Below are 133,247 nucleotides of genomic sequence, written 5' to 3'. Positions count from 1 at the left end.
TGATTTCTTCGTATGGGGTCCGTTAGTGACCGTTTCGATCTCCGATCTTCCATATGTTGTACCCCGTTTCCTGCTGCCCCCCGTTTCACTTCGCTTCGCCGCCGTACCGAACATTGATAATAATTAACCGGTTCTACTTGGGGCTAAACCCAACCACTGATTTCTCTGTGCGGTTTCCTCGACGGTTTGTCCCATCAGAATAACACGCAGTTCTGAAATGCCTCGAGTAGAAACGTGAGGGCAAATTAATCGACGAGGTATTCAACAGATAGGGTTTGAAATCTGGCATTGAATGGGTCGCGAGTGTAGTTCAACCTGTCCAACTTTATGGTTACCATGGTTCTGTGCGAAATTGTTTCTTTCAATTATATTGACGAATGATAAGGAAACATCAAAATATTTACAAATATTTGTTCTAAAAAATAAAACGTAACGTATATTTTGTTTCGGATGTTCAATTTTTTTTATGCAATTTGATATCGAGTTTTTTTAATTAACGTACAAGGGCATGGAGTATAGAGATTGAAGTAAATTTTTGAAAAATAAAAGTAGTTCAAGAATTTATTCAAATAGTTCGAATTATTAAAATTATTAATCTTTCGATGATTTACAATCCTCAAAAATCACAATTGATATTACTTGAGAAATTCTAATTCAATTCCAAAATTGAATCGAATATTTCCACCCTTGTTTAAAAAAATTGGGCAAATTAGTGATAAGAAAAAAAAAAAAAAAAAAAAAGAATCGTCATCTGAAGTCAATTATCAGCGAGCGTCGATAGGGCGTGAAAATTCGTCGGGGAAATATCCGCAGGGTGAAGTTGGAATTTCCACCCTCCGACGCAATAGAGCTGGCGAAAAATGCAGCCTGGAATGCTCACAGTTCGTCTGCAACGGGACGCTGTAGAATCTCCGGAATTCCTTGGAACTGAACAGCTCGTCTGAAAGCATCCCAGCCGGGTTTTCTCCGCTGTTTCGGAGTTTCGATTGTTGTTTTTCCGTCCAGCCTACCACCGCCTTTTCCCCTTCTCCACATCTCGGTCCGCGTTTTCCACCAAGGATGGGAAAAACCCGGGATTGACAGGCTTCTGTTAAAGATAAACGAGCTTCGCCGCGCTGCCTGTGGAAAGGCCGAGGAAAAGAGGAAAACGGGAGAATGGAAGCCAGGGTGGAGGAAAAAAGGACGAAGAAAAACTGAGGGAGGGAGAGACGAAGAGAGAGGAATGCCTCGCCCACCTTGAACCTTACAATGAGTTTGTTTCGGGAACTCAACGTGCGTCGACTGCTCCTGAAATCAACGTCAGTGTTCCTGTTAATCGTCTAGGATTTTTCTTGGATAAGTTTTTAAGAAAGTTCTTATAGAACGAAGCTCCTTATATAGGAGGACAAACGAATGTTCTTATTTCTTAGACAACAATTTTGCAGAAGTAATTATAGGAACGTGAATTTGCAACGACCCTTTCGGAATGTGTAATTCCAAGCTATTTCCAAGTCTGGTAGTAAAGATGCGTGTAGTTTCATAAGGGAATTGGAAAAACTCTGGCTGCGGTAACCCTGAGTCAAAGTTTTCAAAGATTTCTTCCAAGCCGCTGTTCGGATGATTAATTTCACCGCAAGTTGACAGTTGGAATATATTTTTTTTTTTGTTTTTTTTTTATCTCACAGAGTTTCAAAGATATGGAAATTCTTATCTTCGGAAATACGCGTTTTTTTTTATTTCTTATAGTTATCAAGAAGTATTAAAAATCCCAATGGAGTAGCGCCATCGGATTACTCGGGGAAAAACAAGCCCTTAAATCATTCGAATCGACTCATTCGCTTCAGTTTTTTCCTCCGATTTGTCAAAATTTAGAATGAATTAAATTCCAGATTGGAAATGACGGATTAATTGCCAGACAAAAATGGTTGTGTTATAAGTAGTGAAAAAAACATTCATGTTGCTTTGACGATCGAATCTTCTTCTATCTTGTTATATATAGTCGCAAAATCGGCACGTGGTCCACTCAGCCACAAAGGCCTTTTCGGACGTTGAACACAATCCATCTTCGCAACGTACCACGCCTCGTAAAATTCCATTACGACCCAGTTGCACAAGGAACGATTATGCAATAACTGACCAAGGTTCAATCGAACGTAATTCCTATAACCGATCACGGTTGAGTCAAGATTTCTGATCTTGAAAAACTTCGCACAGATAGTAAGGAGAGGTCAAATATGGCCGCGGTTCATTAATGGAAGACGTTGACACGCTTCGGCATAAATTACTCGTCGTTTCGCACCCCTTTGAATTGCAAAACCAAGTCAATTTACTTTCTTTCTTAACCTTTTAACTAGATATATCGACCATTTTATGAAAAAATGCGATGGACAGACTCTTATCAAAGTCGAAGTGAGTGACATATTACTCGGTCGGTAACGACTGACTGCAGCAGCCCCTTAATTCTTGAGGGAAAGATTTCTCCGTGTTTAGACGACACGTGAAGACAGTAAAAAGAGAATCTGTTCGACCAATCGGTTGAACAGGAAGATGGATTGACGACTTGGCGCATCTGGGGAACAACATACTGACTTTTCAGTCACTGATCCTTCGGATCCCTGACGGGGCTGGATCCTCGAAAGATGTCCCAGGACGCCATCAATTATCCCAGGGAATGCCCGATGCCCAATTTATGCGCCTACATCACGTGAATTAGCCTAATTACACCAGCTAATCGTTGAGCATCTGGTGTCTGTAGAGACGATGGTACAAGTATGTCGGAATGACGGATCTCCCCGAAGGGTTTTCCGCTTTATGCCAGAATTTCCGGCGATGGAATTTTATAATAATAATCATATCCGCCAGTCACACGGGCCTCCTTATTGTCGGAGGTTTAAAGGATCGTTGCCGAAGAGGAGGACTGATATGAGGACACGGATAAAAGGAACACACGTGACGTACCATATACATATACCTACACGAGACAAAGCTACGTACTGAGATTAAAAGAAATATGCAGGATGAAAATGTAGCTTGAGGGAGATAAAACACCCATCCCTCGATTTCAGGCTTCGCCAATAACGCTCATCCCTCTTCTGATACATCTTTGTAAAGCAGCCTTTTCCCTGATGTATCAACGATAAATTTTACATAGGGCATTCCGTGTTTTCTCGTCTCACTCTCGTCGATAAAAGAATTTTTCAAATCATTTTCTACCAGCGATCTGTGAATTGTTAATTTGAAAGTTTAAATTATTTTTCATTTTGTTTACCGATAACTAGAAAGTGCCGAGACTAGATTCAATTGAAAATAATTTTATTTTGTTCACTTCACTAATTTCGAGACTGCTTACTTAGCAGTCGTGTCTAATATGTCGATGGTATTAATAACGTTTAATTGCTGAGGAATGATGTAGAAAAATTGAATCAGAATAATTCAATTGTTGGGTGAAACCTGACCGTTCTTTCATCAAATATTAAAGTCTTACGTTATGGCAGAGATCAGTTACGATATGATGTCAGGAAGTCAAATTGGTTGGCCACCGAAGAGAGATGGATTACACCGGTCAACACGAATTTTGAGTCTGGGTTCTAGAGATCAAATCTCGATTTCTTCCACGTAACAATAAAGGAAAAAATTGTTTTATCGGATAAAGTTTGCTTTTGTAGAAACCAGAACGGTATTTCTGATTTTAAGAAACATTATCTACTTTCTCAAACATTTATTGTCAATAACAAATAAACAAATTTCTATTTCGCATTTAAATTTTTGAATACAACCGATTCAAATGTTAAATCGAAGTTTGTATAATTATTATTCACAATAAATGTTTGTAAAAATCCGAAATATTATTCTGATTCCATCTAATAAATCGATTTTCTTTTATCAATATTTGACATCTAAAACTCAGACTTAAAATTTGTTTCTACCAGTTTTATTTGTAAACATAAAAAAGACAAAATCAAACTGTATAAAGATTTCACTTATTATTCGATGAGTATAATCAAAATTTATTTATTCAAATACAAACTCAAAAAAAAATTTTTTTTTTCTGTTAACCTGTTTTAACCATAGAAGGAATATCCCATACATGAGTATGGATATATGTGCACGTAAAACTCGAGCTCGGGGGGTCAATCTCGAGAAGGAAGACTTTTGTTATGCACACAGCGTTCAGCGCCGCGTTCTACGCACCGCAATGCGGTCTGCCTTTCCCATTCAACAGTGACGGCTAAGAATATACGTACATTTGAGTTTATTGCCGCACATTGTATTCCTGGATAAGACGTGTGCGTGGAACCCAACCTGACGTTTAAGAGACGCTGAAGAATATTTTTAAACTCCGAAATACACTCCCTCACTTTATCTTCCGTCTTTATTTCACCGACTGGGTGCCTGAAATGAATAAAAGGAAGTAAATAGATCCGAGATTGTTGCACAGAATTTTTTTCACCATATCACAAAAGTACAGAAATGATTTTTCCAATTGATTATCTCGCTTTGAATACTTCCTATCGAACCGCGTAACTTATGTTGTAATAGAAACATTTTAATGTTCACCACCCTAAAGCGTAAAAAATTTAGAAAAAGTGTCCCACGTATGAAAGCCTTAAAATTTCGAAGGCGCACGAAAGTTTTCCGCGTTTTTCATCGTAGCCAGTTCAAAAAGCATACAGAGAAAATATTCTGAAAGTTCAAGCCAGATACGTTTATTATACTTCCAAATGGTATCCGCGACCTTCTGAAGAAAGCGTCTATTTATTCGACGAGCCAACGTTGCCTACACCCCTCGATTCAATTGAATAATAAAGAGGGAAAGAAAAAATGGAAAATCTGTTACTTCACCTGCGTAGCTCCAGATCATAACTTCCGGACCATTTCAGTCTTTCGCTTTTTTTTTTTCTTCTTCTCTTCACACTTTCAAAACTTTTGGAAATTCAATTAGTCACGCTTCTTCAGCTAAATCAACGTTTTTTTTTTTTGTTATTTTCACTGTTGGACAACCTGCGATATCTTCGTAAACGAAAATTTCTAAAAGGTAATTACTAGGGTGTTTCAAAAAAAGACGAATTTTTTTTTTCTCTCATGGTGTCCAAAAATTGATAGTATACCTAAAACCAAAAATTTTGGCGCCAATATGAGCTCTTAATATCAATAGTAAGGCTTACCTCTATCCATTTCTTTATTTTCTATATAAATAACACGGGAAATTTTTTTTTTTATTTTTGAATTTTTATTTCTTTGGAACGGTTCATCGTAACAACAATCCGAAAAAAGAGATTTGTAGGCAATTTCACGTCCTACAAAAAACGTCTGAAAATCAAAGTTCCTCAGATCAACCGTTTCAAGGATATCAGCGATGAAAAATAACACTAATCAAAAATTAAAAATATTTTCCAATAAAACTACAAAAAAATATCATATGCCATATTTATATTATTATTATATTAGTTTACAGTCTCAGGTTAACGGAATTAAAGTAATTTTACATGAAAAATAATACAAATATGACATATGATATTTTTTTGTAGTTTTATTGGAAAATATTTGAAATTTTTTACTAGTGTTATTTTTGATCGCTGATATCTTTGAAACGGTTGATCTGAGGAACTTTGATCTTCAGACGTTTTTTGTAGAACGTGAAATTTCCTACAAATCTCTTTTCTCAAATTGTTGTTACGATGAACCGTTCGAAAGTAATAAAAATTCAAAAATAAAAAAAAAATTTCCCGTGTTATTTATATAGAAAATAAAGAAATGGATAGAGGCAAACCTTACCATTGATATTAAGAGCTTATATTGGCGCCAAAATTTTTGGTTTCAGGTATACTATCAATTTTTGGACACCATAAGAAAAGAAAAAAAAAATTCGTCTTTTTTTGAAACACCCTAGTAATTACTACAAACCTGGAAAAATCAGGTGGTCAGTAGGAAGTTGAAAGCTTGGTATCTTCACCGCACCCTGAGGGCCTCATGATCCGCTGCACGGAAGCGTAAATTGGTCGGCTCATCCGGGAAGTGGTAAGAAAAGGGTCGGGGTATCTGCCGAAGGAGGGCAAAGACGCCGTCGTGGAGGATACGGTGAGGTGATTCGGCCGGATTCTCGTGCAGAGACTGCGGACGTAGGAACAGGACGAAAGGGGGCCGAGGAGTGGCGCTCTTTTTGTTCGCTGGCTCGCATAACGACCCAATTAACCATTCTGATTTTCTTAAGAGGTGCACCGGACGACGGGGCGAGTGAAGAAGGGCCTAATAAAATGAAAGACTATGACTGAGGGGGAGGAAAGGGGAGCGGAACGAGCTATCGCAGAGACCGAGACTGTGCGGACGTACAGAGGGAGGTAATTAAAAAGGATTTTCCGTGCCTTCGAAGGAGGTCGAGCTAAGAAAAGAGCGAATCGGAGACAAAGGATTCCTCGATTAATAATTTCCTCGTTTTTCATCCTCCCTTCCATTCGTTTCAGAATTTTTTTTCTGCGTTCAAACTCACAACCCTCTGAGTCAAGCGCCGTAACCAGACTTTGCAGATCACTTCCGGAAGCAAAGGAGGAACTTGAATGGTTACTTCTACCCTTAGACGCCGGTGTCTTTGGACTGTACCCTCGGCAATCAGACTGGGACGAGTAGATTTAATTAAACGGGAAACTAGGCTCGTCGCTCAAGTGATCGGTTATTTCTTTTCCGGTGCAAATCGGGATCGTTTTTCTCCGCTTTAAACTTCATTGTGAAGCGCAAATACTTCTTGCTAGTATTCATGAATCAAGAAACTCGATTAAGCGTAAATTGGCCATCATGGCAATGGTCAATGTACCTACACTAGGGTGGCGCAAAAAAACCGACTATTTTTTTTTTTTTTTGAGTCTCGTATGACAAAATGTTAGTTTTTGATGTTTTAAGAGCCCACTCCAAAGGACAGATCAAAAAAAAATTTTCAAGAGGTCGCTTCAAATTTTTTAAAACGTCAGAAATCGTCAAAAATCGATTTAAAAAAAAAAAAAGTTTTCTCGTCACGGTGTAATTTTATAGACAAAAAAAAAAATAAATTCCCGAAAGTTTTAGTTCAAAATTTGAATCTTAAAAGGTCGCTCATAATTTTTTCTCAATTTTTATGGTGCATTTCTTTAGATCTTTTCGAGCGACCTTTTAATATTCATATTAAAATTTCATAAATTTTTTTTCTATTATTTAGTAAGAAAGAATCGATAACAATACACCACGACATGAATTAAAAATCAAACAAAATACTGAAAATATAATTTTTTTAATATAATTTTTTGACGATTTTTGACATTTTAAAAAATTTGGAGTGGCCTCTTAAAATTTTTTTCTGAGCTGTCCTTTGGAGTGGGCTCTTAAAACATCAAAAACTAACATTTTGTCACATGAGACTAAAAACAAAAAAAAATAGTCGTTTTTTTTACGCCACCCTAATGTTCACTTTGTGGTTTGTTAAGCAGAATCTTGTATCGCGACTCTTGTATAACCCGAGAAGGTATCGACACTTTGAAAAAGTCTGAAAAGTTTTAGACAATGCTTCGAATTGTTCGGCCAGCGATATGTGTCTGCCATGTGACACCCTTTGTTTAAGAAACTTCTTGTTCTACACTGAAACTGAACAATGTACTGGAGCAAATAGTAGGTACCCACAAGAAACAACAGCCAACTGTATGATCGTCCAAAGTCGAAAAGTTGAAGCACTCGAGCTCTGGTCTAGTTCAAACTATATCGCACAATGTATATATTACTTCGAACAATATGTGCAAAATCGACTGTCCGGTGTGCTTATTTCTAGCTTTGCACAAATGTCACCCGTATTTTGAAGACTATGGTGAGAGAAATAAACATTGTAAGAGGTACTGTTTTGTTAATTAAAACTGGAATGAATAAAGCCTTCCACGAGATCGAGAAGTAAATTTTTTATCTTGAAATTGTGGACAATCAAACTCCAGAAAACATCTTCTGCGTCAAGATGGGTCACCCTTGGTAAAGTCCCTGGGGATTAGTGGGACTAAACTCTGACAAATGGGAAAAATACATGGCTGTGAATTATTTCCCGAAGGAGTCAGTTTACCAGACGAATGAAAAAATATTCGCGATGTGATAAAAGGCTCAGGTTCTAAAATGTTTCAACCAAAGAAATTTTATTTAGATTTTCAGAAATTAATGCTTTTTACATCTTTACTCATATAGTTCGTACATCTTCTGCATCAGAATGTAATGTCTTCAGAGGATAAAGGTTCAATTCTAAACGAAAAGAGATTTCAGACAGTTTATTAGGAAGACCAAAGCGTCATTTTACTGAGAACGTATCAATAAAATGAATTCGTCACTGTTTCTTTCAAAGGTCTGAAATATCGAGTTCCCAACACGATAATTACACCATGATTGAATCTGTTCGTGAACAGATATCTCGAAGAACTGATTCTGAGCCGAATATTCCTTGGATGATGAAAGTCTGGACTAATCCCAACCCTAATCACAGACCAACACGAGTCTTCGCTCGTGTTCACACGCAACTCCGAAGCTACTAACTGTTCCTTTGAAGATCTATTAGGACTTTGATTATATCAATGGTAGGTAATGGAAGAGAACTTTGCGAGGCATTCAGCTTTGGTCAAACATCTCACCTCGCCCAGTTTAATCAGCTTCGCCCTCTTAATTATCACCTGAGAGACATCACGCCAGATGTGTTCAACTAGCATCCCCGTCATCTCGTTTGACGAGCTCTTGAAAGTCCCGATCCGATATCCAAAACCAGCTGGACCAGCGGTTGAGATTGGAAACGGCGAACGCGTTTGACCCGAAATTCTACCCGTGGAAAGAAACGGGACTCGCAGAGGGCGTGAATCTTTCTTTAAGAACCTCTCGTCTCCTCGTTCAAAGCATTTCCGAAAGGTATCGGATGTCTGTGCCCACTTGTACCGGTCGTTTGCAACTGTCTAAAGGGCGCGGAGCGGAGCCTCACGAATCGCATTATCACTTGCTCGTGTGTGTCCCATTCCAGAGGTAGACAGGTAGTCTGGTCTGGGGGTGGGGGACTTCCGGCAAACTGAACGTGGGAAAGTGGCTGACGCACAAGCACGTGAGCTCGAGCTGAACGGTCATTATTCTGCCGTTCGGCGAAGAGGATTTGTCCTTCAGGCGCCTCTCTTGTCACGAAGATTGCGAATTTCGGCATAGCCGGAAGTCGACGCGTTTCTCCAAATTTCGCTTGGGAGTTGGCAACGTCCGAGATCCTCCCTTAATGCCATCCGCGAAATTGGTATTACTCCCATTGCGCGTTCCCGCCCCGAAGATAATCTTATTCGTTTGTGCCTGTTTCCCAACGCGATATCAGAGAAGTGCGATGGGAATTATGGGCACCCCGAAAGTGGCGGACTCAATCCATTTTCGAATATTTGCTTCTCTCTTTTCTCAGCCTTTGCGGAATGTTCTGATCGTCATTTTCCTGAATCCTTCAAGCCAACAGAGATCAGCGATGTACAGTGACGTTTCTGAAATTCTTCTCATCGTCCTACTTTAAATTACTCAAACGAATACCTTTGCTGTTCACCATTTTTTGCTCTCTACAGTCTGAGAGACCCAAAACCTCGGTTGGAGCTCGAAAAGTTATTTTACCCGACTCTTTAGAGGGTCACGAGTAATATATACCTTGCAACCACTTTTATACGCTTGAATAAAAGCTGCCTTACAGAGAGATTCTCGAAATTCTTCTTATTCCTTTTTCTCTCCACGTCTGTCTGTTCGTGTATTGAAATATCACATGTAATCAGTGATGTTGTTTACGAGAAAATCGTTAAGAATCAAATCAGTTCTTTTTACTCCTGCAATTTGCCACCGTATACAAAATCTCACATTACGTAGTCAATGTCGGTTTACTGCAAAAGTTTGATCTCTTTACGAAAACTGTGTACTAAAAATTTTATTCGATAATATCAAAGCAACTCATCACCTCGACGCTAAAGTGTATTTAAAAGTTTGGATAACAGGTTGTCAAAGATTTCATGGATTGAACACACAGGTTGTTGGAAATATGCAACTTTCGACAATACTTTCAAGACTAAAGGCTCATTCCCTGCTTTTTGATTCTCGTTATCGATTACCTCTGCACTACTTACAGCTGACTCCTTCTCTTTCTTTGATTGTGAGAACCACCTTTGCACGATGAAAAGCGAAGCACTGTATCCTTGACGAATTTCCTTTCATATATAATGGCGTTACAGAAGCTTTGAGGAAAGGTCATTTCTCGGGCATTCATTCACTTGCCATTTTCATCCGGGTTAATGAAAGCCAAATAGTTACGGGTGACGTCGCAGAGACACGAGAGACCATCAATTTTCAGCCATAGACCGCAGGTCGCCTTTTCTCTTCGCACTCCACTGTTCGCCAAATTAGAATTTTGTTACTCATTTTACGAGGCGTTATGCCCTCATTCGAATAGACTACACGTGCACCGACCGGTCTCTATATACCTTTATTCCTCGTAAACAGGGATGAGAGGAGTATGAACCACTTCATGAATCCGATCCTGCTTCCTCCTCGTGTCAACTTCCGCTGCCAAATTTCCGATCGTGAAGTGCAGAGATCGAAGTAATTGTAGAAAATTAGAGTTTCTGGAAAAGATTTGGTGGGAATGGTTTTTTATCGTGAAAATTGGCCAATCTTTTAGAAAACAATCACGTATAAATCGGCTCTCGCGTTTCTCGATTCGATTTGAAATCACGTTCATAGCTTTGATTTCATCGCGCTAAAGCTTTTGGTCTCGGATTGATGATAAGAAACTGGACTGAACTCAACGAGCTCTGGAAAGTCGATAGTCACCGGTAAGGAGAAAATTGAGCTATAAGCAATTCAGATTTATCGGTCTGATCACATCTTCTCAGAAAAAGGAAGTGAGCTGCGAGCTTGGCTATTTTTGAAGAATCTAAAAGTTCGGAACTCATTTGACGAAAGGGTCTTTTCTAACCAGTTAGAGACCAAACGATCCGGAATCCAATCACCGGTTAATCCTTTGCATTACAACAACTGCTTTTGCTTCGATTGTACAAGCAAACTTTGAGAATCCATTGTCGTCACGAAAATTCCAACTTTCCATATAAAGACGATTCGAAAGACGAATTAAATGGAGAGATGAAACGAGTGCATAAAAAGATTTGAGAAATTTTTCCCATTTCTATGATATCGTCCGAAAAAAGAAGCATAAAACTGGCGTAGCAAATGGTATTCAAGCTATGAAATAATGAGTCAAAACAAACAGATAAAATATTTCTTCGATTGCACAAAAAATTCATTTCAATGTCGAGTAGTCTGGTAACATCCATACAATTTAATCGATGAATACTGGACTAGCAAAAACAATTCGTACACCTTGTTAAAAATCCCAATGAGAAACTTTAGGGCTTTCTGATGAGTAAGTAAAAGTATCCAGACGGTAATTACTACAAAAAAATTATAAGTACATGAAGTTGAAATTAATTGGAACAAATCTCAATAATGAATTACAAAATAAATGTACCTGTTTCGGCGAATGCCTTATGTATATGGTACGTTCGATATCTGCGTCTGTAAAGTGTGTCTCGGATGTTTAAAAATTCAAACTCTCGTTGTCACTTTTGATGCTACTACATCTGTCTCTTTCTCTATATATATTTTCTGTTTCCATCACTCTATGTTTACTTTTCTTGTCTTCTATTGTTCACGATTCTTGCGTATCAGGTGTATCCGATTACTTGTTGCTAGATCTGTCTCTCTCTATATATTCTCTGTTTCTATCACTTCTATGTTTACATAAGAAATGTTCTATTCTCTCGCCTCACGTGTACCCTCAGTACTGCTCTAAACGCGGAATGAAGCGAATCGTTAAATCGAATCTCTCTCTTTATTTCAAAGCAAACCTTCGAGGATTAAAATTACTGAACTTCCTCTATCTCTAAACAATACCTTTGAACGATTTTTAATCACATACATAAATAACACGTGTTTCTGTGCTGGAATTTTATTCAAAACTTGTATATTTATCAATGAGTTTCACTAACATCCGCAACATATTTCAAGACGCGATCGCTGGTCACACCAAATCTTGATATTCTTCCATAATCAATTAGATAATAATTAGTGTACCTACATCAGTGTCGAAATCCCAGTCGAAAATGGACTGAAAATTCTGATCGATTTGTGCGTCTTCCAAGGGTTTTCACAACGAAGATATGAAGGAACGAGGAGGGCACCTGGGCGCACCTGAGCGCACCTGAGAATCCTGATGCCCGTTGCGCGCGGGGCGAACAGCCAACAGCCAACAACCAACAGCCAACAGCCAACAGGTGAGCAGCGAGGATCGGAAAGAAGACAGCATGCTGCCGGTAGTGTCAGTCGGTGATTGTGATGCGTGAGGTGCGTGCGGTGTTCAAAGTGCGGTGTCGTGCTCTGTGCATAACATATAAAAGTGCGTTTTTCTCCAACTTGTCGTACGATTTCATCCGGAATCATCACCGTTTCTTCTCTCCTCTGTCACGTGGTTTGCTCCTTTGGATGGTTCCAGCCTTCGTCTGATCCTTGATGACGTCTCACTTCATTACCGAGACTCCTTTACAGACAACGATTTTAGTCGCAGACTGTAAAAGGTAATATCGATATATATATACATTAGGGTGGCGCAAAAAAATTAACTATTTTTTTTTATTGAGTCTCGTGTGACAAAATGTTAGTTTTTCATGTTTCAAGAGCCTACTCTAAAGGACAACTCGAAAAAAAATTTTTAAGAGATCGCTCCACATTTTTTAAAATGTCAGAAATCGTCAAAAATCGATTTTTTTTCTCGTTACGGTATAATTTTATAGACAAAAAAAAAAAAAAAAAAATAAGTTTCCGAAAATTTCAGTTCCAAATTTGAATTTTTAAAGGTCGCTCATAATTTTTTTTCAATTTTTTTATGCATTTCTTTAGATCTTTCCGAGCGACCTTTTAATATTCATATTAAAATTTTATAAATTTTTTTTCTCTTATTTAGTAAGAAAGAATCGATAACAATACACCACGAAATGAATTAAAAATCAAACAAAATACTGAAAATATAACGATCGCTTAAAGATTTTTTTTCGAGCTGTCCTTCAGAGTAGGCTCTTGAAACATGAAAAACTAACATTTTGTCACACGAGATTCGAAAAAAAAAAAAAAAAAATAGTCGGTTTTTTTGCGCTACCCTAATATACGTATATATATATAGATACTCTAATTTTTCTGCTCTTTTCTTCATCCGCTATATACTTGTTCTGATCTCGTCCTCGGTGTCACGTAGAGATAGAGAGAGAGAGAGAGAGAGAGAGATATCATTACGTAAGGAAAAGAAAACGAAAATATTACCGAGGAACAAAGTGGCAAGCGTATGTGAGCGCTTGTATCACGGCGAAGTAAAAGTTGCGTTCCATGGCTATTGTGGGTGGGCACATGTCAGGCTTCAATTTAGGATAATGCAGGGCTGGCCGTCCGGCGTATAATATCAACTATTGTTCTCCTCTCGTATGAGGTAAGCCTTGCTCATCCAAACGTTAAATAAATTCCGATTGCACCGCTCCCCGCAGTAGCATCAATTTTCTCAGTACTAATTGTAAATGTCTTATCTCACTTGTCATCTTACTCTTTCTTGTTATTTTTCTTATTTTTCTTATTTATTTTTCTAATTTTTGTCGCTACTGCTTTTCTCCCGTCAAGCTCAACGTGACACTTGAAATTTATTCCAAGAAACAATCTTCTTTGCAGGAATTCCGAATATCTTTCAAAACGGTCCATCAATTACAGTGAATGTAAAAATATTATCAACTAATATTTTTGACTCTTTGTCAAGTTGAAACGTTCATTATGTCTCGTAAAATTATTCTACTGTTTTCATTCGAATCTATAATTGTAAAACAGTCGTTGAAGTTGATGTTACCCTTGCAACGGAAACATATTGTCAATTACACTTTCATGAGGTACTATAACCGCTATATGGTGACGTCATAAACCGTATACATTGTGATTTATAGAGATTGACGATCCCATAATCAACAATCACTTCCCCTGATCTATAATTCCATCTCGTTAATCATCAATTTTCGGAGAGAATCGGTGCGGGATATCGTCAACCCATCGTCGTTATTACTGCTTTTGCTGACACAGCATTAGTTTCATTATCGTGTCCCTGTGTTACTTTCGGGACGAACTTCATCATTTTTAGGATCCATTTTCACGGGCAGAATTGATCGTGCAGTCTCGTGCCTAGACTTGTTCTTAAAAAAGGCGGAGATTGGTTGCAATTAAAACGATATTATCTGAAAAAATGAAATACCGAAAAAGTGCCGGTCGGTCTGCCCTTTTGAAATTGCGTGGGTACGCAAATTTGAAATTCTTTGCAACACGTAACTCGAATAGCTGTGCATCATCCAATTATTTTTCCGCTCCTAAACACGAGAACCGATTCACAGAACACGCGGGATAATTGGCTGTATCGCAGATGCATGAATTCATTGCACGGAAGAAATTTAACGAGATTGGTACTCGTAACGTGAAACGATTTTTTCGATTTTCTCTCTGTTCGTCACATCGTCAGTTATCGCGTTGACATCATTATTCTTTGTGCCTGAAAAAATTCTGCGGATAAAAAATGCGGACTATCGATTTTTCATTTCACTCCATTCTATCGATCGAAGGATTTCAGACTTATACCTACGTGTTTCACGTGTAAAATCCGTCGTACAACGAAACGTATCTACACTTGTACCTTCGCCTGACACAGGATACGTGACTGGCTGTATAGTTAGGGTGTTTGGTCACGCACCGTAGATCGTTCGACGGTCAAAGCCGCGTATAAATAAGCACGTATTATACATACACGAGTTTCGGTCGCGGTGAGGATAGACCCACACATTACTATAGATCTTGACTACGTAGATCGTTTCCATAAGATACCGGATACGTAATTGTCGGGGCGAATGTATCCGTAAAAAATTTTATGTGTACGATTAAAACAAAGATGAGAGTGAAAAACTTGTCTTAGGGTTTAGAATGGTCTTTGATGAAATCGGATAACCAATCAAAATATTCCGTGTCTGACAGTTCATGAATGTATTCGCTATAATACGACCTTTTACCACGGGTAAGGGTAAAAAGGCTCAATTTTTACCTTTTTTAGTTACGCGAAAAACATGAGGATACATTAAAAAACGTAGAGATTGAAAAATGGGTCACTTAAAAAAAGGTAAAAGGTCGTTATAAATGCCCTTTCATTGCGAACTTTAAAATAATCACATTGACTGATGATGTAAGGTTACATGTATCCACCTACGATCTTATGTGCCGCCACGGTTGCCGTCCGATATTGTTTTCGGAGAATGTGAAAAGTTTTTTTAACATTTTTCCCGAAATCGACGGATCTTTATATTTCAAAAATTTTTGCTTCGTTTACGATCTTATACTATTTATAAATATGACGAATAAAAATATATTATGTTGTTGAAAGGGCGTATCCACGAAACCTTTATTTGTTTTTTTTTACTCATTTTAGTCGCTGAATTCGCATTTTTGGCACATACATCCTTATATCGTTAGACATACGATATATTCACAGCATTTTGTGTGTAGAATGTAGATGAGGAGAAAATAACAACAACAGTCTTTGTTTACAAAACTTTGCGCGGAATGTTTGAATTATACTAGCAAATAAATATATTTGAAAAAAAAAAATTTACATAAAGCTCGATAATTTCGATTGGTTTAAACCTTCATGCGCTCGACATGACGTATTCCATGAAAAATTAGTACATTGCAAAGAAAATCCTAACGCAGATATACTCCAGAATAGATTAACTCATTCTTCAAGCGAAAGTAGAAAAATTTGTATGATTGTTAACATTTTTTTAGTGAAAGTAATAATATTGAAATTAGTCAGAGATTAGTATTTATTGATAAGTGGATTAGTAACCACGAAGACTTTTAACAACAGGTAAGGGAGAGGCGGGTAAAACGGGCCCTAGCTGGCAAAATGGGTCCCCTGTACAATAAAATGGGATTTAAAAAAATATCTATGCTGCTTGAAACATATTTTTTGGTTAAAAACAAAAAAATTACGTAGTCAAAATTGGTTTAACATTTTTCTCCCTTAATAGGCCCATTTTGTCTACCTTTCCCCTATACATGTAGATAACCCGAGTTTCAGCAAAAGGATTTTTTCAATCAATCCCACCAAAGCGAATAATTACCACCCCAAATCCCCTCATTAACAATTTTTAACGACTAGCTAATTCAATTAGCTTGCAATTACTATACCTGTTTTTTTTTTAATTTTCCATCGTTGCGAGCTTTAATCAAGCACATAAAACGCACAAAACATTTGTACGACGAAGTGCGCATTCCAAAATTCGCAAGCCCAAGAGCTTTTAAGAGAAATCCCGTCAGCGAAACGGGGGTAAATGGGTGGGCGCGTGCCGTTTATTTATCATTCCATAGGGTATAAATTTATCACCATATTCGGTGAATTTATGCCCGTTGGAGACGGTGGTGTTCCGCGGTGCTTCCTTTTTCCTCAACGAAATACGCGGCCACTCGTCTTTCCGTGTGTCAAGCATAGCTACATTTGTCAGCCCGCCGCGCGTATACGCGTATCATGAAATATCCACTGAGTCCTTTCCTTCGGTTTATCCATCTGGGACATAATATCATATCTCAACGATTTACGAGATCCTAGACGCTTTCCGAGGGCTCTGATTGGTCCTAAGCGAATCGAGTGTAGGCCAGAATGCGAAATTAACATCAACTGCGCATGCGCCTGCGCGCCAGTGCCACTTAACCTCTCCGATGAACTCTTTTCTTAACCATCCTTCAACCGCAGTTATCTGGAATTTTTACCCCGGTGGAAGAAACGTTTTATTATATCAAGCTCGCGGTGGTAATATAAAAAGGTTGCAGCTGTTTTTGTTCGAAAATAAATCTCAACCTGGCGCCGGATTCTCAAGGACGACAGGCGACGCACTAGTCAGGTATTACGTCACGCCTACGCCACCGGAATGGTAATGGCGCTCCTCGATCACCATAAATCCGTTGTATACCTTGCCAGTAACAATTCTCATGTCGATTTTCAACCCTCCAATCTACCAGCCGCAAAACGTATCTCAGAATAAGGCAACGGATATGAAAAGTTTGAATAGCTTGTCGCTCGATATTTCTCGTGATTTTGCACGATCGATTAAGGAGTCGGTTCTTACAATGTATTGAACATATTTGGCAATTTGTAATCAATTTTCCAATTCAACTCTCCCCAGGTGACGCCATGGTCGTATTTAAACCAACGGAAGAGATGGCGCTGATGCAACAGGCGTCCCCGAAACTGCGACGATCGAGGAGACTCTCATCAACGCGAGGACTGATCCCGAAGAATGTAAGGGAGCTGGGAGAGCGTGACCTGAATCAAAAACTGGGACTCTGCCCGATTGTGAGCGTGAGGGATACGGATAAAAAGAGTCTGGACCGTGGTCGACTGTCTCAGGAATGGGATTTCAATGAAAAAATCAGTCTCAGCAGCGGATCCAGTCCCAGGATTGATCTAAGGGCTGGTTTTGAGCTCGCTAAGGACTCTGCAAGGTTAGCCGAGCTCAGAGGAGAAGGAAAGAATTCATCGCGATGGTATGTCGACCGCACAGCCTGCAAGGACTCTAGAATCATTCAGGAAAACGTGATAAAGAGTGACTCCAAGTACGAGATTGGCGTGCCTGAGGAGCCCGGAAAAGTCTTAGGAAAAACGAAAGTGCAGAGGAATCGAGAGAGCGAAACTGCAGGATCGTCCTCTAAGACCATGCAGAGGTCATCGAGGGGCGGAGAAAAGACGACGGGGACGAAGAGTAGAGCAAAAGTGAACAAGGATAAAATCGAGAAGGCGAACGACTCGATATCGAAGAGGTTGGAGCTGATACACGAGCTAAATCAAAGGATTCTAGCTAACTACGAAAAGTTTCAGCAGAAGTCGAAGAGGTCGCATTCGAAGAGCTCGAAGGACTCTAAGGAGGCGTTGAGAGGCTTAAGAAGGGATTCAGAGGTCAGTGGCCGAAAAGCGACCGAAAACTTGAGCACAGTTTCCAAGCAACTGATCGCCTACTCTCAAGTGGCTACAACGAGGCAGAAGACCGCTGACGGGACACGAGATGCTGAGGACTTTCAACGACAGAAATCTGACACGAGCAAGTTTACATTTTCCCGCGATTATTGCGAGCGTCTCGTTTCGAAGCTGGACAAGCCTGAAACGAATCGTAAAAAAGGAAGAGCACCAGTTCCACCGAAGAAACAGTTTTCGAACCCTAAGACGCTACGTGACGTTAATGAGAACTTCAGCATGGCTCCTAGAGCGAATTTTTACCAACCCCAAAATCTCCCGGAAGTCTGTGACTCCAGCTTCAAGGTTACGCGAAAACCACACTCCACCATGTCGAACTATACCGAGAAGAAGAAGCCCTCTAAAGACAATGGGTCAAGGTTTTGCTTGGAAGAGGAAAGAGACCAGAAAAAGATGATCAAAGTCCCGAAAGTGAATTCTGTTCCTCACACAGAATCTGCTTCAAAAGATGCTCGTCAAGGTGAGCTGCACGAACCAAAATGCACGATTGTGCTAGCCAAAAGTGAGAACGTTTCATCGGGGACGTTGGATCATTTTCAAAGGATATCTGAGAGACCAGATGATGGTGAGACTATCCTGGAGAAGAGAATCCTCGACGACTTGAACCGCACGATCAGCAAGTTTGACGTTGAAACAGACACGCCGCAAGCCTCTGCAACGGAAAGCCAGTCTTCAACTGGGAAGACCGAGAGTTTCAGTTCGGATTCTATTGAGAGTGGCTCTTCTCCATCGACGAAAATTAAGAACGGGAGTTTCGAGTCCAACTGCTGTGTCGAGCCCTTCAATTCCTCTTGGGACTCGGGTGTCGGTGGCGACGTTTGCGGGGGCAGCGGATGGGTCAGAGTTCACACCGGAATCGAGAGTAGCTTGGTTTACCTGACCTTGGAAACAACGGCCAAGGACGTTTGCAGGGACATGCTCCTTGGGGAGGACCTTTCCCTTTTCGTGCAGGTGAGTTACTTCCCTTTTCTTTATCGCGTTATCCCTTTCAAGCCTGGAATCTTGATATTTGCAAATCTACAGCTGGGTTATACATAGAAATTAAAGTTATTCCACGGAGGATTATAAAACAAGCCATCTTATTTCAGTTTCAGACAATACCTTGAATTTCACACTATCCTTTTAACTCAACGAATGTATTTTTGAAAATGGCAAATGGCATTACTGATTCTTTAACTTGAAAATCGTTCTTGTTGTACGAAAAACGAGATGAATCTCAGTGTGACTGAAAAAGACTTCAAATGACTTGTGACGTTGCTGCACGGGGTGAAAAATGGCTAAAAAAAGGTCTCAAACGATTTCACGTGACTTTCACACCACTCCACTCTACGTTCACAGAGTCAGAGGTAGATTCGAGCACGAAGTCCTGCCTCTATCCTGCAGGAATTCGTATAGGATAAAAAGTTTCGTCTTCACCCTCTGAATTTTGTTTCTGGTGTTAGCTTGGAATTCTTAAGATTTTCCAGGGTTTTATAGGCCCGATATGACGTCATTTCTGGGGTAGTTGCAGATTGTACCAAGTAGTTGAAATTTTTATATTTTTTTGTTCATGTCTCAAGCGTTGGCTTTTGATTACCAACATCGCAAATCTCGTCGCAACTCGGCATTCGGATTCCTGATCTTGTTACGAAGAATCCCGCTTGTCTAACGAGCATCTGTTTGGCAAATTAGCGAAAAGCCTTGTTATATCCGAGAGAATTCGCGTTGGAACGACACTATAAGGGAACCAGTACTGCTTCTTTCAAAAGACATTAATAGTGTAAAATCAACTTATTTCGAAATCAAAAATTATTTCGCTTGAAACAAAATTAACACATCCTTCGATAAACCATTTCCCATTGTGTAAATGTGGAGAATGGGAAATAATTCAATTTTACCCATGGACCTTACGCACCGCCAGTAACGTTATTGGGCTGAATTCAACCTGAAGTTTACGCAATTAGGTTTGAGGCATCAAAAGGGTAAACTAGATCATCGTCTTGAAAAAATATTTCAACCACAACCTCTTTTTTTACAAAAAAGACCCCGCAAAATCCTTATGGAAATTGGCTACCGATCGAATTGGCTAGATTTTCAGTATGTCATAATACATATCCTCCCGATCAAAAATTCTCATGGACACAAATCCCAGGAATCAGTAGTTTCTAAGATACAGGCTTCGGAAGAAAAGTGTACAGATTTTTTGATATCTATGAATGTCCTGATTTTCATAAATTATAAAGCTACAAGGGGACTTGAAATCAAACAAATCACACGAAAAACTACACGGATGATTCTCGAAGATAGGCAGGAAGCTGCGATTGGCTTCATCAATGCGTTGATTCCATCCATGAACTCGCTGGCTTACTGGAAGGATTTGCAACGTCAAATTTCGCGTGAAGAACGAGACTCTCCGACTCTTGCAATAACCGACTTGTCCTGTTTTTCACGCGTCTGCGGAGTCTCTGCGAATCGGCTGTGCAGTTTTTGAGTGACATATTTGATTTCAAGTCTCCCTCGAAGCTTTGCAATTCGTGAAAATTGCGTAATCCATAGTTATCAAAAAATCCATACAGCCCCTTCCGAAGCCTATATCTCGAAAACTACTAATTTTTGAAACTTGATCTATGAGAACTCTTGATCGGAAGGATATGTACTACAACATGCTGAAAATCAAGTCAATTCAACCGGAAGCCAATTTCCGTAACGATTCTGTGGGGTTCTTTGATGTGGATTTGAAATAAACTTTTATTAAAAAATAAATTGATTTTGAAAGTAGCTCTACTGGTCCTCTTGGAAAAGCATATATATAATGTTCGTCGCTGATTACATGCAGTGGAATCGCAGGCCAGTAATCAATTACCAGTCACCGCACATTTCGAGTATTTTCTGGCCGTACCAGCGACTTTACACTGCTCTTTGAATTCTCAGAAAACTCAGAATTATTCCCAAGTCATTTCCCGGAGCGTATGCATCCAGCACGGTCTTCGCCACTCCGGATCTTTACTTTTAATCTGGTGCGAGTTCAGCGGATATACAATATATAATATATATATATACTCTGGTAAAACAGGAAATTCGCCGTTTCACGAAAAATAAATTTTCATTCTTCATATTCAATTTAACAGACAATGAAGACCGCCATCGTTCAGGTTTTTCGACGTAAATTTATTCGGTCCTTTGTGCTCGAAAACTGGAATGAAGAAGGTGAATGGAAAAAACGTGGAATGATAATTTAAACGTTATACCTTAAATCAAGAGCCATATTTCTTTACTCAGTATTCCAGCTGCGAATTCACAGTTCTAAAAAAGATAAAAGAGAATTACCACTGTCTTCGAAACCTAACAAATCAGCAGTTGAGTGCTGATGACGGTGGGCGTAGTGTAAATTATCTGTAATTAAAAGTTACAGTAAAGCTCTGGCTCGTGTTTCCTCTTTCGAACAAAGATTCGAGGGTGATATTTTCAAGTCATCAGTACCACCTTTTACCTAAGCTCGGGAAATTTTTTTAATCAACTTCTTTAAGCTTAAAGAGATTATTTTGTGTTGAGAAAACCAGGCTTTACTCCACTTGTTCCCTGTGATCCTGGGAACGAGATGAGAAATAAATTTGAGGATCCCATTTTCCCTCAGGAGCAACCACCGCATGTTCGCCTGATTCACGTGATGTACAGTCGGAGCCTGTCAATATCATCTCTAGACCGGCAGCCGGTATTTTTCCAATTATCTCCAGGTAGAGCGATATCGCAAATCTCTTGCCAAGGGATCGGGGAAAAATTTCCGCCTATTGATTTCCCTCCCTCCCTCCCTCCCTCCCTCCCTCTTGTTCTCCCTCCCGATTCACACGCAGCGGGATACCAGGTCCTACCAAAGATTTGGTAAGCCTGCTCGCTCTTGTGGAAGGGCGAAATTCTTTTTCGCGTGAAAATAACAAAGGCTCTTATCGAAATCTAGGCCTTGGATAATACTTCGGAAACTTTTAACGCTTCGACATCTATTTGTCAAGTCCATATTACACCACATTATTATTCCGAATCCGAATCAAGAGTAACGGCGAGATTGGATGAACGACACTTTGACCGAATGCACTTAGGAAAAGTTGTTTTTCTCCGAATCACGGAATTATTTGTATCAACTAATTTCGTTTAAGCCACGGAAATGGCTTAGCTGCTTTCTAACGTTGGCAGTTTTCACCTCTTGAGACTTACCGCTAATCAAAATCTTATGAAACAATGATTTTATCACTTTTTTAGACACCAGCTACATTTTCAAGACATATTACTTGGTTTAAAACTTTTCTGCAGTCGTTGATAAATTAAACAATTGACAATAGTTGTTATGGTCTCCTCAGTCATAGCATTCTTATTTAGTCTATCTTTGTCTTATCTTTGTTTTCTTTTACTGCAATATCTAATTGGAGGCATTTAAACAGTCGGCATGCATTGCTAGTATCTGATGAAATCGATTTTGTCGAAAGATTGTTTTATCTCGAGCTTCGGGGTTTCCGGTAGGAAGAGAAATGACTGGTTAAACTTACTTTAGTGAAGATTTTTGTAGTGCTGGTCGCTTTATTGAACAGCAGTATCTTAACATTCACTTAACAGTATAGTAAATTCGACTAGATATTTATTTCTGTAACTAATTAATAATGTCCTGAACAGCTATATTGATTATCCATCAATGCTATCTGGTATACGGTCAGTATAACCTGTTAATAATAACCTGCAACAGAATAATTTGTGATAAAATATTCTGAAAACGACAGAATAATCTTAATTAAAATAATCAGAGTTAAAATAACCCAATTCAAAATAACGTGCGTCGAATTAACCGCACTGATTGGAACCTTCATGAGCAGAAAATGGAATATGCGATCCACGCATTGTAAACAGTTCATTATTTTGTTGTTACTGTGTAGTATTATATTGCGTTTACATTTTTCGTGTGTAGTACTATCGATTGTTTTAATGAGATCGTAACAAAAACAACCATTCAATTTTTAAATAAACTTAATGAACACAATTTAAAATAATTACTTCACGTATAATTATTACAGTATCTGATTTATCATTTTCATCTTTTTGTAGGTCAGTTACCAGGTCATTCATGTCATGTTTATTTTTTCTGTGTCATTTTTTCCAGATGATTTTATCGAGGTTATTTTGTCGAGGATTGTATATTTTTTTGGGGGGAATTATTTTGTTATTATTCGACTTTATCTCGAGCATGGATGCAATTTTCTTTTCAATGAAGAATCCTAATGATCAGATTTTCCAGGAATATCTACGTATCTCGAATCTTGAATGGCAAACCTTCGACGTTTCCGTCGCCACGTTACCTGCTTTATTAAAATGCAGCAAAGCGTTCCGTGAGTGATTCAAACAGGATTAGGGTTTTGAAGTACGGGATGACCTCTGATCTCAAACTCTTCCATAATTTAACCTCCAGTTACTGTTTCTGTTGCGAGTTACATGTTGCAGTTTGTCCCGAGGGAGTCCATCTCTCCTAGCGATTCAACAAACTCATCTTGTCCCCTTTCTTCCTTCCTTCCTTCCTTCTCCTCTTCACCTTCGCGTTCCCTGGATCCTTCCAAGGAATCCCGGATATATAGCCATAGAAAGCTGTTAACTTTGAATTTGAATATCTGATAAGAGGTGCAGATCCGGGTCAGCGAGTGGGAACGTCTTGAATATTCAAGAGATTAGCTTTATCTTTGAAAGAGTACTTTTAACGCCTCGATCCTGCTTAAGAGCACGCGCATTTCTCCAGGTGACAGCCTTTCTTTCAGCACTAGACGCACATGTCAAATAGTCAACAGCAAGTATTGCTTCGATCTTAGCTTTCAACTTACGGAAAAATACTGGGACCAAAAACGTCATTTATCATCGTGGCAAGAGGTTGAAGCCCTAGAAAACTACCTTCGACAGTTATTTGAGACAATTTTAATAAATTTTGCAATTCTTGGAGTCGTTTTAATATCATTTCCAGGCGTTGAACAAGCGGTGTGCGGCAGCTGCACCTGCTACTTCCGGTGCAACCGTAACGAAATACGTATTAGAGTCTAGCTTCCCTGTAGTTGTGGCCCAGCTGCAGCTGCTCTTGGCCAAGCAGAAGCCAGAAAGGCGATATTGGTTTCCAGACTACGATGACCAGCGAGACAGTTGGCTCATCAGCAGGTGGTTACCTGGGTTAGGAAGAAATCACAGATACCTACTCCCAAGCCAATCGGTGAAGAACCGAAATCTTGTCACCGCAAAATTGGCGTGAGTCAGGACATTTTTTTACACCCAAGTCACTCCATCACTGTTTTTCAAGCCATAAGCTTCATCAAGTTCCGTTACTTCGATCATTTTATGATGGAAGTAGATTCGTGGTAATGGATTAAAGATGCTCCTGGCAATCCTTGGATTGCGGTAAAAAATAGTAGGGCTTTTGCTTGTTTATCGTTACTGACTTTTACCTGAATGTGAGGGTGATCGAAGCGGGTGGAAAGCACGATTTCCGTGGTTGCAGGAGGCAAAAGAAAAAGAGCAAACTGTTAGAGGAGGGGGAGGTGATGGGAGGTGATCGAATTGGAAAGCAAGGGGTCTCAACCTCGTAGTAAAACTTTTCGGAGAAGATATACACACGAAGTTTGGGAATTATTTCAAGCGACATCCGGTGAACTCCTACGAGCTTCTCCAGAGACAAATCTAATGGAGCTTTTTTTTTACCGAATCCTCGAATCTTTGATTCCCGGGAGACCCACAAGAGTTCTACCGACTTTAGCCGGGGTTAGCCGAATCCTGTCGATGTTGAACTTGCAATTAATTCATGAGGGAACAAGTCGACGATACACTTTACCGGATATTGATATAAATTTTGATAACTACATAGAAATGTCCAGTCATCTGACTTCAACATGCAAACGTATCACTCTTGCATTATCTGATCATACTTTTAAAACAACCTTCACCGTCATCTTCTGATTCAGATTCCATTACATTCCATTTTCCTCTGATATCGTTACCATAAATCGATACCCAATTAAAATTGTAAAAATTTTTGATCGTTCGTCGATGAAATATGAGAGTCTCAGAAAAGTCACAGAATGGGCACCACCGCCGACCCTATCAAACCTGAAAATCAAAGTGACAGCAGATAGACGTGCCCAAAGATCAAGAAAACTTTTCTCGATGATGAAAAAGTGAGAGGCGGAAGTTCCAGTCCATTCTTTTGCTGTATCGAATCTGCCACCGACTACGGTATAGTAGATAAAATCTGCTAACCGGAATCTTATCTCAGCTCCGAGTTTTTTTTCTCATGTTCTTCTACGAGGGACGGCATCTGGACCACTTTGGCGCTAAGGCTAAATGGTGTTGGATAGGAGTTAGGAGTCCAATGGCGTTAGATTGACCCCGTAATGTGGTATGTAAGCCTAATACTCTCTGGATGTGCGTTTATTCGTAACCGTCGCGTCGAGACGCAGGGGCGTACCAAATGTATCGCCCCCCCTAATTGCCGGGCCGTTAACATTTAATTACTCTATGTACAGACGCGTACGGGGGTCAAGGGGAACCAGTCAAAGGGGCAGCTTACTACTAATCCCGACTAAATCTCCAGCCCAAGCAAACTGGTTTAATCGTTTATTTATAGCTCAAGTACCGAAACCGGCAGACCAGCGGCGGTGGTTGCTATGGGCGTCTAATCGTTCGGTTACCCGCGCTTAAACGGAATTTAAAGCTAATCGCTTCTCGTTCTGGGAAAGACTTGAAATTAAAAAATTCACGTCCTATGTCGTGCGATACGACCTGCAGGCAGTTTTTAGTGGCTTTAAAATTTCGGTTCTGTGTAAATTTCTTGATCGTTTGGTTTTTCGATATTTTTAATTACATCCTCCTGAAAATAAGCAACCTCGTCAATTTTAATTCCTGATTAAGTTGCTTCTTGGGTGCTTGGACTAATCTTTCAGGTCACTGCAAATGAGACAATAGTTAATGTACCATCACACTTTCAGCAAACCGAAATTTGAAGGACATGCACCAAGTCTTCCGACTGTTTAGAGAAACTGACTAACTCTGTTTGATTAGCAAGCTTTACGAAGTTATGTCGACTTAAGTGTAAACATACCATATTTTAATTATCTCGAATTCTCAGCCTGACATCAACTCAAGATGTCTACAAATTTTGACATCTCGGTATGGTCTCAACTGAGTTGATCTACCAGACAATCAAAGAAAAAACTCTGTGGAAATTAGTTGAATCTAGCTGCAATAGAATCACATTATTTGGTACATGAATGTTTTGATGGTAAGTTTTCTCAGACTTTCACTTCATGTTACTGTACGTTTGTCACTTGGGTGAACTCAAATTGGGAATCGTCTAGATAAGGTATGAAATTTGAAGAAAAAGTAGAATATGACAAATCCTAATATCTTGTCTCTACTTCGTAGCAAAATTTTACTCACTGATCATTGAAGTAATCTTTTAACCGCATAAACTTCGCGATAACTTATTCTTAGAAGAAGAAACAAAAAGAAAAAAAATGTTTAAAAAGAACGTCATCTATAAAACCTGATCAAACATCGCGCACCTGATCGGTGCCGAATGCGATACTCTTTCGTAAAGAGCAAATTGTGTTCAAATTCACGAACGTGGATTTAAGTACTCGAACAAGTTGCCCGTTTCAGTGTTCCACGTCAACCACCACTCGACTCCTATAACGTAGAGCTACCTGTGCAAGGTATTGATTTCCGTGCAACTCTGCTGCGCTGAACTGCTGTGGTAATGATGATCATTTTTACTCGACTAATTAGACGAGTGGCCAATTTGATTGCAAAAAATCTATCACAATTCTACGGGAATATCGTTATGGTGCTAGTGTACCATTCTGTAATGCCAATCCTGCATGATAGAGACTTTGTTAGTAACCGAAAATATCCATTTATTCAGAATCTATAATATTCCAGCTGAATAACTTTCACGGCTTTTCCTAAAGTCTTATGTTAGATTTGTGCTGAGTTTTTTATGTTGAAGTTCTTTCGCTTGGAAAATTTGTCTCATCCATTTAAAGGTTACGTGCTAAAGCGTTCAGCCGATACCCCTCTGGTTGCTTGATAATATACCCCATAAACGCACGTGTCATCCCAGGTAGCAACTGTATGCAAAAGAAGGAAGAACTTAAAGTGGAAACTCTGTTTTTACTAAAGAATCGTAATATTTTGACGTTGCGAGATTTCACTCTTTATAACTTAATTTAAAAAGAAGATGCTGTTGTCACATAGAAAAATTCACCGTTGAGAACATTTCACAATCTTCCACTTAAGTTTCAAGTTCGTACATCTACAATTTCGTTCAAATCTGACTCTTTAGAAAGCAAATTTTTTTGGACAGACCCCATTCAAATGATTTAAATTTTGTACAAACGGTTATGATGAAGTGAAATTTTCCACAATATTGTATGAGATTTTCCACGAACCTAGCGAGTGAAAATTTTAACAGTATTTTATTGTACACACCCGAGCTTTCAGCGGTAACTTTTTACCCTACAGTCAAAAGGTGTTAAACCGTTTTACAAATGCACCCTTGGGCTGCCCGTCTTTAGATCTGCAGAAAATCCGCGGTGAACCAATAAAAGGGATCGTCTCAGTCTGGCCGTCAAGCTTCAGCATTCTTGGGCAATGGAGAAGTCTACAGTACGCTAGAGGTTTGAGGAAGCAGCGCACTAAAGGGCCGGATGTTTATTGCGCGGACACTGCTCGCTGCTTTAAGATGCAACATCCGTCCTGCGGGTTACCTCAGGGATTCCTTTCGCTTGACATTACATACATTTTAAATCACTGCTAGATGATTGTTGTAATGATAAGCGACTTGGCAAAAAAAAATTTATTATTTGAGACGAGGACCGACGGTAGACAATACCGGTGTTATTAACTTTCGCACTTTATTTTTAATCCTGATGTTGGCAAAATTGGTTCAATGGTTTGCATGGAATCCTGTTTGTATAAAAAAAAATTCGTGTACAAACTCGAATTTTTTTAATTGAAACGAGACTTCGAATCGAGTAGAATTGTTTTTAAGCGCAGTTTAGAGCTCCAAGCGGAAGTTACGACCATTTATAGGATCTAATCGATGAAAAATACACCACACACAATATCCTCGGCCAAAGGTTGCTATAATGGTTGTGTGTTTCTTACAGTCACTTGGAATAAGGTACTAGTTGTCAGCTGTGATTGATGGTTATCAGAAACTCATTCCTTAAAAGTTATCTGCTTTGAGGTCATCTTATTGGCAGTTCTATATGTCCCGGCCATCCTTTTCAGACTTCAAAGTGTCTAGGTATCACCTTCGTACTTCTCGATCTGCAGAATATTATCGCTGCAAATTTATTGTCGGCCAAGTCATTCGTTTCATAGTTTTTGATGTCGAGGTCATTAGTTCCATAGTTTTAAATTTCCGCCTCATTTGCTTCGTAGTTTCAATGATCAAATCCGTTCACTCGTTCTCTAGATATCGTGAGAGAAAAAATTGGCGAGATGCCTTGACATGTCCTGATTTCACAGTTTTATGTAAATTTTTTCCTTAATCCTTACCTTGTTAGTAATCTACCCTTTGAGTTTTGTGGGTGGTGTAATTAATTTTGAAGTTGGCGGTAATTTTTTACGTTAACAATGCGCTTTTGCCGCTTAATTATTATTAGATTAATCTCGAGAAACACATCAGCTTACCGAAGCGTAGTCGTCGATGTGAAGCAGTTCCAATTAGGCACGTCCAAGCTGGATTGTGCTCAGTGGTGGAGCTTTTGGTTCGTTCAACAAGCACTTGCCTCACGTTCGGTACTTCGGCAATCGAACCGTAATCAACGACGAAATTCGAACCATTATAATACGACAGCTGAATGATCCTTCCAAAAATTGGTGTACATTTAATTTCTGTCATTGATAGCCTGAAAATACGTTTACGAGAGATTTTCCTCGTTGCTGATAATCTAAAACAGCATTTTTCAGACATTAACTTCACCAGCTAACTTACTGTTGATCTAAATTTTTCAACTGTACATTTGTGAAAGTAAATTGGTCTGTTTACCTCATGAAACGTGGCTCAAAATCTTGACAGTGATGTTTTTACAATCACAAAATTTCGGTTTATCTGATTAACAGAATATACAGCAGAAATCTTGAACGGAAGTTTGCAGAGATTTGACGTGATGCAGACTATTTCAGATACAGTTTCAACATTTCTTTCGCTGTCTTCTTTGGAAAGACGGATCGCTTCGAGGCACTTTCAGTTGATACTTCGCTCGCCCCAAATAATTTTCCAAAACTTTCGTAACTCATGGATTCGATCCGAAGAAAAAAAAACATGAAATTTTTCAGTTAGAAAATCTTTCCCACCGAAAAGCGGAAAACCATTTTTTGCGCATTTTTGCATATTTTTATATGTAAACAATGCATTTAGAAAAAAGTTTTCCACCTAATGTCCAAATCATATTTCGATAATACCATGAAAAAAGTATTATTTTATCTAATTTATTTATAAGTACATTTTATTCAATTGAATATTTTCGCAATTTTGAAACATTCAGTTTCTTTTTTTTATCTTCATTCTGTTACTTACAACAAAATATTATGTTCCCATAACGAAATGTTCTACAAAACGCATCTAAAAATTGATTTTTTTTTTTATGAAAACGGAAAGAAACGAATTGTAACTGCGGAGAATAATGATATCCCGTAGCTGCCTGTATAAATATAACCTGATCACAATAGAGAGAGAGAGAAAGAAAAAGGGAAAGGACAGAGAGGATTCGGCGACAGTGCGCACAAGAGTCAGTCAGTTCATTCTTCTGAGTCCTAAGAGTCCTTCGATCTCTTTGCGACTCGACTATACTTTCGTCGTTCGCCCCGATTCGTCGAGGATCGCTCGAGATGAAAAGTTTTGAGAGCTCATCGGCGTAGGAACGGGAAAAGGTGATAGGTGAGAAAAAATGTCGAGGTTAAGAATTTGAGGTCACATCCTTGACGAGGATGTTTAAATGATAACGGATTGTACGAGATCGTCCTTCCGCAAAAATAATAATTTGTAACTGAATTAATTGTTACTGTAAATATTCACACCTACTTGATTTATTGGCTAAATAACAGAGTCAACTGTTTTTGCTTAGAAAAAATTATCAAGATTTAACTCTAAAACTGAATATTATATTCAACTATGGAAACAATCCATTGGAGGGTAGATTTTGCAAAATATGGGAAAATCTGGATAAATATTGCAAATTTCTGCTTTTTGCGAACGCAGTAGCTGACTTACAATCCATTAAAAACATACGTGAATATCATCGTTGGGCGCCTGAACAGCCCTTTGATAACACTACTGTATTATGCATAGCCCAGTTTTATTTTCAACCCTTTTAGGACAAGTTGTTACAGCGTTTGGAATAATTTCTCATACAAGAAAATCCATTCAAAAAAGATCCTTGCAGGGGTAGCTGATAACGATTCCTGCCTTAAAATCGTTCATTGTGAGTTCGAAATGGTGAACATAAGACAATAGATGACAACTGAGTGAGATAGAGAAAAATTTAAAAATACTGAATTCAAATTTTTCAGACCACTTTGTCGCTTTGTGATAATATTATTTTGAATTCTACAATTTTGAGACATTTTGGGATGCGTGATTTCATGATTTCGACCCTAAAGTAAGCAACATTGATTCGAAAAGCATGCAGAACTTCTAGGAAGTCTAAATTATTCCGATTTTCGATGTATTTCTATCTATCTATGACGTTAAATCAATCATTTTCAACGTCACAATTGTTAACTGAATTTGAATAAAGCATCGCGATCAACGCCGGAAAATTGAATTCTCTAAAAATTAGTTACGTCAAAATTAGTTACTTTCGAAATAGAAATCAGATAATGCTGAAATGACTGGGGGTGAGTAAGTAAAATAATGAGACAATACAATTATCGAATTCTCAAAACGCGCAAAGCTGTTTCGCAAAATCGCAAAATGCAAGGTTTAAATTTCATTGGGTTTATTTTATTCAAGGCTGTGTAGATCAAGCTTCATTAACATATTTTTTCAATAGAATTGATCAATACGAACTATCGTTATGTAAAATAAAAAGCTCGAACACGTCTCAACCGATTTACTTCCGATTTGAAAACCGTATTTTCGATAGTTTATCCTCTTTGCCACGATCCAAATTTTTTTTCCTCGATGTTTTAACAAAGTGGCGATCATCTAAAGCTGAAATTTAATTTTTCGTCCAAAATTTACGATTTTTCTAATCTCAGTTAACAAAAATAAGTCACATCGCGACAAAGGTGATAAATTAACCAATAAACTGTCTCCAGAAAAGGAAATTGGTTTTCTCTGATTCTTCTGCATTTCCATCTCGACTCAAATCAAATTGAGTCCAGTCTGAATTTCTCCGATCATTCTACATTCCCACCCCCACCCCCACCCAAGTTAAATCGAATCGAATCTGAAATTCTCTCATTTTTCTACATTTCCATCATGACCAAGTCAAATCGATTCGAGTCTGAAATTCTCCTGTCATATCTCGTCCTCATGGATCCGTTTCCCCGGAGCATCCGAGTCCAATATTACCTCGTGAATAATCTTGAGGGTTGAATTTGCAGTACGGTGGCGAGCCAGGAAGACGACTAGCACCAAGCGAGCGGCCCCTCGAACTCCAAGACTCGTTTCTCCAAAGACTGGGATACTTGGAAGCGTCGAGGCGAGCTCGCTTAGGCGTGGACCCGGAGCTGAGGCATCTGGTCGCCTTCCACGTCGGTGAGTAAATGAATATGAATTCAGTTGTTCGAGTAATCTTACCTCGCCGTGCCGCGGGCTAAAATACGGGTAAGCTGGGAAACAGATGGTGCCATTCGAGGATATTTGTTCCAAGGGTGAATGGGAGAGCTGTCGCCTGATGCTGCCCGTCTTCTCGTCTCACCATCTATCTCATATCTTATCACATACGAGAATCTTCGACGTCTCGAACAGCCCTAAGGCTTCCGAAAATGCTAATAAGTATGTGATGACGACATTATTTCTTGAGAAATTTTTACAATGATCTAGAATTGCTGTATAGAGAGTCAACCGAAAAGAATCAGGATGAAAAAACTGGAGTCAAACGAGTTGAATTGGATAAGAATGAGACTTCTTAAGATCGAAGAATACTTTGATCCCCACGAATTTTAGGTGCCTAAAGATGAAGGAATATCAAACATCTGTTGGTATACGATTTTTACCCATCGTCAGTTTATTGCAACAAAACGTGTAGGCAAAACGATTATTGCATTACAAGAAGTGAATTTGTGCTGTATAGATCAATCTAGTCACAACTGTATTAAGCATCGATGCATCGAAATTGAACAACCTGTACAATTTCGACGTGTGAAAAAACTTTATCCTCTTGAAACGGTGGCGCTAGTTTCATTTCTTTATTACAAAATCGATAGAAATTCAGCTCATTGTTAAACAGTTTCAATTTTATTCTGAAACCCTTGATTCGATCTTGATTTTCTTCTACCTACTAGAGTCGTAATACGGAAAAGTCTTTGAAGTGCTTTTAAAGCAGGCTTATATTAAACAAACAAATGCTTGTTTATGTATACGTATAAGCAACAAAAGTTCTCTTAATAGCTTTTGAAATCGTGATACTATAATTCAACCTTTATTGTTCGCAAAAATTGCTCCCCTCAAAGGTATTATAATTCATACTGAATATTCCGAATATTGTGCGTGATCGTTTGTTGAAACCAATCGCGAAATAAACGGATAATCGAGTTCCCGGCTGTTGGACGATGTAACGTATAATATGGAGCGATTTTGTGGGAAAACCGTTCGGTTTTGATATCGGTTTATCTGATTGCGTGCTATGGGAACCCCCTGAGTGGTCTAGAATGTCCTGAACGTTAAAATCGAATGGATTTACCAATCGAGGATACAGCGAGGAACAGGCAAGGGAATTGAATGCCGAAGGGGTGGATTTAATTTACGCTTCGACGCGATTTTATCCACCTGAATTCGAAACAAAGCTTAAGCTTGCTGGGCGAGAATTAGCTACGCCTGATACACGATCGCACACCGATGCTCCGATGCACGTGGCTCACAGTTTTATACTGAAACTGCTCAATTATCATTATTGATATTGTTATAACGCTCCGGCGAACACTCAGCATCCGCATAACTTCTCATTTTACGTAATTAAACTCTTGCTGCCTGCATACTCGCGTAACTCGGTTTTAAACATTCTTTCTGAATAAAAATAATAAGTCACTAAAAGTGTCGACGCGGCTGCTCAAAATTAATGTTATAAAAACTTAACCGTTCCTGTCTGGAAAGTTTTAAAAAACTGTATCGATCGTTTGCGATTATATAAAATGAGGTAAATTTTTATACAAGTCTGAAAATTCGTACGGTTTAATATTTCGAGATTGTTTCAAGTGTTTCAAGTACTTAACAAAGATGAAATTCATATTTTAATATATTATTCTAGATGGTTTAAGGTACTTTAAGTGCTTTTCAAGGATGAAATTATCCTGTTTTTGTTAGACAGTTTCTACTCACCTTGCTTTTCTCAAAATCCTGACCCTCTGCGCAACGTTTAAACTCATAATGAACTCTACCCAATTTATCGAAACAGTCCGAGAAACTTTTCAGTGAAATTCTCGAACCAAATTCAATGTTTATATTTACACATAAATGTGTGTAGTATTGTGAAAAATCTGGTATTTAAAATGGATTCTTTTTAGGTATTTAAAGTGCTTGAAATTTATCTCAACAAACTGTGCAGGTAACAATATCTAATAAAGAGACTTAAAATTCTGCCTAACTTAATTACAAATTATTTCAGACAATGATAAATACTTGCCAGATTTGGTAGGAAAGGAAAGTCTAGATTGTAATTTGTTTTGAATCATACGAGAGCCGCACCCATGAAATATAACCATGAAATTCCTTATCCATCGTAATATAATATGAGTGGGGATGATTGGCGTAGGAGGAAATCATGCGACCGTGAAATAATGGAAGATTGCATGGAGCCAATATGCATCCCGACAAATTTAAGCCGGAACAAATACCTGTCTCGGTATAATATTGTGCATCGATCACAAGCGATGCGTTACTTTGCGCAAAAGAGAAAGCCACTCGGTTCACAGTGGACCACCAAACAATGCACTTCCTATTTCCGGTTCCACGATGCTATGTGTATGCTCATACTTCGTCTATTGCCGGAGTGCACCTGACGTAATACTCAATCCAATGTGTGCAGACAGTGTTTGAGTATTTTTTTTAATTTCAGTTTATACGATTTAAAGAATAGCTGAGAGCCAATATCTGTTAGAATGAATCGCACCTCGAATGTTGAAGACTCCGAACGAACAATCTAAGGGTACAAATCACTAGAATCGATCGAAATTTTGACCCTTCATGGTCAGGACCATCCGGAATTTACATCACAACGAAGTAAGGTCTTGATCGTTGGAAATTTCGATCTGTTTTATAAGTGGAATGAAAATTGTAGTCCAATTTCTAAAATTCTTCTCCCTACATTATTCTTCCAGTAATGTCATACCAAGACGTCAATTCTTGTCCAGTGGGAAAACGACATGTATAGTATGGATGAAATATGAGCTTCCACTATCGCCTGATGAAAGCAAAGTATGGAAAGCTCCACGATATTCAAATTTTCCGATCCTGACGTTGGCTGACATCTTTCACAGAGCGGAAGGACGCGTTTTCGCAATACTGGCACGTCAGGAAAATAACAGTAATGGTGATCAGGGTATTCCTCGGAGAATTTCTTCCAAGACTTGGCAGGTTTTCCGTCGTTTCGCGCTCCCAGTTCCTGCAGGCATTTGGTTCAGAATAACGAAAGGTATACAGGAAGTGACTTTGTGTGTGTGTTTTCCCTGTCTGTGTAGGAGAGGCTTTGAATCGAGAGAGCATGTAATATAAGGCTGTTTGATATTCGAACAGGGGATCTAGCGGACGCATACCGAGAATGCTATGCACTTTAAAAGACGGCGAAATGTGTAGGACGAAACGAGGCTGCATCGTCTTATTGTTAATGCCGCATACGGCCAACAATAGATATTCTGAAAATCAGCCTTCGAATAGGATAGGCAAACTTCAAAGTCAAGCAGTGTTCTTGATGGTCAAGAAACGGCCAAGGAATCGCCTTGCCAACTCATCTCGTGACGTCAATATTTTTACAATTTCACATTCCGGTCATACGAACGGAAATTCTATGTCCTCTGAAGCTCTGTCTGTACGACACTCTTGGTTCGATACTACTTCACAATGGATGTGAAACGTCCACTTCTATACTGCAAACTGATGCTATTTGTCTCGGTCAAGTGTTACTATGGCGAGTGCAAATTGTTTGATCTGACAATTGCTTTACCACCAGTTATATTTGTATGGTTGCCGCCTGACCTTTGCACTCGCCGAGACAACTTGCTGGTTTTTCTATCACTTTAAATTTGAAAATGGACGAAACGTTTTATCTTGTACAGATGAAATGTAGAACCGTTATATTTGATACGCGAAAAATGTTTCGCTGGAGATGAATGTAAACGGAAAAAATGATTTGGGCTCGTTTTGAATGTTTAACGAGGGTTTCGTTTTCTCAAATATTTGGTTGGACTGCTTTTGAAGTGTTTTTGGGCTTCACGATTGTATGAACCGGACAAATCCGGGATGGGCGCCTTAAGTAAATGCAAATATCAAACATTCGTCAATCAAATGTAAAACAACAAGGTTAAACGAAACGTTGAGCTAGGATTTGAATTTCCACTCTAAAACATGCGAAAATTAATATTTCCTTTTTGTTCAATATGTGCAGTAAAATATATTCTTACAAGAATCTTTCTAATTATAGCCTTTGAACTAGTAGGAATCAAAATCAATATTTTCATTAAAAATTACATATTTTTACAATCAATAAACCATCGCAAAACTCATTGAAATTGATATATTCTTAATTTCAACCGTTTTCCGTTTAGTACATAGAAACTAAAATAACAGGTTTAGCATATTGATCATTGAAAGTAACAATGCTATTTCGTTTTTATTTACCCAAAAATGCTTATCTTTGTACAGAACCGTTATAGTTTAATCGGCGGAAAAATTTTGAACAATAGTTTCACGTTCCCAAAAGTTGCAGCATTAAATTAACGTCAGCGATTTGGGGTTCCGGTTCCCAAGCTTTGTTCCAACCCACCCTATCATCACCTCAGACTCGACAGTATTGCCAATTTCGAATTCACGTTGTCATCCCAAACAGAGTACAAACAATCGCCATTTACAAAATTACACTCCCTTTCGCAAACAGTTCATTATGACTGAGCACATTGAATGCCACTCTGCAGCTCGATCGATCAATATCAGTCAATAGCGGGCTTCGGTCTGCAGTTATCATTGAATATTCGTCATCCGTCTGTGGCACTCGGTCATTTTCTTTACATTTACGATCAGCGACAGATCTTTTCCTCATTATTTTTCCTCGGCTTTGCGTCGATCGTGTCACTTGTCAGCGGAAGCCAACCTTCTCGATACAAAGAATCAAGGCAAAGCCTGGAGGCCTCGTTAGCGAGTAGAAATGCATACATCTGATCATCAAAATTTCATGGAAATCCTCTTCGCTTTTAACGCCATTCATGCCTTTTGGACAATATTATCGGTCCATTCGATATCAAAGGCTTGAAAACCATTATAATCAATTCCAGTTGGCACGAAACCAAATTCGTAAGAACTTTATTGGTCACAATCGAAATTGAGTTTAGTGGTAACAGACACTAAAATTTTTTAAACGTGATTTCTAAATCCTAGACTAACTGTCCTGGTACGTTAAGATTTTGAAATTGACTCCCAAGACTAATCCACAAACATTTCAACAATATAATTATTGAAATTACTCAAGTCTCTGAAATCCATCAGGTACTTACAGCAGATTTTCTAAGTGATTTCAATTTCCCATGTCGCTAATTCACGGTCATGGTCTCTTTCTGAGGCGATACGAAGGTGACCTTACCTATAACACGGGTTTGAAATATCGACCCTCGACTGGCGGTTGACAAACTTCGAAACGACGACCAATAGTCTGGAGGGCAGGGCAAGATCTCGGTAAGAGATTATGAGTAGTGGAAGGAAAAAAACTTCTTCATTCGATCGCCCCTCTCGCTCAACCATCACTTCGCTTATCCTGGCTGAATGAGTCCGATACCCTCTGCACGGCCATGAAAAGAACCTGCGCCAAACCACCAGAACACGACTTCCGACCTCGCAGCGAGCTGGCGTGAAACGGACGATGAAATTCTTCACCGCTGACACGTCTCCACGTCCGGATCGACCCTTCGTAAAAATTGATCGAAAAGAGAACAGAGAAAAAAAACGGAAAATTAAGATAGAAGAGGAAGATCGTTGAGCTGACTCGACCGAAATCTAGTGCATGCAACTCTTTTCCAATGTCCTCATTATTTTCATCGTCTCACGAAGTGACGTCAAGTCTGTAGAAAGGAGACCGCAGAATTCTTATGGATTTTCAATATGTCATAGTACATATCCTTCGGATCAAGAGTTCCCATGGATCAAGTCTCAAAAATTAGTAGTTTTCGAGATATAAGCTTCGGAAGGGGCTGTATGGATTTTTTGATAACTATGGATTACGCAATTTTGACGAATTGCGAAGCTTCGAGGGAGACTTGAAATCAAATATGTCACTCAAAAACTGCACAGCCGATTCGCAGAGACTCCGCAGACGCGTGAAAAACAGGACAAGTCGGTTATTGCAAAAGTCGGAGGGTCTCGTTCTTCACGCGAAATTTGACGTTGCAAATCCTTCCAGTAAGCCAGCGAGTTCATGGATGGAATCAACGCATTGATGAAGCCAATCGCAGCTTCCTGCCTATCTTCGAGAATCATCCGTGTAGTTTTTCGTGTGATTTGTTTGATTTCAAGTCCCCTTGTAGCTTTATAATTTATGAAAATCACGACATTCATAGATATCAAAAAATCTGTACACTTTTCTTCCGAAGTCTGTATCTTAGAAACTACTGATTCCTGGGATTTGTATCCATGAGAACTTTCGATCGGGAGGATATGTACTATAACACATTGATAATCCAGTCAATTCGACCTGGAGCCAATTTTTATTTCATATCGATTCTGCGGCGTTCTTTGATGAAGTATTTAAAAAAATTTCAACCCTTTGAGGTCTCTCTCCCTTTCTCTCTCTCTCTCTCTCTCTCTCTCTCTCTCTCTTGTTTTCGGTGGATCGCAGAGGTGAGTGGTTTGAAACTGTAAGGCTGTAGAAGTCCCGCATGTAACTGCGACCTCGAAGATTATTTCGGGCTCATTTTGTCGTCTGCTTTTAAGCTCTTGAGCTCTGGCGTGGGTTTCATATTTCTGGGTTAATGTTTCGGCGGAAAAGGCGGTGGACTCCACGTACGACTCACCGCAAGTCTCCCTGCGTACTGCCATGCGGCTAACGGCCTCCTGGCCTACGTGTTCCTCACTTTGCCTCGGATCCGACCTAATCACAGACATTCCTGAACGCTTGCTCGCCCAAATCTTTCCCTTATACCTATGCAAACGCCGCTGGATTTAACTCAGGGTTTATCGTTAGGTCAGGCTTAACTGACGTGGAAAGCTCCCGAAGCGTACCTCAACGATTTTCATCATTCTGTGAGATTTTGACAGTATGTACATCGAAAAACATTAATCATGCATTTTTTACGTGCTACTTCACCTCTTTGAATGGTAAAACCATTTCTATAGTTGATTGTTTCGATAGTTCAGATATTTCGTCAATGCAATCTACCTGATAAATTTTCCAGACCTACCTTTATCGACCGAGTAAACTCACCTTTTTTCTTCTTGTATTAAATTAACAAATGAACGGAATGGGTTCGAAATTTCCACGGTACATCGTTCTTTCGTAGTGGAATTCAGGAAGGTTGACCATGTCTCAAAAATCGTAAAAAAAAAAAATGTCTGGTCAATGGACACGTTTCCCGCATTTCAGGATCCAAAAAGTGCACAGTTCAGATAGTTTTCGTGATTCCGGAAAGAATGAGGAGTAAAATGATACTATCCTGAGATTGTTTTCATGCAATATTGAGATCGCTGAACAAAAATTCTGAATTACAATAATTTTGTAAATAAAAATTTGGAATTGTGGAAATAGTAATACGTGTCAAAAAACCACAAATTTTTTTGATGATTTTCGGGATATGACGAACTTTCCTAAATTCCACGTTTTCCGTTCGTTTCTTTATTCAATATAGAAAGAAAAAGGGTGAATTTGCTCAGTCGGTAAAGGTATGTACAACGGGGTTTTATGATAATTTAGAGACTGAAGATTAATAAACTCAACAATTAAAAAATACTTTCTTTCTAGAAAAAATTGCCAACTCTCGATCGATCGAAATTCAACGAGTAGAGTTTTGCTTCTTCTGAAAGATTTGATTTCATCCATATGAAAAGCGCAGGCGTATTTTTGCAAGTTTGTGGAGTCCACTTGTTCTGCTCTCCTAAATCGCATAATTTAATACCTAACCCTACCGGTTTTAAATTATACACTTGAAAAGCCTCGAATAAATTAGGCGGAAAATTGTAACAGCTATAAGGTATAATCGTAATTTCAGTGGTCAAGGCAACTCTTAAGCCAGCCCGAGGGGCTGACCAGGTCACTCTGAAGTCTCGGTTCTCAGTATTTCCGTTTCGCTGAGCTTACTTCAGCCGTGCAAATATCGCCGACAGTAAATAGGACTAGCCGTTCGCTAACATCGATTCGCTTTTACATCTCGCTGCCGTCCGTATATGGGATTATTTAAATATTTATTCTCCTCTCAATTTCTAGAGAAGACCGAAAATTCGAATATATAAAAGCCTGCGTGAAACAAAATTCTCCAGTGAAACGTCGACTATCAGACCTTTGGATGGTGTGGAAAATAGTTTGAATCAGTTTTTGCGAGTTGATATAAAAGAGTTGAGAATTTATTTTGAAAACGAGTGCTAATGAGCTGCTTAAATATTTGTTCATCCACGGCAGAATGGAGTCGAATGGAATAGCGCTGAACATATTTGAGCTTCTGGAACGCGTTAAAAGTACATACTCAGTGAGTCAAGGTTCGGAGAGTGAATGCATGGAAACCTGAATGGAAAGCGTCAAGGCAAATTGCATTAAATTTACACCTAAAGAGCGGCGGAATCTTCAGGAGAAGGTTCAGCGTGGTTGTAAACCGAGTTGTACGAGATAAAAAGAAACCGATGAGACGATTGACGGGATCTTATAAACAGTAAAACGCATTAAAAACGTATGCATCGAAAATCGAAAATTTCACATTGATTTTGAATGTTTGTATCCATTAAAAAACTGTTTAAAAAATAAAATTACTTGTTCGAATACCTGTTTTGAAAATCGGAAATGTCCGGGAGTTTTCATAAATTCTTTCAAGATCCGTGCCAGGAGAATCAATGAAGAAGACCACATACCTTTCGGTTCAAAAGCTAATCGAATTAATTCGTTATTTAAAATCGTTGGTTTCATGCTGGTTTCGTACTGACTTATTCGATCCATTGAATACTCGATTCCCTTAAGCAAATAGTCCCTCCATTATCCACAGTCAAATCATACATTATCAAAAAGCAATCTTCCACAGAGCTTTAACCAGCATTAGAAACGATTAGAAATTGCTATCCAGGTCCAACTTTCAAAGTTAAAGCTATCAATCGGAGAAAATTTACTAAATCCTGACGCTAATTCTACCTCGAAAACGCTGTCCTTTATCACGTGAAACATTGTAACTTGCTAGCAAATCGAGCTAGCAAACAGTTACAATTCAAACTTGGTGCTTAACGCTGAGTTCTCATTTAACCACAGATCCCAACCCTAATTGTGAGCTCAATATCTTCCAAGGGGCTTTCACTACTTTTCAAACAAAGAGGAAATATTCATGGAACAAAAAATTTCATCGCTCTAGCTAAACTGATGAGCAAATACTCTCCAGACATCTTTTTCTTTCACGTCAGATTGCCGAAATTCAAATATAGTGCACATTACTTAGAAAAGTCTTTTGAAATTATTTGAAATCTCTGAGACTTTTTTAAATCACGCAAAACCCTTTAAAACTATCTAAAATCGTATGAAATCATCTGAAATCCTTTGGTACCCATTAAAACGTTACGAAATCTTGTAAAATCTTGTGAAATCTTCGAAGACTGTCAAAAATCAATTGATTGCGAAATCTGTTAATAAAATTACATGAAATATCTGCAATTCTATGAGATCGTATGAAATCAATTAGAATCTTCGAAATCGTTGCAATCATGGGAGATCTTTTAAAATTTTGTGATTTTAAAATCTGATTTCAACACGATCTTACGATTGATCAATCCCTTTGACAATGACGATCGGTTATTATAACACAAGTGATTATACGAATCATTACGGGCTCTTCAAAACCTAATAAATTTCCGTTTTCAATAGCACTGTTCTGCAACGAAATCCTCCTTCAAACAAAAATACGACAGAAATGAAGTTATAGAATTGCCAAATCTAGATCAGATTTCCATTTTATGTAATCACGTATGTATAACGTGATATGATTTTTTTTTTATTGTTCAAAACTTAGAATTTGTCAGTCTTGGATTTTTTTTTTTTTTTTGTTTTAAGAAAATGAAAACGCTTAAAGCAATTCTAGTTCAAGGAATTTATTATTTATAGTTTGAGAAACATTTTCAAAAATTTTCAATGAAATTAATAACAAAATGGCGGAATGGCGCATATCGCTTGCTACTTGTATGCGTCATGCCGCCATTTTGTCGTTAATTTTAAAATAAAAATTTTTGAAAATCTTCCTGAAACTCTAAATAATTTAAGCCCTTGAACTCGAATTGATTTAAGCGTTTTCATTTTCTTCAAAAAAATCTCTTAAATGTGGAAAATCCTAAGTTTTGAACAAAAAAAAAAAAAAAAAAAAAAAAAAAAATCATATCACGTAATACATATACGTAATAGCATAAAATAAAAAGCTGATCTAGATTCGGCACTTCTATACTTTAATTTCGATCATATTTTTGTTTGAAGGAGGATTTCAGTGCAGAACAATGTACTTTGCCAAGGAATTCATTGGTTTCTTATAAAACCAGCAATTATCGGTCGATTTTCACGTCGAGGTTCTTTGACAGAAGGAAATTAAGAAAAGGCAGGTACCTTTAAGTGTACAGAAGACGTCCTCGGTGTCGAGAACGTGAGCTCAATGAGGCGTGAGACACGCGGCTCGAATCACCAGCATCACGCTCGATTACCCTCATATTAAATAACTCGAGTTCGCTTCGGTAAACACGACTCCAAAGATGGGCTGGTGGTACTGGCTGCGGTAAGTCCTGACAACTTCACCCCTCGAACTTATCCCCAAGTTTATGATGCCACGTTTTTCCAAATATCGCACCGATAAAAGGAAAATTTGACCAAGAGGTGGGCAACGATTCATAGATAAGTGTTATCAAACGGTTCGACGTAAAATGTTTATATTTTTATTTACTACACTGCACAGTTCTTCGTCATTTTTAGTTTTTTGTCATAACTGAAAAGTAGAATTTTTTGCTATAGAGAATTAATGAAAATGAAAGTTTCGTAATTGGAAACGAAAAATCTAGTAGACATGTGCTTCTATTTTTTTTATTATTGTCACTCGTGTTTTATTTTATTTTAACAGCGATTTGAACTTAGCTCAACAATAAGTTGATTTTTAGGTTTCATTTAACAGGAATGATTGAAATTTTTAAATCGATTCTAGTGGGGCTCAGAATTTTTTTCTTGGTATTATAAATTTAAGAAAATTATGAAAAATATTGTTCAGATATTTTTTCTTTTACTACGCGGAAATCTACAAGCCCTAAAATAATTTCTTACCTCTAAAGTAATTTGGAAATACTGATAATAAACGAGGCGGGTGTAATAACTGAATTTGGTCCTCTGTAGCTAAGGCTATTTATATTACTAACATGACTGTTATTATTATTATTACCAACATCGTTAGCTTATAATTAATATTGCATGCCATTTTTCATACCACACAATACAACGTCACTTTATATTTTAACCATTATTCGATGTAATCGTGCGAATAACTTTTTCCTTTGCAAATATTGTTTGAAATAATTTCACAAAAGAGATGAATTTTGAACGAACGAAGTTCATTCTGCTTCGCGTTGCATTTTAACGAGCGTTGCCAGTCTGATCCCTGCTCGCAGGCGTCTTATCCTGTTTGTTAATCATCCTGAAATGGAATCTCCGTCAGACCATTAATTTTATACCTTTTAGCGAAAACGCGACGTGAATTAATCCGTTGCATATTACGGTCTCGGTGTTATACGCATATACCTGTCCGAATAACCGCACGTCGAGTGCAGGATTATGGATTATTCAAGCGGTTATACACGCAACGTCAATTGTAGGTCATGCATGTTGGTGATTTAATTTTTTGATTTTTTTTTTTTTACAATTTACAACTTGACCAGTTTCAATTTCATCAAGGGAAAACAATAGAAGCAATGTTGTAAAGTATCTGAGTGAAATACTGATAATGAATACTGATGAGAATGAAAACCTTTTATTATTAAAGATATCACGTTTCAATTATAAACGAAAATTATTTAAACTTTTGTTTATAGATTTATAATCACGCAATTTTTATTTCTATTTTTAATTCTGAGTGGATTTTTCTTTCTTTGCGGTAAATTGTGTGTATGTTTTTTGGTTTTCTGGTTGATAATGTACTGAATTAGTTGTTTATAAATTTGTACAACTAAACCTGTAGATAGTAATTATTGATTTATCATTCATTCATGTTCATGTACATTCGCAAAGCTAAAATACACCGTTTTATAGGTGTAAATGCTCATTTTCAAATTTAGGCTTGCAATTTATTTCGCGTCTAGCCTTTTTTTTTAAACGATAATAGTTTATTGGTGAAAAGCAGGTTGACATTTTATTGACAAATTTCGTCAGGTTCTTGTGCCATATTTTTTCGTGTATAAACTTTGTTTTCCTAGATGGCTTGTCACTTCAAATTATTATAAATTATAAACTCATTTAAACTGTTTTATTTTCGTTTATCGTTTTGAAAGAAAATGTGACTAGACTTTGTCAAAATACAAATTTATGTCTGTTTGCTCAAACGCAAACTAAAAGCAATTACAACAAACTATAAGTATTTACTTTCGATATGACGAGTAAACAACTATGCAAATTATCAATTCATTTGTTGTTTTTTACTATAACAGGTGCTGAAAGTTTTTAGTAAAACTTCCAAAAAAGTAAAAAATTCATCAACGTGAATGTTTATCGTAAACGGTACGGTCTAGAGGTCCAAGATTTGGAGGTTTCTCATAACTCAGTACATATGATAACATATCGATATTTTAGCTAACTCGAATTTTTCTGATATCACGGCATACCCGTAATTGTCCAGAATCAGCCATATATAGGCACATTTTGAATACTAGGTAGGGGAGGGTGGGGCAAAATGGGCTCTTTAAAATTTTTGATATCAAAATCTTTGAATATACCTTTTTATTAAATATTAATTAATTATTCGGAAATCATAATTACTATAAACATTTTATTCTGATTTTAGGCATTATTTTCTTAAGGGGCCCACTTTGCCCCATCCTTTTCCACTAGTTTCGAAGTACCTTTTACATAACTGAACAGAATTTATAACATTCACCGTGTAATAACGTGTTTCCGTTGGATTAAAAGCGAATTTCGTTTCAGCGAACGAGAATCGCTACATTAACTTAAATTCTTCGAATGCACCCTTGAAGCTGAACCATTCGCATGGTCGGTGACAAAGCTGTTTTTATTAGCGGAAGGGCTGAATGGCGGGATGGGGTCGCTTAAATGTAGAGCGGAAGGGGATCGAGAAGTTTGGAGAAATAGTGCTGCAGGCTTTTCGCTAATTATAAAAGTTGTTCGCGTTGCTGCAGAACCTGAGAAGTTCTTCTTCTCTTTGGGTGTCCCATCGACGCCGCGACGCCGGAATGCCACCCTTGTTTAATTGCATTTTCACCTGACGCGGTTTTGCACGAGGTTTTTTGTGTGTTCATGTCTGTCTGTTTGAAAAACTAGACGCAGCACTTGTATAGAATTTATAGAATATAGCAATTTGCATCGCGCTGATAATTCGCATTCAAAGATTCAACTGCTTCGTACGATATTTAACGCAGTCGATAATTCAGGATTACGACCTTACCGACGCCAGGGATAACGTGATAATCTACACTCAGTAGAGTGTATTCAAGATTTTTTTATCACGCGATTTATTTAGCGATTGAAATCTGCAAACTTTTGATGGTTGCGAATATTTAAGAAAATGAAAACGTAATCACACAAGAGTGAGCTTTGACGATTGCTAAGGCATTCGAATTACTATTCGAATGAGTGCTTAATAGTTACATTTTACGTGTTTTATAGAATAGTAAGTGTTTTTTCAGAAATTTCAAATTTTCGAAACGTAATCATAGATTTTTGTCACAATCTAAAAATGTGATAAGTAAAATTCGTTACCATCGAATCGAATGCCTCGTAATATCTTAGCCCTATAAATACCTTCGAATGTTTCTCAAAATAGCTTTTCTTACCTACCAATATTTTCCATTTTTTTATATAGACTGTAAAATATATTCATCGAGGACTGAAATATGTTTGTGGATCCAAAAATGTCATCGGAAGTAAAAAATTCGTTTAGAATTTCTTGGTGTTTAAAAAAAAAAACACCAAAAAGATAAATATTTATCAGAAATAATGTATCGCCATCGTTCTATAATGAAAGAAGTGAAACGAACACGGTGTGAAAAGAAAAGAACTAAAAATAGAAAGCTTCTAATCACCCTCAGCGAAGGGGAAGAACAGTTCACCCCTTGTAATCATTCAGGCCACTTCTTCTCCCTCTGTCATGAAAAACTGGCGAGTTATTCACTTTTTGGTGAAACGGACCAACCCTTTATCTCAAAGGGGGTTAAAATAATACCGCGGCAGAAATTAGGCGAAGAAAAAAAGGAGGGAAGAAAAATTTCACAGATTCGTTTACGTCATGCATCATTTACGTATCGTATGTTCATTAGACTTTTTCAAATTAGGGTAATATTCGTTTTTCTATTCGAGCAAGGACTAAACAATAATTTTTTTATTTATTGTACTTTATTATGTCTTAAATCACTTCCACCCTAAATTACAGTTCACTTTTCAAGTAGAATTAAATGTAAAATAAGTTTTTTGGATGCATTGATCGTCAATGACAATCTAAATTTTGAAATCTGATATTGATTTAACAAAAAAAACTTGGTCACAAGGGTATTTAAACTGTCAGTCACATCACCCTAGACCATAGAAGATTGATACTGTTATTAATCTGGTTGAGAGAACCATTAGATTGTTTATTCATAAATTTTACAATAAAAATTTATCCTTGATTTATAATGTATTAGGTAAGAACATTGTCTACAATGTTTACTTAACAAGCAGATTCAAAAAAAGTTTATCTCTATTTTCTCGTCTATTGATTCTAACGAAAATGGTTTGCCATTCTACCAAGCATTCCAAAAAATTTTATGTGTTGTAGATTTATTGAAATTTTCTCCAAGTATAATATCCACTTTATTGGCAAAAAAAAATCATGACTTAAAATCTGTCTTTGATTCCGAAAGGGATTCTCTACCTCTCGATTAACGTTCTTGCGTAATCTATAAAATTCCAAATTCCTTATTCCAAGAATAAGATTCTAAAAAAGCATAAATCAGACCAACTAGCTGACAGTTTGATACTAGAATTAATCAGCACAAGAGAAACATTTATGATTGTGAAGAAAATTACACCGCATTAACTAGTCACATGGTTGAATTTGACCATGGTTTCAACTACCATGTGGCTAGTATATTAGACGAAATGTGTAATATTGTTACACATCCCAATGCAGTAAACGTACCTCATGATTTTGAACGCTTAAGCACAATTTATACCTCAGCGATAGATCAATTACTCCCATGATATATTACCGACCGAGCAGGTTCAGTCTACTTATCTTCTAACCGTTCATAAAATTTCTCGATATTTACACGCTCTTTTGACATCTGGATTCCTGCTTAAACCCACCATCTTGTCATCGATCTCTTCCTCTTCGAACGTGGCACTGTCAAAGCATGCTTTTCGACAAATTTAATCGAGCAATGGGAAGCTGGGAGCTTAGAATGCTTGCCATTCCTGACTCGATCATGGATTGTTAATTCATTCTCTTCCGTTTCGCGCTGTTATTCGTTCGTTCATTTTCGAAGATTTAAAAAAATTTTACTCGTTATTTGCAGGATTTTCAGTAAACAAAATAAAATTTGAAAATTCATTTTCACACCTTTGTTGGCCAAAAAAAAAAATATATTTCCCTTTTATAAAACAGTCTAATATACTTTCGACGTGTAATTTACACTTTGCACCGTAAGACAAAACACTTTATTCATCCTTGATGAATTTTCATCAAAATTTTACGCGAGAATAACGCCTAACTGATAGGTACACCACTGACCTCGTACCACAACCAGATATAATCCACGATTATAAACGAGCTCAAAACTTGGTCCAGAACCTCGACCCGCTCACCTACTGCTATTACTTATATTTATTTCTCTCAACGAGGCGTCGGCTTTGCTTATTCTCGGTCATTTCTCACTGTTACATATTACGGGATAAATCGAATAAGAAAAAAATGGCGTTCTGCTTTTCCCGGGATTTTCATACCTTCGTTTGTTCCTTTTATTCCTTTTCGCAAAAATTCTTTTTTACACCATAATTTTCCCCCGCGTCATTTCTCGTCGAGAAAATTCTGCTGGATCTGAAAAGGTTTTTTTTTTTTTCATAAACTTTGTCATTTATTTATACTCATAAGTCTATTTTGCCTTATTTTATTCGTGTTTATTGCTTGTATGAATTTCTTTTTTATACCTTTTTAACGTTATTTCTTTTTCTTTTTCAATTTCACGACCGTTTCAAAGTCACTGCAAAAAATTTATTTTTCTACACCGTTAGTAGGCCTGCGAAATGACGATGAATAGCGTCTGCACCTCATTTCCCAGACTTCGCGAATTTATTTATCCTTTAAAAATTATATAAACGTGTATTTTACTCATTTTTTCACACACATATGTGTTTACTTTGTAAATCGATGTATGACACACGCATGCCTGGATGATTTTGTGTGCAAAATTTGCACGAACGTTGCAATTTGACGCACAGCTAATTACTAGATTCTGCTTCGGTGTAGCCCGAGCACTTTAATATTCACTTGTCCTGTGTAATATGCGTGAATAATTGATATTGACGGGATCGATTGCGGTTATAATATCAACACATAATCTAAATATCATTATTCGACCGAGAAATCTGTTATAATATGCTTCGTTCGAATCGCTTATAGTCATTTGATTTTATTAATGTTAAAGATCTCGGGTATCAATTCAGAATTTATATGAGATGAAATTAATTTTATAACATGTAATTTGACAAGTTCCAGCCCTTGTGAAATATCGAATTGTATGAAAATTTTTGCCTCAACTTGTAAACTGAAAACTATAAACTGAAAAAAATTCTTTGTCTGTTTTGTGAATTTTTCGCAGTAGAAAAGATGCATTTTTTCGGCTGATTTATAAACTCTTTCTAAAATGACAAAAACAGAAGAATAATAATAATAATAATTTTCGAATCGACAAATAAACTAAAAGAAATCGAAGTTACGAGACATTTGAAAAGTTAAATTTTGAGTTATTGAAAAACATGAGTTCTAAAAAATGTGAAGCTTTTCAGCGAAAAGAAATCTTTGAAAGAGAATTATTCGTCGAGGCTCTGTAAGATCGACGTATAAATCCTCATAACTAACTTCACCATGGCGTAGATTTCGAAATTATAATAAGCGTTGAGAAATTAAATAACTTTGGTGATGATGAACGAAGAGCTATAAAAATAATAATAAAAACAAACGTGTAATAATAGGTTTAAGAGTGAAAAATTGACGCTGTTATTTCGGCCAGTCTTATGAACCGCTTCTCGCTCCCCATTTATCCCTCTTTTTTATTAAATTTAATCCAAGCTTTTCTCGCTTATTTTAAATCAAATTAATTTCAGGTCCTACGGCTCCACTCCCAGAACTCAACGGCTACAGCCAATGCGGCCACGTACTCGTTCTCAAGGGATTAGTTTTCCCCCAGTGGAAGAGGCGACCCCTCGCCGTCATCGGATCTCGACTCTTCTTGTATCCAGGTAACCTTAGTTCGATTTATCAGATGCACGACTCGCAACTTGAGTTGAAGAAGATTTTTCCTAGAGCTTGCAAAACGGGATAAATTTCAATCAAATAAATTGAATTAAAACGTTAGATCACATTCAATTGCATTTTTCAATGAAAGAAATCAATTTTGCTAATGGATAATACTTTGATTTCATTTCAAACTTGGTTTTTTTTTTTTTTTTTTTTTTTTTTTTTTGTAAACGAGCTTCTTTAATTTATTTGCAGAATTTATTCGCGAGGTCACACTCGCTAAAGAAAGTTTAAAAATTTATAGACAGGTTGAAAGAAAATTGAATTTTACTGAAATATTCTTTGAAATAACGTAAAATCATTAAATCATCGAGTAAAAGCCAAATATGTTTTCAATCCATTAACTTTCTGCTGACTTATCTTCTCTATCCTGTAATTCCATTGTTAACCAAGTAATTTCCACTGATTCCCAATGACTTGTTGTGGTTTCCTGTAATTCTATCCAACACGAAAATGTAAGCCTCGAGTCACCTAGAACGATAAAAAAATCGTTGCAAGTCACAAAACAGCAACATCAATGAATTTCCAAATTAATGGCTTTCCAATTTTAGCTGTAAATACAAAATTTTCTATCTGAAGCTTGAATACGTTTCTTGAATAAGAAATTAATTGTTTATTCTTTTTTACCCAATTTTTTTTTTAAATTTCTTTATCTTAATTATCATTATTATCATCTTTGCTTTGTTCAACCTGGTAATTTGGCACGTTAAAAATTGACTTAAAAAAATCCGCAATCCATGCTGGTGATTTTCGAAGCGACTATGCGGGGACAGTTAGGAGTTAAGAAGGATGGTCGAGGTCCTCGTGCGACTTGTCAGTCGAGCGGAAGTAAGCCGTGTCATTTGTCCGTGTCTAGGGATTATCCAGGATCTTTTCCCAGCTCTCCTGGCTTACGCTTGACCGTACGTCATGAATTAGGTGTCAAGTGGTTTGAAATTTCTTGCCATTTTTTCCCACTTATCTATACCTACACAATGGCGGAATCTTAGTTCATTATTGAAAGGTCAAAATCGAAGGGTTTCAGGTACGAATTAACTTATAAACGATTTTAATGAATTCCAAACGGCTTAAATCTGATTTCAAGCAATTTCTAAGTCGGTTTTAAAAAATTCGAGCAATTCTATGCGATTTTTGAACAATTGTAATCATCAAATATCAAGTGACAAACGATTACAAACAATTCTAAACGGCTTAAATCTGATTTCAAGCGATTTACCGAGTCGATTCAAACCATTTTGAGCAATTCCATGCAATTTTTGAGCTATTGTAATAATCCCAAACGGCTTAAATCTGATTTCAAGCGATTTTTAAGTCGATTTAAACCATTTTGAGAAATCTAAAGCGCTTTTTGAGAAAATTTGATGATTAAAAATCAAGTGACAAATGATTCCAAACAATTCCAAACGGCTTAAATCTGATTTCAAACGATTTCTAAGTCGATATCAACCATTTTGAAAAATTCCATGCGATTTTTGAACAATTGTAATCATCAACAATCAAGTGACAAACGATTTCAAACAATTCCAAACGGCTTTAATCTGATTTCAAGCGATTTCTAATTCGATTTCAAACATTTCGAGCAATTCTATGCGATTTTTGAACAATTGTAATAATCAAAAATAGGTTTGCGATTTCAACGAATAAATGACCACCTGGGCAAAATATTAAAAGTCACGTGTACTCGACGTTTCCATAAAGATTTAGTTTTATGTAAAGAATTTCTCGGATCGCTGAATATTATCGCTACATTTTAATCACTTCAGAAAATGATTGATTCTCAGTTTTTTTTTTTCAAATTATATCAATCTATTTTCTCTCTTGTCTTCAATTTATTTGATTCGATAAAATTAAACGTATCACGTGCATCGAATGAAACGCTAATCTCGTAGACGCGCGCAGGTTCATCTCGCTACAAATATTCCTATCAAATATCCAGTTTCATAGGATTTATTTTTACGATGCTTGGAAGAGAAGAGAAGAGAAAAGTTTATTTCAGTGATGCTTTTTTTGCTTTCTTTTTACACGCGGATCGATGAAAAGTATCGTCACGCAATCGTAAAATAACAGAAACTTTGTCGAGTATGGTTATATGAAAAATTTTATTCTTATTCCTGTATGATAAACTCGAGATACTTTGTTTCATTCGCGAAATTCTTTCTACTCTTTTGTTCTGATTTATTTTTTTTAGTCTATCTGTGTTGCTTGTGGAATTTTCTTTCATCTTTCAAATATCGAGTAAATCTGGCATTTGGCTAATAATTGTAAACTTTTCAGATAAAACAATCCCATCTATAATATAAGCACAATAGTTATAAGCATCATTCTCAGGTGATTCCATGTTCGAAAAAAATAAGTAAGGATAATTGACGAAATAAGATTCTGAAACATTCGATTCTGAAATCAAAAAATCAAAATGTCGAAGATCATTTGACTAAGCAAAAATTACCAAACCACATAATACTCAATAATTGAATTCTTGTTATTGATTATTTTTATTATTCTGCAGGACAAAATTCCTAGTTATGCAAGAGAAAAATAATTTTTAAGATCGTAGAAAATGCAGTGTTTTAAACACGTGATTGAAAATTAAACTCTAAAAAAATCTCACGGCTGTGTGAATCTCGCGAATAAATATCGCTCGAATCAATTTTGCAATTGCATCAAGTCTGTACGAGTAGTTATCGAAGGGTTTGGAACTGCTGGACTGATGTCCGAGGAAAGAGAGCGACGAGAGAAAGTGGTGAGATCGAAATTGTAAATCTCCGTCGATAACAAAGGGACAAAAGGAGCAAACGATCGCCTAACAAAACAAGGTGGCTTTTGTCCGCGATATTTGATCCCAAACTCTATCAAATTCCATCGAGTTATGTATATATAATATAATAAATATTACATATCCAATTATTATTCGTATTTGTGGGTAATAATAGATCGTAAATAATGTCGACGTATTGAAGGCGGGGTTGAAGTTCCGAAAAGCGTCCGATTTCGAATTATTTGGCGGCGAAATTTGAAGTAAAGAAATGAAAATTCTACGAAACAACAAAGTTTGGAATGGCCGGTAACCGGATATGGCTCAAAAGTTCCGAAATACGTGATTTCGAAAATCCAAGTTACGATAGAGTAAAATTCTGCAAATTAAGATACACAGCGTAATTTAATCAACGAGTGGGTGCAAGAAAAAGAAAAACCGAAAATCAGAATTTCGAATGTTAAAATTTCGAAAATACAAATAACATTTCTAACAACAAAGAAAGATCAATTTTTGCCAAGTCCAAAATTCAAAGAACTGAAAATCTTCCATCGTTCAGAATTTCCATGTTTCAGATTATTAAATTTTTTCATTTTCGCACTTTTCGGAGTTACGCCCTTTCGGAACCTTGAGCTCCGGGTTTCGTCACATTCGAAACTTTGATGTTTCGTCAAAGTTTGATTACTTAACTTCAAGTGTTTCGACACACAAAAAATCTGGAATTCAGCGCTTTCGGAACTCACAAAGTGTCGTTTCTGCGAGTTGCGAGATGAAAAATAACTGCAAAAAAATCTAATCAGATATTCTTATGCTAAAAGAAAAACTAAAGATTATCGCGGAACTTAAATCGAAGATAAAAGAATTTAAAAAAACGAGTGAACATAGATCAAAGTTTTCGACAGAATCGCAAATACGTGATTAATTAACAACGACGAGGACAAAAACAAAAACAAAAAAAAAAAAAAAAAAAATGGCTGCACGGAAAGGGGTAAGGAATGTAGACGAAATACGGATTCTCGGGTTTCCGGGGTGATATAACGGCGGGATATAAATTGGTATTCTTTCTCGGTTGAAGGGAATAAATTCGGGATTAAATTGAGACACTCGAGAGAGGAGCGCGGGGCCGTATTCAAATATTTTCGCAAAACTTTCCGCGTAAAAAGATAATACAGTTCGCGTACTCAGGGCTACTTCAGGGGTTCGAGGTGCCGGGCTATACTCGTAAGAGTTTGGCGTGGGTGGGTGGGTGGGTATAAGGTACGAAAGTTCCGCGGATTTGCAACGGAGCCTCAACGAAACCCTCGAGGTCGCAGCTAAGAGACTATTTCGGAATATCAATGGCCTAGATACACGTGCGTGGTGGGAAATGAGGAGGTCTTGTTACACGAAAGTTGGGGTGTAATAAGATTGACACGATGGTTTGATCGATGACACCTTTTTATCCGGTTAAAAATGTATGAAAATCTTGTCTTCGATTTTTTAAATGAATTTTTTAATGACGAACTCATCGAGTCAATTGAATTAGCCATAACTTATTAAATCGAAGTTTAAACTGAGTTTTAAACCGAATACCACGTGGAAGATTGGCGAATTCGTTAGTAAATATACCGAGGATGTGTAACTAGCATCCCTCATGAAATTTGCGGGGTGAATCAGACGGGGTCCAATAAGCCAATGTCCACAAAAAGTTTGTCCTAAGCCCGCTTCCCGTCTCTCTGCGTAGGTATTCCCGCCTTTTTCCCCGACGAACTCAGGGTGAAAAACTTTTGACGTTTATAAAGTTTTCATCTCGCCACAGAGCGCCTTGTCCCAAAAAGCATTTCGCCGAAACTCGGTGGATCCTTATATATGGGGTATTCCACGCTAAATTGATCCAGGTCTGACCGACGATTTTTTTATATTTTTTCCTGCAAAAAAAGTACTCAATATTTAAAAATCGTTTTTTTACTTATGTTTTTTAAAAACAAGTCGTGTCTTTGAACACAATTTAAAAATCTGAAAAAATTCTCAAAAATCTTGTGCCAGATGTAGACATTTTTTAAGCGGAGATTCAGAGTGAGTTGAGCCGGCTTTTGCTTTCACTCTTTTTACAGCTTTCTGCAGAAAAAAAAATATTGCAAAAAGTTAGAAGATACAGTCAGGCTACTGTGGGCGACTGCTTGAACATTTTTATACATGACTATGTTTAATTATTTTAGCAACTTTATTAAAAATAGTTTTCATAAATCATAAGTAATGAAAATTTGTTCAAAAAAATGTGAAAAAAAAAAAATCAGAGTGCTTCTCAGAGCCGGAACAAGGATATAAAAATCGACGACCAAATCTAAGAGGTCGATGGTCAAACCCCAATCGATTTAGGGTGGAATGTTCCATATGTCTGTGTATGATATGAATTTATAGATACAGAGGATACACGAGAAGCGCGAGAACGGTCTCAAGTGCTCGATTAATCTTACGGCCCTGTTTTTAACGTCAACAATGAAACCATAAAGACGTATAACGTTTCGCTCGTGGTTTTTTCATCCCGAGAAATCGCGGCAGCTTCTGATTCCTTTATTTGTCCGAATCTCTTCACCCTGCAGAGTTTTCTCATTCCGTTTAAAATTATTTCGAACAAATCTGAAAACCGAGAAAAAATGTTTTTAACAAAAACATGATATTTTGAATAAATTAAGAATTTGTTTTAACCAGTATATTCAAGTCAATCTCTACTCTCCCTAACCTAATATGCATATTCAGTAAACCGGAAAGTATACAGGCAAACTTATAAATATTTAAACTGTAATTAAGTGGTTGACTTTTCAAAGCTGTTACAGTAAATAAGATTAAAAAATTTATTTTCAAGATGGGCCTTGGGATCTCGTAAAGAACAAGATTCTACGATTTTTAACCTTCCGTTTTATTACACTTATCTTTGAACACTCTTCTGATGTTTTGCGGAATCATTATAATCTCAAACGAATGCTTCAAAAAATTGAGAAAATGTGAGAAAGAAACGGATGAAATAAATGTATTAAAAAATTTGCATGATTTGCAATGAATAAAAATAATACCTTGGCACGTTGAAATATTTATTGATCAATATCGTAACGAGAGATACTTTGTTTAAAAATTTTGCAAAACGCTGTTACATCTTACGTTATACTCAAACGTTTCAGCGTCGCCAGACGCGTCACCCGAATGGATGGAACTCGGAGGAAACGGAAGCGCCGTCTGCTGTGCCCCATCGCGGTTGGGGAGGCTCGTCCTTCGGGTGACAGGATACCCGAGGATCACGGCACCCCGTCAAGGATCTCGTCCTCGAGAGTCTCCTCACCATCCTGAGACACGGCATCTCTACCTTGGCTTCCATCATCCATGGGACAGAGATCTTTGGCGAGGATGGCTCAAGCAGGTAAATTTTTCATTTTTTACCCTTATTTTCAATCGGGATTTTTTAATTCCTATCACCTACTGTGACGCAAGAAAGGTAGGTAATCCCTTTTCGTTGGAACCGATTTTTTACAATTAACGATAAATAAACGAAAAACATCGCGTCAGGACAAATGTTGCTCTGAAATAATAACCGATATTTAAGAATTTTTTTCCAACAGGGATAACTGATTAATAAAGGGATCGAATTGTTGGTATCTAATCAAGTGTACATTGAACTTGTTTTGTATAATTTTTAGTTGAAAACTATTCGAAATTAACAAAGATATGGGCCTTGACTTTACGATTATTAAAAAAAAATCCTTTACATTGTGGCATTGATATCTCGGTGAAGGATTATGTGAAAATAACAAAACAAAATTTTATCAATATCTGTACAAATATAGCTATCTTTGTATGTGGCTTTTTTTTGTCATAGACAAACTGATGATGGATTAAAAAAAAATTATTTTCAAAGTCCTTTTTGTTTTTTATTCAAACTGTCGCTATTTTTTAAATGACAAAAAAAAAAAAAAAAAAAACGACCACGTACAACGATAGCTACATTTGTATAGATATTGATAAAATTTTGTTTTTTATTTTCAGATAACCCTTCATCGAGATTTTCAATGCCAAGATGAAGGCGAATTTTGTTTATTGGTCGTTAAGTCAAGGCTCTTGACTTTGTTAATTTTATATTGTTTTTAACTAAAATTTATCTAATTACAAGTTTAATATACACTTAATGAGATACCAATAATTAGATCCCCTTATTAATTAGTTATCCTTGTGAAATTTTTTTTTTAAATATCGGTTATTTTTTTCAGACATCACAGTGACTTTTCCAGTTAAGAAAATTGAAATTTATATCACTTTAGATTCGTATGATATGGAAATTAAAAGTCGATACATTGATTTGAACGTTTGCTTCTATCGATAAATGAATGGATTCTTCATTGTTTATTGACATCGCAAATGATTATTTATTACTCTTGACAAGAAAAATTTATGTTTTTCGAATTCAAACCAGACATTATCGATTGATAGTACCTAATTGATATAGTAATTTTCAAAATTAATGAACTCTTTGGTTACGATTACTCTTTTACCGCCATTTCCCGATTAACGACTTCGATATCCGTACGTACAAACCTTAATTGACACTCTATAGAAATAAAACCACGTATTTCATATCCACAAAATAATAACTAGATAATTCTAATCTCCACTACATGCGGGGTGAAATCGCGAGTGTTTTACGTGGTTCAAAATGTGTAACAATCGAATCAGAATATAACTGGCCTTTATTACCTCGAATGATGACAAAAGCCCATACCGAGCTGTTCTCATAACTACATAAATAAATCGGGACCCCAAGGGTTGTAAACAGTTTCCCCCAAAACCTCGCGATCGCACGATCACTATCCGCTATAAATATGTATTATACGTGAAACGCGCGTGGAGGGTGGTAGAATTTTATTACCAATTATTTTTTGTCCAGATATTTTCCGCTATGGGCTTTTCTTTCCACTTTTTATAGGGTTTCATTTTCTTTTCGTCTCCCCTTTTTTTTTTTATCATCGAATTTTTTTTTTTTTTTTTTTTTCGAACTCGTGGAAAACTAATCTTTAATTTTACACCAATTCTTCTGAATTTAACAATTAATATCTGCACGTCGTTATAAATTAGTATTACTACTTGTCATTTCTCCAGATCTCTCCAAGTTTTTTTCAATTTTTTCATCTGTATTAATCAGAGTAACTTACTAAGTTTATTTTCAACATTTATTGTAAAACCGTCTAATGTCGTTTATCTGAAAGATTAGACCGTCGACTTGTACTCTGGGATTTTGTACAATCTTGCATCAGCTTTTGCCATTTGAAGTTGAATGAAATAGTTTTTTCAATTCACCTTACCTACACAAGAAATCTCGTGCCAAGATATCTGCAGTGTCAGCAATTGCATGCCATTTGCCAATTGACCATAAAAACCGTACTTCGAATACATTCGTCGTTCTAGAATCGATATTGGAAGCAAACTTCCAACGTATAAGGTGAGTTGATACCCAGCCAGCGTTGAGGGGTGCGTCGACAACGTCTGACGCAATGAAACGTTGTTTACGCGACATATTGCATGTCTAAAAAACGCATTTTGCAAACCTTCGCAAATCTCGAAAAGTGCGGAGATTTATTCTGTGAATTTCAAACCTGCATACAACTTTTATTATCTTCTTATTTTGAGGATAATTTTATTTTTCAACAGTGCGAAATTCGACAAAATTTCAATTCGAAGTAAATAACAAAGATTCTACACTTTGTGTGACAGAATAAAGCGACTATTTCCTCTATTCCAAACGTATCATTTTTTTGCAAATTTTTCTACCTACCCCCACGAAGGGGTTGAGATTCTGGAAAATTCAAGAAGCCATAAACTGACAGGAAACCAATCACCCATAAACTTCTTTAAACATTTAACTAAAACTAAGTGAATTTTTCGAAATTTTCTTATGATCTTTCTTTCTGCGCCGAAGTTTATCCGAAACGATGAAATCGTTTCTCAAAGAAAACAAGAAATAACCTGCAAGTAACAAAAATATTCACCGATTTGAAAAGGCGGTTCTTTTTTCGCAAAGCTTGGGAATGAAATAACGAAATACAAAAAAAAAAAACACGAAAAACAACGAATCGATGAAAGTTATTTGTCCTTTAATTATTGGAGACCATATAACCCTATGCTTTGGCAATGCGTTCGATTGTTTAACTTGGCTAACTCAATCCACTCTGTGAGCTTTGGAAGCTGGGGAATAGAAGCGAAAGACTTAAGGAACGAGAAGAAAAATAAAAATAAAATAAAGGGGGGATGAAAGGCTGGAGAAATGCTTGCGGGAAAAAGTCGGATAGGTTATAGGCTGTACACATACTTACTACTACGAAGATAGATAAACGTGGGTATTTGCGGGTGAAACGTGTGAATCATCTATGAACGGGACCGGGAAGATGAGCTTTCCCGGAAAGGGCTTGAGACGGAACATCCAGAGGTATGTATGGAATATTTAGACGGCTGTTAAGAATTCAGCGAGAACCCGCGGATGTTTACTATATCCTTAAACTAACCACATTCATAAGGCTGAAGTTAGTAAGATTACTGACGAAGCATCAGATAAAAAAATCATAAACATACAATTTTAGATGACTTTCGAGGAGTTGGATTCTCAGAATAAGATTAAGTTTTTGGGCATCTTGGTGAACTAAATTTCATAAATTCCTGAAAGTACGAAGTAAAGATTTTTTCTAAAAATGCATCGTTGCAGTAATTGAAGTTTTTAACTTCAGGCTCGTTTGCGTTTATATTTTTTCAGTAATGGTCAGCCTGATTACTGTTAGATAATAATAATGGCAAAGTGTTACATTCTGGGAAGAACATCGTGAGAATTTTTTCATTCACTGAAATGTGATTTTAGACTTAAATTCGATTTATGGACCTCGTGGTGTTCGAGTTCACGAACTTGAATGATTTGCTCGCATTGATCTCTCGGTCAGTCTGCCTCAAACTGTGATTACGTTCTTATGGTCCGTTCCAAATATCACTAGGCGTGATGAAATAGTTTTTATTACACAACACTTTAATTTATAAATAAACATTTATTGATAACAAGTAGTTTTTTTCATTGAATTTTCAGGTTCGGTTTTACGATGTTTTGTTTTTATTTATATCAAACTTACACTAAAGTTCAAAGTTTCTGAATATGACGTTGGAATTTTCTTGGTGTTATCAGGTTAGCAAGAAAAGAAATTTTATATAACGTTTCCGCACTCTGAGGGGTGGAGGGTTCCTTTAGACTGGAAACATTTTTTATTATGCTCAACATGTTTTGAAAGTAATAGGAAGTGGGAAGAAAAAATTAAAGGAAAAATTGAATGCGTGAAGTTAAAACTTACATTGAAATACGTGAAAAAGACAGAAATGCAATCTACAGACACTATACTACAAAAAAAAAAAAAATGTTCAGAATAGTAATTATATAAAATATTACAATAAATTGAAGGTTAAAAAGCAGAAAAACAGATTCTTAGCAATAGTTGCAAATAACAAATGTTGAGCATTTGAATATGAGCGTTTCATGATCTAGAATGATCTGTGATGTTCGTAATTTAGATGTCTTCCGAATTGCCTGAAGTCTTCGCAAGTTCAGTATATTTAATTTAGTTCTCTTTTGTTGCATGAATTGGATGAATTGAAAGAATGAATCTGGTTTGAAAAGGATCTGCAATACCGTCAATATTTCGCTTGATATTCGTACGAATTCTTCCAAACTTTATTTTAGAAAATTCTCTAATGGAATTTAACAAGACAATTTTATTCAAGTAAGATTTGAAAGGACCGATTTTTAAATCCATCCAAATACTGTAGATCAATGGTTCATAGATTTTTCCAAACTTCTCTCAAATGTTATGGATTTGAACAGTACAAATTAAGAGTTTTAAAAAATTTCGAGATATGTACACAGTGTTCGGTAATTAAAAAGAAGAAAAAAAAAAAAAAAAAAAAAAAAAACAGATGAAACTGCTTGATACCGAGCCTTGGCTAATAGCTATATTGAATACCGTGTAAGATGAATTATGCGGGACTTATTATCCACGAGAGCAGAAGATCAGTGAGAAAACAAGTGGAAACGCGACAATTTACCGAGTAGGTATAACGCGGAATGAATATAATACAAAGGAAGGCACGTATATCGTCTCGCCTTAATAATTCAAAACGGGGTCTTAATAATGAAGGCACTGTGGGTTTATTGTATCGCGAAACAAAGCGGCACCGGCTAGCCTCTTGAATATTTAGCAACGCGTCTACCTAAATCATAAACCTAGATTTTACTGTCGTGGTTCATAGTGGCGGTGAAACCCACCACCCCTGTCTCGGGACGCAGATGCGGTGTCTCTCCTCTCGGTTCCTTTCAGAATGTCAAAGCTTCAACATCCCGCAGGATGCGCTGGATGCAAACGAAGCAAAATTAAATTGCGAGGTCAACGAGTGCCATTGTCAGAGACGAGGCAAAAGGCGAAGGAACCTCGAGGAGATATTTGACACAAAATTTACATACGTGCGATGGTGTACGTATCGTAAAGCTTTTTATCCACTTCTCGGGTCAAAGCTTTGTAACGAGAAAATTTAGCCGCACGTGATTATCTAGATGGAAGAGAAATTCGGAATTTCAGAATTGCGAGTATCTCCGAACTGTGACTGTAACTGAGTAATCGAAATTACCAGGTAACTATGAGAATTGAAAAAGTGTCGGTAGGCTGTTACGAAAAAAGAAAAAAAAAAAAAAAAAAAACTGTAAGAAACAAAGATTACAGAAATGCCAAAGATCGAGAAAATTCTACCGAGATTTGCAAATTAGTCTGAGGAAACTATGAAAAACTGATCTAACCAAAGACTGCGACATGTTTAGAATTTAATTATACTAAAAACCGCTGTTAAAATAACATTATTTATTAACAACAGAAACATAATGATATGAAAATGTGATTCAAAAAATGAATAAGAAAAAAAAAAAAATGTGACTTTGGAACCGATGACTCGAAATGCAAACCGTCATTGTCGCAAGCTTTAGTCGAAATGAAAAACTGTATGGAACATAATAATAAACAAACCTAACTATACAATTTGAACCGGATACGGTACTTAGTCCAGCTTCCGGAACACCAAAGGAATCGTACAATTTTCCGCGAAGGTATGCGTAGCGCAACGATTTACGTGAGATGAATGAAGATGAACTAAGTTGATTGTGAGCTTAGCGGGATCTTCAGGCTTCGTTTACAAAGCACGTTGAGCAATCCTGCGGAAGGGTAAGAAATTTGTCTCCGATTGTTTCGTCCCTGGCGTCCGGGTCGTTTTCCAGCGATTTCCGGCATCGCACCGGATATTTTGGCAGGAAACAAGCGTCAGAAACGGTAATCCTGACTTCTTTCGATGGTCAATGAAGGGATTCACTTTTTGTGACAGAAAAGGGTCCGGTCTGGTTGATTTTATAGAACGAGTAGTCTATCGGCCATAATCAAGTTGCTAATTTCTAGTTCAATATCTGGGTTCTAGAAAATGGAGATCCAGTCATTTTGTGATTATTTTTGCATACCTTGATTCTGCATAAAACTTCTTTTCCAATGATATTCCTTTTATCTGCATATACCTAATAGGAAGGGTGTAGCGTGTAAGGTGTGAGGAACAAGATCATGTTGACAATGACTTTGGTTATTTCCTTGGTAACAGATCGTTGAACTTTGATAACCGGAAACTGGAATTCTAGGGAAATTTCTGGGATAGATTTTCACTACAGTTATGTGCCTATAAAAACACTGTAAGATTTTCATCTCGATATGGTTCAATTTCCAATGATTTTTAATTATAGTTTTTATTGACATGTTTGTTACTATTTTACAGTCAAATATCGCGGTTATTATCAGGTTCCCAGGATCTTTAAAAGTTAACGATCTGTTAGTTTGGATTTCAGTCCACAGTAGTCAATGCAGTTTTTGATAACTTTTAGAGATTTTCCGGGGACCTTTCGCAATCTCTGCAAAGTTTTGCGATCTCAGAAAGCAGTTGAAACATGTTAGGTACTAACTATGCACTCGAAACCTTTGACGGGAACAAAGAAACTTATCCAACTACAAATAATAGTTAATTATGAATAAAAAAAAAAAATAAATAAATAAAATAACTCGTGCATTGATAAAAATTCAGAAAAAAAATTAAATTAGTAAGTGGTTTCAAGGCACGATGCATACACGAAACCATAATGATAGAATTTGATGTATTCCTAAAGGTGTTTTTCTAAAAAGGCCTGCCAAGTACCACGTACTGATCGAATTTTTCTTCTTGATTATTATTAATGTATATGTGTTGTTTTGTTGTTTATTCATGTTTATACTTTAATTAAAAAACGGTTCGTTAAAAAAACTATGGTTTTGTTCCACGCTACTCTGAACCACTAATCACTCTGAAACAATAAACAGTACAAATCTCTGTCAAGTTTCATACTTACTCCACGCTTCGTCGAATTATCAATGCTGATTTGCGTGAGAGAATCGAAACTCGATAAAACGAATCGATTTCAATCAAAACTCCATACCGGCAAGCATGCAACAGCCGAAAGCGTTGAAAGCCAAAGCAAGCTTCAAGTCCTGCCAAGAATCGTGTCAAGCTACCCTGGCTGGCAAACAGAGCTTGACGTATTGTTTGCACATAATTAATCAAACTAACGTATCTCGCGCCACACTTCAGGAGTGTATCATGCTTGCGGGGTGCCTCATCAATTGCTGGTGCACAAGAAATTTCAACGCATGAAGGTATCTTATATAGGTGAGACCGATCGATGCCCAGGCGACCAAAATTACAGAGTTAATATTTAGCTGCCAATTTACAAGATGAAAGGAATCAAATCTACGTCTCGTCGCCTGCCTCTTCACTCCAATTGAACCGCTTTTCTGCCTTAAGACCAACTCGCAAAGGGGATAGGAGAGTAGAAATTAGCCTGTAAGATATCAGCCGGAATAATTATACCCGGTAAGTGCAGCCCGCAAACTTTCCACAACTAGTCACGTTATTCGCGATGTTTCTCGCAGTTTGTGTTATAGTCAAAACCGTGTAATTTATGATGTAAAAAGTTACGGAGGCCGAGGGTTGGCAGGATTATGGATGGATGGAAAACTTTTTATTGTTTGGTCGAGGAGACGTTCGTTTTGAATACGCGAAACGTGTAATGTGTAAAGATGATTTGGCAGAATTACAGATAAATGATTCGAAATCATCACGCGAAAAGATTTGTCAAGCGTAACTAGTCATAATCATCAGATATTATTGAGAAAAATTGGAAGTCCAAGCCTTGTTATTGAAAAAATACACGTCAAGTCGGTTTTTTTCCGAAGAGTATTGATTAATCGGAAAAATATGACTAAATGTCTGTTTTGGGTAGAAAGAAATCTGATTTTTCCTGTAATTGAATCCGGTTTTCAGACACATTTTCAGCAACAGCTTACAAAACATGTTTTTTTTTTTCTATGATTTCATAAGCGTCAAAATTATTTCATTACTTCGATATAAAACTGAATCTTCATGTCTTGGAATTATTCACATCGTAACACAAATAAATGTTTGTTCTGAGATCTAAATTTTGATACCGGCTGATCGTTCACCAGCAATTGGTGGAATTGCCCATAGAGCAGAAATAGAGGAAGAGTACAGAACAGGACAGATTTGTGTTCATCATTGAACAAACACCGACGGAAAAAAATTCTGTTAGGATTTAAAAAGTTTTGCGACGAATTCAGAAAGCTTCGAGCTTTTCGATCATTTGCGAATCGTTTTTAGATCATATTTCAATAGCTAACTTTGATAGGCTATCGAATAATTTTTTTTTTTTTTTTTTTAATTTAAATAACTTTCAAGCGAAATTCTGAATTCGGTGGATTGTCGCAGAAATTTTTTACAGAGTTCACCAATTTTTTAAGTGAGATTTTTATGGTTGATAAAATATCTTCGTATTATGGGGTATTCCTGTACCGTTTTTTGGCTTTGTTTCATGATTCGTCATATCTACTGTCTTTGAAAAGAATCAAATTTAACTACGTAGACTATTTGATACCTGAAAGTAAGTATTCTGCGAATTAACTTGCAACGTATAATTCAAATGCGTAGATTCGTTTTTTGGTTTAAAAATTTCTCGACAATTCTATTACTGGAAACTGAAGTCTCGGGAGTTTTTTGGGATGATGAATCTTTGATTCGAATAACTCACACTGAATCCATTGACTTATTAATAAAAGGCGTTTTCATTGAAACGTCAACTTTTGTACAATCGGTGTAACGAAAAAACAATAGAAACAAGAAAAAAAAAAAAATTGTATCCGTCAATTTTTACTCAAATTTCAATCTCGCATTAAAAATATTTGTTATTGCTACTGCAACTGTTCAAATTGAACTTGAGCCACGAATCAGTCACCACCAGGTTTCCACCCTCCTCGACGCATTTCTTCGCAGCATCTTGCCAAATCATTGCATCATTTGAAGTCAGAGTTACGTCGAGCGGCAAGCCAGCCAAATTTTCTGCGATGGTCACGTTCGAATTTTCCGATCGAACCGACGCAAATTTTGAATTCAAAGTGAAAATGTTCGCGTATCGTAAAAATTGTATAATTCTTAGCTGAAATTTATGATCACAGAATGTAAAAGACGAGAAGACTCCTTATTCGGGGCCTGACCTGTCGGTACTTCGAAGAACCATTTCCTTGTTTGTAGGTAGGAAAAATTACTTTGTTCGGGACAAGTAAGAATATCAAGTAGTTTGAAAAACGCGTTTGCTTCTTAGACACAGACCTCGTCAACTTCGAATCACGCGAAGGTTGCATTTCTTCTAGCTAATGATATTCACACTTTGTTATCCGGAGACTGTAATCGCTGTGAATGAAACACTCGCCTGACTCGGACAGAACGTTATTACGAAAATGATTATATATTCTGGAGATGGATTTTATCAATGAAAAATTCTGTCCGTCATTACCTTGCTTGAATAATTCTGTTTAGATCAACAATACATTTACGTAATTCCGTATTATGGATAATGAAAAAGATTTTATACTGAATTTTTCGTGATTCAAAGAATTTCTTTTCTTCCTGACAAAGTTATTTCAAAAATAACCTGAGCTTGTATACAGATTCTGGAATAGAATCGAAAATTTCCAAGGAGATTCAAAGGAAAAATTTACATCAAGAGCAAAATAATTATTCTGCGGAATTAATCACTCGGCAAAAATGGCATGTACTGATTACCGTTACAAAGATTACAAATGTTTGCGGAGATCGCAAGGCTTACTAAAAATTACAATAATTGCAAGAATAACAATCGATTGCAGAGATTACGGGAAGACTACAGAAATCACAAAGATTACAAAGTATACATGGAATCACAATAATCTAAGGATTTAAGGACTCCTTAGTCGTGGCTCTGAGGAACTTGAATCTCGCACACAAAACGCTGCTTTTCCAAACATATCCAATTCCACAGTCCGGAGTACGATGCTCTCATTTTGGCACAGTACCTATTATCGTTGGGTTCAGCTGGACCCCAAGGTATGCCGGACACGGGTGATCCTGAATTACCAAAGGTTGAAATCATGAAGTACATATTATCAGTCTACCCTTGTTTAAAAGAGTCAATGGCCATTGAAAGTCTGGGCTTACCTGTCCTGACGTCGACCCAATCCTTGGTTTCGTACATGCGCGTGATGCCTACGAAATAGTGTTCATCGTCTTTCGATAGGAGTTGCTGCACAACGTTGAACTTGCGCCAGGAATCAATCACCGCCAAGTTTCCACCCTCCTCGACGCACCTTTTAGCAGCCACTGGATACGTTGCAGTTTCATTATGCGCCTTCCAGGCTACTCCGAATTTGGGGAAGCTTAGGTAGCCGTCCGGGAGAGTCTTGGCTTGGATCGTTGGCAGTGATGGAGTTACAGGTGGATTTGAAGTTGGAGTGACGTCATGATCCAGACCCGGTAATTCCTTTACAACCGATACGTTTCGATTATCTGACGCACCCGTCGCAACTCCCGAATCGACATTATTGATAGTCAAGTTCGGAGCTTGCGGGATGACTAAATTACACACGAGCTGCATCGCGGGCAGCGTATAAGCGATCATCGGTGCCATTTCCGGCCACAACGGTATCAGACACAGTATATGCAATTGGTAGTGTTCTGTAGTCGAACGAGTACTGCTCGGTAATTGTACGCATCATAATCTTGCGACGCTTCTTTATATAGCTTCAGATGGGTCATTCCATCACTGATTTCTCGCCGGAAGGGAGAAGAGATTACATATTTTGCTGAAAGTGCGATAGTGTGTGTTACCGAATAAAACGTGATGCAGTGGTTCGAAAAATATCATCTGTATTCAAATGAAATCCATGAAAACCCTCGAAAAATTACTGGGAAAACGTGTTAAAATTTTGACTGTCGAAAGGTTTTGAAATACTCTTCTAGTTGTGACCTTGACATTCGTATTTATCATAAAAAAAAATACCAACAAGTGATTTTAAAACGGTTGAAGACACAGCTATAATTCCACAATTTTTTTTCTTTTCTTACAACACAAAAAACCCTCATTTGATTCAGACGATCTTATCGTGAAAGAAGGTTAATTTGGGTGTTTTTCAGCGATATTGATTACACCACGTTACAATTTCAAAAAAATCAAGTAGCCTCTTCAACATTACCTCTTTATTTATTCATACTTATTTCTTAATAAGAATATGAATTTGAATTTTTTTCTATCACATACTATTTCTTCGTCACGATTACTAATAATTATAATTATTAATAAGAAAACCCAAAAAGTATACACCCGGTATATGCATACTTTAATTTTATTAAAAATTATTCACGAAAAACGTTTAGATTTAGAATTCGGATATTTCGCCTTGGCCTTGGTATTGTTCGATTTTGTTGTTGTTAGTCAAGTTGGAGTTACGATTGTTTGTTAGTTAAGTGAGTTTTTGTTACGTTGAGTTGAGCTTCGCAAGATGTTGAATTCTGTTGGATTTAGTTCAGTAAGGCTTAGTTGAGGTGCAGGTTTAACTTAGTTCTAGATGTCTAGTTTAGTTTGTTAAGGAATCTCGCGGTCGTGCCAAAGCTCCGAGTCGATTTATTGTAGAGAATGCTGTCCGTTCGGCACGCCGGCGAGAAATTAGTATTATTGAGCAGAATTAGATTTAGATTTGAGAGTTGAGCTTTTTGAGAATTTTTAGTAAAGTTTAGTTCTAGTTAGCGAGGTAAAAAGCTCGATAAATTAAGGAATACCATACTTTACGACAAGTTTCTGTATTTTGTATCTGGATCGCCAATTTTGAATTTTGATTTTTTTTCTTCTCTTGCTTATGGCGACCCAGTCGTGATTTTCACTGCTGAACGTCACTCGAACGGGATTCCGCATCTTGAAACGTGGCGGTGATTCGGTGTCAAACAGTTTCCTCCAGGAATAAAATTTCAGAGTCACAATATGCCATAATTTTTAGTCCATAATCCTATTTTCATTGCCAAGCTGCGTACCTGAAGGATCAGGATGTCGTAGAGATCAAGCAAGTCGACGGTTGAGTCGATCCTGAATTCCAATTCTGAATAACTGCAGTGTGGTTAAAAAAATGGCACACTTGACATTCCACTATGGAAAGTGCTTTATGGTAGAATTATATCGCCTCGTTAGTACAGCCGATATTATATTATAACGAAACGTGGTATTCGATTGATGTATTGCTACTTAATTTAAGAGAAATCAATTCACTGATTCCGATAAGAAACCTTTTCGGTTCGAATATATTATTCTTTATTTCATAATAACAGTGAAAAAATATTGTAGAAGTACATTTACAGCCTCGCCTGAATCTAAAAGGTTGTCACAATGGCCGATTGGAAAACCCGTCAGTCGTGGCTCAAAGGAATTTCAATCCCGCAGACAAAACGTCTTTCAGTTGAATATGTAGAAAGGAACAGTCCTTGATATCTAATGTTCATTGCTACACAATTGTCATCGACACTGGGATGACCTGACATCCAAGGTGTGGTTGACAAAGGCAATCCTAAATTACCAGAGGTTGCAATAGTGATAGACATTTTATCAGTCTAGCCTTCTTTCAAAGAGTCAACGGCCATTGAAAGTCCAAACGCATCTGTCCTGATTTTAACCAAATCCTTGGTTTCGATCACAACTTTAATTGATACAGTATATGCAGTTGGTATATAGTGCGATCGAATGGTGAATAACTGTGAATTTTTTTGATTATTAATTTGCAATAAGTGTAAACTCGTTTTCCGGGACTGTCTATGGCTTGGAAGTGCCGCCATCTTGAAATCAAGGATGTGATCAGTTTTTTTTATTTATCTCGGTAACTGTGAGATCGACAAAAATTTAGAGTTTTTATGAGAATAAACTCAATAAACAAATGAAATGGGTCGAATTGTTTATAACGAAATGATGTATGAAAAAGGCGAGACGCAATTTTTGTTTGTGAGATTTACAGGTAATTAATAATCTTGCCTCAGAGTCTTGCCTTGCCAATAATTCCACATGTCAAATTTCGCATTGATTCGTTGTATAGTTTCTTCACCAGAAAATGAGAAAAAAGCGATAAATTTGGAGAGAAAAAAAGAAAAACCTCCCTTAAGAGAAGGAAGACACTGTCGCTAGATAATCGAATAAGAATGAAAAACGTTCAGCAAACCTCGGCTCTTTGGATTATGTTGCGGTCAGTCATTAACATTATTTAAAAATTCTACGCTATTATCAGCTTCGCATGAAACGGCGCAATTATCCACCCTGTACTTCAAATTGATGCGTGGCAGGTGATTTCGTGTTGAGACGAGAAAAGTGAAGATGTTGATTTGTCAAATTTAATCAAACGGTTGAGGGTTGTAGATTAATTGTAAGTTTTATTCTACCATATAACAGGGATGGTGACAGCGAACTGGGGGTGAATTCGGATTGTTAATTTCGAGGATTTATCGCGTTGACTTTCGTAAGTTATCTCGAAAGATTCTTGCCGGTCTTTCAAGAGTTGACTTTCTATTTACTTAAAATTATTCTACACATAAACGCGTACGAATTTGGACAACGGTGATTCAATTTCTAGTTGCAAGTTATTGATGTGATACACGAGAAATAATCATCGTTAATAATCTAGAGGATCAGATTACGTCGAATACGCGGTTCGATGCAAGCTACAACTTGCTGATCTACTAATTTGCAAAAAAAAAAAAAAAAAAAAAAAAAAAACGGACTGTGCGTTAATTTAAGAAAAAAAAAATTACACATACGTATCGCTAGTAGACAGTCAAACGAGTAGCGGAAAATTTCCGCAAAAATCTGTCAGAATGATCTTTCAGAATCTTCAGCCTGCCAAGTTCATTTTCTTGGTTTTCTTTCACATCTTCTATGAAAAATGAGCGTGAGCAGCATAACTGTTACAATAATGTTCAGATTGGTATAAAATCAGGCAGCCGATTCGTCACAGTTATGACAATGTAACAGTTGATTGAAAATTGTTTCAATATCGACGGATCCATTTTATCGACAAAAACTTTGTCCATGATTTTGATGCTTGAATAGTTTACTGTTTACAGTAACAAAATATTCGCGTAATTCTGTATTACATGTATGGGGGGAAATGAAAACGATTTTATAGCAGATTATTCGTGATTCCAACGATTTCTTTTTTTCGTGCAAAGATCATTTTTAGAATATCCCAAGCTTGTATACATATTCTGGAGGAAAATCCAAGAATTCATACCGATTACGCATTTGGGGAAAAGTATATCACGTGAAATCGATGATTCCGAGAGAATCACTGATCGACAATTTTCACGTCAAGTTACGCAAATGACCGATTTCAGTCTCTGATCATATTTTCATGGCCACTCAGCGACCGAATTGTGGAGTTGAGAATAATTCCAATTCTGATATATCTGAGGTGTCGGGACATCATCGTAGAGATCAATCGAGTCGACGGTCGACCCTGAATTCTAATCCTAATGAACTTCGGTGAAATGCGAAAATATCATACTTGCTATTCCACCATGAGAAGTAAATCGTAGTGGATTTGTATCGCGTCGCTGTTTTATGATAGATATTATATTGTAACGCAACGTGGTATTCCAATAACATGTCACTGCTTGATTTATAAAAAATAAATTGACTCAATCGTACGAGGAACTAATTAGGTTCGGAAATCATTTTTTATCACATAACATTAGTGGAGAAATATTGTAGTAGTACATGACTAGCCGCGCCCGAGGGATTCATCACTATGCAAAAATGGCGTACACCGACTACCGTTACAAAGATTACAAATGATTGCGGAGATCGCAAGGATTACGAAAAATTACAAAAATTGCAAGAATAACAATCGATTACAGAGACTACGGGAAGACTACAGTAATCACAAAGATCACAAACTATGAATGGAATCACAATAATCTGCGCACACCAGATTACAATGACAATGTCAGTGATTAACCCCCCGGGCCTTGTGGAGAATCTGATTAGTAGTTACATACGATGGCCGATTTAAGGACTCCTTAGTCATGGCTCTGAGGAACTTGAATCACGCACACAAAACGCTGCTTTTCCAAACATATCCAATTCCACAGTCCGGGGTACGATGCTCTCATTTTGGCACAGTACCTATCATCGTTGGGTTCAGCTGGACCCCAAGGTATGCCGGACACGGGTGATCCTGAATTACCAAAGGTTGAAATCATGAAGTACATATTATCAGTCTACCCTTGTTTAAAAGAGTCAATGGCCATTGAAAGTCTGGGCTTACCTGTCCTGACGTCGACCCAATCCTTGGTTTCGTACATGCGCGTGATGCCTACGAAATAGTGTTCATCGTCTTTCGATAGGAGTTGCTGCACAACGTTGAACTTGCGCCAGGAATCAATCACCGCCAAGTTTCCACCCTCCTCGACGCACCTTTTAGCAGCCACTGGATACGTTGCAGTTTCATTATGCGCCTTCCAGGCTACTCCGAATTTGGGGAAGCTTAGGTAGCCGTCCGGGAGAGTCTTGGCTTGGATCGTTGGCAGTGATGGAGTTACAGGTGGATTTGAGGTTGGAGTGACGTCATGATCCAGACCCGGTAATTCCTTTACAACCGATACGTTTCGATTATCTGACGCACCCGTCGCAACTCCCGAATCGACATTATTGATAGTCAAGTTCGGAGCTTGCGGGATGACTAAATTACACACGAGCTGCATCGCGGGCAGCGTATAAGCGATCATCGGCGCCATCGTGGATTACAACTTTAACCGATGCAGTATATACAGTTGATATAAGTGTTCTTTGGGTGCCCACGTACCGCATAACAATGGTAGCATGATGTTTCAAAGCTGTTTATATATGCCTCAGCATGAATAATTACATCTCGCGTCCCTCACTCTATGCTCGAAGAAGACGAGAATTTTTTTTTTTTTTTTTAACGGTGACAGTGCGAGTGACTAGTGTTTTATATCGGATCGATAAAACGTACTTCAGTGGGTCAGGATGTATCATCTGTATTCGAATGAGATGCGCATTCATTTATAAGGAATGAATGTTTTCATGTTTTGTAACGATGATCAACTCTCCACTCCAAACACTTACATTACGATATTTATGAATTAAATATAATTAGCGATTTTCCACCGTGGTACACCCTAAAAAGTTTGTTCAGATCGAAAGAGAGATTCTGTAAAGAGATGAGCATTCTAAGTTATGAGAAAGATCGCGCTCCTTTGATCTTTTATTGTTTTTAGACGGTCACCACCTAACCTAATTACGGACTCCGTAGTTTGACGATTCCAATTCCTCCATTTCAGAGTTTTAAATCAGTTGACAAAATCAATTTTCGACTAGATATCTAATATTCGGATCAAGGATCTATAGCCAATATTACAATAGATGAGCATTTATAAGCTTGACATTTTTTCCTGATTTCGCGTCAACGATCGACGATAAATTGTTCATTATGTATAAGATAATTTTCGTAATTGGCGGCTTTTTTACATTTCAGATGTTTTTGATGCCATATAATTCAATACAATTCTGAACGTAAGACATGATAAGACACGAACGTAAGATGATTAATAATTATCTTCTAACAAAATTATGCTACCTTAACGATTCGTGTTACGCGCACTTGTGATCAAACAAGAATTAACGAACAAACTTTTCAGATTGAAGTGGTGGATAACTAACAAATTGTTTATTGAAAAATAATTGTAAGAAATCCAGGCGAAGTCATTTTTGGACGATTGTTTTGGTCATTTTTAACCATCAGTCCCTCGATGAGCCTCGGAGATAAACTCAGGCTGCAGCAAAGCAGTTTTCTGGGGTTTCGCTACGACCATAACGATTACTAATTTTTTTCCCCATCCTAATCAAGTGCGCGTGACATTATCAACGTACATTCTTTTACAAAGGATGATGAATGCTGAAAAATGAATGTGCTGAAAAATCCCCCATCCTTATCAGGCTAGTCAGCAAGGCTATCAACTCTAACAGAAAGACCTCGAAATATCAGCAGGAAATAACTCCCCTTTGATTCAGACGACATTAGCGTAAATTAAGTTGCGTGTTTTTCAGTGATATTGATAATGAAACATCCGCTTACATTGAACATTTTTAAAATTATCAATTCCGGCTGTGGAGTGAGTGTACAACGTTTCGAAGAAACGCAATTGTTGAAGTGTATCTCAATAAATGTTTTAAAAAATTCTGGTATTCCGTTGATGAACGAATATCGAAATGTTGTCATAGAATATTTGAAGGATACTCTGATCAGCGCGAACAGGACATTGCAAATCCTGTTGAAGTCGATACCAGATATATTTAAGCCATGCTGTTTCGCTGCGCGGGTGAACATGAACTATGTGAGAGGATCTTCGCAAACTTTGTAGGTAATGCTTGCAAAAAAGAAATTTTCGATATCACTTTCACGTCAATGAGTATGTCGTTCAATTTCTTCATCAAAATTGCAAATCATTTCGATTACTGTACACAAGAATAATCAAGGCATTGTTCGGTTTATGGAAAGCAATAATATCTGATGGAATATTTCCCTGATTTCCCTGACACCGGGCGTATTTTACTGCAAAGTAAGCGCACGCGTCAAATGACGATCACAAATATCTTGATAGTAATAAGAAAGTTACTCTCGAAATTCCGTAATTAAATTAATCTCAAGTGCAACTTAGCATGTCGGAAGGATTATTTCGTCATTCTGAATACTCTGTCACAGTGCAGAGCGATATTAGATATAATCCACAGAGCTGATCAACCCTCTTCGAGACTAATTTTTCGAGTTCATCTCCTCTTAACCCTAATTGCTCACACCTCTTTATAATCGCGTAACTGTTACACTGGCTAAAATTCACCCCAACTCCAAAGAAGTGACATCCTGCTTCAACAGTGAGTTCTAAAAATCTAGATATTTTGTAAGGATCGCTGTAAAACCTACCTCAGTTTTCCTAATCGAAATTACCACAACTAAGGGATTCTGCGAGGAGTTTGAAAAATTTTTGGAGTCAAATTCACCCAGAGTGACTAATTAATTTAAAAAATTATTTAACCTTTTTTTTACCTCAGTTAAAACAAACCACGTGGCCTATTTTCACGAGTAAGGGACTCTATGGGGGGGGGGGGGGGGGGGGGTTAAAAGGTGTTTGGGGTAAAATTCAGCTTGAGTGACCAGTTAGGGTCAAGTTTATAAAACGCAAAATCTTGTTTAAAGACAAAAAACGATCCCATTTCTCGAATCGAACAAAGCCGAAACGTGTCAAAAGGTTAATCTGGCGAAAAAATGGCACATTTCAGTATAATTCTAGTAGTTTAAAGCATACGATTATAACATAGGGAGTCAACTTCACAAAGAGGATCACCGACTCACGTAAAACTCGTGTGTAATCTGCCTGGAAACTTGTGGATTCACGGTGAGTTTAAACAGCTCGAATCCTAGCGTCGGACGAAACGAGGCGTCAGTAATTTCGAGCTTTCACAGCTTTCGCATTTTGTTTTTTATCTCAAATAATGGAGACACTCGAGCCGATTACAATTTCAGATTAAATGTTTGATTATTCATTTTATTTATTTATTTTATTTATTTTATAATCAAAAGATGAATGAATTTTCATGGTTATAAAATTTTAATCCGATGAAACGAAACTTGTTCACGCGTTTATAGTAAACTATATATAAGTGGGTTTATATTCAAACAAAATTCGTTCAGTTTAAACCAGTTCCAAAAAACTTTACTCCCATTTTTTGTGTTTAAAGTACACTTTACAATTTTTGGAATCTTTCGAATTCGACCTCTTTATAATCTTGAATTCAGGCGTATATATAGGTCAAATCGATGAGTGATTGACCTCTCGGCTCTTTAATAGATATTCTTACTTCTTGCTTTGAAAGTTCCCTGACATGAGTTTCCCTCTTGTTTTCCCTTATTTTCAAAACACCGGGAGCCCGAGCTTGCACGAAGCTTTTTGCCGGGGTGTATAAAGCGTAAATGGGAAAATGCGTGAGCCACCTGAAGCCCCAAGCCCGAGGGCCTCTCGTCTGAAACTATTTCCCGGAATATTTGATTCCCGGTCTGAGATCCGCGGGGGGTGGCGGGGGGTGAGAATGGGATAAGGATATTTCGGAGGGGTGATACGGGGTGAGGAGATAAAGGCAGCGTTTGTGTTATACGGCCTCGGAGAGAGCGAAGAAGGCGACGCTAGGCGACGAGGCAAATTGGATTCCGCTGATTAGCTTTCGTACCTCCGACTGATTGAACGGGCTTGCCAATTTCTTAAACGACGAGGCGAACTCGCCTTTGACCCGGTCTCTTATTCTCATTCACGGTGGAAAAAGGAAGAGAGTAACATGACGGGAATTTCGTTTCACTGGCTGGTATTCAAAGGGTTGAAACGCCAGGAAGCTACTATATATAATGACCTGCTGCTTTAATCACTTGAATCTCGCGCTTATCGCTTTTCAAATTAGCTAGGTTGAAGATACTGCGAATAATAGACTCGTGCAAAGAAACAACAAACATGTTCGTTCTTTTACGAAGATTTAGGAAAAAGAAAGGTTTTTTTTTTCTTTATGAAACGAAAAAATTGGCTTCAGCCGAAGGAGGAGAGAAAGAGAGAGTTTTATAGATCAAGAATTAAGCTAACAATCAACTTATGCAATGTTGGTTAAGCTTGAACAGAAAGATAGGGTGGAATCACAATATATAGGTAATAGAGTACAGTATATAGATAAATAACTTAACGCAGATTAGACTTTCAAGTATAGTCGACCAAATCAATTCAATTAACAGTGAATTTACAATTTTATCTCAAATAATTCATACCGTAAATAATGGCAATTGGTAAGTTTCAATTGTTGTTACATTCTAGATAATAATAATAATTTGAGGATCATACAAGGGGAAAATAATTCGCTGAATTGATGTGTCAATAGGTTTGCGAATTAATGCTAATTCACCTGATTTAATGAGAAACAACCGAATTGATTGAAAATTACTGAATTAATGAGAATTGAATGAAATAATAACAATTAACTGAAATAATGAGTATTAACTGACGAGAAAGAATTGAACTATGAAAAATTAAGTCGAGTTGATTTGAATTATTTTGAATTCGTGCATGCGAGAATTATCTGTTGAGAGGAAAAAAATATTAATTGAAATGAAAAAAAATGAATTGTTCATTTTAATTGACAGAGAATAAAAAAAAAAAAAAAAAAAATCACAGAATTTTTTCTTATTCACCTCACTTAAACTGAATAACAATGAATTATTAAGAGTTACGTAAAAAACTGAATTCCATAAATTAAAATGAATTAAGTTGAATTAAACAAATTCATCTGAATTGAAAAAATTAATTTGAAATAAAATAACCAAATTGAATTACATAAATTGATTTGAATTAATTCAACTGAAAAAATGATTGTGTTACTCAAATCTGAAGTTATTACCCTCTCGGGATTATGTCTCTGGTTAAGTCTCCACGACGGATAAAATGAGCCCAGAAATTTAAGACCAGGATTAAAAACATCAAAATTAAATCTATTTGAATGTTCTAATTAAAAAACTTCGTCTCAAACTGTTCTACAAATTTATTCATATTAACTTCTACTACATACAACGGATGCTTTTTAATCGTATTCATTGTCACTGGTTTAAATAACATTCTTGCGGATTTTAAAGACAGTTTTTTTCTCTCTTCCTAACTTTTTATTCCGACGGTCCGACCAATTCATCCTTTAACCATCCAGTCCTCAGCGTCACGTGATCAGAATTCTAAAATAGCTTTAATTTTATTTCTCGGTTTCTTGTGAATGCTGTTATGCGATCACCGCGAAATCTCGGTTTTATATCGGAGAAAATTGTGGGAGTGATTCTCTTGAGCAAATTGTTGAAAACATCAACGTCAACACCAATAAGTCTTATGGCTTTTGCGAAATCTGACGCATACTTAAGCTGATACACGATCGTCTCCTTCAAATTTCATGCCAATCTCAGTGATGTTCTAAAGCAATCAGTAAAATTGCAATATACTTGCGAAGAATTTAGTCTAATCCACGGGGTCTAAGCTAATCTTTGTCTAATTGTAAGCGACAAATTCTGAAGTATTATCGTCAAGTTCGTTCTGCATTCTTTGAAAATTTCATATAACGTCAGTGAAATCATCTCAGTATCCTGGTCGTAATATAATAATTTAAAATCATTTTAAATGCATGTCGATCGAAAAGAAAACGAAAGCTGCCATCCAATTTTCAATCTAAAGATAAGCTATCAGATCATGATATAAATTAAAAAAAAAAAAAAAAAAGTTAAAATGAAAGAAGTATAATGGTCATTCTAAAATTTAGGACGACAATTGTTTCTAAAGCTACTGCAATTTCATCTGAATATTGTCGACTGCGAGTACAGTCACAATTTGATCTTCAATCACCAGACTGCAATTGAAAAACTAATTTTCGTTTTCCATGTTATCATGGTAACCGCGAAATTATTTCTAATTTTCGTTAAAAAATAGTCTGCGACAAGGATCTATCCGAGAAACATCAATTTTTTACTATATCTGACCTGTTCAGACCGTACCAATCCTTACCTTTCCCATGTCCGCGCGTACTTTCTACCCCATCCGATACCCGAAATCTCTACCGCTCGTACCGCCACCAACAAGTCGCGGTAAGTTTAGACGCGATCGCGGGGCTACGCGATTGGGTGGATCGTCGTTAACCTCAAAGATGGCGCTGATCGTTGGAAGAATAAATAACTGACCGGGAATCGACGCTCGGTTAGTCAGTCCGATTCGAGTCTACGGCCATTCCAGTCGCGCTTGAAACTCTCTTGTTCTCTTCCTCTCCTCAACAAATTTAAACGGTAGATTCTCGCCCGCCGATCGAACCTTCGTAGATTCGCGCCTTCGGCCTCCGAATTTCACGGCAGCTCTCCATTTGCGAGACACAACCATTGATCGTAGACTAACACCTCATACGCTCTTGACACAACTTTACTACTGTAATAATAAGGGGTTTTTATGCCTCAGCGGCTTTTCCCCTGTGAGCCAATAAATTGCAACTATTTCTCTTGGCTCAATTGAGTATTTAGACAAATTTATTTCGTTCCATATTTCATCCTTCAATCCTTATTTCTTTTCATATCGAATCACGAGAGCCTTCCATGCTGGAAAGTTTTTCGACGCTACAAGACCTAATATTTAGGAACTTAGTGATTACCTATTATATTCTCAATTGAAAAAAGTATGGGAATACTTGTTTGTTAAACTTTATTATAACAGTTCAAATTTCATGTCAATCGAAGAGAGTTTCAAGTTTCACCGATTCGTCTTTTCAACATTTCGAGCTTCGGTTTGGATCTAGGATAGATTAGCCCAACTTATGAAGGATAGAGGCAAGGAGGACCATCTCCGTGTATAGAAACTATCCATAAAATACACTACAATCACGATGAAGTTGCTTTAGCAAAAGTTAGACATTAAAAAATAGACATACTTCACTTCATCTATAACCACCAAGTTCAGATTGAACTCTAATTGCTTATCAACGCCATTCTGACGACTTATTAAACCACTATCCGTCGCTTTTTGATGGACACTTTCCAGATTAAAACCTATACCAGATACTTCAAATTTAAGGACGCGGCTGATACTTCCGTAGGAACAAAAATGGCCATTGCAAATGGCGGTGCACGATGGCTTATTAACATATTAGCATAAAACCTACATACTAGACACAAATAATTGGAACTAAAATGGCGACCATGCGAAAACCTTCCCGTTTCCCCTCGTTTATCTATCGCTCATCATTTTGCCACACCACGCAACGTGTGCCACCAAATTAGGCTTCATATCCGTTTCGAATTTCCCAAGCGTGCAGGGACAGAAATGATTCGGCATTTCGCTGCCGTCCCGAGTTAATTTACTTTTTGTCATCCCCTTCTTCCGGAGCAGCTTGAGCTACAAGCTTGGCGCCTCTCTCCTCGAGGCTCGCAGAATTCCCCGTAAGATTTGCAACATGTTTCCACTCGCTGACTACCCGTCAGACTTTTACTAACACACTTGGGACGCAGAAAAAATGGCTAGAGAAACAGAAAGCCGAGAGATAATATTGTCCCCCGTATTGGCCTGCGCTGGGTTTCATAAGGGAGGGTTTACGGTGGGGGGTAGAACGTCTCGACGCTTTCGCTACTCCAGCTTTAATTAAATCTTATTTACAAGAATATATTTCTTTGACGCGAGGGACAAATTCATCCGGAATTTTATCATCCTCGGAAGTGGAATTTTCCTCTGTATTACACCTGTGTACGCAAATTTTTGTTGAAATTTATAAAATTCATCCCCATACCCTTCGGATTCTTCAACAAGCCTGTAGATTTGTTTCGAAGATAAAGTTCAACGTCTCGGGGATGCTGTACCGAAAAAAACGGCTTTTAGAGAAGATTGTCGTAGAGTGCCGATAAAAGAAAAGACGCGAAAAAACAACAGACTTTCCAAATTATTCCACCCTGAAGGCCTGGTGCTTTTGTCAGCTTTATAAACCTTCGTTTTATACTTTGAATCCATTACGAAAAACGTGAACTTGGCCAAATTTTTTTCGTACCCAACTTTTCTTGGGATTCGACCACTGCGATTGACAGGAAGACACTGAAAGATGGACTGTCTGAAGTTGTCCAAAATATGAGTGGATTTTTCGATCCCGACGTTTATTTGAACTCATGTCGATCGATTTATGTAAAGTTTCTTAATATCTGTTTCTTGATATTATACAATCGAACCCAACAGCGTTCTCCGCACTTTAGAAAATATCGAGCCCTGACATTTCTCGTTATTTTTTTATTTACCGTTCGGGACTTTAAGGATTACCGAAAATGAATCAATCGTATTAGCAAAAACGTCGCAAAATCCTTTTCACGAAAACAGTTTTTTGACAAAACCCTAACGTTCGAATGATCGTAGTAAAATCGCGTGCACGATGTATCGCTATATCAGCTGAGCTTAGTTAACAGCAGATGATATCGCAGAGTTGGCAACAGAGCCGAACTGTAAGATAATGCGATGCATACTTACGGTATTCCTCGTTCAGTGATTCGGTCAATTCATTATTTAAACTTTGTCCTAATATGCCTGTGGAGTCAACAAGCCGTGTTTACAGTTACCGGTTCTGCATTCATAATTCTTTCGGTCAAACTAAGCACGCGAGGGATTTCTTGAGGAATATCTAAATTTTCCTACTCGAGCACCAAGAGATTCGTCAATTCCAAATCACCCACCTTAAGTACCAATCGCCGATGTTCACCCTGAGCTTCTGTACCTCGCGGTTAAGTTCAGCCTTCGCTTATCGCGCGAGAAACTCTCGAGGTGTAAAGCATCGATTCGACTCGGGTCTCAGATCGATCACTTTCGCTCTTTGACAATGAGAACCTGGCGTTTAAATCAGGTAAGAAAGGCGGGCTGGAAGGAGGAAGGCAGTGCGGTATAAAACGGTTATCTGGGGAACGGAATCCACGGAGCGTGTCTTCCGGCCAACGCGGGTCTCTGAACACACGCGACAATCCTCACTTTTCAGTCCACGATACCTTCCTGAAGCTCTCGCAACATCTCCTCATCGCCGAAGCTTATGCTGTACTTAAAAATTCGAAACACGGTGCAGATCACAGTTGCGATGAAGAGTATGACGCGAATTGCATTCAGCGGCCAGCGTGTGGTGTCAAAACGAAAGTAAGAGTGAAGCCAGCGAATCGACTTGCTCTATTCGCGCTCGAACCACAATGCCAGATATCTCTGGTACTTGAATCAGATTCAACCCAGGTATTCAACCAACTGCGAAACGAGTTCCTCTTGTAAAAGTCCATGTGTTTGTTCTCTGGTGAAATATATTTCGAGTTATCTATGGTGACTTTAGACCAGAGAGAATTGGAACTGACCTTGATCAGTACCATTTACAATTTGATTTTTGAAGGTGCTTCTCTGTAATGGAACCAACGTCGATGTATCAGTTCATGAAGTCTTAGAGTTGATCACCCAGATTTGAAGCTGATGATCAAAGGCTGGTTGTTATCGCAGATTTGAGTAGAATGAATTGTACAGAGGAAAAAATGTCGAATTACCGGTACGAAACAGCGACACATCGTGTGAAAAGTGGCGGATAATCTGAAACCCCGTTAACTTACAGCGTTTACTTTGCATTTGAATTAAAGTTCTGGCGGAAGTTTGTTCTTCTTGAGGTCTCTGGTACATCGGGATACAGTTTTTGGCAAGAATTAAAGAAGACAATAGGAGTGAAACTACGGTACTACTGAATTCAAAATGCAAAGTGTGGTCTAAAATTTTCATCTCAGGAAAACCATTCGAGAGTTGTTGTCGAGAGAGTCTAAGCATCTACAAACTAAAACAAACGCAAAGTATAATTGTGGGTATCGATGGAAAGCAGTGGAAATGGTTGTGGTAGTGTGAAAAGTGAAAAGTTTAGTGACGTCGCTGATCTGTGATTTTTTAATATGGCTATCGGTTGGAATTTTAGGAGGTTTGAGCTACCTTATAGATATTTCTTAAATACCCGTTAGTTACCAGAATAATAAATGGTACATTTCCTAGACCTTGGTTGACCAAAAGATTTCATTGACAGTCCTTGAATCGTCCATTACCCTGTCAAAGAACTAAGAAAGCCAATTTCCGCGCAATGCACATACGCAAATGAGTATCTAACCTCGCATTTAACGGTTCTGTCACATAACCTAGTCCTCAAATCGATGAAGTGTAGAGCCTCGCAGAGAATACCAGAGCAGCCTTTTTCGAGAGCGTATATAAAAGACACCAGCATATCAACGCACCAATCAGTAGCAAATACTTCATGGTACTATTGTGTTCATTCATCGGGTGTATCAAGTTCATCATTTTCGATTAATGATGGTCGTTATTCATTTGAGTGTGAACATTCAGTGTCGTTTATTCAACAGGAAGCCTTGAGAATACACTGAAAGGCTTGATATGTAGAAAACGGTATCTTATCAAACACGCAGTTTGGTTCAATATTGCTGGTAGACCCTGACTAGCGTGGATGAACTGACGTACAGAAAAATAAACACAAACACATTTACCTGAGACGAAGCTGAAGCTGGCAGTCAAAAGTGTTAAGCTTAAGAAGTTTTATCCTCATAATTTTATAAAAGTATTGAAGGTTCAAGGTATTGCACAAAATTTCCATTTTACGGACTTTACTACCTTATTCGAATGAAGATTAGAACGTTTGGCTGCTAATTCTGGCTGCTAGCTTTAGCCTCGTTTACTTGAGTATGCAGTGCATATTACTTTGTGAAATACATTGGGAACAGTCATTTCCATACTTATGTCAATACCGCAATCTCAACTGACTGCTACACAGTAGTTAGTTTCCAGCAATGTGTACTCTACCAAAGGCATAATATTCGCGAAAGCCTTCGGAAAGGCACATACTCTATTTACTTTCATTTCTAATCGAGCAGTTAAAGGATGTAGAATCGTGTGCATAACAGTGACAATCCCAAGTAGAAAACGGTTCTGATCTCTATGGTGTGGATGGGGCATCAATCACTAATTTTAAGCACCATAATTAACGTTTACTATTCCAATTTGCTCAAACGGTCTAATTTTTCATTCATCCACTTTGTGATTGTATCCTGAAACACTAATTTCTTTTAGTATCTTAGTTGAAGGTTCGTTTTACACGAAACCCAATAACATACATTCGCTACAATCGAAATAAACAAGTCTCGCTCTTTATAAGCATTTAAATGTCAACCTTCGATCTGATTACAATTGCCAAGATAAAAAACTTTTCAGAAAAGGTGACTTTCACGTGTAAACAGGATAAATTTTTATCACTTCCTTGCTTGTCGACAACTACGAGCTTTCCACTTGTTGCCAAAACGAACTCTCCGTCTACGTACCTCGAAGAGTGCATATTTTTGCATACAGCATAGACGATGCATACATAAACGTACATTGCATCGTGGATTGGCACGTATGTACATGAACCGCACGCGTCCGACCATTCGCCGTGACGTGAAGCAGTAAATGTTACACAACGATATTCACTGCTCCGAATCGCTCTCCACCGAATCAAGATCCGGAAATCTATAATCTAGATATTTCCCTAATACAGTCAAGAGAGGAGAAAGTCGGTTAACATATCAAATACCAATCGCATTCCGACATGACGTCTTTCGCTCTACTGATCACTATCGGAATCTTTTCTAGCCGTGGTACCAACCAAACCGTTACTTAAGCATTTTCAGTTTTTTTTTTAAATCATACTGTCTCATTTAAACTCTTAAGTGACATACGAAAGAAAAGGACCACGTGATCCAAATGAAACCTTATCAAGAAGTACTTTGAAAGTCTCATGGTGACAACCATTTTTCATATCATCAATTTTTTTCCAATCCAACGAAAGTTGTCACGATTATTGAGAGTTTTGGGGAAAAGCACTGCGAACATCAAAGAAAGCTTATCGATTCGGCGTGAAATTGACCTGCACCATCATAGTTTTGAATCGAGTGTCCACACAGTACGCAAATTGTGTATAAAACTGATGGATTCACGCCTATAGAAGTGGAGGGTTAACGTTTCGTCCTGGATCTCTAGACCGCGTCTAGTGCGTGTACGTGACTTTATCTGGACTCTCAATCAGACTGGCCGAAGCATTTCTTCGTAGAAGAAAAGTACTCGATCCATAGAGAGAAGGGACAAAGTTATGTAGCAGGACTTTGGAAAGTAGTTGCAACGCCTCGATAAACTCGGGGTGCAAACATCCCCGTTCCTAATCCTTGAACCCTAGTGAGAATTCTGACTGTCGAATTCATTGAGAACTGCAAATCTTAGAGATTTGAAACTTGATTGATGCTTGGGTACTTTAATAACAGTTTTGCCCTTTTGTTGTTACTAAAATTAATCGAGAGTTGATGGTAAGAGTTTACCCAGTTTCCTCGCGATGAGAGACAATAAGACTCTGTATGTCAACGTGTTTAACGTCCTGCTTATATACACAGGAACTTATATTTATATGCTAGGGTTCCAAAGGTTCTGAGAAAATTAATAGCCAATAACCTGCCAGTGTAACTAATTCCGTTAGTTAGCAAACTTGGCATATTGGCTGACGCGAATTACCACCGAATGGTTACAGCGTGTGGATGTAGGTACAGTACAGGCGTACACAAGGACGAGGTCCTGGCTTTGCTCCTTCGGAAATTACTGCAAGTTTCCAATAACTCGAGTGGATGGCTGCCCGTTAACGGGGTCGACTTTGAATATTTCTTCTCACTTCTTATTCCGGCTGATCCAGGGTCTTTGTTTACTTTTTACTCACGTTTGCCTTGAAGCTTCGTTCCGCGGAAACGATCGAAGGAAGCATGGGTAACGGGCAATTGCGTTAATGTGCATTGCGCGTGATAGAGAGTTGTTGTCGTACCCTCAGCTCGTTGCTATACTACAACTGCATCGTTCGCGAATTCACCTTAACATCCCGATTAATTAGTTAGCGCGAACTTGGTACCAAGCTGCAATTCAGAAGCTGAGGCATGGTGCACATCGGGAACTTGGTCGCCATTATGGAGGAACGTGACTCCGAGAAGCAGGACACTTTGGAAACGGATTCACTTGAGATTGAGGTGATTCATTAGCGTGATGACAAAAAAAAAATCAGGAAACATAAGAAGAAAAACTTTCCAAAATCTCGATCTGTATTTCTCCGTTTTGACCGAAGAATTTTGAGGTTAAAAATATGTCTGCTTTGTTTTTTAGGCCACTCAGCATACCTCGTGCCCTCGTATACTCGACCTCAGCAAAGGCGGTCTGTCCAGGATACCGGATAGCACCATCGCCTTTCCAGCGATCGAGGAACTCCTCCTTGGACAAAATCAGCTTGGGAATCCGGACAGCAATTTAACAATCTTGCAGAGGTAATTAATTTCCGGTTTATATACAAGCCGTATGCATAGGGAAATCATTTTCTTATGACACGACATGCGTAGCAATCGTCGGATGAAGTTTCATTCGATCTCGACTTTCTTTTTATACATTTTTACGACACTTGAATTTATAAACACAACTTATAAATTTCTTGAATTCGGCATTGACGTATTATTAACAAACTGAAATCAATGTAATTAATTTGGAATTTATAAATATGTTAGAAAATGTAAATAAAAATACAGAGTCTTATTTTTAGGTAATTATTTTTTATTTATTTTACAAGAATAAGACAAATTTTTGAAACTTTGAGATTTCCGACGATATTGTAGAACAATTTTTTATCCGGGCAATTCTTGTGACGTTGTAAATGTAAAATGGAATTGAAGAATGTACGTCAGTATATAACATAGGAAAGCTCTTGTAGACTCGATTCACGAAGGATAAAATACTTTTCCGTAAATACTTGCCTATATAACCAACTTCAGCCAACTTCAGAATATCCCATTACCGATAACATAAATTCAAGATTCTATGGAAAATCGTAATTCTATGAACAAGTCAGACTGGTAATCTAAAGGACAATATCGAGAACGTCTAGTAAGAAGAAAAATAGAGAAAATGGAAAAATCGATGAGAATAAATTGCGTCGCAGCAATGGAAGCCCCGTTAGGTAAAGTGGTTATATCAAGTATTGGTCCGACGACGCCTGCATTCTGCTTACCCTGCAGTTCAGTCGTGAAAACTGGAACACCATCAGCATCTCCGTAACGGTGGTGAAATATACGCATATTTAATATCATATTTATTATAATGATATAGATTTTCTGAGAGAGATAAGAGACCACAGCGTCACGCGAAATGCTCTTGGAGTGTAAAGAACGCCTAAAAGCTAATTGCTTTCCTAATTATTATCCCAATTAACGATCCGTGTCACTGCCGGTAGACGCTGGCTTTGGTAAATAATTTGAAAAACTTATCGACATCTCTGGATAAAATATAATCTGAAAAATTTAACATGTTTCTTGCTGACTTATTCTTTTGTTATTATTATGTTCTTTTATCATATATTTCGCATAAATTTAAGCACATGAGTGATGTTTGCGGATGGAATATATAAACGTCTTGACTTATATCTCTCGCTTTTCTGAATTTTTCGATAAAGGTTTCCCCGGCTATCCGTGGTACACCTGCAAAGGAACAACCTGAAGTGCTTCCCGAGGGAACTCCTGGAATTGAACGGACTGACAACCCTCGATCTATCCGACAACCTCATCGCAGAGATTCCTCCCGACATCAACCGCCTCGTAAAGTAAGTTGAGAAAGAAATTTTTTTATCGATCCCATATTTCAGGTGGCTTGTATTATATATACATATAGGGTCGGGTATTATTTTTGTGTACTTAAGGTGTAAGAGATATGGGCGACAATTTTTATTTGACGGATATGGAGACACGCGGTGTTTCAGGCTGCGATGAATATCTCTGAATCTTTTTATGAACGTCGTTTTATCTTTAGCACATCGTCATACATTATAATTTTTAATTGTGAACTTTGTAAGCCGCATAGTTCGGAGTATGTACAATAAGTACGTGAATAAATTAGCGCGTTAGAAGTTCGTTGGCGAAACAAGTGGATACGCAACGTAAGTTGAACATGCGTGTATCTGTATCTTAATTTAGTCGAAACCGTGATGAATATAATTGAATGTACCTGAGACGATGGTGTACAGAAAGCATTAATAAAATAAGTAATTTGAAACGGAAAAGAAAGAGATCGTGATTTTTTTTTTTTACCGCTAGTTAAAAAGTTGTCTTATTTTCGAGCTATTTTATATTCGAACATCCGTCAAGTCGTAAGAAAATATCATCGATACGAAAATTCTTTGCATGAAATGGAAGGAAATATTATTTGCCGATTTTTTTGGCGACTTGATACCTACTTTTTTTTTTTTTTTTTTGTAAAAACAGTCTAAAACCACGATTTTCATCAAGTCTCAAAAGTTTGATATTTTCACGAGGAATTTGTGGAGGAAATTTCATAAACATCGAAGATGACGAACACGATGAAAATCGTAATTTTATACTGTTTTTGCAACAACAAAAGAAACAAGTAGCCAAAAAAAATCGGCAAAAAACATTTCCTTTCATTTCACTCGAACAGTTTTTGTATCAATGATAATTTCTTGCAACTGACGGATGTTCGAATATAAATTAGTGCGAAAATAAGACAAATTTTTATCTAAATCTGAGACAATTTCGGGGTTACTTTTTCGATCCCAAAAATACTGTTTTAAAGTTCAAGCGAAGGTTGGCGGCAGGTCCCATTGGCATGGAATGCCCCATACACATGTAGGGTGTTTTTTTTTATTACTAGAAATTTCTTGGTTTTGAAAAAGTTTTGGAATCCGTTGAAATTTGGTAAAAGATACTTTAAGATTCTTAAATCCTGTTCGAAAAAGATAAAAAATCTTCGAAGCCATTTTCTTAACCCTCTAAAATTTGAATCCTAAAATCTGTACCAAAAAAAAAAAAAAAAAAAAAAAAAACGAATATTTCTGGGAGTTCTGTTTCGTTATTTCGGCTATTCCTGAAGCTTGTATTTTTTACGGATAAAGCTGCGCGGCCGATGTTCCTAGCTAATTGGTGAAAACTGTTTCCGCATTTCCTGCTGGCTGATGAAATTCTGAAATTCAAATTCAACAGTACGAGTTTCGGTTCAAAGCATTCGATGTATTCAGCATCGGGCCGATAACGAACGCGACCCCAGTTATGTTACCGAGGTATGTATATATATATATACATGCATGGCCGTCCAACGATACATATGAACACATATGTATTCCCTGCAGTACATGGCACATCGTGTCGGACGATGTTAACTCTGCATGTGCCTGCGTATAAGCGTCTACCGATATCGCGAAATGAATTTCTACCGAAAATTCGCACAGAAATATACACGAGGTATGGTAACAAGACCGTTTTCACCGATCAAAAACAATTCAGCGCAATCCGCTGCGCGGCTAAAACTGCACGTCTCTTCCGGCCAGGAATTACTTTCGTTAAATGTACGGTAGTTGGCGGAGAAATATAGAAAGGAAAGTAGGTAGGTACATACATTTGTTACCACACTCCTCGAGTCGCAAGTTCGGAAAAGTGAATTGCTTTTGCATTTTTGTTACTCCGCTGTAAAATCGTCGCATTGAATCACTGTTAAAAACGTATCACTAAGTAACGAGAACTCGTGCATTTGGAAATCGAATTAATCATTCAAATTCTTCAACATTGATTTCGAGTGGTTTATACTGATTTTTACTTTATCGTGTAATTTTCATTGATTTTCCATGATTTTCCAGCGTTCTAGGCGATTTTCGGATTGCATAGAATCATTGGAAATCAAAAAAAAAGAGAACGATGGGAGATGAAACTAGATAGCAATTAAAGTACATGAATTAGGTTGAAATGAATAGAATTTTAATGACTTAAGAGCAGTGTGGCGCTTATTACCACAAAACGTATACCATTATTTCCACGATTTCCGACGCTGATTCGTTGTTTGACATCTTCAACGCTGTCATGTGATTCCAAATGAATTTCAATAATTTCCAATGATTTCATATAACTGGTAACACCACTGTAAAATCAAAATAAAGTACTTTCTTTACAACTGTTTTTTTTTTATGGGGGGGGGGGGGGGGAAGAAAAGGTACTAAGATAATAATATTTACGGAAATTATTAGGTATATATTTATTTATAAATTACAAAAAATTATTGTCACTTAATCTACATAATAATAGCTGCAGACATACGTAGGGGATTTTAAAAATAATAATTTTTGTGTAATTGGTGAGTATTCGAATGAAAATGTGAAATTTTTTTAAATCGCACTAATTCTTGATAAATAATGTTTAAATTAACTTATCTAAAATCCCCTACGTATTTCCGTAACTATTATTACATAGATAGGGTGACTTTTTTTTCAGATTCAAATTTACACCGATTATTATTGTGTAATACTTAAACGCAGAAAAAATTGTCAAATTTCTAGGTTTCTACAGTGGTGTTACCCCGTAATTGGATTTATTCGTCGTTATTTGAAGAATATTTCAGTTTTTTTTATAGATCTTTTCGTTCACAATTCGATACCCAATCTGTGAATTCATAATTTTTTTGAGTAAATGTACCCTCGCTAAATATCGCATATGAGTTGATAAATATTTAATGTATTTTCTTTCACTTATTACAATTCAGGATTATTATAATTTTACATTTTACAAATAATTTGACGATCGTTACCCTTAAATGATACTATTCTTTCAAACAAAGCCTTACTGAATTTGAAGAAAGGTTTTAAAGAAAGCTTCAGTCAATTTAATAATACAAAATGATTTCCATTCATTTTTAGTACAATTACTGATTTGTTTACCAGCAATTTGTTCCAATAAATTTCCTGCCAATATTCTTCAAATTGCAATAAAACTTGTCCAAACACAAAATAAAAAAATAACAACGAAGACTATCCATCTGTATAATTGGTGTCAACGACCTTTAAGTAATTCCATAATTCATCATTCATTCCGATATGAATTATTCTACGTTTCATAACCGCTTTCCTACGGAATATTCTATCGATACATAACCTTTTAAATGTTACTGCGACCGCGCAGGATATGGAAAACTTTGACCAATAGAGCGTAATTAGCAAAAAAGAAAAAAAAAAAAAAAAAAACCGCTCCTACACACGATCGAAGTCCGTGAATTGTAGAACCCATCGAAAATACATGCGGAACTGAAACTTTAATCCCATACGTACCATAGTGCAACGCATACGTATAATACTTGTACCAGGAGACCAAAATGGCGTGAGTGAAACGGCAAGGTAAACTTGAAGGAACTACGGTTTCACGAACTCCCATCACCTGTGCTAAGAAACTCTCTATCCAGCTCGCACCACGTTGAGCAACTCAGATAGGGCACGAGCTTTCATATTTCATAGCTTTGGTGAGAAAATTTCGCCTTATAATTCTACAAAGTATTTTCCCCAGATCCCAAAAACAGGTCAGGGATCAATTTGCAAACGTAGATTTTTATCTACGATATTATTGATCAATGATTAGAACTATATATACTTTTATTATGTTACACGGTTAATCAGTTTTGCTTGAATTTAATTCTCTCGCCTTTTCGGTGTATCAATTTTCATTGAAAATGAAATATTTTCTTTTTGTTCCTTGAAATAGGATTGAAATTTCGAACGATTCTTCGTTATTCGTATGCATAAGGTTCTTTTTGCAGAAACGTCATTCAAGGTTAGATCGATGTTATTGACTTGAACCTTCGCAAATAAGCAAGGTGAAAAAACCGTTGCCTTTTTTTTTTTGCACACGATTCTTTATATAACAAGAGTTTGTTACACATTTTCTCACGGAGCATGAAATTGAGGTTAGGGTCGCGTAAAGTCAGATTTTTGTTTGAGACAGCGCATGCGCGCAGTGCAGAAAAGGCCAATTTTATCTCCTAGAAGTTAAAAGTAGTATTTTCTGTACTCCGCGCATGCGCATTCGCAGAGTCACTCAACCGTCATAGAAACGTGTACTTTGCGTACGAAAAACGCGTAAACCACGCTCGTGTTTTATAAACACTTTTTTCTACAGGTTAGAAATTAGTGTTGTAAAGACGCTGAGGTTTAATAATAAATGGTGCAGTTCTGCTCCCTGGGTTTCTCATGATCGTATAGCTGGGCAGGCTGTTATTGTGTTCTTCGAGGCTTCTCCACGCCTCTCCGGCGATGCGTCGAGAACGTTCCGGTTGATAGTCCTGCCCCGGGAGTAAGGCCCGTGCCTTCTTCGAGCAACGAACAAGCCTTTTACTTGCTCTTTGGATCCTGGTCTGGCGTTCATCGACCAGTCGTTGCCAGTCAGGTCTAGGCTTCCTCGTGATCCATTGCGTGGCTTATTGCAATCCTTGATCATCGGTCAGTTGATGAGTAATCGTATTGAGAAGTGTTGGTGAATTTTGTGTGCAAGATCGCGAGTCAAATGTGCGGTAGAATGTGCACCGGATATAGTCTTTAATCGAGGAATCCAGCCGTGAACGTAAACTGTCGAGAGGTGAAATTTTTTTTACTTTTTTCTTTCTTTTCAGCAAAACTTTTGCTGGGATCGTATATTTCGCGTTTGGCTTACCGGAATTGCAACTTTGCGGTTTGAAGAACTTAAACCAACGGTAGATCTGGGATCCCTAACTTAAGGGATTCGTTCCCAACTTTTGGAACGCGGTAACCCGAGACTATAAATCTAATCGAAAATTTTCGGCTTTTGGTATTACTTTGTACCTCAAGCAAAGTCGGTGATTATGAAATTGGAAATTTTTAACTAAAAGATCCGAAGGTAGAAATTTGGGACTAGCGAAATTAGTACTGTGAGGTTAATGTTTTTTAAATTGTGAACAGAATTCTTGTGTTTCGAAGACTAGAAGCTTTTGGAATCTTTCTAATTAAAATACTATGTGGTACGAAAATTCTAGATTTTTCGAATTGTCACAGCCAAAGAATTAACATTATTGAATTCTAATCAAAGTTTGAGCAGCTTGAACTAAAGTAAAGGGCTTATGACTTAGCAGATGGAAACCAAAATTTGGATTTCGGAAAACTATATCTCCAAAACATTGGTTTAAAATTATAGTATTATCATATTACAGGGAAATTGATTCAGATTTTTTCGTTGCATTCTATTGATAACAACAGCTAATCGTTTTATGTAAAACCGAAAAGTTGCGAGTTGCATGAACACGAATGTTGAAACTGTTTTTTCACAAACTGACCAGTGACTAAAAACGGTACGTCACACCTGGTATCAAATAAGCTAATAAATACTAAATATTTTCTATATTATGTAATCATATCAAAAAATTGCGCTTCAATTTCTTCAGATTTTTATTCTCAGCCCTTAGTTGTAGGTGTTTTAATTTAGTATATTATTTTTGAATAATTTTTCAAGCTATATGACGTCATATTTTATACTTTCTTTAATCTACCTTAAATTTCGAACCTTCCTTATTTTCGATAGTATAGGAAGAAAATATGCGGCGAATTCCATTCTAATACTCGGGCTCGAAATAAAAATCTGAAAAAAATGAGAGCATTGTTTTTTTTTTTATATTTAAAGCCGATCTACGACGATCTAACATTAACATTTCAAAAAACCATTTAACGACCACCCTAAATTGTGCACGTACCAGCCACCCATAATGATTGAATAGGATAGTGAAGTGCTAATTTTTAACATGAGCATTACTCGAGTTTTGACTCGGGTGAGCTGCGGTGTGGTTAAAGTGAACCGCAACGCACGTAGGTATGTAGGTTACACGTATTGACTAGTTAGCATACTAATGGTACCAAATTGTCTTAATTGGGCTTACCGCAGCCGCATCTAGCAAATTCGAACGTACAGAGAACACCCCTATTGTCTCCCAAAGAGGCAGTGCTTCCGCGTCTTGTAATCACATTTCCCTATTGTGTTCGTCCAATTTAGTACTATCGATGCTTTCTATGCAACATTAGTTTCAAATCTTATACTCTTTTGGTACTGATTTATATATTTATATATATATATATATACCATGCTTGCGCATGGGTGCACGATTCTGGTAAATCCGTGATGTAATAATTGCTAAATATCGCATGAGGTCTGCTTTCCAAAAGGAAACTAGCGCTTAGCTACACCTAGACATTACGGGAAAGGGAATGATTATACAGATTTAAGGATTTTTGAACCGAGTGAACATTCCCATTTCAAAAATATGGTTCACAGATCGAGGTTGCTATGATATGTGCTTCGCATTTAGTGGTCCACATGGTCACGTAAGTCACGTTGTTGAATTTCATTCGTAGCCTCGAAGAGCTGACGCTGGATCGAAATGGACTGAAGGAACTGCCATCAGAGCTGAGCGAGCTGAGGTACCTGAGAATTATCTCTGTCGTTGGGAACTCGCTCAACGCTTTGCCATCTTTTCTCAGAATGCGTGCTCTCGCTGTTGCTGTAAGTATTATATACACACTTTTTGTAACGAAGCTGTATTTCAAGCGTAAACGATTTTTATGAATCCGATTAAACGCGTTCCGTTCGCTGACCCTTTTCAGGACGTTCAGCATCGCGGTGATCATCAAGGTAGCAAATATTTCAAAGACGAGAAAAACAACCGGAACAATCTGCACAAAGTCAATCTTAGAAACAATCAGCTCAAGGGAAGCATCATCCTTGGAAATTACGGAGTAAGAATCATTCCGAAATATTTTTGCAGATTTTTTAAACATGAAAATCCCGGGTCTGATTTCAATCGATCATTTTTAGAATCTAACTCACTTGGACGTGAGTGAAAACAACATCGAGACCTTGGATATCAGCGCACTCCAGGGACTGAGAAGCGTCCGATGCGCCAGGAATATACTGAGGGAATTGACCCTCTGTGGAAGGAACCTTATCTCTCTAATCGCCGGAAACAATAGTGAGCAATTATCTCTTCTGACCTTCACACAATTCATAATATATTGGTACCAAAGAGACGCTTATCACACATTACGTGACTTTCAGGACTTACAAAACTGACCGTGGAACCAGTGCCAACGAATCTCGAGCATCTGGATATTTCCTAGTAAGTATGGTCCGTTTAATCAAGGCGAGAAGATCTTGCTTGACTTTAAAGCGCCAACTTTGTTGCAATGCGTGTTTCAGTAACTCGTTGGACAGTCTACCGGACTGGACACCGGAGGTTCCGTTGTTGCGAGCGTTATTCGCGTCCAACAATGCTTTGACTGCTCTTCCGGATCGACTGTTGTCCCAGCCCTCTCGTCTGGAAGTTCTTCATCTACCCCACAACAGACTCCAAGCCTTGCCACCCCCCAGGAGGCCTCTGAACTTGGCGCATCTCACGCTACAGGGAAACACCCTGACAGCCCTTCCCGAGAATTTCTTCCACAATACGACAAGGTGAGGTGTATTGCGTGGGGAAAGCGGATAAACCGAATAAAAATAATGTAGATAAAAATCCCGAGTCAATTCACAATGGAGTATGTATGTATATATAATAAATGTGATGTAACCCACATCACAGCGGTAAATCTTGCCGTGACGTAACGCCGTTCGGTCACTGTGATGACCACATGAATACACGACGTTCACGTTAGAACGCTCTCTTATCACCCTCGTAAAACACTCGATTCACAGTTCCTTGCACAAGATCATACTGTTACATCTTTAAAGAAGAGTGCACAGACACTATGTTACACGTCTTTGTGGTGGATACCTTACATTAAACTCCATGTCACGGTACGTTCACTACAGGGTCGAGATGAGAGTGAATAGAGTGAATATTTTCTAATCCGCTAGCGTAGCACATGAATCACTTCATCCGGGTATGATTTGAGCCCATTTATCTTACGAGCTTATTATCAGGTTGAAGGTTCTGAACCTGTCCAACAATCGCTTGACCGAATTGCCGAGTGTGGAAGACTCGGCCAAGACTGGACAAAGCGCCCATTGTCTCGAGAAGCTCTACGTCACTGGTAATTGTCTGACAGACACAGCCTTGGACTCTCTAGCCAGGCTTCCGGCTCTAAGGGTGCTTCACGCTGCGTACAATAGTTTGGACACCATGCCGGAAAGGTAGGCAAACTTCTTTCACACTTATTCTTATACCAAACGAAGCTTTAACTATTTCTTTGAAACCGTAGTTCTGGTTATTACGTTTTCACGATTTTCTTTCTCTCGATCCTGACGAAGAATGAAATACCCTCATTTTTTTATTGATCTTACAGCTGCATCGCAGCTTGGACCGATCTCGAAGAACTTGTACTATCAGGAAACCGTCTACAATATCTACCGGACAATGTCGCACTTTTACGACATCTAAGGGTCCTTAGGGTGCATTCAAACCGGCTCTTAACCTGCCCGATCTTCAACAAAACCAATTCTCTCAGGGTAAGGATACGAACCACTTGCTAAATTACTACTTTTTATCCACACAAAAACAATTCGTTCCATTCAATGGCAGGTGTTGGATCTGGCTCACAATCAGCTCGACCGTATCAATTTGGAAAGCCTCGTTCCACCTCAGCTTCAGTTTTTGGACATATCCTGCAACTCCAGGCTGCACGTCGATCCGAGACAATTTCAAGTATATCGTTCGCAAAGACCGTTGTCCCTGGTGGATGTTTCTGGTCAGAATCGATCCAGCCTACCCTCTCACCCTCATCACCAGGAGATGGTCTCCGCTGAACGAAATTTAGAACAACCTTGGCGACTCGGATTTTCTGAGACAGCTGGAGGGCGCGAAAAGTGAGTTAAATTTATCCATTATTTAAGTACTTTTTGAGGATCGGTATTTTAGTAGAAATGTAACTGCAGCACCCGATGATTTTAACCAACACTCGATGGATTTCAACAATCGCCCGATGAAATTTGAACGATTTTTTTATCGGTTTCCCAAGAGGAATCAATTAATTTCAAAATAAAATTTTTGCTAATGTTTTGTGAAAGTTACCGGAATTTTATTGAATGATGCCCCACGTCGAAACCCTTTGAAGGGTTTTCAAAGCCTAAAACCGCAGAGTACTTTGCGAAATTTTGCAAAACTCTATTAAAGCTGATTAAGTTTTATAAACTTACAATAAGATTTGATTATCTTATAAGTAAATTTCTGAACATCTTGCTTCTCGATTCTTTGACGTCTCATATACCATGCAATTTGATAAAATCCATGAAATTCATACAACAGTTTGTGGCATTCAAAAAATTCTGATTAACATTGTAAATTATGCTTATAATTTGGTGAAAATCTATAAAATTCTATTAAATCTTAAAACATTTTAGAAATAGTCAAAACATTTTGACATACGTGAAAAAATTTGAATTTTGAAGCTCAAATTCCCAACAAATTTTTGCAAATGATCATTTCTCCATCAAACGTCATTTACAAACGCACTTTAAATGACGAAACAGGTACTTTACGAAGTACTTCATTCCAGATAACTTCAAATTTCATTAATACATCCAAAGAAAAATCAGAATCAAAAACTGCACTAAATCATCGTAAATAAAATCAGTCCCAACCACCATCTCTCCGCAGGTTATTCGTGTCCCAAATCAGAATGCCAGCATTCTGCAACGTGGAGGGTCTCTTCGGAGTATTCGACGGAGGATCGAACCAGGAGGCACCTGTATGCTTGCAGGAGATGATCCCGAGGCTACTTCTGGAGGAACGAACTATCAAAGAAACGTCAAAGGACTACCTGAAGTACACGTTGCTTTCGGCCCACCGCGAGCTTAAAGAAAAGGGACAAAAGTACGGTGTAGACGCGACGCTGGTTCACCTCACGAGGATTCCATCGACCCCCGGCTACCCGCGGACCTCGAGGAGATACGCGCTGAAGATCGGGACTTCCGGTGAAGCAAAGGCGGTCCTGTGCAGAGCTGCAGGACCGCTGGTTCTGGCACCTGCGAAAAAAAGCCAGGCTGGGAACCAGCTCGGAAACGCAGCGATGTTTCCTCTGGTTGTACCCGACCCCGTAACGGAGGAGGTCCTCCTCGAGGACGACGACGAGTTCGTTATCGTGGCGAACCGCAGACTCTGGGAGGTGCTCAGTGTCCAGGAGGCCGTCCGCGAAGCCAGGGCTGAAGCCAGTCCTGTCCTGGCAGCAAAACGGCTTCAGGACTTGGCTCAGGCCTACGGCGCCGAGGATAATGTCAGCGTCATTGTCCTTCGACTCACCGGTCCTGGAACCGGCGATATTGACCAGCTCATGAGGGAACTTAAACACGCCGTTGGGAAAACCAGGACCCAGAACGAGGGTGGCGGATGCCTTTGCGCCTGCTGCCAACCTCCGGCACTTCACAAGTCACCCGCGCCGTGCTGCTGCCACGTGAATAATGGATATTATCTCAATGGGGTGCTGAAGAATATTGTGAACAGGTGAAGCTTACAATTATTCTCCTCTTACTGAGTACCCATTTGAGTGATGGACCAACTTTTGTGGGTATATGGAGTAGATACGTGGGTTTCCAGATTGCAGTCCAGATTATTTATACTCGGTCGTGACATTGATAACTTTGAATTTGGTTATTTGGTCAGTATTTCGTAGGGTATTTTAGACGGTTGACTGATACGAGCTTTTCCACTTTCCGCGTAAAAACTGCTAGCTGAATATTTTTTGTTGGGGGTTTTGTTGGGTTCCCGATTTAATTTCATAACTTATTTACTGAATTTTTCACCGACTGAGGGTGAAAATAGGTGTGAGTCGGGGTAAGTTTTCCGTTTTATTATGATTTTTGTTTTTTATAATATTGTAAAAACCCCCGAGTAACAATTTTTAACAGACTTATTCCACTTCTTGACTTTTTCGTACAAGGGTGCTGAGGCTTAGTCGTAATTATCGGTATTTGAAGTCGCCATTTTGAATTCCTCATATCGAATATTTCAATTCTGCAAATCCATCGAGAAACATCAGAGCTATTCAAAAACGTACAATTATTATACGATCCATTACCACTTTGGGTACCTTTTTTCTGTACATATATATGATCATTACCAGGCAACCGGTTGAAAAAACACGATTTGCAAGTTTTCAGAGTATTTTTTTTTAATAATTGAGCTTCTAGTAAATTCATGGTTCACGAAATTATCATCATACGTAATTGATTGCAACGCAATTCTTCGCGAAGACACGAAAATATTGAGCCAGGAACAAAGACGGGTGTAAGCGTGAAGCAAAAAAATTTGTTTTGGAAATCGGTCTTCGCTATGTGAAGCATAGTACCTAGATCAAGGTTTATTTTTTCAATCCCATTATGACAGTCATTTATATTTCTCATTACAACTTATATTCAAAAAATGTTATAGTCATTACATTTGTGTAAGAGGTCCCTTCTTCGAGGAGAATGTTAATCACATCAATGATTGACCGGATATGAAGAGTTTTTTCAGCTCCCTCAACTCGGAAAAACATAGTGATTCTCGGGAAAAATTTTGGTCAAATGGTCAAAGTTCAGGCAGATTATTATGCCAAATTGTCAAGATTTCGGATTGTCGAAATTGCAAACGTTACTAGCCTTTACATATGCAGAAAATTTTTTACTTCGGACGTGAAAGTTGATTGTTGACGATGAATTTTAATCATTTGGAAATTTGACTGTTCGGTGCTTTAACCATTACGACTTTTTACAGTGTGAGGTTTTAATCCTTTGGAACTTTGACCCGAATCCTTACGTTATTGGGGTGAATGAACTGAAGAACCAGTTCGTATTCGGTTGATCGTTAATTTGAATGCTCTTCTTAAGTAAATAATTAATATAACGTTTATGGATATAAGCTTTGATGAAGAGCATTTTTAATTATGAAACTATGATCAATTCTCTTAATGTCTTGGAGTGAGAAATCACTAAACAACAGTGAATACTTAACTCCGATAGAATGAAATTTAGATTAATTTTATTCACTCCATGCGTTTGGAGTGATGAAAAAGTTCACTCTTAAAGAGTGAATATTCACTCCATGATGCGAGTTGCGCAGTTTTTACACCAAGGGAATTTAGAGAGATAAGACCTTGTTAATGAAGTTCCATAAAAAAAAAACTCTTTTGTGTGGAGTTTCAGGATTTTATGATACAACTTTCCAGCGTGCACGGACGACAACTATTTGAAAACATTTTTTGATCTACCCTAACGCACATGCATTCACTTTGAGAGTTATAAAAAAATACATTGAATATTAAATTAAGTAAGAAAAAAGTAGGAAAAAATTAGCAAGATCAAATCTCACACATTTTTCAATTACAAATATTAAAAATTAATATGTATATTTGTAAAGTATGTCTTGCACACAGGCTTCTTGTGAGCTTAATTCCGTGGGAGAAAGCAAATAACAATAGAGAAGAGCATAAAACGAGAATTAATCACATCAATGCAAATTAACACGTCAAATGCAATCTCAGATTAGAATTCCTATCTAACCTAACAAAATTGCATTATACCATGAAAATAGCAATATAAGGCTTTATCAATAACAAATGCATGCCGATCACTGTGCAGTACATGAATTGCCTAGACGCAGGCGCATTCACCGCCCTATGTTAGGCATCGATGCAAAAGTAAAAGCAATGCGGGTTGCCTATGCACAGGCGAATTGAACTTTAATTTTCTGAGGACGCCACATTCCTACACGTTCAATCCTACATAATATTGCTTTACATATAATTCGAACTACACATTATCGAACCATGCACCATTCAAATCACAAGTGATTGTCCTCTACGGTTTAGTCCTGCAACAGATCGGCCTGGCGAACTTTCATTTATTTTTCACACCTTTAGAACAAGTTCGGCCTTTTTAATACCGTCGCTACAGATTCTAAGTATTGTCGTATTCATTCATTTAATTGTAACATAATTCTCTGTAGCATTAAACGTGTAAGAATGAAGGTTTCTAAATTTCTCTGCGTTGCCTATTCACGAGAAAACCTAGTAAATAAAATTAAATGATTCCAACATATACTTTACAGAACATTATCAAAACATTTAATAACAACTTGAAATTATTCGGTAGAAACATGATACTCCAATCATCAGAAAGATAAAACAAAGTTTAATCAGAAATACAAGCAGTCAATTATCGCAGCCTACTATCAGCTCACTTGACCTCCTTCAATATTCGACGAGAATAGTGCTGAAATCGAACGAGGAAAACAAAACAAGACCAATCGTTTCGTGGAAAAACAATTACTTTTCTCGAAAAAATCCGGGATTAAAATGTCTGCAGAGAATTCGACACGCCATTGGCACCAGAGGCCAGAACTGTGCCTATATACAACGCGATCGTCGATGTGGAACCATCGCTCTCTTCTCAACCTAAACCTAAACCTTATTTCCGGTTACAGTAGAACGAGTAAGTCTCAGGAGCCGTCAGGGCGGGGCGGAAAACCCTCCAGAACCTCGGAAAACGACGGTGGCATCGCACACGGTGATGACCGCAGTTCACCAAGCGGTCAATCGGACCAGGCAAGCGACAGCACCTTCAAGTCAAGGCAGCCATCGGGTCGCGGTTGGGTTACCGGAAGTGGCGGACCCACGCGGGTCTCGCGAACGCGGCAGGACGCTGAGAACCGGAAGTCGGGTGGAACCGGCTCTCCGGAGGCGGAAGACGCGCTCTCGGAACGTTCGGGCGCTCTAAGTGAGGAGCAGTTTCGTTGCTGGGAGTACATGCTGGAGCAAAACACTCAGTTACTCTTCGACAAGGAGCTGGACACCCTGACCCGGTCACCATTGCGTCGAGGTCAGTCAAGGTCGACGCCACATTTGACTGGGAATCTGCCCTTCCTCTCTAAGCGGTTCGGCAGCGCAAGGACCTTCAATCCTGGACTGCCCAGGACACCGGTTAGATTCGGAAGTGGTAGGAGGTTCCTAACTGGCGGTCCAAACGCCGCCTATTTCGGCAGCCTCCAGAGGCTCATGCCTTACAATCTGGAGTACGACTTCGCAGTTATCCAGGAACGTAGCGGACTCGATTCCCTCGAACAAGATACCACTAGAATGCAACAGTACTGGGGCGTCGCGACGACCGAGTTGTGAAGGGGGATTAGAGTTGGTACTTTGACAACGAGATGTGGGATCACATCGCGGATGAACTCATGATGCTCGTCGAATTCCAGGAAGACGGATTATTAGGATTATGGAAATGCCGGTGATGAGGTGGTTCAGACACTGCACCAAAGTGTTTTATGGAAAAGAAAAAGTGGAGGAATTTTGCGAAGTGAAGTCATCATCGAATAGATTATTCTTTAATCTAAATCGAATCGAGTTTAGGAATGTAAAACCAACAGATGTGTGACTATAACGGTGACTGTTTCTGAAAAACCGCAGTCAAGTTACGGACATTCAATTTTCAATTCATTATTACCGGTGTTGGCTGATTGCCGGAATATTCTGTTGAGTTATATCCTGAAATTGAATCGTAAACGAGTAAGATTCGATAACGCATTTCCAATACACATTTTAAACTGCGCACCAAATTTGGATCGAGATTTTTATCATACAACTGTCGCAACTGTGTTTAAGTTTGGTTCAATGTAAGCAACTTCCGTTAAATTCAAGACACGAATTTCTGAATGACAAATATTATTTTTAAGTGTTTTTTAAAATCTCTCCTCCTTTAAAATCTCCTCAACTTGATTTCAAAAAATTTCAATTGCACTCGGTCTTTGCAACAATGATTTAAATGAAAGAAATCAATTGGATTTAGCCAGAATTTTGTGTCAATTCAAATATTTCTTTCACTCTCACAAGAATTGAAAGAGTTATTATGATCTAATATATTATGCGGAAACAAAGCAATCGGCAGAAGGACTTCCGTGGATATGTAAGTAGTCCAGTGAATAGGTGAATTAATCTAACAATCTGACAATCAATATGACATCAGTGTGTATTCAATACTGAGAAAAAAATATTCAAGCATTAAAAGATGGTTATTTATTAGTCAACTTACCTGTACAAAATAGTAAAATCAATTGAATAATTCGATCTGAGACAGCCATTTTACTTAAAAATTGTTTAAATATTATATCTTTCCGATTTTGGTATTTTTTATTGCATTCAACTAAATAATGATCCAATTAAAGATCAGAAAAGGAAGAAAATGAATAACAAATTACGTTATCGCATGTAGATTCCCCTTCTCTGAGCCACATATTCACTGGGCTAATCGGCATAAAATTTAGGTCAAGTTTAGATTAAGTAAAGTTAGATTGTGTATACCCATCCAATCCTACGTTTCAAGTTTCACGTGTAGAATGCACAGCAGAGCGTCGGAAACCTTTCGGCGTATTCGTGCAAAGTAAAGTGCCTTCAGACCTTTGAATAAAAAATGTACCTGAATATTGCAATTGCATTACTGCTATTGCTTTGAAGTATACTAGAAAGCTGTATGCATGTGCCTGCGACTAGGTTTCAGTCGTTTCTGTGTCACTTCACTTTACTCAAGTAGCATTATCATCGCTAAATTGACTGGGTTTAATTGTGGGTAAAATGTTGAAGAAAGTTGATTAAACAAGTCTGGTTGACAAGCCATTTCATGTTTATTGACACGCCATCCGACGGTGAAAAGTAACACTAACAATACACACTCCGTCATATTTAGTTACAAAAGTTGTTTTTCATCGTATTTTTCACGGCCTTTCGAATCGTCGTGATAAATGAACTACCCGACAGCTTGCACGGCGTTTTTCGTGCTTTAATTTTCATTTAATTTACTCAAAATACGAGTCAAGCTAAGAGGTTAGGTTTCGATGTATTCTATTTTTCTCATAATGTTAAAGAGATTTTATTTCTCTTGACTTCGATTCCAGGAACTGAGGAGGTCCACAGTTCACAAGACCTCAAGATAATAATGCATTATAAACATTTTATATCACAGTGATACGAATGTACGATAATTATAAGGTAACGTTAAGTTTTTTACGCAAGCCCACTTCATACCGTTAGTTGTATGGATTAATCATAATCCAGGCCAAATGATACCGCCTGGCACGTAATTATAAGTTTGATCAGCTGATTTCATCATTGTAGGTGGTATTAGTGGTACACGTGCAAAACTTGCCCAATCCATATCGAGCTACCTGCCCTTACATACACCATATATATAATTCTGTAGAATCATCTCATTTCTTTTTTTTCACTACTTTTTTAAATTGACTAACAAGTCGATTTTCTTATTATTAAAATCGTTGTCTTTATTCATTTTCATGTAATGAGATTTTTTTCATCATAACCGCGTCACCAGAGTCTGGACTTGAAAATGAAAATACTTGTAGTTACAAGTACTAACATATCAAGTTCCATTTTACAAATAAAAAATTCTTCAGGTGTATCATATATTTGACTAAAAATCCGGTTACGTCAGTTTTTCTCATTTTCATACATAAACTCATCACGATGGAGTACTTAAATATATATTATACATGAATAACGTCCCGAATTAGTTATTAGCGGTTATAGATTTATTAGATTGCATTGTAATTAATATGTATATACACAAACATGTACATGTCTTATACATATAATTCGATTAGTACCAAACTTCACACGTTTCAAACCAGATAACTAACTGTATTATTTTTCAAACCGAGTTTAATTAAATAATTCTCGATTTCTTCCATGTAGGCATTAAATATTGAATACGTGAAGCTTATTTCTAATCATGTTTTATTAAAAACACCCCAGATGTGTGTCTATAAGTTTCAAATAAACGCAGTCGCTGATTTTAAATGATCAGGTCTCACTTTATTACATGCGTATATATTTATGTATTTACTGTATTCATAAACACCGCACAACGTTTCTTATCGTATCATGGCATTATGATTATGCTTACAATCGCAGATTCTGCACTAATTGTACAGTAAGATTAATTGTGCTTAACAAGAATTACCGCTGAGAAAATAATCTGAGACCATGAATTATATTATAATTACATGTATAAATCGAGAGAAGGGTAGCAACGCTTTTCAAAAAACACGAAAAGAAGATTTGCAAATTTATTTCATTGATATTATTACATTATAGTTCTAACAACGTACGCATTATGTGCAGATCGTCAATAATCTCACTGTAAGCAGTAAATAACATATTATTATTGAACGCTTGACTTACAAACAAAAGATTTTAAACAATCTACCAAGAGTTTATTTACTATTATAATAATAAGATTGAGTCGTTATCTTCGCAGTGAATAATTGCGTGTAGAAGTAGTCGCAGAATTATAATAAACAGTGCAATTATTAACGCGAACTTGATACAAGCCTGCACTAATGACACGAGTAAGGAAAATATCTCGGCACGTGTCATCGCGTCGATCGAACTTGAATCTCCGCAGAACAAATCCACACACACACGCAAGACTAATTCATGCGCATTCATATACAGTCCATAATCGATCCGTGAGGGAAAAAGTTTCACACAAAACTTGTAGGATTTAAAAGGGGAAAGGTTACACTAATATGTCCCGACATATGGATTGTGGAAAGCTTGAGATCCAGCAGGTGATATCTAATTTGAAATAAAAAAAAGCACGTATGCTGGGCATCAGTAATTGATAGCAACATCAAGGATAAATTCAAAAAAGTGTGAAGTGAAGGTGAAAAACAAAAAAAAAAAAAAAAAAAAATTATTCAAATGTTTATTCCAATTTTTCATTTTTTTACTTCCTTATTTGACTTTTCTTTTGTTTCCTGCATCCTCGGTGTAAAGTTTGTAATCTACAAGTCGACTTCGATCACCATCCATATTTTTCCCTTGAAAGCCTGCAAGTTTTGTTGTGGACACATTTTCTCGCATCTCATTTTCTTTGCGAGGATATTCCTCTGGAACGATTTAAATCGATTACCCTGTAGAAACGCAAGCAAGTGACTTCCTGAGCGATAAGCGAAATCAAATCCAACGAAGTGCCGGAACCCGTTCTTAAGTATTACACTCCACGACCACGTGCAGCCAGGTAATAGGCACGTCGGTAATCGTGTTACTTGACACGGTCCTGAAGCTACTCGAGTCCTTATCATTCCATCATCTATGCACGTAGCCTCTCGCCGTATTGCGTCAATTATTCTGCACGTATGTAATATATATATATATATATAACAATGCATAATATGAGAATTGAACGCCTCTCAAATTGGATATCTCGATTTTTGAAATGCGATAAATTGCTCAATTTTATGCAACTCATTTATCGAACAAAGAAAAATTGCATTTTTTATTTTTATACTGAAGGAATATAATTTTTTCTACAGTCGGTAAAAAAGCTCAGTGAAATGGATGTCGTTGCTACAACTTTTTAAATATTGATATAATGATACAAGGTATTTCAGTGTAATTATAGTTGCTACAATGCTTATAAATTTTATGGGTATTGCAACATTGTTATAATCTGCTTATCTCGGATGATTAATTTTTTCAATTAAACGAGGCCTTGGTATCAACTGCACCGTTTAAACCGAAGTCAAATATCGTAATAGTTATTAAAAAATACGGTACGATTGACCATAATCGAAAGAAAATAGTAATACCTACTAGATTTACTGGTTTATACAGCCGCAAAATTCATTTTCATTTCATACTTAGGACTGTTTTTCACTTCTCGTAATGAAAAAATGATAATACTAGTTGAGGACTGTACAGTAAGCACAACTGGACGTTTCGATCGATGAGGAAATTTTCTATTGCCATTTGCTCTCAAACTTCGTATAACAATCCACCATGACGGTTATTCGAGAAGGACCAAAATTCAACGAAATGCCGATTCAAGTCGTCAGGATTAAAAGCTTGCCTCTAATTCTATCTACAGATAAAATAGGTCCAATTTTGATTGAGAAAATTTGCAAATCTCAGCACAAAGTGAAATTCTCTTTCTCTCTCTCTCTTTTTGGAAGAATAGCCTTGTCAAAAAACGTTTAATCGAAATGTTTTCTTTTTATACGTGTAAAGGCTTATTTAATGCATAAAATGAACTTGGAAGTTAATAGAATTCCAATGACGTTGTTGAAAGAACACAATTCAACACTGGCAAATCTTCAATACGATATACAATTCGAGGAGTACAGTAGTTGAACCAATTCAGCTGATTAGAGGCTTATTTTATTTTTTTAAAAAGATAATCCTCGCGACGACTTGACTGTGTCGAGATTACGTAGATGGGCTGAAAAATACGAACGATATATCATACCCATCGTGTCCGCTGAATTGTGAAACGGAAAAATACATCCGAGCAAATGATTATAATAAGAATTTAGTGAGGCGAAGAAAAATACAATTTTTAATTGACACACATAACGACTCTGCAGTGCGAATAATATTCTTTTAAGTGTTCAAAAATGAAATGGAACAGAAAAATAAATTTGTTTGAAAATAGAGACGATCATTATGTAACCGGGTTACGCAAACACGAGCGACTCGCGTGACTCAAGAAATTTTTTTTCGGTGCCAAGAACCGCGAAACATAATATAAGTAAATTCTTCTTATATCATTTCCGTTTTTATTTCTTTTCGTCCGCAGTTATTCGACAGAATGGTTCAGTGTCCTCTGGTAAAATGTGATTCAGAAACCGTGGATACACGTGTCGTTTACTATTCCACACCTACATTCATGCGTTCAGCCTAGCCTGTGCACCCAAACACTTTGCGCAACGCTGAAAGTCAGCTGATTCTGAGCCGCGGATCTAGCTTTGAGCAAACCACGAGGTTCGCAAACTGCCAGGAAAATAGTCTGCACAGAGTTAATGCCTATAGGCAAAATGTGCTCCGCAGTAAGTCAGCCACTGATGACGATCAGTCGCTTACCGACAGTCGGACGAAGCGCTTCGGTCGTGGCTATTTATTTGTCGATTATTTTCGATTAATTTTCCCGCCAAAATCTTTCCGTCAAATAATCTCTTTGATCTTTGACGCGTCATCGATCGAGTGTGTTGTTTCTTACCTCATTTGTCAATCCGTTGTGAATCATTAATTTATTCGCGATTCAACGCCCATATTCTGTGTGACTGTTTTACTTGATTCAATGGTTTCGTGACATTCTGGAACGAGGTAAGAATTTGGATTTATTTAAAGATTTTTTTAACGTTTGATTGTTTTTTTTTTACCAATCATTACAAGTTCCGTTAAAAATATGTTATTAAGGAGGCGCTTGGCTCCTTTTTTACCGACTGTGTTGAACCGATTTACAGTTTTCTACCATTACTCATAAACGGGGCACCAAGATCGATTTTCCTCCGTTTAATGGGTGGTCTATAGGGTGCGCCAAAATATAAATAAAATAGTTTTATTTCACGATCTATATGAAATACTGAGATAGAATTTTTCTAATTGTAACCGATTTTCGCCCATAAACATTGAAGTCATCTTAAATATCTTTTAATAGATTAGAGTTAGGAAAATTCTATCCGAGTAGTTTTTTATAGAGCGTGAAATTTCCTATAAGAATCTGTATTTAGATAGTTTATAAATCAAGCCGTTTACGAGAAGAAAAAGAAACTAAAATCTAAAAAAAAATATCAATATTAAAAGCTTATATTTGGCTTAGATATTTTACCTATGACATGCTGTACCGAAATTTTGGAAGCAGGATGAAGAGATTCCCGATAAATTCGTGGGCGAAGAAAGTTACTCTTATCGAAGTCCCACGCGGAGACTTTATTTCTAAGTTTGATTCGGGTATATATTTATTGTCTCTGCCTGAATTCGAATGTTATCGATATGTTTAAAAATTTTGTGATCCATTTGGACTCGCCGCAAACTTTGATAATGAATGTAATCTTCGATCTTCACGGTTATCAAAACGTGGCGTTTTGTTTTCTAAACTAAATTGCTTTTCGGATACAACGGTAAAAATTATATTCGGTTCAAATTAACTAACAATAAATGTGTATCTTAACTTTTCGTCGTTCTAAATTTTTAAACCATTGATGCAGGTCGAATAGAATTAAGATAATTAACGAAAAACCGTAACCCCGGTAATTAACCAGAATAGATCGTACGTATAACGCAATCGTTTTACGTAGGTACTTTTCGTCTTTTGATCTGTTCTAACTTCAATAATTGCTCTTTGTTTATTTCGATGAACCCAAAAATATATCACAGAGTTTGGCGTGAGTCCCCGAAAATTCCTCTGCTCGTCAAGCAACGACGAGATATTATAAGTATATGTACTTATGCTCGTTAACAACGAGGCTGAAAATTTGCAAGAATATATATATTACAATGGTGTACGAACCACCGATATATATATATATATATATATACACCACATTCTTGATTATCTTATAGAATGATTTATCGCTTGTATTATCACATAAATATAAACACCACGACGTCGATTGTTCACAATATTGCAGGCACGTTTTCTCCTGGCTATTATTTATATACTTGCCAAGTTGTACAATCGATCGTGCCAACTCAATTCGAAGAACATTATGTAACTAATGTTTGTTTTGTTCCTTGTTTTCGCATATTCGTTCTGCTTGTATTCGACAAAAAATTAATTATAGAAAAATCTTGTGGAGTAAATGTGATTTCGAAATTTTACTACGTTCGTAATAATAGTAATAATGATGTGTGAAAATAATTCTGTCGGATTTAAAATTTGAAAAAGAATTTTCTTCTTTTTTATTTTATTTGGCTTCTTCTTTAACTGCTTTGCAAATTAATTATTTGGAGTATTTCTTAGTCCCACGGTTGTAATGTAAACACTGTAAGCATTGGCCCAAATTTATAAGTTGCGAAATACGTGGGTTATAATATATTATACTTATGTATATTTATTTGTAAATGTGTTATATGCATGTACGAAGAACGGCATGTATGTTAAGGGTGACCTTGTTAAACATCCTATACAAGTATAACTTTTATAGCCGTGAGTGCCAAGGGTGATTTCGATTTGTATACGTATATGTGCACAAACGGCGTGTGTGGTGATTTTAATTATAAACAACCCAGATGGTATTTGAGAGATAAAACTATGTATATGTATTGTTAGGCTTATGCAGCATAATTTGACGTGGCTGCATGCCATGCGCTTGTGTGTTAAGTATAAACAAATTTATCGCAAAGAATATTGCTGGGAAAATGCGTTGCAGCACCTGTCTGAACTTTGGATGAATATATACTTACATGTAGTTTCACGATATTTTCATTATTCACTAGGCACTTTGCGCTAGTAGTTTAATTTTCAGAAAAACTGCGTGAATCGATGTGTCAAGTATACATTAAATTAACTATTGTAGATACGGTTCTATTTTACGTATATCCATCGTATATTCGGAAATAAAACACTCGGTTTCTTTACACCACCCGATACATTGCAAGTTTATTGGCATCTTCCTCTTCCGGTCCTGCAACCCTCGTGCCGACTATAATCATAACATTGATAATAACTAGTCGGGAATTAATTAACTCGCAAAAAGGAAGGGCGTAGGAAACGCGAACATTATGCTATTTGACACGGTTATTTTTAATATTAGTAACGAAGGTACAGATTTGAAAAATAAAGAAAAGTTTATGTTGAAAAATGTACATTTTTTACTGGAAATTTTAGACACTTGTTGACTAGAAAAAATTTTGCTTACATCTTAAGAAATAGAAAGAAGTGATTTGGGAAAGCTAAGAGCAAAAATGATCCACAATATCGAGTTTTAGACACCTGAGTTGGTACGGTATTGATTACAATTTGAAATACGATATGTGTCTAGGCATGCGAGACTGCGATTATCTGCGCATAAAATTTAATTTGTTGACGCGTGTGTTATGTAACAAGCGGGTGATTCTTACTACGACGTTTATAACCAATGCTAGTTATTTGCCACATATAAACAACTCAGAACCGTGGGAAGCCCCGGTAAAATTTTTCCTTATTGAGTGTTATTATTCCATTGAATTCTCTTGTATAATTCATATAAAAAATGCAAATATCATTAAAACCATGGCAAGCGAGATTTTTGTGAGCTTTGACCTTGAATATCTTAAGACGCGTATATGAGATTTGATGAGACTTTTGGGACAAATTTTAGAATGCCAACATAAAGGTTTATACAAGTTTACAGCTTAAATACCTCTCATTCCAAGGTTGACCCTTTTCTTTTGGCTCACGCGTGTGCACTAGAATCAATTTTGGTTTTCGACATCATTCACAGTTGACTTCTTTGATAGTGGACCTTCTTGATAACGTGGACCGAAAACAGAATTTTATCTTTCAAGCGCACGTTTTGATTGCAATTTTACAACAAACGTTTCATGTCATGTGAATAAAATCTCGGATATTTCTAAAATGGCAGACTTCATCTTCGAATCTCAATTTCAGAAGGAAATTACGTTTTTTTTTAATATCCCAGAAACTTTTTCTGAAATTGTTTTTCCAAAAGCCTGTATCTCATCGACAACGAATAAAAATTTTCCACATTTTTAAACGCGAAATGAAAGACTCGTTGTTCTGCTTTCAAGTCAAAGAAGTTTCCGAAAATCGGTCAACACGTTTGGATTTTATTCACGTTTTAAGTTGGTCCCAGTTTTTGAGTGAGCTGCGTGCAACGAGTTACAACGCTTCTACCACAAAACGTTCATATACGCATGTGAAGCCGTGCTTCGAAGTGTAATGGTCATAAAATGACGTACATATTCTGGTCAATAGGGCCGTTGATACCATCGATCAGGCAGAGAAAGTCAAGGCAAGAGTGTCACAAGGTCGATGTAAAATTTAGCGTCTGAAGTCGCATATACCGCACACCTGCTGTAAGAAAAGTAATTTCCCATTACGGTTTCTTCTCTTATACCTTTTTCAGTGCATGCATTTTGGAGGTTCCATTTCCAAATGGTCCTGTATCAATCGCGTGCGAAAGAAGTTTTATAAACAAAAGAACGCCTGTACGCAGGCAACTGGTCTTACTTGTGTAATTTCCATTTGCCTCAATACAGGATCAGGACGAGTCTCACAGCCTAAAAGAAGAGCAGTTTCATTCATATTTGCGATGCGGGGAGCATATAATTAGGCGCGAAACACAAAAACAAATGAGTTCAAAGTCACCGAAAAAAACGTTATGGAATAAATTATTACTTGCGTCTTAAAGATGATTACTAATAAGTAGTGTCAGATACTATCCGAATATTCAATGGCTGCTATACAAACAACGAAGAAGGATAGGCTAACAGACGAAATTTTTGGTATTTTCCTTTGCTCTTCACTTTTTCAACTGTTTGTCGTTCTCTTCTTTGTTCTATTCTCATTGAATGATATTTATCAGCTTTTTTGGATCAGTGCAATCTATTTCTTACATAACATGATAGCATTACGGACAATCGATATGAATGTATTGCATATCGGAGATAAGACTTTTAATTTACAGCAGATAAAGACGAGGGCCTATATTATCTCGCCATGCCTCTGCAATGGACTTTGACGTTTGCTTTTTGGGCTACAAAAAGTGTTAGTCACCTGGAACAAAGAAATTTGTGTTTTTTTTTTGTAGAATAATTCATAAAGGTGATATTTTTCTTATACTCCAGGTTGAGAACCTGTTTCTGATACTTGTAAATGATAGTTTGAACGAAACTGCAAGTATTAAGAGCAGAGAATGTGGAAAGCGATTATTTGATGCTAAAAAAACAGATGAAATACAGTAAACGATGTGTAATACATAATACGCGTGAACCGTGCCTCCTTTTGAAGTTGACGCTTATTTCTTATTTTCCTTATACCAATAATACTACATAAGATAATTTTGATTACGATCAAGCCATTAAAAAATAACAGTGCATATATTTTCATAGAATACACGGCTCAAGTGGAAACAGTTACTACTTTAAGAATTAATGGTAATTTTGCAAGCACGATTCTCAAACTTCCATTCAGCTTTCTGGAAAAATATAATATCTTTTTTCTCTTCACATGCCCACGCTCTTTGTTTATATACTCTTACTTACTTACTGAGTGTCGAACGACTTATGATCTGTGTTTACTGTAAAATGATTCAAGTACTTCTACAGTTCACATACTTTATTTTGAAATTAAGTGATTAGAAAGTAATTACATGAGATTGATTTGGCTCAGAAACAATCTTTCTGCATTCAAATCTTTGAAATTTGAAACACTTATTTATGCACTTTACTTCGTTAGATTTTGATTGAATTGACAAGATTTATTACAGTCCTTAGGCGTGATAAAACAGATTATTGAAGTAGGAAATCCTTAAAATGCTTCATTCCTTCAAAGTAAAACGATATTTGTTTTTGAAAAAAATTTGCAAACGAAGATCAGCGGTATACTACATGTATAGAGACTTTTTACGTAGAAACGAAACAGGCTGTGTGCAGAAAATATAAAAATCAAAACACATAAAGTAATTAATGGCTATCATTGGATTCGCGAAGCCCATGAAACCTGTGATTTGTCATATGATTTGTTATGTATTTTATTTTATCATCTATACTTCATAATTTATTATGTAGTTTGTTGTGTATTGAGTCGAATTCACATGTTAAATTACATGATAAAATACATCGGAAAATCGGTCATAACGTTATGTGATTTATCGAAGAACAATTTTCAGCAGGGCAGATTTCACCATGAACTATGTAGGATTGTTGAGAGTTATAAAAATGGCAAAACTCGCTGGAGTTGGAAATTGAGCCGCTTGTGACTTTTTCATCAGATATTTTAGTGTTTACTAAAGTTTCGTAATGTTATAACGACGCAAATCACTTATTATATCAATTTGTACGATAAACGAGCAGCACAGGGTGTAAAAAAAATTACATATCGCTATTTTACTGGGTGATTCAGCTTCCGCTGGCCGACGATCATCGCCATTTATGGTTTTACAAAATGGACCTTGATACAAGCATACAGTAAGAATAGGCTCCATGCGTCGATTTGTCGTAGGTCAAACGGCTCGCATGGCCTGATTATAATTCCGGTTTCCTGGACAGATTGATGCGCAGTGAGCTGCGACATATTTCAATTTATAAATATACCAACACAATCTGACTGATTTGGATAGAAGCACATAAAGGCACGAAGAGTTATATAACAGTGCAACAAAAGCATACTTTAATAAGTATCTGTTTATTTCAGTGTGGAAATGAAAAATCTAGAGCTTAATAGACAGAATTTATTTTGTCACTTTTCGAAAACGTAAGGTGATTTTGTAAAAACAAAAGTCTGGAGCCACACCTTCTTCATGAATATTGTCGTAATATTATGTCTGCAGTGAAATTGTCGCGTAAATAAGATAATCTTGACGAATAAGGCGATTTGAGGCCAAACTGCAAATATCGCCTTTAGTCAACGTGTCAAATTTTCATTTTCTAATTGTTTGACCCATAGTTTAATCGAATTTTTTCATCTTTTAAGGTCTTAATCGACGAGAACGCGTTGTTTGCGATCCATATTTCCTTAGAGATATTTATTTCTCTCAACGAGCAGCATTTGGCGTAGCCAGTTAAATTTTTTTTTTTTTTTCATCAACTTTCACCTCAAATACCAATGTATATCCATGGATATCAAGCTGAAAAGTCACTCGGTGGAACGGTAAAAATAATTTTTTCAAACACGCAGCAGATCTGTTAGTTTATTCGTACGGTTCAATTGTTTATAACCGAATTCAAATCGTTCGAAACGATCGAAGCGCGCTCTGTGCGTCCATGGACGAATGAAAGGCGGCTCGACCGATGGTTCTATTTATCTAATGCGGTAGTATTGCGGCAGTCGCCAGTCCTATAAGTTGTGTCGTGTACAGTTTACAGTAACAGTATGCTAGACGAATGTGCTGATGAGTTGGTCAAAGAATTCTCGAATATATTCGCTCCTTCGTAGTTTTAAAAACATCAGTGGACTTGGCGTAAAGCGGAAGTGAGAGCTCGAATTGTGCGAAAACAAGTGAAGGTGACTGATTCTTGCTGAGAGCGATGGCTTGTTCAGGAAAACGTGTAAACCCGCTGGCTTGGGTTTCGACTAAATAAACAAGGTGAACTGAAACGAAATTAATCTCTTCTGTGAAAAAGAAAAGCGTAATCGCGAATGCCATCGGCACGCTGTCACCGATTACGCTGTTGATAATTGCTTCCCACTTTTGTTCGAACAGCAAACTTGACCGTCAACCTTTCTTTGTTTTTTCCGAAACCTCACGCAGAGATTTATTGGCAAACGAAACAACCGTTCTCGAGCTTTTCTTTATGCATAATTTCGCGTAGAACCAGAATTTCCTTACACGATATTCGATTTCCTATATTCTCTCTAATTTATTGTTAGTGAATTTTAGTCATTCACTGATGTGTGAAAATGTTCAATTTTTATCACATGATTCGAATCACGTGATCTTTACGTTATTTGCTTTCTTTTGTTCTTTTAAGTGAGTTTTTTTGTCATTTTTATTAAATTTCTCATTAATGTTACAAAAGTGACGTACAATGTTTTTACTCATCAAATGTCAGTTGTATTTGGTCTGTCATGACCTTGTTATGATTAATTAAAATATTATATATCCGTAATGGCTGGTGGAAACAATAGAAATTAAAAATATGTAGAGAGTCAACAAACTGATAAAGCAACTCTTAAACGTTGTAAAATAATAAGTAGGACTCGTACTAATATTTGGCTTTCTACAATGAAAAATATGGAATGGCATATGCAAGGATTCAAATACAGAGTAAAGAAAAAAACAAGCAAACTGCCGACGATAACTATGTATGTACATAAGATCGCAGTACGTCTTGGAATAAATAATGAGTGTGTCTTGAATTGTAAAACATTAACAATATGAATATATACTACAATTGTGTGTACAGAACTGACGAATATTGCGAAAAACATTCTTACCCGACGGATGAAAAACTTTTACACTTCTCAAGATGTCTACTTTTCTCAGGCACACGTATTACGATTTTTCATGTCATGTAAATATGGATGGCGCAGATGATTCAAGCTTTAACTCAGTAAAATATTATTTCCAAGGATTCCTCGTTCTTTGGGTTGCTGATTTTTCTTTTAAGAATTCTGTTAATTGAATAAATAGTAGCAGAATGAACCCACTGAACTTGTTGCGTTTTTTTTTTTATTGTTGCAAGATTACATTTTAATTTCTTACTTTTAACCACCATGGATGTGACTTGGATTTTTGTCACAATAGTTGAAAGATGACAAAAAAAAAAGTTGCATAATAAAATAAATGAAATAACCAGAGCACGTGTTTAACCATAAAAAATGAACTGGCATTTGGCAGCAAACCTTGAATGAATTCACAAAAATACATTTAACTTCAAGAAAACAAAAAACAAAAAAAAAGATAAGAAATACTGCAGTAGCACTAAAATGCAGCGAATGTGGTTTTTAGAGAAAGAAGAAGATCGGGAGATAAGGCGTCTTTGGAAGCCGAAGAGTGCAGAGGAAAGTGAACAAGAGGTTGACGCCGAAGACTCTGAAACAATCGCGATGAAGGGTGCAAAGCGAGATTGGATCTTCAGGGTGCAGGTGCTGAAATTTTTCTCTATATAATAATCTGAGAAAATGGGGTAAGATTCAATTATGAAAGTGACATTTTCCAATATGATTCCATAGGTGCCGAACCTTGAAAAAAATGAATTGGTCTACGTCGTTGGTAATCTGCCGGAACTGGGTGCCTGGAATCATAATCAAGCGATTCAACTACCCAGAGAGTTAACGGCTGGTGACGCTGCTATGTTTGATACAAATAACGGTTCCTACCATATTGGACACGGAGCCGAGCATGAAAGCATCGCCGAGAGCATGTTTGGTAACGGAGATGAGTGAGTTCTACGTGCAACATAGCTTTTGAAAAGGAATTTATCTCTTGATCTCAGCTCTGTGATTGCTTGGAAAAAATATCACAATTAGAAAACTCTTACTACAGAAACTCTCTTTATATGAAAAGTTTAAACAAAATTTTAAATGTTGTGAAACTGGAAATTTTCGAGAAATAGTCAAGTATTCTAGTGAAATTTGTTGTATGTTATTCATTCCTCGAAATACACACCCTCTTTAACGAGCAAAAGAGCTGTGCGTGAATATGTTGGAGTGAGTTAAATATTTAACTAGAGAAAAATATATTCGCAGTGAAGCTCCAGTCTATTCTCAAACTGTTTGTCTGCCGACTGACGTCGATGTGGAGTTTCGTTACTTCATAGCTGTTATATGCCAACCAAACGGCACTAAGAATTCTGCTAAAACTTTGATCATACGGAAATGGGAAACCCACATAACTCCTAGACTGATTAAAAAAAATGGTGAGGCTCTACCAGAAATTTTTATTTCAGTAAACTTGAGAGGGAGTTCTTTCGTTGTTTTTGAAGCTCTTGTTATGTAGCTGTTTTTATCGTTACATCAATAATGCAAAAATAGTTTCAGATTAGTGACTTTGGATTAGCAAAGTTTAAATTTGTAATGTTTATCAACAGAAGCCATGTATCTTTATGAAGAATAGTTTTTCTAAAAACACAAAATTTTGAATTCTTAAAATCAGATACTTTGCAGCCTCATTGACAATTAATTAAGACTAATTAGAATCGTATTTTCTCTTACAGCACCGAGCAACTTTTCCGGTGACATGAACATTACTCCAGACAAATTTGGATACAACAATGGGTATTTCAAAGTTGAGAGAGGCTGGCTCACTGATGAGACTGTCATTCAGTTCAAGATCTTCAATAGTCCTCTTAAATTATGGAAAGAACGGTTACACAACAAGAAAGTTTACATCAAGGTATAACGTACCAGCTATGCTTCACAATTTATTTGATTTTTAGTTCTAAGATCACCTTACTTTTCAATCAACGAGTCAAACATTTATGCAACGTAAGTGTTTAACATTTTCTAAGTTGAATCACTGACTACTTAGAGCAGCATGATTAAATTTTTAAACTCATTTCTAGTTTCAATACCATTAGTTCTCAAGTCATGAAAAGTTTTTCCACATTTGCAAGAGCCATTATATTATCGTTTATCGTAAAAAGGTATGGATTATGCAAGGTAATATTTTGTTTCAGATGACTCCAGTGAACCTAATGAAACACAATTCATTGGAGCTTCAGCAGTTGGGCGGAGACTGTGTCGAAGACAGTCTCTCTATGGACACACAAGATATCGTTGACCAGCCGCCAATCAGCGTTACTGAAATTTGCGTAGGTTTTTTATGTAACATGTGACAGTATAAATCACGTTTGCATATTGTGCTAATCTACGTTTTACGTGAGGATAACTCGAACGGCTTGGCAACATCAGACTTAAAATGCTGAAAAATGTTAAGAACGTGCTTCTGCAAACTGGAAAGCTGCATTGTTGACAAGTTATATTTTCTGCTCACAGGTTTTGAACGATGAAGACGTGTGCTTTAAGTACCAGGATCAGTTTGGTCACGCTTACCGCGATGAGGAATTCATTGTCTTCAATGTGGCTGTCAGATATCCTGAAACAATCGTAAGTAACTAGTCAAGTCCAAAGGTTGATAACAGATTGTTTTGGCAACAGCGTGATAAGCCATAGTTTGTTATACTTAGCTTCTCTGCTTACGTTGGGTTTATCAAAAAATTATATATGCTTATCCCATTTTACTATGTATAAAAATTTCTCTATCTTTGGCATTTTAAACCGCAATACAATTTCTCAGCTACATTTTCATCTGCAGAGCAGCTATAACTGGCAGCATGGTGGTAATTCACACGCCGATATTAATTAATCTAGATATCACACACCATTGATCATACTGTCTGAGTTTTCAGCAGGCTATTGAGATTTGAGCCTTCTTCCAGGCTTGGTTGAGAGTATTGGTTTCAACGACAAGCACTCAGCTTCATAAAAGATAATTAAACTTGTTAAGGCCAGCTTTTGACTTGGTGGGCAGACGATGATGATCACCTCTATTTCTTGGACTATCTCATCGGCACACGAAGAACTCGAGCTACTATTTGATCAAATAGTGCTGTGAACTGGTCCCAGTGATGATAAGATGCTGTCTGATGCGCAGCTACTATGCATCTGTGTCGTGTGACATCACGTCGAGATATGACGGTCTTGATAGTCGTTCTCCTAGTTAATCCTTCACTCCCGTCCTACCCGGTGCCTCCAGCTGCTCACAGATTATTGCAAAACTTATTTTTCAAATTGGTTTATTTTAGTTTCATCAGTGCTTTTAACAGTTTATTACTTGTGTTTTGAAATGTTAGTTCATTGCTTGGATATCTTTCGTATATCCAGATGATCTTAAACGTTAATTGGTGCAAGTTTATGGTATGGGGTGACAATGTTGCGTGAAATTTGCTGAGGAATAATTGTATCAGTAAATTTGGTTTTTCTTTTTTTTTTTAATTCTCAATACTTGAGGAGGCCAGTTTTTCTTGCAGCTATTCCATAGACTCCCATAAATGTTACGATATCAACGCTGTCGCATCTCATAATCATCTGTGCGCATGAAAAATGGTGAGAGCCCTGTCACTCCTATACCTTACCGCGTAGCGTGCAAATAAATTGGTTTTTTTAGCTCTGTGATCAACTCGGACCAAATGTACGTGGCAACTTCTCTCTCCCAGTAAAGTGTGGCCAGATTGAGACTTGGAATATATCATATCATTGTGCATCGCTTAAAAATTTTCTAAATTCAGTGCTGACAGATTGTTTGCAAGCAGGCAGATATTCCAGATATCAAGTTCGCCGGTGTTGTAATAATTATCATTAATATTAATATTTTTATTACCGCTACTACTGTTACTGTTACACTTTTATTATTATTATTGCTGTTGTTGTTATTATTATTATTATTACTATCTCTACGTTTGCAAACATCGACTATCAATTGAAGTGGTAATAATCTGTCCTCTGAATATAAATTTATGTACAAAATAATATACAAGCTATGGAGTACGTGCACGTATTTTAGAAAAGAAGTGTATTTTGTTCCGATCACAATGGTTCAATAATATTTGCATCGTCTCACTATATGAAGGCATTTTTTTTTTTATGTTTCTGAATATTGAATAGCACGAGTCAGACTATCCGACTGCAGGTGAAATGTCTTCTTACATATCGTGTCTATGAGCAAAAATACATCCACCAGGAGAGTCGAACATTTGCAGAACCAGTACTTATTGTTTATTACAGTTAATAAACTTGTGTATTACTCATACGTTTGATTTACTTCATTTCAGGCATACCTTGTCGACTACTATGTGTACAGTTCAAGGACTTTCCCTGGGGAGCCACCAAATCACATTGGCTTCAGCTACATCTTGCCTAGCACCGTTCAAGCCAGCGTTGGACTTCTCACTGTACCGATTACCAGCAACAAGCATAGGCCTATTGGTAATTATTCCAGTAGATTCATTGTTTGTCATTGTGACTCATTGCCAAACTATCTCATTTAGTTATTATATGCAATCTTGCATGCTCATTGAACCACGTTATCACTTCACTTTATTAGAATTCCTCTGAACCTTAGATTTTGTAATAATCTTTGATAATTAGAATACACTTTAAAATGTTACCAATTTCAAAATCATTTACTGTATTCACGAAAATTATTCTCTGAAACGAGTCAACGAGGATAAGAAAACTATCACACACTTTTAAATAGACAAAAAGTTCGAAATCAAGAATGAAGATATTGGTATTATTTGAATTTAAGGTCAGCTAACCATCGAGTATGTGCGCATAAACCCAATACCTGATTATCCGTGGGACATGAGTATTTCATACGCAAAACACTGGGAGCAAAGGTGGTCAGGGCTTGACGTTGGGCACAGAGGACTCGGTACTTCGTTTAAGTTTGAAATGAAAAAGTAATTATTGCATTATACAATAAAATGGTCAACTGTCCATCCTCATTTGAATATTTTTTTAATTGTGGTCTAAAATAACGAATCTTGAATGTATTATAGCTGTGCAAATGTCAGAGAGAACACCATTGCGTCCTTGAAAACTGCGGCTGATCATGGTGCCGATATGGTCGAATTTGACGTTCAGCTATCAAAAGACCTCATTCCAGTAATCTATCATGATTTTTACGTATCCATATCTCTCAAACGTAAAAAGCAGATTGAAGCAATGGATATGCTTGAAATACCTGTCAAGGATCTCACCTTGGAACAGTTGCACCTCTTGAAGGTAAGAGTAGACCAGAGAATTGTTTTAGAAAATATAAGAAGAAGAAAATATATAGATTTGAAAATTGAACGTGATGCATAATATTTCAGGTTTATCATCTTGCCGAAGGAAGGGAAAAGAACCCAAGATTTTTCGACGAGGATTTAGAGGATCATCAACCCTTCCCCACCCTGAAATCGGTTTTTCAAGAGCTAGAACCTCATGTTGGATGTAATGTCGAAATTAAGTGGACCATGCAGCTGAAGGTAAGCTACTAAGCACAAATTTTGATGACATAACTGAATATGAAAAATCAGTAATTACTCCGTTCAGAAGAATATTGATTAGTGTGGAATATGCTTATACGCATTCTCCTATGGAATATTGTTCTTTTTTTGTTACAGGATGGCACATTCGAGCTAAATCATCCATTTGACCTAAATCTGTATCTAGACATAATAATCAAGGTGGTTTTGGAGCACGGTGAAAACAGAAAGATAGTATTCTCAAGTTTCAATCCAGACATATGTATGATGATTAGACTGAAGCAAAACAAATACCCTGTAGTGTTTCTCACTCAAGGTATCACTTTGAAATACCCAACTTACCACGATCTCAGGTGTCAAACAATACCCATGGCAATGAGACATGCACTAGCGGCGGATATACTTGGGATAAATGTACACACCGAAGATATTCTAAGGGATCCTTCACAAGTTAAACTAGTCAAAGATGCTGGCCTAATTATATTCTGCTGGGGTGATGACAATAATGATAAAGAAACCATCCAGAATCTGAAAAAACTTGGTCTACACGCTGTTATTTACGACAAGTAAGTGATCAGGACACTTTTCTACCATCTTTACATAGTTAGTTGTCACAGAATTCGAGGTTTCTTTGTTCAGTTGCTTCGGAAAGCTATTGGAACTCGTTGTCGTAGCAAAAACAAAATTTTTAATATTGCATTGGTTGTTAAATGAATTTCCTAGAAAACTAAAAATTCTTAGGAGTGTCAAAACTTTTGCGTAACTCAAAACCGAAGAGGACAAAAACTTTCTGAACTATGTACATCTATTCATTGCTATTTTTTATAAGAACAAATTTTGAAACTCTATAACAGGATTGATGAATACAACCAAAAGGAAGTCAAGGAGAGTATCTTCTTGGTAGATGCAAGGGAAAGTGAAAAGGCACTAATTGCATTAGCCCATTGCAGTCAGACTTGTGGTCCTCCACAACTACCACCAGCATCTGCACCAAACTCCACTGAAAAGGTAAAAAAAAAAACCTGAGCAAAAGCTTATGCCGTGGTCTATTAGAAGTGAATCTAATTCCTACATACCATTTCTTACAGGGCTATTTCCTGGAATTGGAGAAGTCTAGAAATTTAGCAGTAACTGCGTCGACAGCGACCTCGCTGGGTTCGCTTGCTAAGAATAGTCTTGGCGGAGACAGTGTTTATCCGATAAAAAATTTCACTGTGAATGATTGCAGTGACGACGATGCTGCAACGGATTGTCTTTGATGCTTCTGTTTTGGAAAAACATTCGCGTCGTCATTTTTATCACGATTAGTTAGAACGCCGTCCGCTGAAGGCACGCGCGAAAATTACACTAATAAATTTTTTTAACTATACTTTTATAGATTTACGAAATGATTTTTAGTGATGATGACGTTCATACAACTATTGAGTACTGGATGTCAACGATGCTCAAGAGTATCTTTTGGGCGTTAATTTGTACGAAACAGTAAAAGTCTTTTATTGCTTTCGATTCATCTTCTATTTCCTAATATTTTTTTTATTTTGTTTGGATGTTATTATTTTTACAATGTCATACTCTTTGTTCGATTTGAGACATATAGCCTCTAAATACTCCCACTGGGCTCACTGACCACAAGGATGTAATATAATTATTAGGGTGATTTAAAATATAACAATGACATTTTTTTCGCAGCAACAGGCTTAAAAGTTTCGTTTAGGTATAAAAGTAAGTCTGTAAAACTTTGAGCTCTTAATATTAATATTAAGACACTCCGCATCGCACTTTTCTATTTTCCATAAGAATAATACGGGAAAGATTGTTTTTGCTCCTTCTGATTTTTATAACTAGCCAACGACGCGTCTCACAGAAAATTCACAGACATGTTTTTGTAGAGAATTGAACGCTCTACAAAAAAGGTCTGTGTCATTTTTCGATAAATGATACTCTTTCAAAAGTTATTTACGGTCAACAATTGACCCCTTGTCACTTTTGAAAGACTAGACTTATGAAAAAATGACAAAAAGACTGTAGAGCGTTCAATTCCCTACAAAAATGTATCCGTGAATTTTCTACACAACGCGTCGTTAGCTAGTTATAAAAATCAGAAGGAGCAAAGACCATCTTTCTCGTTTATTCTTATGAAAAACAGAAAAGTGCGATGCGGAGCATTTTAATATTAATATTAAGAGCTCAAATTTTCATAGGCTTACTTTTCTACCTAAACGAAACTTTTAAGCCTGTTTCCGTGAAAAAAAATCTTTATTCTTTTTGTTTTGAATCACCCTAATAATTATGCTTCAAGTAGGAATTTTACATGTAGTGAGAAATTTTCTCTAATTTATAGCGGTGGTGCCGCGACACAAAGCGCATATCCCTTTCGTCCTATAACGATTCATATTTATTTATCCTTGTAGCTTTGAGCGTGGCATTGCTTTGTGGCTCATTGTCAGTTGCTCCCAGTATCCATGTCCAGATTGATCAATTTATTGACATCTAATGAATTATCTACAGAATTGCTGAACGGCGAAATATATGTATTCGAATAATGGAAGTGGGAATTTTTTAAATCAAATAAGCGATTAATAATTAATCATGTGAATATACTGTGATGCCTACTACGTTTAGATTTCGGTATTTCTATAAATGTTTCCTTACAGTTCAGAATACCTCAATAAGTTCCGGTATCCTTGCCTGTACCTTTTAAGTAAAGAAAGGCATCATTAAACAAAAAATGGTAAACTAGTGTAGACATATTTTTAAATACACACGTTCACTCCTTTTATTACAATAAGTCGTATATTATTCAATACCTCTTGCATCATTAACGTCTTAAGCATTTTTTCCTAATTAATGGTACAAGAAATGCATCTGTGATTTTACATATGCAGCACAGAATCTGTTAAAAATATTTGGGAAAGGTTCAATTTAATATGTTTAATTTCATATGTTCCAACTGAACATGATTTCTCCGATGTTGCTGCTGATGTTTTATATTATTATTGTTTTGACTCTCGAAAGCACTAACTTTTTTCAACATTTTTGTAATCGATTTGAATTGACTACAATTTTTCAAACTATCATATTGACCTACATATTTTAAAAATTACCACTATTCTGAAAAATCGTCTGTCAGATATAAAAATTTCTAAGCTCATACACTGTATGTCGGCAGCCTTATTTTATTTGAATTGACAGCTATTTAGCAGCGCAGGAAATTTATGTTGACATTGTACATACATCGCGTGTTAACAGTGCGGTCTATTTGAATTTGGTGTTACTTTAAAACTTATTTGCGTTCGTAGTTTTGTGGTATCATCGACCGATAATACTATAATATATCTAACGAATAACTATTCCACAAATAATATTTATAATAATTTAATAAATGAATGATAAATATGATACTTCAATGAATTAATAAATAAAAGTAAATATTTAACAAATAACGTGAAACTAGAACAAGATACATTTTACGATAGATTTCAAATTTTCAACGCTATTATCACGATGTATCTCGATTGGTGAGCTGCAGGGCGGGGGAGAAATTGCAGTGTACTGTTTTGCCGACTCCATTTCAACGAGTCGGTAAGTGCAGGGCAAAAGAGGAGAGATAAACTGCGCGGCTCATGGACCGAACTGAAGCATGACTGAAGCCGTAGCCAGAAAGAGAAAGCAACAGCTGGACCAGACCTCTGTTACACGATCGAAAAAGTGGCGAGCAGCCGCCATGAGGGGAAATCAATAAGACAAGCAGGGAGGTGAGTTAAGTGTATAATTTGTCTATTTCCTCCACCGGGTCACCGGTTAAAGTGAGAGACCGGACTCCAGCCGCTGCTCTCTCTTTCTAACTACGGCTTCAGCTCGGAGCACAGACCGGGCAGTCTATCTCTATAAAGTCTATGACTGTGAATAATATCTGTGACACGGAGTCTGTGAACTAGCAACAGCGCCTCAACAATCCGCGGCAAGAGTCTGAAGTTGCGTATGGTCAGTATAGGTATAGACCACAGGGCAGCAGATCAGCAGTGGCGGTAGTGGGATGCTCCCACCCCGAGTAGAGGATCGACTGACTGAAAATCGAGAGAGAGCCCGTGAAAACATTCAAGGTGTCAGTGGATGTCAGTCGTATAAAGCAGAGGAGTGAGACATCGCTCGAGGCTATATAGCGTATATTTACAAGTTACAAATCGTAGCCAAACGGCGAATTAAGTGATCGTGACTTTCGCCGATGGGATTCCATAACTCCTAGTTGTTTGGTCATTTTTTCGAAATAAACACAAGGTGGAGCGGGAAAAATACGAGGATAAAACTGCTCCTATTTGATCCCCCAAAAAACAACCGAGTGAGCTGTTTGCCACGAGCCTTCTTGATAATGATTCCATTTCACGGTACTGGTATTAATTAACGCAGAACCAATTCGACCGCTCGCTTGCTTGCTTGCTTGGCTGGCTCGAGATGGGAAGAAATACCTGTTAACCTTGGCGCCAGTAACTGGACGAGGACTCGCTATCCCTCTCCGACGCCCGCTCGCGCATGTATAAGTTCTGCGTATCAACAAAATTACATAGGTATGTAAGTATTCCACGCTCCTAACTCGTTCGTAATTACTTGCCGCAACAATCGAAATGAAACTAGCCTAACTTGCCGTACATATTCACGGTCAGACGAAGTGATCTGCACTTTACCCCAAGTAAAAATCACCTTTCATAAATACATTTTACACCTTTACCTCTCACCTTCTGCTTCCTTCGCTTATTCCTCTTCATTTTCATCAATATTTTTATTCTCATTCTTTTCTTTTTTCTCTTGCATTCTCTCGAACAGGAATAAAGCGACAATTGAGATCCAGTCAATTTACAATGCCCATTATCTTTACTATCGACATCAGTACCTATGAGCCGTGATGTGGTGGACTAAGGTTATCGGAATATGGCTGGCGACGTGGGGTTGCCTCTTTCGAGGCATCAATTTAGCACCCCAGGCGAGTAAGAAGCAAGTTCCATGCGACAAGAGTCGAAAAGTCTTCACAGACTCGTGGGGCATCATTACCGATGGTCCTACGGGCTCCAACTATACACAGGACTCGCACTGCGAGTGGTTGATCAAGGGTAATAAAGACGTTGAAAAATAGTCTGTAATTGCTGCTTTAAAAGCTAGAAAATATAGGTCAATTGCTGAAAGTCAGGAATTTTTTACAGATCTTTGATCAAAAATATATTCACAATGTAGTAACGTTCTCAAAGGATCAATGTACTTTTTCGAAGAGTCATTCTTTATTCTCTATTTAATGCTGCTTAATTACTGACCGCCTACTAAAATCGCTAGATCTAATTTGGGTCACTTTTTTTTGTAAGAGGTCGCTGAGAATCATGTTATCTGTAGAAAATTTTCTTGCTTTTTTTTCGTCATGAAATTAAACAACATTTTTGCTGGTAGATGTTTAAAAACTTTTGTAGATGTATAAAATATTGACGCTATTTAAAGAAAAGCTGCATTCTTCAATCTTTGGTCACACCGGTCATTTAGTTTTGACTTACGTGGTAATAATTAATGCTTATCGCAGAATCTTTGAAAGACTTTAGAGTTGAAATTCTTGAATACGTTCCATAAGTTGTATAGATTTTATATTACATTTTAAAAAGTTCAAGAATAAAATTTAGGAATTAAATTTTCACTCAGTATAGTGAATTTTATAATACATATCAATACTCAAATCCATGTATAATTAAATATACTAAATTTACAGTAATTTTTTAACCAATCTAAGTATTCTATGAATCACGATAAAAATTATGTATAATAACAAATAGATGTTTCATATTAAATTTAATTTTCTTTGTTATGCAGCTGACAACAGTCGCCAGTTTATTACACTCATCTTCAGAACAATGGAAACAGAATGCAGTTACGATTACGTTTTTGTGTATGACGGGGATTCGTTTAGGTCTCCGCTACTGGGCAGCTTCAGTGGCAAAACTGGGCCTCAAAACGTCACTTCATCCTCTGGCTACGTGAGTTGATCACCATTTGTTTAATACTACTATAATTTTCTTCACACATTAATGAGTCGGTTTTTTACAAACTCATCATTTCAAAACTGACAGTCACAGTATAAATAAATACGTCAACTTGTTTTTGTAAAATTGACTGTCGTCTTGAGTGAAGAAACAAAGAACACATACATACTTTGTTTCATACATCGTTTTGTACCCGTTCAATTCGAAAACATCATTACTTTTCTATATCTTTCTATTTTCGTTTGTTCATTTACGCACTTTACCTACTTACTTTGCACTTAGGCGGTTTTGATGTGATCATTCAGCTTCATTGTTTATCTACTCGTGTTTAGCTTAATCATCTTACGTCTCACTCTGTTCACAATCTTGCATTGTCACAGTTTTGCTTGCCATTATTTTGTGTTTCACCTTATTATAATAATTTGTATACTTTTGTCCAACATTGCTATGCACATTTCAACGAATCTATTCTATCCTATTCTAAATTACCTATTAAAATAGTTTTCAATAATAAATGCAGAAAAAACTATTTTTCACCAAAGAACCTGACTTATTTAGATTTAATGGACAAAGTCAATCATTTCACAAAGGTACTAGCATGATATAATAGAAGCTAAAAATGGATGCAGAGGACTCTGTTGCTTCACTCAATAGATCTGACTATAACTGTGCGAGACTCGCACGGTTTAATTATGCAAATTTACCGTTATCCAAACTTGATGTGATTCTTGGTTCTGGTTAAGTGTATGACGACTGATTTACGAGAAAATTAATCTGTGATTATGTATCATCAGATCGTATATCTCAAGTTGTTTACAAGTGGAAAAATGAGATTGATGATGAAACTTTTGATTCTTTAAATGAAAAACAAGATGAAGCTTAACGCCTTTCCAACATTTAATTTGCTTTTTATCTATTACAAATGTGCATCTGAAAGTAATAGCAGGGGGTGATCGTACATCACCATGTTATTTCAAAAATGAATTCTATTATCCTTTCTGAAAATAGTTACTTACTAATAGCTAATCTTAAAATCAAGAAAGTTCGGATCTTTGAAAAATCTTACAAGTATACGTAGATATAGGAACGCCAACTTTTCTTTCAAATATATTGCCGAACTTATGAGAGCCTGGCATTTTTACATTTAAATATTTGGTCATTCAGTGTAATAGTTTTAATTATTTTTACAAATTAAATTCAATAGTGATAACACTAATGTTACCAATGGCTACGGTCATTAGTAGTAATCGCACCTCAAAAACCCTCAGCTACTCTGCTACTGTTGTTATACATATTACTTCACCAGCCCAGTCGACAGATTAAAATTTTGTGTAACCACTGACACCGAAATGTTATTGGTCTATTGGTTTTTATTATAGTGTCATTGAAGACGAATGGAATCTTAATGAACTTAGAATCCTACACATCCTCCTTTAGTCATTTTAGACAGTGATGTGCTAACATATTGAGAAATTTATAAAGTAAAATATAATTAAATTCTGAGCCTATTTTGAGGTGGAAAACTTTCGTTCTGTGATCTGATTGTGAGGCATGTTGTTCTTAGTAATACATGTCTTCTCTCTATTATTGTTATTTTTTTTGGTAGGAGGCAATTCATGGCAAGTAATCATTTGATACCAAACCAATTTAGCAAGATTTCACCAACCTTCCGAATGTAATGAGACTTTTTTCTATTCTTAGAACTGGTTCTTCTTTACACTATATGTACATTAGTGATGTAACGAATATTTGCATTCTTATTCGCATTTACGAGTCTTCGCATATTAATTGACATTCGCATTCGCATCTGCATTCTAAAAGGTGGTGCAAATATTTTCAATGTAATTGTGAATGTGATTTTCACGAATACTTCATATTTTGCTTATATAAAAATGGTGAAAATAATATGAAGAAGACAAAAAACATTAGTTTGTTTGTGAACTTCCATCAAATAAGTATGTCTTTACATTTGAATCACACTCTAACCTCGGAACAAATTTGTTTCTGTTATCAACTTGTTGTTAAATAATCAAACAAACAATTGGCTTAGTTCGGATCAGCTCAGCAATTTCCGGAATAATATGTAAACGGCTCTAATGTGTGAGTGTGACTCGCATGGTGTACTTGTCAGTCAGTCAATTGTCAATCCTTAGCAATAGAGAAATGGCGCCAGATTTAAGAATGCATTTTCATATTTGCATTCGCGAATATCAATGACAAATATTCACATCTGCATTCATGCATACGTGTTCAACATCCGATTAGTGTTATAATGATAAACTGGACAGAATAAGTTTTAAAACATTAATTCAAAAATTAATTTTGCTGTCTGTTTTTCATATGCTTTTAGAACAGACCGATCAATTGTAAGCAACCGAAATCTCAGATTTATAATGAAGTAAATGAATTTAACTAAATTTCAGTAAAACTTTTCAATTACAGATGCTGATATTATTGTACAGTGACACTAACTATGTGCTCAATGGATTTCAAGCAGAATTCTCAGTCACAAATTGCCCGAACAATTGCACAGGCCATGGAGTTTGCCTACAGAACACATGTGTTTGTGAAAGCGAATGGGGAGGTAAGGATTGCTCTAGAGCTCTCTGCCCAGACAAATGTGGAGGCGGTGTTTGCAAAAGAGGAAGATGCCTCTGTCACAGTGGATATTCAGGACAGTCCTGCTCACTGGACAGAAGAGATGCAGTCGGGAATCGGTACGTTTTATTATCTCTGTGTCATTATTTCTCTTTTTTATTTCTCTGGCTCCATGTTCATCTTGTGACCCGTAACTTATTTCATACATAAAGATTTCTCCCATAAATTGAAAATGACACATTTGTACAGAAAAATGTGGTCAGATTTGAGAATTTTCATTATTGAATCTTCCAACGATTAGGTCACAAGATATATTTGCAAGGAAGTATCAATAAGAATGGTTTTTATTGAGTTTAGTCAAATTTTGAAACATTGAAAGAAACTCGTACCTACTTCTTCGCCTTTTGTTTCCATTGTTTTGCTATCTGTATTTCAGATGGCATTGGCTCTCACATTCTGAAGGTGGTATGACTCCTCGTGCAGCTCATACTGCGGTTTACGTCAATGAGACAGATGCTCTTTACGTGTTTGGGGGGTATGATCTCAACCATATACTTGGAAATTTGGAAGTATATCGGTTTTCTAACAGCCAATGGGAGGACGAATATGGAGTGATTCTTGGTACGTTCGAACTCCTCTTGAAACTCTTCGCTAAAAAAATTATATCAGTTTACCAGTATTAGTGCTTCCTATGTCTCACTTTACATTTTTTTCAATCATTGTTTATAAACAATTAAACTTAGTCAGTATGTTGTAAACTTAATCATATACAATTCAATTCAAACAGAAAACTGATAAATTTTTTGACCCACATTCTTTTAGCAAATATCAAGGAGAGCATATGCGTGGAATAAGTAGTCGCCAGCCCCCTTTTTGACCTCTTTTCCCCAGCAGTCAATTACACAGTTTCACAATTTTTTACTTTAACTTAGTGCAAGATCCAAAAAATGTAATAATCATTTTTAGTAAACGAGAACACACCTTGCTTGCTCAACAGAAGGAGCATCGTCACCTGATTATCTTGATCCAATGCTCATAACAAGCGAGCTAGAGAAAGCCGGTCCTGGAGGTGAAGAGCGATTTGGCCTACGCCCGACATCGTTTTTCAGAAATCTCCTCTACAGTATCAAAGACAACAGTACATTTAGTTTAAGACACAGAGCAACTGTTGAGGCTGGTCAACATGGGTGGAGAGAGCTAAGAAATACCCCTGAACATCGAGAAAGAGAGAGAAAAGAGCAGGAGGCAAGGGAAAAAGAACTCCGGGAAAGACGAGAGAGAAATGAAAGGAATGAGAAACTGAGGCGAAAGCATTTGACACGGCGCCCAAGACCACGGTATTCGATTTTAAAACAATATGCCTTTCCGATTTTCATCTGAATTTAGTTGCATCTTTATTTTCTTGATCTTTATGATTTGTCGATCTTATTTAGAATTCATTTGTTCATTTTACAAGATATACTAGATACGCTGAACTCGACGAAGACTCAGATGAGCCTGCGTCAAAGACTGATGATGATATGTCAAATTGGGAGGATAAAATATCTGCAAGTAATCCGTTAGATGAAAATCCTTACATTCAGGAAATCATCGAGCCCAAATTCACGACTGAATCAACAGTAGTTAAAGAAGATTGTACGACACCGAATCTTGACGAGCTACCAAAGCCCACTCCGAGATATGGTCATGCAGCTTGCAGATATGAGGGTTGGTATTTTATTGAATATTTTTCAACTGCGATCACTTCTTAATGCAAGTAGCGAAGAATTGAGGTGTGCAATACGAATTGAACTGATGAAGTCTTTTTGTTTATTCTCAGGTGGCTTTGTAATATATGGTGGCAAAGTTGAAGATGGTTCACTTTCTAATGAACTTTGGCATTACGATGTTGTAAAACGAACTTGGACTCTGCGTGCCAAAAACTCACCATTTTATCCTCCTCGATTGACAAGACATTCCCTAACTCTAGTCAACGATGAGATATATTTATTCGGGGGAAGTACAATTGATGGAGAATTTTCATCAAACCTTTATAAAATTAGCCTCAATTTGTGTAAGTAATGGGAATAAAATCAATTCAACATTAATTGTTTATAATTTGTAAATGAAGTAACTATGATTTTACAAGATTCCATATCTTAAATTCTCAACACAAATATTGTACTTGTTTATTTCTACATTTTCAGCTGACGAGACGGCATCGGAAAGGTGGAGAGAAGTGCGCCCCAGGGGTGGCAAGGAGTTGGATGTTCGTGTTGTAGCACATTCTACGGTTTACCATCAGCCCACAAATTCTCTTTTAGTCTACGGCGGTGTTGTCGCGAGTGTGGCACGTTTCAGCAAACTTTCCGACAGGATGTTCGTTTTTCAACTCGACAGAAAGGTCTGGTCAGAGATCCATTATCCAAGAGCTCCTCTGAGGGATACTTATGTGCCACGGGAACGTGCTTTCCACACAAGCACTATCATAGGTGATTGTTTATCAATTTAGTCATGTTTAACAATTTGAGGTAACAGGGCTGGAATCATTTTTTTTTAGGGAATATTACACTGAAAATAGAGTATCAAAAAATTCGATATTCTTCCAAATTCTCATTCAACTTGCAATACTCATTTTTTTTTTTCAAGTGGAAGGAAAATAGCTTCTAGTAATTGATAATGTAAATCATGTAGCCTACGGAATAAAGTAAATAAAACACTATCAACAGAGTTTATATTGATCAAAGTTGGGATCTGTATTATTGGATCCTGGTTTGTTACCTAAAATTGAGAAAGCCATTCGAAGAAAACATTTCAATAACAGCAATTGTTGATTCAAATCTTCAGGAAATTATCTAGTTGTATTTGGAGGATACTCTCATAGGCATAACAAGGAGGAAATTTGCTACGGCAATCAGATGTACCTTTACCATCTCGGCTGTCACGCTTGGGTCAGTCATGACATCTTAGGACAGAATGATAAATGTAAGTGAAAATTTACGTGCCAATCAATTATTTCTTCAATTGCATTTATACAAACTGAACTATTATCTAACCTTACCTATTTTCTTTTCTATTCCGTTGCAGCAGATTCATCTTCCCACTCTCAATATCCGAAACAACAGGGAGTCTTTGCTCATGCGGCTGATGTGAGGAACGGAAACACATTGCTCCTTGTCGGAGGCTATCATGGCAACGTAAATGCGGACCTTCTTGCTTATACTTTGCCACCCATGCTGGCTCCCAGAGATGGCGATTATATTGAACCAGAACAAATTTGCTCAAGGCATAAACGCCTCGCAGATTGCGCGGCTAATCCTGAATGTGGTTGGTGCTCTGCTGATGAGGTTGGTTGTGAAAATGTTTCGTGTTTAAGTATGCAGTTGTGTGTTTTTGAAAAAAAAGTTTGCTTCTACTTTATGAATCTTTCATTTAGGGTTTAAGATTGAAGGTTTCAAAGTCGAATTACACTTTGCAAGAAATATTTCATAAATGCTTCAATCTAAGTGCTGATGTTCAAGTTCAAATGATTTCGTGGCATCTAGCTATCAGGGAAATCCAGTAATTGAAAAACATCACAAAATTCTATTTATTGGTAAAGAAATCGGAAAAGGCTAGAGCATCTTGAATATTAAGCTCACTGATGTGAGCTATATAAGGATTTTGTACTTTTCTAACAGTGATTTAAAAATAAATTTACCAAATTATTTTTAGATTTGCTATGGTCGTACTGTTGGCAGTAACTGCACAACAAATTTGCAAACGACAAGGTGTCCCGGCATTTGTCCAGCCTTGGGAGATTGTCATTCGTGTCTAATTCATGGACAGCCAGGCGGTCGTTGGGGAACAAGCGCAAGGGGGGGTACTTCAGTTTCCAATAAATTAAATCTAGGTACGTGTACATGGTGCGTTCAGAACGCAAGATGCCACCACAAAGACGACAATTATGGTGTCTGCGGTCTGCGAGAAGATACGGCGTCTCAGATACCTGGATGGTGGGGCTCGAAAGGAACGGAAATTGCAAAAGTCGAAGAGTGCAGAGAATTGGACCGACGACCTGGACTAACGTTTCTTAAATACAAACCACCAGTTAATTTCAGCCAGCCTGATTCTGTGACTATCGTCAATGCGACTACTGTCGACTTTAACGTACCCTCAATGCAAGGTGCCAAAACAGAGTCTGGTCTTGGTGGAGAAATGATCGCAAGACTGCTTGGTTTTCTCAGACCGCCTCAGTCTGTTTGGGAAAGCACCGCCGAACATCTAAAGATTTGCGTTAGTTATAATAGTGCGACTCTTCATGTATCACACAGCGACGACGCTCGAGAGTTGGTAAGTTTGTTTTGAAAATTTCCAAGTTGTTGCTCTGCAAATGTCAACATCTTGAGAATTTATAAAAATTGAAATGGCAATATGAGATAGTTTGGGATTTTTCATTGAAGCTACCAAAATGAGTTATTTTTTTGTTTATTATTGAAAGCCACTTCTTGCTAACGAATATCATAACTTATTAGTTTTTTAGATTACTGATCATAAGAAAAAATTTCACCAACTTCTTTATTTGCACCTTTAAAAACTCTGTATTTTCCTTATCCTTCAAGGCTTTAGTTGCTAATCTGACTGCCGAGGCATCTCAATGCATACCCACAAACTGGCCAGATGGAAACCCAACAATGTTACTACCAGGTCGTTATCTCCTAGACTTTGAGTCAAGACGTATGGTGACAACGAACTATGCTTATGCCAGTAAAATGGAAATAACGCATAACAAACGCAATGAGAATCCCAAAGTATTCACCTTTGAATACCTTGAACCGTTCCAAAACGGTTCCTGTCACCAGTACCACAACTGTCTTCACTGTCTGACAGATTCATCTTGTGGGTGGTGCGATATAACGAACAAATGCATGTCCAGATCGTCCAATGAGACTGAAAACTGCGCAGCTAACGTTGAATGGGACGAAGATGGACAACCCATAAGTGAATGGCACTACCTCACTATAACACCTTCAACCTGCGCCAACTGCTCTAATTATATTTCATGTGAAT

The 133,247-nt window shown here is 37.2% G+C and overlaps 5 protein-coding genes across 11 annotated transcripts in view; 3 read left to right on the top strand and 2 right to left on the bottom strand.

Moving 5' to 3' along the window:
- Window positions 1–12,284: 12,284 nt before the first annotated feature.
- On the top strand, window positions 12,285–100,466 carry LOC124405515 (PH domain leucine-rich repeat-containing protein phosphatase 2). Its single transcript, XM_046880467.1, has 17 exons — window positions 12,285–12,596; window positions 17,268–19,063; window positions 31,718–31,871; window positions 49,267–49,401; window positions 55,370–55,605; window positions 84,510–84,667; window positions 85,843–85,989; window positions 92,569–92,716; window positions 92,818–92,949; window positions 93,029–93,182; window positions 93,269–93,329; window positions 93,410–93,664; window positions 94,130–94,339; window positions 94,492–94,654; window positions 94,728–95,011; window positions 95,802–96,644; window positions 99,603–100,466. Exons 2-17 carry the CDS (start codon window positions 17,276–17,278, stop codon window positions 100,291–100,293), a joined length of 5,559 nt encoding a protein of 1,852 aa, XP_046736423.1. The 5' UTR covers window positions 12,285–12,596; window positions 17,268–17,275; the 3' UTR covers window positions 100,294–100,466.
- On the bottom strand, window positions 61,318–66,330 carry LOC124405516 (C-type lectin domain family 17, member A-like). 2 transcript variants are annotated; one of them, XM_046880468.1, is made up of 2 exons: window positions 65,862–66,330; window positions 61,318–61,615 (listed from the first exon to the last, which is right to left on the bottom strand). In XM_046880468.1, exons 1-2 carry the CDS (start codon window positions 66,328–66,330, stop codon window positions 61,440–61,442), a joined length of 645 nt encoding a protein of 214 aa, XP_046736424.1. In that variant the 3' UTR covers window positions 61,318–61,439. The 2 variants fall into 2 exon arrangements, with proteins under 2 accessions (XP_046736424.1, XP_046736425.1); XM_046880469.1 differs by lacking the exon at window positions 61,318–61,615 and adding an exon at window positions 65,614–65,771.
- On the bottom strand, window positions 70,749–71,526 carry LOC124405517 (C-type lectin domain family 17, member A-like). The gene is made up of 2 exons (XM_046880471.1): window positions 70,997–71,526; window positions 70,749–70,906 (listed from the first exon to the last, which is right to left on the bottom strand). Exons 1-2 carry the CDS (start codon window positions 71,463–71,465, stop codon window positions 70,749–70,751), a joined length of 627 nt encoding a protein of 208 aa, XP_046736427.1. The 5' UTR covers window positions 71,466–71,526.
- A 5,686-nt stretch (window positions 100,467–106,152) lies between the features above and the next one.
- On the top strand, window positions 106,153–121,250 carry LOC124405269 (glycerophosphocholine phosphodiesterase GPCPD1-like). 4 transcript variants are annotated; one of them, XM_046880037.1, is made up of 14 exons: window positions 106,153–106,293; window positions 114,585–114,721; window positions 114,809–115,017; window positions 115,325–115,494; window positions 115,792–115,970; window positions 116,254–116,388; window positions 116,573–116,683; window positions 118,408–118,561; window positions 118,884–119,037; window positions 119,137–119,362; window positions 119,452–119,607; window positions 119,746–120,173; window positions 120,462–120,615; window positions 120,696–121,250. In XM_046880037.1, exons 2-14 carry the CDS (start codon window positions 114,683–114,685, stop codon window positions 120,864–120,866), a joined length of 2,286 nt encoding a protein of 761 aa, XP_046735993.1. In that variant the 5' UTR covers window positions 106,153–106,293; window positions 114,585–114,682; the 3' UTR covers window positions 120,867–121,250. The 4 variants fall into 4 exon arrangements, with proteins under 4 accessions (XP_046735993.1, XP_046735994.1, XP_046735991.1 ...); XM_046880038.1 differs by lacking the exon at window positions 106,153–106,293 and adding an exon at window positions 113,021–113,219; XM_046880035.1 differs by lacking the exon at window positions 106,153–106,293 and adding an exon at window positions 113,021–113,255.
- A 2,391-nt stretch (window positions 121,251–123,641) lies between these two features.
- The window catches only part of LOC124405620 (multiple epidermal growth factor-like domains protein 8), a 21,367-nt gene continuing 11,761 nt past the window's right edge, over window positions 123,642–133,247 (top strand). For all 3 annotated transcript variants that reach the window (XM_046880653.1, XM_046880652.1, XM_046880651.1), the window contains exons 1-13: window positions 123,642–124,172; window positions 124,429–124,712; window positions 125,452–125,615; window positions 128,064–128,338; window positions 128,656–128,840; window positions 129,217–129,556; window positions 129,676–129,926; window positions 130,039–130,272; window positions 130,406–130,690; window positions 131,046–131,183; window positions 131,286–131,545; window positions 131,913–132,530; window positions 132,800–133,247. The exon at window positions 132,800–133,247 is cut by the window's right edge and continues 1,109 nt beyond it. In XM_046880653.1, coding sequence (XP_046736609.1) covers window positions 124,508–124,712; window positions 125,452–125,615; window positions 128,064–128,338; window positions 128,656–128,840; window positions 129,217–129,556; window positions 129,676–129,926; window positions 130,039–130,272; window positions 130,406–130,690; window positions 131,046–131,183; window positions 131,286–131,545; window positions 131,913–132,530; window positions 132,800–133,247 — 3,403 coding nt within the window. In that variant the 5' untranslated portion in view covers window positions 123,642–124,172; window positions 124,429–124,507. The remainder of the gene's footprint in view (window positions 124,173–124,428; window positions 124,713–125,451; window positions 125,616–128,063; window positions 128,339–128,655; window positions 128,841–129,216; window positions 129,557–129,675; window positions 129,927–130,038; window positions 130,273–130,405; window positions 130,691–131,045; window positions 131,184–131,285; window positions 131,546–131,912; window positions 132,531–132,799) is intronic.

The sequence above is a fragment of the Diprion similis genome, chromosome 4 (genome assembly GCF_021155765.1).
Source record: "Diprion similis isolate iyDipSimi1 chromosome 4, iyDipSimi1.1, whole genome shotgun sequence".
NCBI classification, from domain to species: Eukaryota; Metazoa; Arthropoda; class Insecta; order Hymenoptera; family Diprionidae; genus Diprion; species Diprion similis.
The sequence above is the reverse complement of the archived record's forward strand: the minus strand, read 5'-3'. Positions and strand labels throughout refer to the sequence as shown.

Bases quoted from the DNA above. Each gene is read 5' to 3' on its own strand.
- LOC124405517 (XM_046880471.1), bottom strand. From the start codon at position 71,465: ATGGCGCCGATGATCGCTTATACGCTGCCCGCGATGCAGCTCGTGTGT. The intron at 70,907-70,996 runs GTAAGCCCAGAC...TTGGTAATTCAG, and splicing joins TTGGGTCGACGTCAGGACAG to GATCACCCGTGTCCGGCATA.
- LOC124405516 (XM_046880468.1), bottom strand. From the start codon at position 66,330: ATGGCACCGATGATCGCTTATACGCTGCCCGCGATGCAGCTCGTGTGT. The intron at 61,616-65,861 runs GTAAGCCCAGAC...TGTCACAAAAAG, and splicing joins TTGGGTCGACGTCAGGACAG to TGAATCCCTTCATTGACCAT.
- LOC124405515 (XM_046880467.1), top strand. From the start codon at position 17,276: ATGGTCGTATTTAAACCAACGGAAGAGATGGCGCTGATGCAACAGGCG. The intron at 94,340-94,491 runs GTAGGCAAACTT...TTGATCTTACAG, and splicing joins TTGGACACCATGCCGGAAAG to CTGCATCGCAGCTTGGACCG. The intron at 96,645-99,602 runs GTGAAGCTTACA...TTCCGGTTACAG, and splicing joins CTGAAGAATATTGTGAACAG to TAGAACGAGTAAGTCTCAGG.
- LOC124405269 (XM_046880034.1), top strand. From the start codon at position 114,563: ATGCAGCGAATGTGGTTTTTAGAGAAAGAAGAAGATCGGGAGATAAGG. The intron at 114,722-114,808 runs GTGCTGAAATTT...ATGATTCCATAG, and splicing joins ATTGGATCTTCAGGGTGCAG to GTGCCGAACCTTGAAAAAAA. The intron at 116,389-116,572 runs GTAGGTTTTTTA...TTCTGCTCACAG, and splicing joins TCAGCGTTACTGAAATTTGC to GTTTTGAACGATGAAGACGT.